Here is a 125,093-nt window from a genome sequence, read left to right as displayed (position 1 = left end):
TCTTTCTTTCTTTCTTTCTTTCTTTCTTTCTTTTTTTACAATAGAAGTGTTCTGATTCCCTAGTTGACTATGTCTCCAAAAATCTATTACGCATTTACTCCGTGGCTACAGCTCAGTTTAGTGGAGGAGGCATATAGACAATGTCAGAAGGGTGGGGAGGGTGGCCACTGAGCTTTGCGATTGCTTGCTGTAAGCACTAAGTAAATGCTAGCTGCATCCCGGTGGTATCTGGTAAGGCCAGAGAAGACCTCAAGGAAGACTTGAGAGTTGATCCATACCTTGAATAATGAGTTTTTGAAGAAGAGCAGGAAGAAGACAGAAGCTGTTTCAGGTGGAGAGAAAATTAGCACAAAGGTATGGGAAACTGTGGTATGTGTCTAGGAAACGTGAGTGGTGTGAGGGCAAATGCAAATTAAAAAGAAGAGGCTTAATTTTCCTTGTCAGAAGTAAGGGAAGCGACTTCTCCCTCACCCCTCCCTTTTCTGACAAAATTTCTTCCTCTGTCCTTGTCAAGTGTACGTAAATCTCAGTAGTGACTAAACAAGTCACCCTCCACCTTTCCTCAGGGACCTGGGTGCCCCCTCTTTGAAATGCAAACATCAAGGGCTATGGAGCCCCAGATCTCTGTTCCTTAGGAGGGTCACATCCTGACTTCCCTGGGCGCCTTGCTCCAATTTGCAAAACTATCTCTTGGAGGTAAAGATATGAAAAGTTTATTTCTCCTACGGATAAAGTCAACACAGGTGGTCTCCTCAGTTACGGATACAGTTAGGATGAACTATGAATGACAAAAGGTGCCGTCAAAACCTCTTACTTGAGGACCAGTTATTGTTTATCTTGTAAACATGTATGTAATGGGTTCCATGCACTTGGCCATACAAGGGAGTGATTCCTTTCTGCCTTTGCAATTTCTTAGTGGTTTGCCGATGGCGTGCGTCCCTTTTGGTTTAACGTTCATTCAATAACAGAAGTGTTTTCTCTCACTACTACCTTTGTGGAGGGGACTTTGGGTTTGGGAGGTCTTGTTCTTAATTATATTTCCCCAACAGTGGATTGGTTTCTTTGGAGTTGTACAGGTTACAGAAGGCAGGGGGGAAAGAGAACGCTTGAGGGCAAGCCTAAGGCCTGAGCACAGAAGATTGCTGTGTTTGAGTGTAGGATTTATCCCATAAGGCAGTGAAGACATCTGGGAGATTTATAGTCAGGGAAGAGAGATAATGAATTTTCCCGTCGTAGAAAAATGACCCCAGTAGTAATGTGGAGGGTGGATTGAGAGGGAGAAGGGTCAGGTGGCATAGAACTAACTGTGGGCTAGATAATAATCTTAAAATACTATGTAAAGGTTTTCTTAGTCTGTTATCACTCAAAGGTTATTCTTGGATTGACCTTTCCCTAAGCCCCGTAACAGTATCTGGACCTGTGTATGTCGATTTTTACCACAGGGGCATCTCTCCAGGCTGTGGAGAGTAGGGGACAAAAGCCGTGGTTGTGGCTGCCTGTCTGGCCCTCCTGAGCCACTTTTCCTGAATGGTCCGAGTGCCCCTTGGGCCCCACAATCTCATCCCAATGACTCTGGAGGTCCCAAGCATCTTCAGGATCTACGAGATCTCTGACAGTGTCTTTCAGGAGAAGGGAGTTGCTTATTACAGTGGTCTCTACCACTGGCTGGTGCTCAGTTTACGGTGAACACTCGCTTGAGATTTAGTGAGGCACAAAAGCCGCCTTTATTAGCAGCCCCTGCCTGGGGCCCCAAATTGTGACCAACGAATGCCTGGATTCATGTGAGTTCAGCTTTTCCTACTACAACAACCCATCAACAGATTTCTTTAACATGGGACGTTGGAAATAGAAATTGACAAGAACCAAAACACGTTGAATGAGTTACACGTTTATTAAATAGTTAACAAAGGCACATCAATAACCACTCTCTCTCTCTCCCTCCCTCCCCCCCCATATATAATTAACACAGATATGTTTCTCTCTTAATTGCCAATTTCCCCAGGAAAGACTTGTTCAACTCTTCAGGTCCGAAGGCTAAAGGCAAAGTCTCGGTCCTGCTCCTGTTCTTCCCCACCCTCCCCTTAAGACCGACATTGACCCTCAATGAGCTGACCATCACTTTCTGTGGCCATTGCATCTCTAGAAGCGTGCTGACTGCAGAGACTCCTCAGATTCCTTTGGCACTCTCTCCGGTCCTGTTGACAATGACCAGGCTGTCTGCTTTAACCGGTGCTGGTCGCCACTGCTTGTTGCTGTGGGCACACTGTTACCCTGTGCTTTTTCACCCACCCCCCTCTTTGCGCCTGTACATACATGCAATGCGCTGAATCATTCATTGGGGGGGAACCTCCCTCATTCTCATCGGGAAAAACATACGATTTTTCTTGCATCTGTTCTGCTTTGCCCCAGGTGCTCTGCCTGACTCTGCACCGCACGCCATTTCCACGCACAACACAAAAATGCCCGCTACGCTGACCAGAACTTTCTTCTTATTCCGATTTCCACTTTGGAATGCTGTGCTTTTGCTTTAGGCATCTGTTTGTAAGGACAGGGATCAGACCTGCTGTTCCTCTCACAAACTTCACCCTTCCATCCAGGTGGCTGTCCTTGCTATCACTGGAGCTCTCGGCTCTTATTTTGTTCCCCATGTACCCACTGTCCTCCTGCCCAAGGGAAAAGCGTTAAGTCCGGGCGCTGAAAAGAAAATCTGGGAGGGCTCAGCTCAATGAGCACGGCCAGTACAAGAAAGAGTAAAGAAACCATCTGAGTATGTGTGTCCCTCTGTGGAATATCAGCAAGTGTGGGCATCAGACTCCTCGAGAAATGTGATCATGCATCAGGCCTATCCCGCGTCATGCTCTTTACCACAGATACTGACCACGTGAGTGCATTCTGGCCTGTGGCATTTTGGAACGTTTACCATCTAGTCAGTATTTTAGGTTCATTATTAGATCAGAACTTTCCCGACAATAACAAAATTACAAGAGCCTTCCTTTAGGGCCTTCTTGAGGTGGTGAATGACCGTACCACTTGTCCCCAGGAATGTGATCACTGCCTAAATGCTGTTTGTTCCACCAAAAAAAACATATATCTCTCATCTAGGCATGTGGCCTTCTGGTATTTGGCCACTGGAGACTCATGCCTTTTTACTTTTTATCGATTTATTGTTTAAGTAAACGCTACACCCCACGTGGGACTTGAACTCGGAACCCTGAGGTCGAGTGTCGCGGAGCTCTACCGGCTGAGACCTGGAGGGCCTCAGGAGTCATGCCTTTTCAAATACAAACACTCCCAGGGGGCAGTCCATAAACACTGCCAGTCTAACAACGTGGTGTGATTGGTCTCTGAGATCTCAGCTCTGAGCTGCTCTTCATAGCCTGAGATGCCCAACGGGGAAGTTCTGAAGGAAAAAAATTCCAGATCTGTCTGGGTGAGTGGGCCTGATAAGTTGCTACCGTGGAACTTCTAGAGAGCCAGAGGCTACCGTGGGGGCTGACAAAAGGAGGCTCTTAGAAGGCTGCTGACAGAGGTTGAAAAGTGCCAAGGTAAACAGTGTACGTTCAGTTTTGCCTGTGGGTCAACCTCCCTCTGGCTCAATATTGATGGAAAAATTCATGCATCTCATTGTTATGAAACTGTTGGTGCCCATCTTGAAAAAAAAACAACAGAATGAACAACACTGGTTTCATGTGTTCCACTGAAGATGCAAGATAGAAACGAGTAACTGGAAAATATGAACTTCTAATAATGTATCTTAGGAAATGCCTCAGAATTTCTGAAGCACGATAGAAGCCAGTAAGCAGTATCTCAAAATATTTAGTTTTTTTTTTTCACTAACACACAAATGTGCCTTTCTTGTGTTAGTAACTTCAATATCAGAGAAATAATACATCTAATGCAATGAGTGTATTATCTATATAATTCATAATACTGAATATTAGGATTAATATACTAGAACAGGAATAGCTTTTAAGTAAACTCCTAATGTGTGAATATGGATTCATAAAAAAAGACAGAACCATGAAATTTATGCATTTTATTAAAAGAACCAAAAAATAAACATAGAAGTAGCATACTAAGATGACTTACATAACGCACACTTCTAAACACAAACAAGCAGTACAGCGCTATAACTTGGGGGGAAAAATGGAAAAAAAATCAAAGCATCTACCCTATTGATAGCAGTTGAGGGAATGAACTATGGCATTTTGGAGGCAAAATATGATGGGAGGAGTTTTCATCTGGGAAATATCATGGTCATTATTTAAATCTATAATTGTTGCGCATGGCTAATAATTTTCTTATCTACAGGTATTTTTAAATTGACATTCTTTTGTCCCAAATTTGTGCTTCATTTTCTACATTATACTGGACTGTTGTTATATAAACGCACAGTCAGCCCTTAAAAAAAGAAAAAAAGAGTGCATTTAGGAACATCTTTTCTTAAAATTTAAACGATTGTAATTTGGGGGTATGATAACAAATGGTTCATTTGCTAATAATTGAAGCAGCAACAATAATAAAAGGAAATTTATTTTGAAAAGGGCAACCCCAGTACCCAGCAGTACGGCGGTCGTATCATCCTCTCAACTGCTAGACACAAAAGGCATAGCAACAGAGTAATTTGGTTTCCATCATGAACAGAGAGCATCTGTATACAGAAATAAAGCTTCGCAACCATGCACTTCTATGACAGATAAATCTTTAGGTTGTGTGTTTTTGGGGAAAAGAGCATGGCCTAAAGTGGGGTTACTTTTATTTAGGTCTTGTTACAGAGGTACTTTTAAAAAAAATTAATATGATGTAGAAGGTGACTAGTGAGAATTTTTGCAATACCTTCAAAGAGTTGGGACTTCAAATGATAGATTTTTTTCCCTTTTTGGTCTACTATTATTGAGGCTGGGTTCTATTTAAAGATAAAATTTCTCTGGAATCATCCTGCTTTGGAGTATTAACGGGTGGTTCTTTCCCAGGCAAGGCCAAGTGGAGGGGCTAGAAACTGCATGAACTAGTCAAACTAAGCCCTTTCCTGGGTTTAATGGCAGAGGTCCCTTTTGGGCCTCAAGTCATTCACATTTTGTTATGTTTCCTTCTCTAATCTGACTCACTGAAACACAGCCCCTGTGTTTCAGCTCCAAAGAGTGTGACCCAATGGCGGTCAGCATGGGCAATATGCCATCAATTAATTGGTTATCTTTTGTGATGCTTCTAGGTTCCTTCTTACTATTTTATAAATGATTCTTCTTCACTTAAAATTGTATATTTCTCTTGACCTTATGAAAATATATTCTTGTTGCTTATAGCTCCACCGGGAAATGTCAACACAAGAACACAGGGTAAGTTGGGAAAACAGGTTGGCGATGAGGTGGAAGTTGGAGTCCCTAACTACAGAATGCATGAATGCTTACATTTTGTACCAGTGTATCAGATGGTCAGGCTGATAGTTGTAGAGCTGACTCTACGTGATTAAGGGCTGAAGGGGTGGGGCGGGGGGAAAGAGAGAAATTTCTAACCAACTGGCCCTGAGCTATTGGACAACTGTAAGGCTTGGATTGCTGTCTGGCTTTGGCTTGTTTCCCTCTCTCTGTAAGGGAGAACCAGCAAGATGGGTAGCAATACTAATACCAGCCCCCCGATCCCAGGATGGGTTCCTTCTCCAAGGCAGGGGAAGGACCCAAAATACCCATGGTGATCTATCCTCACACCTTTCTAACCCCATTGCCTGGAGGCAACAAAATGTTAGATGGGGGAATGGGAGGTAGGGAAATGGACCGAGATGGTCTGATTGCAGCTGCTACATATGTGAGATCTGGGCTGGTTCTCTTCTGTTTAGCTAAAACAGTGGGAGGCTGTATGGCACCATGAAGCACTTTCTAATCTGGTAAAGGCGAGTCAGAGAACAGCTTCCACTGAACAGGTATAAGGTAAGTTTAAAGCCATTTATAAAGTTGTGCCAGAGGCATTTTTTTTTTCCCTTTCATTGGAGGGAACGAAATGCCTGTGCCGGCCATACTTAGCTGTAAAATGAAGTCTTTCAGTGGTTGCCAGTTGGGTTTTGGGATCTGAATTTTAAAGGAGAAGTAGTGGTGAACGTTAACACTTTGATTGTCACTTAAGTGGATATTAATTGATGGAACGGATACCTCTCCATCAGTAATTTTCTGGGAAAGATGAAATCTAAGTTGATCAAAATGGATCTATCCATCTTGCAGCCTACAGGGTACTTCACTGCTTGCAACCATTGGAAAAGGAAGACCTTTGCCAGAAACCTGCCTAGTGTGTGTGTGTGTGTGTGTGTGTGTGTGTGTGTGTGTGTGTGTGTGTGTGTGTGTGTTTACAATGGAGATTAATCTAAAAAGCCAATAATCTTTGCTACTGTAAAAGATGAAAGGACTTTCTCGCTCTTGGTCAGGTCAGTGCTGTTAGCGGAAGGTGACCTGTTACCTGTTACCAGTCTTTTCTTTTGGTGAACTATAGCAAACCAGAAAGCCTCCCCAACAGCAAAGCAACATCGTGCTTTAGTTAAGTCTTCTAGCAAAACCCCCCCTCCTTCTCAAGGCCTTAGAAATAACTCTATCTTACTTTTTTGCTATTATCACAGATTTCTTATATTTAAAAAACAAAAGTTCCAAGCATAGCGTTCACGGACTATGTACATAAGTGCAAAAAAGGTGTGTCTCACACAGTCGCACCCTAACTGAGACCATCAGTTTACTGCAGCATATGTCTCTCAAACACTGTTAAGGGGTCATTCCACAGTATCTTTATGTATGGTTTTACAAATACGAATTCATTCCAAAATACGTGTCCATCATTCTTTAAGACTCTTTTGGATGTGTTGGGGTGGGTATATAATTCCAGAAAAGCGAATTTTTGTAGTGACAGCTATGCCTCCTGCATAGAGTAATTTGGAATAAGTAATGTTATGAAAGAAAGGTCAGATAATAGATTAAAAATGCAATGATCATGTTTTGAAGTTGAAATACTGTGGAATAACCCTATCCACACAACAAATTCTACAAGCTAAAAAGCCTGACTCTAGAATCCATGTGTTGTAAACTTTTTGATCAAAAAGTCATATAAGGACACAAATTCAGCTTTCGCGTGGCAATTTGGGATTAAAGAAAAATTCAGCCAGATCTGTTCTCTGAATTTTGAGCTGTACCTTCTACATACTCATACTGTCAAAAACCATGTATAGTTAATGAGTAAAATTATCACACAAAAGAAAACAGGTGTCTAAAGGTAGCCATGTTGTAGTTTTGTTGCTAAAGCAACAACTAAATATAATTAGTTAAAAAATTATTATTTGTATATAAAGTTAAGTTTATTCTTAAACTGTGAACTGTAAAGAATATTTATGGACTATAATCTATATCTTGTCATGCTTCGGTGTCAGTTTAAAACCTATCTAGGTGGGTTGAGTACATGTAGTAAAATCTTTAACTTTTCTCTAACTCTCCTGCAAAGTTAAATTCGTTAGTGACTTAGAGATATAAAAATGTAGTATAACAAAAACCTTAAAAACTAAAAAGAAAAATGAAAACCTGGCACCAGTGAGGGACTTGGTGCTCAGAAACTATGTCTGCAATTATTATCTACAGTTTGATGACGCTATCAACTAAGTTTGCAAAAAAAGTTGTGATACTCTTTTAGATACTATTCATTCTGGTGCCTTCGACGGGCACTGGTAAAATTAACAATGAGGCCACTATCTTCCTACATCTATTCAACACAACTGGGAGGGCCTATTTCCCTACTTCTATTTCAGTGTGTGTAGAAATGCAGAAGAGACAAAAAGAAAGAGGATTCCAGTTTCTAATCATTCTGTGCATTACAGCCTACCCTACAGACTAAAGTAAGTCGGAACCTTAGTGAACACAGCCCCGCGGTGCGGGACAACACTTAACGGCAGTATCAAAGTGCTTTCGCATGTTCAAAAATAGATGGCAAAGGTTGATGGAGGAGGGAGAAGATGACTTTTCACATGACAATGAACTACAAATTAGACTCTAGTCTAGACAAGTGAGATGAAGTGCAACAGCTGGTTAGAGAATCATGCTCCAATTGCAAAAGTAAATACTGTATTTAAATAGCAATTTTATGAATCCATTTGGTTTTAATTTCATCTTAATCCCTCTTTAAAATATACTTCTGTTCACATAGTGCCTTTAAAAAATTTTTTTTTGATACTACTAAAACCCTCTTAACAGATAACTTTTAGATTATTTTCTCTGTATACCTGACCTGTTTTATCCAAGTTTCAGTACTCTTGCCTATTTTTGCAAAAGGCTGAGAGAAATGGACAAAAACAATAATTTTGGATAAATAAGAATAGAAGCCCTTATAAAATACAAAGCTTATAAAAAGTCAACTAAGAATCACAAGTGGTTAGAATTTTATATATACAATTCATCCAGTAAATTATTGTTTAGAGTCACTGATTAGTTTTGTGACTTGGCTTTTTAACTGGAAATTTATAGTCTAATGACTCTCCTTTCTTCGTTTCTTTTCTTGAACAAAGAGAATCAGCATAAGTCATTGCACAACTAGTTTAAAGAGTGCTATCTTACAATTGCATTTTTGTCAACGTTCTTTTGCATCTGATCAAAACTTGAGTGCTTTGAATCGTCTTTCTTCTAAATTCACTTACAAAGTAACTTTTAGAATGCCAGCCATATCAAATATTGTGGCACCCACACTGCAACTACCCTGAATATCCTTCACTGAACCTCCTACTGAAAAATAAGTCATCACGGATGTCTTCCAGTGCTCTCAGCATCATAAAAACCACTGTACACTAGGCTGCTTGTCTATGTACATCTTCGTCAGAAGTTTAAAAGGTTAAATGAGACAGTATACGTTGTATCAAAACGTCAAACTACACAAAAGAGTTCATTTCGCACTGAAGACATCTCTAGCCCCTTTAAGGAAGACCCCAGACTAGCTCAGGTGCATCCTTCCTGGGTTTGTGTGACTAGCTCTGCCTTTCTGGAGAGGCGCCAGCACGGGTTCTATACACAAGTTATTTCACAAAGGTGTACTCTACTTTCTTCTCTAACAACGTTAAGATTTTGGGAAACAGAAATTAAGTGGTTCATGGAGTCAACAGGCAAAAGTCTGGACGCGTCTTGTTCTCTAACGCCGGGCAATACTGTTAATAGATGACAGGGTCTTGATGCAAGCAAGACCCTTTAGAAATTACTGATGATCGTGATTCGGGCTTGATCATTAAGAACAATAGGATATCAACTCCCGCACAGCTAATTTTGCCCTTTTGTATTCTGAGTGGAATGGATCTGCTTTGGGAGGGAGTCGCGAATGTGCCGAAGCACAAACGGTGCGAAACAGAGGAACAACCGAAAGTCCGGAGGTTTTTTTGGGTCTGACTGCCACCGATTAGGTAGGTAGCCATGGGCAGGTCATGTGCCCCGGGCCCCAGTTTCATCCCTTGTGAGAAGGTTGTGCCAACTCCATTGTTCTATGATTCAAATGCTGCTAACCAGCTTAAGGTATCCTAAATCCCATTTTCTCTTTCCTTGTCATTTTCACGAAGGAGAACAAACCTGCTATGACATTAAATTTGCTGACTGTATGCTTTCTAGTGAAAGAATATATATTTAGTAGAAAATATTAAACCTAGGTTGATGTGAAGTATCTTATGGTTCCAGCACTGTATAGCAATAGTAACTTTAATAACTGAGTACAGTGGAGGAGGTAATGTCACCTACCATATGAACTACTGTTTTACTTGGTTATACAATTATGTCACGAGGATTAGTAACGTGAATTCAGCTCAGCTCCATGGAGTGTAGCTGGTCTGTCTCATCCAAAGGGTGCTGAGAACCTCTCTATTACAATTTTCAAATACATATAAAAACAAACAAATCTAAACGAGGAAACAAAAAAAGGCTTGGTTATGATATGATTCTGCTGTTAATAAAGTCTGGGAAAGGCAACTTGACACAGATGTTGGCTCCTTCACTGAAGTGTTCAACAGGACTGGAAATTTGGGTGAACTGAAGCTAAAGACAACGGTGGACAGCCTTCCTAGCAGTTGTAAGTGAATCAGAGACTCACTTGAAATGTCTTCCTACCCTCCTCCTCACCCCCACGGTTTCCCCAAACCTATACTCATACTCCAACTGTGATCAACGGAGAAGGCTATCCATTTGGGGAGGAAAGACCTCACTCAGAACCACTTCTCTTTCACCCTGACTTTTGCAAGATTGCCTCTTATTATTCAAAGAGGGGTCTAAAAAGCAGGTGCCATATTCATCCAGAGAATGGCACTTGTGGAAAAGGTTTTCACACACTTTCCTCATAAAACGGAAAAACTATCTCCATGTCCTCGCCTCCGTTTAATTTATAACCTACAATTAACATATCTTTAAGCCTCCAGGTACCAGCCTTCAGCTGAAGTTGACAAATGGCTCAACCTAGGAGACAGGATCCTTGAACCACAAGAAACGTAATGGGCACTTCACATAAATGCTGAGAAATTTACCTTTAAAGGTAAATTGTAATTTTGCAAGCTTTTTGAGGAGTGAGATTAGGGGTTCATATTTTCAGAAGTTCCCTGTTTTTTGCAGGTAATTATTTCTCTCTCCTCTCAAAAAAACCTAGTCATGTGATTGTATTATGCAAGGTCAGATCCGCAGGTACAAATTATACACATGCATGTTTATAATGAATGTCTGCCCCAAGAAACCTACAGAAATGTTCTAAAGAGAGAGAAAGCATGTTAACATTAATCTGTTATGTTTTTCGAACACAGATATTTCTGTTTCCCATTAGTAATATTCTAGTTGAAATCAAACACCACACATCTAGAGGAAAACACTATAGTATGTCAAAATCTAACACAACACACCACACCACAATACAATAATAGTGAGGCAAATGGTACTGGATACATTTGTTACATTCTAAATCAACCCAAAAGACTATTGTGTAAACAAAACAGTAAGGTAACACTTTAAAACAGATGAACATTTACCCACCAAGAATGCACAGTAAGCCAACAGTCCACTGTGGAGATTCACTCAGCATAATGGTTATTGGAAAATCACAAAGAATAATGTAACAAACTACAAAACTTTACGGTCGTGTTCTACCTACTAATTCAAATAAGATAAATGTTAGTTACTCATTTTCTATGTATGTTTTGTTTTAACATCTCCACTGACCGTTTAATGCTTTATTGGTTTTGTTTGAATCTGTTGGTTGGTATATGCGTTTGGTTTAATATATTGACCGCACCACACTTATCGTAGCATTGGTAGAAGAGGACCTACGAAAATATATATGGAAAGGCCATATGGAGGTTCTCATGGAGAGATCTTGATACTCCGTAACTCTGTTGTTCAGAATTTCAACTGAAACGGAAAAAAAAAAAAAAGAGAGAGAGAGAGAAAGAGTGAGAAATATTAAGGGGTTATTGAAGCAGGAGTCGGGATACTTGGTTCTTACGTCAGTTCTGTATGCGAACTGTCAATATATTCCCCACTCTGAGTTTCATATCCTACACCTGTGAAAATGGGGCTGTTGGGAAGGGTCACAGTCATATGGCATGACAGTTCATGGCCTCACTGAGTCCTAGTGCACAGAACTGCCCTAAGGTGATCATTTAAGGTTTCATCCACACAATGCCTGAACGTGTGGATGAACAGCCACCCATCTCTCCACTTCCTTCAACTCCCTTCAAACATATATTGGGAAAACCTGTTTGATACCCGCCATTCTGAAATATGCAAATATGAAACATACTTTAAACTTTTTTTTATTTGAATGGTTTGGAGCCATGCAGAAATAGCCAAGGTGCTATCTAGGTATATAGCATTTTGCAAAATTACGTTTTTGAACTTTGGAGAAATTTTCGACATCTGTCACACGTTGAAGTGATTATGGTGTGCCAAATACGTCTAAATTTTCTAATGGAGTCTAGCAAAAAGGAATCACGATTCTCAAACATGTGCTGTTGGAAAGCTCGTCATTATATTTGACAACTTTTGTTTACTTTATTGTAAAGCAGCCCATGAGAATCAGGCAGGTGTTTGCAAAACCTATATTCTCATGTTTGATGCTAGTCCCAAGTTGCTACCATCCCAAATGATTCACCTGAAAACAATTACAATTTACAGCTTCTTCCGTTATTCCACGTACTCAAAGGTGTCTCTGTAAAACATTCCTTATGATCAAAGGGACTTGTTTGTCTAATGGTCTAATGTGCAGTCAAGCCATAGGCTCGGTCCAGGACAGAGTTCGTGTTCTGGGCCAGGTTCTGGGGAACTATTTCTCCAAGAGAACAGAACAATTAAATGAAACACTCCAGGCGTGAGAACCTCAAACTTTCACTTACTAATATATGCAATTCAGAATTCGTACACTTGTTATTAATAAGTCCCTATCAGTAATTAATTAAGATACTCTGGAATCTTAAGTGGCTTGAAAAGTCACATTTTCCAAGTGAAGGACTCCTCAAATTAAGTGTGTGCTATGCCTGGCTCTGGATGGGGCAAACGGGAGATCAAAGGGGTGGGGGGTGGGGTAATGGGAGTCCAACAACAAGTTTTTTTCTTAAAAAGCCATGATTTGAACAAAAATAATGACTATGTTACTAAATTATATCACTCAAAATTCAAAACAGCTGGAGCAATTCTGATAGACTTACATGGAAAGCAACACAAAATGGCAGAGTGTAAAAAGCACGATCTTTTACGACATCACGGGAGAAGTATATTGCTGACTGTCTTTATGATATTCATTGTAGTCAGACTGTGACAAAATTACTTTGCTTTACTTCAACAACAAAAAAACGAAGCTACAAAAGTGTTAAAGAATTAATATTCAAAAGTGATCTGTGCCTTGGGCTGACAACTCACACTCCTAACAGGAAAACATTTCAGAATTTGTAAGCTCATTGGGAAAACACAGTACTGGCTGTCATTTTTTTCATAGAAAAAATTGCATATTTGCTCTCCACATTTCAATTTGGAAAATTTGGAATGCTTAACTCAAGCTCTACATTATAAGCAATGCCTATTAATGAAAATATTTACCAAAGCCTTTAGCAAATGCAATTGTGTAAATATAAAAGATATCTATAAATATTATTCATATTAATACTTAAAGAAACTTACTGTTCTACTGGTAACTTCTACATCTGTGAAACAAACATGCTGCTATTCAGTTCATCTATTGATAATGGGGGTATCTATAGTAGTGAAAAAGATTTTAGATTAAAATAGTTTCTTGAGAGAATCCCATTTATTTTGTTCACTGTTTGGAAATGGCAATTAAAAAGCATAATCAATTTCACAGAAAAATCGAGACATATTAACCATATCCACTAATGGTTAATTTTGCAAAGCACAGATTAGAATGTGGCTTATTCCCCCAGTGGATTAATGCTCTGTGTGCTGTGTGGTTATCACTTGTAATTGAAGCAGCTGTGGAATGTGCAGGCTTGAAGCATGGTTACCACTCAGTAAGGCAAAACAGCCCTCATGTTACACGATGATTGTTGTATGTAGCTCATGACAATTTCGAGACTCTCCCCCAATTTAAAATCTGTCTTGGGACTCCGCCTGCAAATACCTAAAGCAAATGAAAATCACAACAACACAGGCACATCTAAGGTCCGTGTGAGATCTCTGATGTCATCACTGAGTGTCACCGAGTGTTGGAGTGTCAGTGTGACAGCGCTGATGTCATCACGGGCTAATGATAAGGATATCTGTGCCCTGGAAAGAAGTGTGCTGTTTGGCTTTCTTTCCAGCAGATCTGAAGGTAAAAGGTGATGATAGTACCAAGGGCAAGTTCAAACGCAATAACTGAAACAATGGTAGTAAAATAAAATAGATTCTTCTCTTGACCAATGAGGAAGCATTTACGGAGTACTCAGTATATGTGTTTGAGGATTGGTGTGACAGCAGCAATCGTGAAGATAGCATAGGAAGAGCGACCTCCGGGAACCAACCGAAACTGAGAAAACTGCCGATTCACCCCAGGATGGGTGGCAGGTACACCCGTCCAGAAGATACACAAGAACAAAAATTCTAAGCGTGACGACTGCTTAAGAAACACCCAGGAGTACGGCTCAGTGTCTCTCGCCAATCCCAAAGGCATATACTGTGCCTTAGCAACACACGGTAGTTCTCTGGTCTGAACAGGTAAAATAAATGGCCAAACCTGATTGCCTGTAGCTGTTGCAGCGAAGGGGACGCTGGTGGCAGGTGTTGGTGCTGCAGACACAGTGGTGGGAGCTGCGCCGTGCATCATGGGCACTTTCAGTAGGCAACCACGGAAGCAACACACGGGAGGGTGGAGAATTTACACAACCATGACAGAAAACGATGGGACGGGGCGCGGTAGGTAGCACAGCAAGAAGCCATGGGACATCATCATAATGGACACACCGGGGTACAACATGCAATCACAGCGCAAAGCAACACAGCGTGGAAGGGGGAAAAAATTTAAAAAGAGAAAAGGGGAAAGCCCATTATAGTTACCATTAAGGAAAACAGCATCACTCTCAACAGCTAGTTGTTCAGCAGAATCCCATTACACAGTTGACTTAAAAGGCCGAATTTTCGGAAGGGGCTACGATGAGCGCATAGAACAAAAGCTGATTTTACCAAGGCTACCTATTGGAATGCCTCGTCGAGCAGGTGACTGGGATGCACAGTTGAAATGTGAGTGGGGAAGTGTGAATTGGGGCTTGGGTTCGCTAACTGAGAGACCTGAGGATCGTCACTAGCTTGGCAGGTGCACAGAGACAGTTACAGGTATACTTACCTGATCTACATGCGGGGGAAAAAAAAAGGCAGTTCGATTGGTGGGTACATGGTGGGGGAGCAGATAAATACAGTGGACTGTGCATGCAGGTTTTTAAGTACATCTCTGGCAAATCCCTTGGAAATCTACGCTGTCTGTCAAACAAACACATGGGGGGCTTCCTAGTAAACACCCGACAAAATCTTGTCTTCATCGCAATTATTAAAGTGACGACTATAGGGTTAGCAGCTGTCACGTCTCTTTCGGGATGTTCTCTTTTTGCCTTTTCTAGTTTCTGTCTCATTTTAAAAGCTTTCGGCATGCTTTTTCTCATTTCTAGCTCATTTTGGAAAGCAAACTAAGGAATTAATGTGTGAATGGTATGGCGTGAATGGCGAGTGTGCATATATAATAATTTATGTCTACATCCATTGAATTCAGATTTTCTGAAAGTCTACAGAGAAAGTAAATGGCCTGGAGAAAGGAAAATCAATATACACAATGTCACAGAAACCACAAATGTACCCCAAGTGGTGATTAACAGAAATCCTGTAGTTACCCCTTAAGCGTATCTCCAGTAACCTGTTACCTACAGACGTCCCTCAGTGTATCACTTGCCGATTCTAAGAACACTCTTGCATGCAGTTTGCATTCCTACACATTTCACCAACTTGCAGAAGTCTGTTCTAATCATACGCGTGTGATGCTCCTGTTAGTATCAGTGGACATGTTTTACTTCCTACAGGGGACAGCCGATCCCTCCATAACGGAGGCCCCACCTCCGAGGCCAGGGGTCACCCCCTGCTATGTTCGTGAGTGCTACTACTGTGTGTCATTTTGACCTTTTGTTTTATTTCAATAAACCTGTTTGTCCCTTTTGGGTTCTGCATCTCCTCTGGTCAACCAGTAGGACGGAGGTCAGGCTATGGCAAACTCTCAAAAAGGATGAAAAGCACTGGACTGATAGGACATGGTGGGGTGTGCGGTGGGACAATTCCTCCCTGTATCAAATGGAGCTATTTTCCCCTGGTCTGTGCCCACGGACTGGAGGAACTGAGAACTCCTACCATGGAAACAAGTCACTTTCTTGTCTTCTTCAATGTTAGTGATGTCAAAATGGTCTTGAGATGGCTACCAGATTGTACTGGTGACTGATTGAAGGATTTGCGGGTAAGTGATTGTTAAGAATCACATATCCCCAAAGAGTCATTCTGAAAGGACTCTGTTCTGCCTGGTTCCCATGCTCCTGGCATTTCCTCCCAGGACACTACAGAAGGCTCTAGCTTTGCCTAACTCATCCCTTGTCAACATAGAGTGATTTAGATCTTGTGGGTAACTTTGGTGGGGGGAGGGGGGGCAAGAACGGTTTTGTTATACTTGACGACCTACACGTTAGAAAGCCCCAGGTGTGAAGCTGAGAAGACAACTGCCCATTCTGGCTGGCTAAGGAAATGTTTCAAAATAGTTCAGCTGCAATTTTTAGGATGAAAGCAGAGAAATGGCAGGGTCAGTATTTGGCCCCAGTGGTGATCACCTAGGACTCAAGAGTGTAGCACTGTTGTCATTCCGCAATGACAGAGATGTGAAACAGACAGCACCCTATTAAATCTTCACTCTTCAGAAAATGTCCAAAGAGTGCTCAAAATATCAGCTCTAAAATACAAAAGTGCAGAATTCTCTTATTTTCTTCCTCCTGGGGACGAAGTACCCTAACCTGCTTACACTTAGTGATGCAACTTGTTTTCTAGGATATCTGTACATATAAATTATTCCAATCATGGTATAGCTGCATTATAATTGTAGGAGAGGGAAAGGTCTGGTAGCCACAGTGGTGAAACTGCAGTGAGAAGTTAAGTACCTTCTTGCAACTTTTGTCATAAATATGCTCAGCCTTCCACAGAGCAAAGGCAGGCCACAATACCACTTCCAAGCTTCTTTACCTTGCCTGCTTTCTCTCTTCTTTGTGCCCTGACTCTTTCCAAATGCCCCTTCCTCCCAAGCTGGTGGCCCATGAACCACATCACCCAGTCACTCATCTCTTTCACAGTCATGACAGAAAAACACTTATTTTCGGATTAGAAAAAGTTGAGAATGTTTGTACAAAACCTACCAATACTTGAAGCGGGTGCCATGCACAGTATTGGCCCTGTACACCATGCAGAAAAGCGTGAAAAGTAAAGGAGAGAGATTTCATTATTAAATCTTTACGGAGAGAAATCATTTTTAACTAGAAAGATATTCTTTGCAATATTAATTAATGAGCACATGCAAAACCAGTAAACTCCCATGCTCACAATTACAGCTTAGTTTTAAGCTCCCCAACCCAGGTAATCAAAGTAATTCTTGGATTCTTAGGTATAAAAACGAACATTAATTTTGATGATGTGGTTCATGGGCCACCAGCTTGGGAGGAAGGAGCATTTGGAAAGAGTCAGGGCACATTAATTTTTTCTTTAAAGGAATTACCTTGCTTAAATTGCATTTTTATTTTGGACACCTATTACCACAGCCTCATCCACCTCATAATGGTGAACTTGACTATGAACACAGAGCAAATAGGTTTTTCATCAAGAGGGGGTGCTCAGTCCAACAGGTTTTAATTTTGCTATTAATTAGGGGGAAAGGGATTCTTCTGACATTTCGCTCCTAAATCTAGACTTTAAATTAGCCATATCCAGCCAAAAAAAGTCTAAAAATTGTAAAAATTCTGTTTTTTTAAATAAAGAACTACTGTGGTTAAAGATTGGTTTTCTATGGCTTCTTTCTAAATTAATTAGCTGATTAATTTATCAATTAACCAATGGGTGTTTTCAAGTGTAGGTGTATAAGACCATGTGTTTAGTACGTTTATATAGTCAATAAGGTACTCTAAACTAATTTTAAAGCATAGCACTTTCATTTAATAATAGTTTCCAAACTGGGGCATTTATGATTCTGGTAAAACAAACAAACAAACAAACAAAAAACAAAAAACAAAAACTACTGTACTCCCAGTGGTTAGTATTTTCAATTTATTCCTAAGAGACTATATGCTCATTCTTAAAGTACTGAACCAGAGGAAGAAAAGTATTTCTCCTCATATGTGATATTTATTTGAACAAAATTTTCTATTCAGTTTGGTACAAAACTGTTATGGTATTATATACGTGTGAATGGAGAAGGTAACAAAATATCCTGCATAGTATCAGGAAAATATGATAAACTGCTCTAGTTTTTATATTAACCGGTACAAGAGTTAAAGGCTAAAAGTATGTGAGATATATACACACACACACACACACACACACACACACACACACACACACTATACTGTCTTATAACTACACTGTAAGTTCACGGGTAGGTTTATTATAACTATCTTTGGCATATCAAAGATATACAGATTACGTATTTTTGCAATGCTGAAGCTGGGAAACATTTTTTTTTTGAGGGGTGACCAGTGTCTTTTCAAGGGATACCTAAGAGTCAAGGAATTAGTTTGAGACTGAATCAAGTGAAACAATCATCAGAAGCAAAAACTAAGAAATGCTAAAAAGAAAAATGTCAACAGTTTTTCCTCGTTTGATTTCAAACCATTACTTTTAAGGCATCATAGAGACATTTGGTCCGATAGACTGGCAGAGCAAGTCTAACGGCCTTGTTTTATTTCCAACCCAAACACCTGTCCGCAGTGCTTCATTAAAGCTCTTTGGCAGCTGGTGTGCTCTGTACACATTCACAACATGGCTAGACTCACACAGAGCCCTGTTCTCACCTGCAGGGATAAATGCCGGCTGTGGGAGCTGCAGGTTAGCCAGAGCCTGCTGGCAGTGGAAAACGCCGGGGTTAAAGACCGGAGTGGCACCATTGGTCTTTTCAAGTGCCGATCTCTTTGGTATCAGTTGAAGCATACCAGGCTGGCGGGCCTGTGAGGGAGGGAGGGATTAATAAATAGCACCAGAGAAAGTAAAAAATGTACTCAAAGCAAGCAAGCAGCAGTTAGATAAAGTGTGGCCCGGGAGCCCTTCACCAGGGCAGCCTATCCACTGAGCAACTGACTAGATGAGTACTTAATCCCAAACGGGAAATACACATACAGGGAAAAAAAACCCTGATTTTCAACTTCACTCATCTAGGCCAATAAAAAGGGGCCTTCTCACTTGAGCAAGATGTGACCTCAAGCTTAACAGCAAATAATCATTTAAAATTAACATCTCGGGGATGTTCATCCATGAATCTATTACAATGAGATGAGCAGAAGCAACAGATAGAGCAGGAAAGGGATTTTGGCCAGCTAAAATTCCAACATGGATCTAGGAGATCAATGGTGATGGTGATAAAACAGATGTCGGGAGGTCAGAGTCTGGTACTGTAGCGCCATAAAACAAAATCTAAATTCTAGAAGGACTTCAGGTCCACATCCATAACTGTGCTTCTCCCAACTAACATGTGAGGGAAAAGCAAATTCTTTTCTTCCCCACCACCCGCCTCACCCAGATAACGTAGAGAGCAAAATGCGTGCAATTCTCATTTACAGGTGCTCGCTGTGCATTTCAGGATGTATCACTGGCTTCATTAAGTCCTTGTCAGGTTTAATTCTAAAATGCATTAGAATTTAAAATCCTTCTTTCATGTCTACACTTCTTTCAAAATCCCACTGTGCTTATAATACTCAAATTTGCTCCTGGATCAGATTCACTGGAGAAGTTTGACATGACTTTTTACTTTTTTTGGTCAGCAAATTACATGTGACCTAAAAAACATGTCCCAGTGACAAGAATTAGGCATGCTCCAAACTCTTAAGGAGACAGGAACACTTGTGTTGAGTGACTAGCATTCCACATGCCACAAAGGGGGCAAGCCATGACATCTTTTATCCTGTGGATCACAAAGTCTAAAGTTATCTCTATTGTCCTTTGGGAACTAAATATTTACCCTTCGCGTCTTTTGCTTTTAAATGCATACAAACTGCTTTCAGTGAAGTCAAGCTGAGCTACGCACATGAAAACGAAGAAGGTTAAAAAAAACAAACCAACAACTCTTTTTTACGAAGCATTTCAGCTCTGAATCTTTAAAAATACAGAAAGCTTACATTTCTTTCTTTTTTATGCCTAGCTTCTTTTATTTATTTTTTAAATTTATTTTTAAACTTTAAATTCAATTAATTAACATATAATGTATTATTGGTTTCAGAGGCAGAGGTCAGGGATTCATCAGTCTTATATAAGGAGGGCTCATTCCATCGCGTGCCCTCCTTAATGTCCATCACCCAGTTAGCCCATCCCTCCAGGTTCCTCCCCTCCAGCAACCCTCAGTTTGTTTTCTAGAGTTAACAGTCTCTAATGGTTTGTCTCCCTCTCTGATTTTGTCTTGTTTTATTTTTTCCTCTCTTCCCCTATGATCCTGTTTTGTTTCTTAAATTCCACATATGAGTGAGATCATATGATAATTGTCTTTCTCTGACTGACTCATTTCGCTTAGCATAATACCCTCTAGTTCCGTCCATGTCGTTGCAAATGGCAAGATTTCATTTTTTTTTGATGGCTGAGTAGTATTCCAGAAAGCTCACATTTCTTCAAGAAGCCTCCTTTATTTGATCTTACCTCGAACCAATTCTGGTGGCCAATCTGACCTTCCTGCTAAGATTCTGCTCTGATCAGTTACTCAGAAAGGAATTCTATATTGATATTCACAAGTACCAAATAAAGGCCTACCAGATAACAAATAGTTAACTCTCTACGTGGAAATTTGGGGCTGACTTATAATGTCTTCTACCAAATACAGCCAAGTCATGAGAAATGGACACATACATATGAAGGCCCCATGACTGAGCACGGAACAGGTATTCAATGGCATAAGCAAGCCATTCCTTGTACGTCTCAGGCATATGAGAACCTTTCTTTTTAGGGGGCCTACTGTATTCCTTCTCTCTATTGTAGACCCACACTGCTCCTAAACTCTATGCCACCAACAGAAGTGATCAAAGAATTGGAGGTTTAAAATCTGCACTGAACATTTTGGAGACCTTGCTATTTCCGTAGCTTAAAAAATCCCTTCATTCAAGAGAATTTAAGACCAAAACCACTTGATGAAGTCTTTTTAAAATTCATCAACAGACTGATTTCCAGATCAGGGGAGAATTGGTGCTGTGTCCTTCCATCTATACTCCCTGGGAAAAGTTTGGAGAAATTTGGAGTATTTGCCTTAGAAAAAAGACACGAGAGCCCCACTCCTATGGAATAGGGACTGACTTATTTTGTGTAATGAAATTAGTGTCAAGTTCCAGTGATAGCAAGGTAGATTGCAACTCAATGTGAGGGAAACCTTTTTCACAAATAGGGATGTTTGAAAATAAATGCATCTCGTTTAGGAAGAGGCAAGTTCCTGTCATGGGCTTTGGGATCATGAGGTTTCCTCAGGGTTTGCTCCCTTACTGGGATTATTATACCCTATGACATGAGGAAAGGCCCACATCAAAAAAGAAATTGCAAGTCGCTTATCAAATTTACTGATAGCTATGACCAACTTAAGTAATCCTAATTCCTATTTCTCAACCCATCACACTGGAGTGCTGTGTGTATCTTTTCCCGACCTCCTACCTTACACCAAAGTGTCCATGAAGGTGGCTCACGGGGCCGAGAGGTAACTTTCTGCCTTTGTAGGTTATTAGGATTAGTCAGGCTATCAAAAACCACTCAAAATAGTTTCCTGTTTAAATTACATAATTTAGCCTTCCTCTAAAGATGGGGGAAAAAGCACAGTCAACGAAAATCGTTAGTAAAGCTTTTGAAACGATTATCTTGACAAAATTTCAGTGAATGAAGCAGAGTAAATAGGTTCTGTCTTTTCCAGCTTATAACTCTGGCTATTCAGAGTAAGATCCATTCATGACTATCCAAGATTATGCTTACAAGGATATTCGACAAGCTGGGGAATACACTATCATTTACCCCGCAATGGTCCACAACACCTGGTTCCTTCTTACTTACCATAGCGGCGGCAGCTGAATGGTTCATCTGGTGATGAGCTGCCCTGAGTTTGGCTTGCAAGTGTGCAGGAGGATGAAAGTACCTGCATTTCTCCCGGGTGCATCGCCCCTTGATGTAATCCATGCAGATCGTCACGGTATTGTCACTTGCCTCAATCATGGAAACATCCGTGGGGTGAGCATAGCGACAATCGTTCTCACCACGGGTACAATTTCCACGCTGGAATTCTCGGCAAACCTTAAATTAAAACAAAACAAAAACACACAACACATTGATGCCTGGAAGGTGATTAGCTTTTCTTTATTTCGCCAGCAAATGCTAGAGCAGTAGTCTACATGATTTTGTCATCTATTTAGGAAAAATCTAAAAAGCTGAAGGATAAGGTAAATCCATATTCAGTGTGAGGTGTAAACACAGACACTTCTAGTCCAAGGGAAAAGTACTCTGCTCCTTCCCAAGCAAAGTTGTCTGTTTTCCTTACGTTGAAATCAAAGTGCTTAAAAGTATTGTGGGAAACCACTTAATAATCTTCCAGTTAATTCACAGCCTGAAGTGTAATTAGCCAAATTTGCAAGAGGGGGCTGTTTTGCTCGAGTCCAAGATGAGTCTTTATCACACAACCATGCAGTTTTCCCCAGCAAAATCGTGGCTCATGACTGAGCTATGTGTACAATTAGATTCTATTACAATACACTGCCAGGCATTTAAGTCAGCCAATGGCTTTGACTCTATATGAAACGGACTAGCTATTTCTTTCAATCTATGAAGAATAACAAGGGAAGACGGAAGGACTTCCTTAAATCAAAACGCTGGTTGAAGTTTCTTTTAGATTGCCTTTTCATAGGCAGGGAGGGTATTTATTATCTAGTCCATCATTCTTAAGATGGAGAAAAAGAAAGTTTAGATTCTATGATACTCGTTTCACATTCTGCATTCATAGAGAGTTAGATTAGTCTTCTTTTTTTTTTTTCATCCCCCAGTTGGATTATTCTAGCAATTTGAGACTCATTAACAATACAGTTCATCGCAGTCTGTCATATGGGAGGCTGGGGAAAAGGAGCATTCCCACCAGGTTTCCGGTTCCACCGCGAGTCCGCGGTTGGGCGCGCTAAGACATTGTTTGACCTGTTGTACGACCGAATCAATGCACTTCCCAGCAGGGTGCGACTACAGTAGTAAAACCGTTACCGTTTTCCCGAGGTTGTACTCCATAAGCTAGAAACCCAGAGGTGCCTTTGTTTAAAGCATTCAAAACACTGGGCTCTGAGAATGTTGCTTTGTGCATGAGGTTAATAGCTACCCTATAGGTATTTACATAGTTCTACACCAATACCTCCAGTTTATCCGAACGCATCAGTTTGGGACCAGCAGCTGCTGGCAATGCGAGAGGCGGGTTTCCAGAAATCAGAACAGGTGCATTCGGTACAAGTTCAGCAGGAACCAGGCCCATCCCAGGATGAGGTAAGTAAGGATTGAAAGCCATTGCAGGATTAGCTGCAAGTGACGGATTCATAGGAAAAGAACTCTGTATGTTTAAAAGAGAAAAAAGGTATTAGCGGTAAATAGATTCTTACTACTATTACACAAGGACACACTCTTTCAAAAAGCCTAAGTCATATCCAAATTTACCGATTGATTTTTAGTTTCATATTAATTCCCACATAGGAGTTGCTTTAAACCAACAAATCTCATTGAGTAACAAATTTATTGGTAAACTGATCAAACCAGGCACACAATTTTGAGTCATGAATTAGCCACATTAAATCTCACTGATGGAATGTCTTTGAAATGCGTTTTCTCTCGCGCTTCTGTTTTTAACCTAAAAACCATGCCACAGACGATATCATATATACAGGCAATGTACCTTGCAGGCCGACTTCAGGTTCTCCTGAAAGCCCCTTCGTTCCCCATTCCTTCTTCTTTCCCATTAGCACTGCCCGGCTCTAGCCTGCCGAAGTTCCCACCAACCCTGTTGACAACTTACTTCTGTTTTGGGTCCACTATCCATTATGGAAGACAGCAAGGAGTGTAGAAGAAAGGGGTAGATTAAAGAAAAGTGAGAGTTCTAACAACTTCTTGCTGTCCACCCAAAATGAGATGGGTATGGTCGTTTTTTGTTTTTTGTTTTTGTTTTTTTTTTTTTTTTTAAATTAAGGGTTCCACTTCACAAATGAATCTGACTTGCCCAGCCTCATCTTTACCTAGGGGGCCAGATGATATCCACAGTCCAAAAGGGGCCCTAAAAAATGCTCCAAGGATCCCTGTTAGGCAGGAAGAAATAAGATGACAGGATTTTAAGGTGTATCAAGTAGAGCACAGCTTGTAAAGGAAAGCAGGAGCAATGGAAAGGGCTCCCATGGGTTTTTCTACCTTGCAAAAGTCCCAATTTCAAAGAGCTTGATATATGTATTGCCTTTATTATCTGTAACCATGTAATTTATCAATTTATGTGCTATTTTCCAGCTTGTTCCAAAGTGGGCATCTTTTCCTCTCAATGGGGTTCTAATTTCTTTGAGAGTTCTCTTGTCTCCACTATAGTACCCCATTCTTAGTGAATGACTGATAGAATCAATGATAAAGTTTAAAAAGAAATGTAAGCACTGAACAAATTAAGGACAAACCACAGCTGAATGTGGTACATGTCTAGCAGGGACTCTGTAAGGTTGTTAGTGCACTGATGTACACCTGGTGGAGTCTCACGGTGTGTTGCTAATGCTGTGAGTTCTCTTCTGCTTTCTTTTTATTTCTTTCACTAAAGAATGAATCTTCTGCACCATCAAGCTGTACCCATACCTTCTGCTAAATCACACAAAGAGGAACAGCTCGAAATGCAGGTAGAATGGGAGGCTGTGGAGTACCAAGTGAGGGGCTATATATATTCACCAACCCAACCCCTGGTCTGACTTGAGATTTTCACCTGCACGCCTTCTCCATGAAGCCCATTAAAAAAAACCCACATGCCAACTTGGAAGGAAGGGGCTTTCGGATTTGCACTGGACCATAGATGATTTTATCAAAGTAGCTAATTGGCATATTAGGAAGGACAGAAAGAACTTGGACCCTCAACACTGGCAACACCAGGTACCTGGAAAGTTGATGGTGCAGTCAGGGAAGGTGCTTTAATGTTGGAGGCCTAGCTGTCTAGGGCTGCCCCAGCCCAACGAGGCACTGTGATGTAAAGCTATAAGGGCATATCTTATCGAATGAGATACGAAGCTCTAGGAATTAGCTGATGTGATATTATTTTATAGAATGAGACGGAAATCTCTTGGAAACAACTACTCAGGCATGCTTCCATGATAAGGCACGTTTTATCAACTTGAGGATTCATGGTTGTCTCGAAAATCAGCAAGAATCTCTCATGGTAAAACTCTGTATTTGAACCACACAATAGTACCCTGTTCTAATTCTCTTTTCTCTCTGACGTTCATAGTAAATTTCTCACTGAAGTCACCACACTATTTCTCCTGGATACGTTTTGCTTTTAGCCTTTTATAAATGTGAGAACCATTATTACGATTCTCTTTAAAAACTACTGAATTTTTTATTTTTTTTAAAGATTTTATTTATTTTTTGACAGAGAGAGAGAGAGAGAGAGAGTGAGAGAGGGAACACAAACAAGGGGGAGTGGGAGAGGGAGAAGCAGGCTCCCCGCTGAGCAGGGAGCCCGATGTAGGGCTCGATCCCACGACCCTGGGATCATGACCTGAGCCGAAGGCAGACGCTTAATGACTGAGCCACCCAGGCGCCCCCAAAACTACTGAATTTTTTAAAAAGATCTATTTATGTATTTTGAGAGAGAGAGAGAGGGAGAGCGAGAAAACTCGAGCTGGGGGGAGGGGCAGAGGGAGAGGGAGAAAGAATCCTCAAGCAGACTCCCCGCTGTGGGCAGAGCCCGCCCTGGGGCTGGATCCCAGGACCCCAGGATCATAACCTGAGCTGAAGGCAGACGCTTAACTGACTGAGCCACCCGGGCTTCCCCTTAGTTACTTTCAAATGGACATTTTTGGTTTTCCCACCACCACTTCTGCCCCAGGGTCACTATTCCATTTCATGAATTTGAACATTCAAGGGCTTAGCTTTGGCTCACAGCCACCCATTAAGCAGCCTGCAAGCTCACACATTCAGTTTTACTACGCAGCTTTCATCCTGCCTATACCTCCACTGTAGTCCTTCATGTCAGTGGAGCTAACATGAACCCACCTGCGGGGTAAAGAACCTTTTAAAGAGAAAAGTTCCTAGCAGGTTGAATCTGATTTCTACTTATAGTCTCAAACAGTCTGGACACTTAAATATGTTTCAGATATTCACTTGAACCTAAATTATTTTTACTAAATATTTGAAAATATGAGGTTTTCCCTTGAAAACCAGAGGTGTGGAATTTCAGCTTCCTCTGAGTCTTATAAAGCCAACAGGAATGGTGGAGACAACCAATTCATGAATAACAAGATCTTCTAGACATTTATTTACCCCCAGTGTCTCTAATAGTATTAGCTATGAGGTTGGAATTCCCAGGAGTGACTGCACGGTAGTGATTGTCTCTAGAACGGTGGCCCCTAATCTTCCTTAATCCTGGACTTCTTGGAAAGCTGTGGACTCTGGTCTATGGAACTTCCTCAGGAAGTTCAAAGCCCTCGTGGAATTCACCACTGGTGCAGGGCTCTGGACTATCCACTGTCTAAGAGCTTATGTTCTAGGGTAAGGATTGGCAAACTCCAGCCCCTGAGCCAGACTTGGCCAGCCTGCTTTTGCATGGCCAGATGGTGAGAATGGTTTCTACATTTTTAAGGGGTTGAAAAAAAGTAAAAGAGGAATAATATTTCATAACACATGAAAAGTATATGAAATTCATATTTCAGCATCCCTAAATAAATTCCACCATGCTCATTAGGAGACCTGTATTAATAAAAAGTTGTAGATAATATCCTCAACTTTGCCTCTTGTCCCACGAAGCCTAAAATATTTACTATTTCGTCATTTACAGAAACCATTGCTGAACCTCATTCTAGAGGATTCTAAAGAGTAAAGCACTCCCATCAGTTTCTGGAGTAAAGCACAAATTTTATATGTGAATGTATAGAAATCTAATACTTGTGGCAAGATTCTGCAAGTTGAAAAGGTTTGGTGTTAGAAACCAATACTACAGTATTCACTAAAATGTTTTTTAATTGAACTAAAATTAGGCTTCTTAACTATTTCTTTATACAACGATAACTATGCAGTGGCTAAGGATGGGAAGATAGATGGACTCTTGTAAAGGTAAAAATTTAGGAGCCACCACGTATTGGGTCTTAAAGGATTCTGAAACATCTTAATAAAAAACTATGCCTGAAATAAGTATCTCTAGTTTACACATACATTTTAGGAATGTTAACTTATTATTTAAAATGGGTTATCCCGCAAACTAGTATAAAGAAATAGAAGTGAAATGCTATGCTAAAGCAATCTTTGTGTCTCCCCAATAGCTTAGATCTATTCGTAGCTACTTCAGTAATATTCAAGGTCAGTTACAATTATTGTCAGATGAATGCAAAATACTTTAAGTCACTGAGGCTAATCCTGGCCTGAAGTCAACATAATTGAGGCCTTCTCTCTCTGAGCTCCTGTCTAGAGGTGGACAACCAAACATTTTCTTTTATAGGACGGCAGGCAAACATTTGGTAACGATTTGTTGACTCGATTTTAATACCAGAAAAATAACACTCCTAACTTTTATTAGCACTCATAATACCTACATTTTATTGCTCATTGACAAGCATTTATATAGTATAAAAGAAAGCCCCGCTCACTGTCACCATGTGAATTTCTGTACTTAGATAATCCCCAAGCACACTGAAATGTGTAATTTTCGTTTCCCCCAGACTTGACTAACTTCACGTGGAGCTCAACTGAATAATCTTTGTTTCAGAGTTTTTGCTTGGTCATCTCCACGCTCTCTGAGTGATGTTCTGTGGGGACTGAGGTGGCCAAAAGGCACATTGCAGGAGGCCCGTGGAACCTCCAGACTGGTTAATTGGTCCCTTAATAATAGAGACTTAACTTTATAAACAGATGCAAGCTGATAGTGGTGTTTATGTTCTAACCATACTTGTTAATGAATAAGTCACTGTGGCCCAAGAGAGAGCCAGGAAAAAAATAAATAAATTCAAGGGTCAAAAGTGAAAAGTTGTCCTCATCTAGGTCTGGCTTTTCTGACCTTAATCACAGAAGTTTCCAAGTAAGAGGAAGCACTGAAGGTAGGCCGGTAGGCAAAGGATCAATAGATGACTGTGAGTGTGAAAGGTATAAAACATAGCGTGCAAGGGAGGACACATCATGGTTTGGATCTGCCCATATTTGGTAGAAGAGAAGCTGCAAAGTAGGCCAGCACTTACAACGGAGTGCCTAAACACAGATCTGCATAACACCACATGGTCGCTACAGGTAAGAATTTGGCAAGAGGGCAAATGACTTCTTTTTTAGATGGGCAAGGCAATTTTGACTGTTCCTGAAAAGTGAACAAGGACTGACCTAAAAATAGTTTGTGAACCACTGTGTAATAATAGCGACAATTAACTAGTATTCCACTAGGAAAGGAAAAGTATAAAGAAATCAAGTGTTACCCGATTTTAACAAAGGGTACTGAACAATATGGGGGGGGGTGACAAGGGCTGAGAAAAGCAAGGAAGCTGCAAGAAGCCTGGAGACTATAAACATTTCCATGTGAGTCCAGAATAAATGGATGCTAAAGGTTATGATTATCAACAGTTCAACAAATCTCCACCACCACTACCAAAACAACAACACAAATCAAAGCAAAACCTTGCATGGCTAATAGATAACTTTACAGAGGAAAAAAAAGAAAAGCCCTAAGCTATTAAAAAAATACAGAAGATCAGGTAGAAATCAGAAATTAAGAGGATCACAAGAACATTAATTCACCATCTTACTATTGTCAGATCATACATTCCTTGAGGGTAGAGATGGTTTCTAGTTTATCTTTTTATCTACCTCTTACCTTCTTAAATGTCTGGCACAGAGTAGATGCTCAATAAATATTTACTGAGTTGAATGAAAAGCGATTCCTAAGCCATTGATTACTTTTAGGTTTACCAGTTAGAAAAATCCAATTCAAACATCACAGTACAAAAGAAACAATCAAGGATCAGAAGTGGTAGCACAGAGATTGAATAAATCCATCGGTTTTGCTGTCTGCTGAGGAAGACTTTAAGCAGAAGGCTGCTCCCAAACTATCTTTTCACATAGATGGTAAATGCTAGATCAAACGGTACGAGAGGCACAGGATAATTTATACACACGTGTGTGCCTGTCCAAGCATACACAAATATATGTGTGTGTACATTTCTATTGATTGATTGATTTTTGATTTATTTATCTGAGAGAGAGAGAGCACGAGCGGGGAGGGGTAGGGTGCCTGTATGTGTGCATTTTTAAACTGGAGTGGCTAAATCATCAGTATCAGAAGGTATCCAATGCAGAGTTCTGAAAAAAAAAAATGGCTTAATGATACTATAGACCAAAAGATGCAACTTCTTATTACAAAATGTGTGGTTCCAGGGGACTAGTGAATTGTTAGTATGACTGGCATCCACAGAGTGGTTTAAGAGAAGAGACTAGCTAAAGAAGAGTTTAAAATGTTTAGTAGATGTGGGGCACCTGAGTGGCTCAGTTGGTTAAATGCCCAACTCTTGATTTTGGCTCAGGTCATGATCTCAGGGTTGTGGGATCGAGCTCCATATTTAGTGGGGAGTCTGCTTGAGATTCTCTCTCTCCCTCTCCCGCTGCACCTCTCCCCTGAACCTTGCTCTTGTGTGCTCTCTCTAATAAATATATAAATCTTTAACAAAGTATTTAGTAGATGTATAAAGGATAGTAAGGCAAAATAGGACTGTTTAGGGGGAACCAGTTTAAGATTATGATCAGGTGCTGGGGGCAACAATAGGCTTTACTCTAGGTCTCCTGATGGCCCTACTGAACTATATCGATCTGTGCAAGGGGATGGTTTTGATAAGAAAAAAATCATCCCCGATAGGTGAGATTATCAAGTATTGATTTTGTTGATTGTTGCTATTGCTTTATCTTCCACCAGAAAAAAAGATTTTCACAGCCCTCCAAACTTCCTGCCTTTAACTCACTGGTGATCACCAAGTAGTTTTGAGGTATTTGGCTGTAGCTTAGACCGTGATCAAGAACAAAGAAGCTAACGGGCCCACATGGTCTCATTAGCTCCAGGCACTAGCCAACGGGAGCTAAGCAGCCCCAGAGGAGAAGGACACAAAATGGGTGGAGAGGAGATTACATTGAATTTATCCCATGGGAGTATATGAGGGAGGTTAACAGAAGAATGTTGAGATTCGTTACTATCAGAGGAAAGAGGCATCATGAAAGATAACCATGTACAAATGCTCTCTGTTTGGCTGCAAAACTGTAGCACTTCCATTTAACCTTTGAACAAACAAGGTTTCACACTGTGTATTAACAGAATTGGGGCAAGGCAGCAAACTTATGCTGGTGGGACTCACTTTGACTACAAAAGGAGCTTCAAGCTGTGTGACATACACAGCCTAGGGAAAGAATCCGGATAATGACTCCACTTTGGACCAGTAATTGCCATCAGGAGTGAATCTAGGATCTGTGGGGCCTGAAGTTTAGGCAGTTGGGTAGAGGAGGGGAGTCTTAAGAACAAAGAATACACAAATATATTTTGCAAACTTTACAAACACATGTAAACACATTGCTAGGGCTCCTCTCAGGGCCTTGGATGGAGACCATGCAAATGAGGGGCCCTGAGCTTTCACTAACCTCAAGGTAAGCCTACCTGTGGGAACAATTTGTTGAACAAATAAATAATGTTAGGCTTCAGTTGCCTTATCTAAAAGTGAAATCTTGTCTAGCCTTTCAGCAAACATGGTAAAATCCAGAGGAATTTGGGGCTAGTTGCACTCTACACACTCCTATGGTGTGATTTGGTCAACCTCAGTCAATGATAATGACATGATAATGGCAGTCATAATTATATTAAGAGCATATTAACCTGATAAGTACATAATTCCCGTCATCACCAACCTAAATATTTTGCAAAAATCACTTTACAAAACATGTAGATGTAAGCACGTTGAGATGAAAGAACAAAATGTCATCATTTATCATTTCAAGAGTAGATAAACTGCAAAATCCTCTGAAGAACCTTCGTTAAAATACATTGTAATTTCTGTACTGATCGTGAGACTGGTCATCTGGAATACAGACATGGTTTCCTTTTCCATTAAATCTACAAAATGGCTTGCCCACCTTTTATCATGATAAGTTTTATTTATTTTTTAAAAGATTTTATTTATTTTGAGAGAGAGAGAGTGCACGAGTGAGGGGAAAGGGCAGAGGGAGCAGACTCCCCGCTGAGCAGGGACCTCCCCCCACCCCAACATGGGGCTGGATCCCAGGATCCCAGGATCATGACCTGAGCCAAAGGCAGACCCTTCACTGATTCAGCCACCCAGGCGCCCCTCATGATAACTTTTAATAAAAGAGCCATGACAATAGGGAGATAGCAGATACTTCAGCCAACGAAGTTAGCTTTGTGTGTGAACCATATGAACTATAGGTGAACTGTGTGAACTAGAAAACCTGTAACTCTGATGTGAATCGGCAAAATGTAGAATGTATCATGGTTAGGGAAGGATGCTATCCTTTGTCTTTACTAAATCATTTAAGTACTTAACATTTTCAAAAATGAAAAAGGAAATAAATTATTTTGCAACTCTGCTTCTTTTCGCTTAAAACCGTTGCAGTCCAAAGTTTTGTAGAATAATACACCTTATAGCTCCTATTTAATTAAAGGAGAAAAGCATTCAAAACGCTGGTCTCCAGATATTGTTCCTTGTCAGTGTATCTCCCTTCCCCTTGGCTACTGGAAATTCCTGTTTTTTCCCCTTTTGGTTCGGAGGTGCTACCTCACCTTCATTCCTTGCTATATTAATGTCAGATAAACATATGAGCTTGTTTATGGGAAATGTATTTGGTACACAGAATTACAGAAATGATGTAAAAAGGTGGGGAGGGTTCAGACAGATATCAGATGTTACTATTTGCAATAAAGGACAAGTCTGGAGTGGAACCCATTTTGATAGCCTCTGTCATTTGAAACACCCTAACTTGGCTACAGGAATGAAGGCCACAAAAAACATATAGCAGACCAAGGGACTTGGCACACCCCAATGGCTGAACCAATAACCTCTATAATAAATCATCAGGTGAATACACTTGACTGGGTCAGTCAAATTCACCTGCGTGTAAAGAACTGTTTCCATGTGCATCACCACATTCAAAGAGAGAAACTAAAGGGGTTTACTAGACATGGATAGGTCTAGATTATGCAAAATGTCTAAATCAGAAATGTTTTTAATAGATTTATGACACCATATCACCTTTATATACGCATACATTACATCCACCAGTGAGAATCCTTCCTCCTGTAATGAAAATTCCCGGTTGTGAAACCCGAATTTAAAAACATTAGTTTGCCTGAGAGTGATGCAGTGTGTCTGATTTCCCTGAAATTCTTCTACAGGGTTCCTGTTTGCCTCCCAATTATGCCAGGGGGAGTTCTTAAACATGATTTTTTTTTCCTTTGCTGTGAACATCAGAGACTATCTCTTAACTGCATCAAAAAACACTGGGGAGTCACGCTCCTTGTCTCACTTGCTAAACTTCCTTAATAAAGCTAACAAAAGCTTTCAGGGGTGGAATTTTATACTAGCAATGTCAATTCAGACCTGTTAAATACAGTGAACAAACTTGCCTGCTATGGCAAGCATTCCACCCAAATTGACTAGGTGTGGCTTTTATTCATTGTTCAGTCACACTAAACAGAATCTGTTCTCTAGCTACCATCCCATTTAGGTTGACATTCCCTTTATCTGGGGCTTATAATAAGCAAACCATACTCAATTTTCCAAAAGCAGATGTGCTCTCTTGGTATCCTAGAAACGGATCAAAGTACGCTTTGTGGGAAGACCTGAAGTTCAAGCCAGTGATACCAAATGGGGCTTAATATGCAACCATACAAATATCAGGATTGGAAGTTTAAATAAAAGCTTGACGAGTCTAGGGAGAAGAATCAGATTATCAGGGTGGTGGGGGGTTAAAAGGGATAGAGAGTTGTTTGGGGAGCGTAGGTACCAGAAAAATCAAGTAAAATCATATGTTACTTCTATGGTAATATCAAGATCCATAATAAGGAACATTTCTTTCAAACCAGACTGGTAAATGTCACTTAAAATTGCTCACACTAGTGCAATTACAACACGCCTACAAACCTTTCTAGACCACAAAATAGGATCATATCAATCATCTTGGGGTTAGTTTTTTGTATACATATTAACTGCAGGAATTAATCTTTTATCAGTTTACCACATCACAACAGCTATTGTTAAATAATCTACAAGGTAGAAAAGCAATTTCCAATTGCTCCCTGGGGTCTTCTAAGTAATGTCTTGTATCTTACGATACGCAATAAAATAAATTGTACTCCTGTGAGTCACATCAGTCATATTCTGCAGCCTGAAATCTGAAATTACCCTCATGGAAGAAAAAAAAGGGAAATGTATTCTTTTATAGAAAGCATGGAGAATTCAATTAGAAAGCACAAGAGGCTGGAGAACTCAATGGATCTCTTATTGGACTCTAAAAAAAGCCACTCCCTTGTCTCCAGGGTGAGCCAGCATGATCAATAATGCATGAATGGTGGAGACGGGGAACGGAAAGACTCTCCTGGAGGCTGAATAGAAGATGAATAGTCTGCCTTCTGCCTTTACCCCTACTTTATCCCAGGCCTTGCTCTCTGATTCCCTGAAACCGGGCATTTGATTGATGCCCCAGTGCTGTCTCTTGACCTAAGGAAAAAAAAAAAACACATGCTGGGCTCAGGTGTGTAATACAATCTGGCCCCTATTCTTTGCTCAGTCTGAAATTGGGAGATCCACGAGAGGCCAAGAGCAGTAATAAAGGTGGGTGAAAAGCTCCCTTGCTTTATTCCCCTACTACTCACATTTTCTGGACTCACCACACACATTCACTTCTCTGTGGTTTTGTTCATACTATTCCCAGAATCTAGAACACCTTCTCTTCCCTACCCATTTAGAAATAGGGAGGAACTAAAATACTTCAGTGTGTGAGAGCTAACGAAAGAGTTTGAAGAAGGAGTTCAACCATATGACCTTCTGGGAGCTAATTTATCAATGTAATTATCAGCTGAGTTCCAAGGCAAATGTTTTTGGCAAACTACTAGTACGGGTGATGCTAAATAAACAAATAACTTTACTTAAAGCTGTCTGGACCTTCTGGAAAAAGAGGATCATGGTGCAAAATTCCAGTGACTCATCAAGGCCCCTACCACCTGTTTTATGCACTAACTATAAAGATGTACCAGTGAAGGGGTTGCCCTGTCCACACGGATTTCCTTGAATTCTGAGAATCGATTTTATAATGAAATAGGCTTTGCTGAGAGCACATTTTCATTGTATCCATCTAAATACTACATAGCTGAAAAGCTAGATGGTCTTTAGCTTTCAGTGAGTTTATTACACAGTCACCGACCAAATGGGTAACAGATGAAGACAACATACCTCTTTCCAATTAGTATCTAGATAATGAAAGGTCTAAGACTAAATTGCAACTTTATAATATAAGGTATCAGGGCAAGATGAATTCTCAATAAGACAAAATTGCTTTTTAAAGGATCCATAAAAATACCAGACGCTGGTCTAGAATGGCAACATAATCTTTTTAATTCCTGCAAAGGCAAACTCTGTGGCTGGGTTAAGTTAAACCACCACCAAATATCTGGCCAGGATTCCTCAAGAATGTCAAGGTCATGGGAAGCAGGGAAAGACTGAGAATCGGTCGCAGACCAGATGAGAGAAGGGGAGACAGGAGTCAAATAAATGCACCGTCCCACCCTGGATTCGACACTGGAACAGCAAGACGACCCTAACGGAACAGCTAATAAAGTCTGAATAAAATTTGGAGTTTAATTAATAGCAATGTGTAAAATGTCAGTTTCTTCATTTTGACAAATATGCCATAAGAAATTAACGGGGGGGGGAACTGGGTGAGGGGTAATATGGGAACTCTCTGTACTGTCTTTGCCAACTTTTCCTTCAACCTGTAATTATTTCAAAATAAAAAGCCCATTAAAAAGTAACAAAACTGCCATAAAAGAGCCAGGAAATTTGTTTGGATTAATATCCTAGCATTCAACGGTTTACCTGTAATAACAATCAGACCTCCGCCTTATCTTAAAATGCCCCTGCTCCTTTATTAATATTCTTCTAAACTGAATTCATGGTAAATGCAACCCAGGTGTTAAACCCAACACACCCAAATGCTCCCCCAACACGCACAACAGCTTCGTGGTGTTAATTAACACATTAGCAGGCATCCTACATCCTTCTGTAACTAAGTTCCCGAAAGCCAGGCAAGGGCTTATTCTTAAAAAAAAAAAAAAAAAAAAAAGACACATAATGCAGTTTTTCAAAGACATAGCTGTGACTTACAAGCGATGACATGTGAGCATTCTGGAGCATAAACTGCATTTGCTGGGCAAACATGGCTGCGGCAGTCTTTTGTTGGATCAAATTGTTGCGTCCATTAATTTCCAGCTGAGTTTTTAAGTGTGGAGGAGGGTGAAGGTACTTGCAGTTCTCTCTAGCGCACCGACCCTGAAAATAAAAAATTAGATGAATGCACTTTGGTATTTCTAAAAATCTGGCAACAAAATAACAAAAGTTTATGCAGTTCCAAGCATGTGTGCTGTACTGTAATAAGCACTTTGCACCAATTAACTTACTTCGTCTTCGTACCAACCCTCTAAGATCGAGACCCTGGAAACCTTCACCTTCCAGATGAAGAAACTGAGACTAAGAGAAATTTGCGCAGCTATAAAGTGACAAAACCCGAACTAAAACCCAGTTGGTCTGATTCCAGAACTCATTCTCTTAGCCCCTCGGCTCTGCCCTACTTTGATATGCATCAAATTATGTTTAAAACATAAAATATTAAGGGGCGCCTGGGCGGCGCAGTCGGTTAAGTGCCCAACTCTTGGTTTCTCCTCAGGTTGTGATCTCGGGGTTGTGGGATCGAGCCCCGGGGTGGGCTCCGTGCTCAGCAGGGAGTCTGCTTGAGATTTTTTTTCTCCCCTCTCTCTTTGCCCCCGCCCCACCGCCGCTCTTTTTCCCCTTCTCTCTCTCAATAAATAAACAAATCTTTAAAAAAAAAAAAACACCCATAAAATATTAGGAATACTATGATACCCTCATAACGTTACAGATTCAAATAAAAATTTCCTGACATGAGATGTAAAATCATGCATGTTAAATACAATTCAGGATTTGGATCTGCATATAGAAACTATCAAGAAAATTGAGGGAAAATGTTAGATACACGTAAATATACCTGATAAATTTTAGATCCATTTTTCTGGACAATTTTAAAGTTCTTTTTCCCGAGTCCATACAACGTGAGAAACATCCTGAAATCCCCTGAGGTTCCGTTCCATCAGAGAGTAAATCTTTATACCTGGCAGTCACGTTCTTTAGGTTCTGGAGGCAATGGCCCTAGATCACCTGGATAATTGAGACCAAAGTGTATTTTGGAGTCTCGGCTCTTTCAATGTTTTATTGATGGTTTACGTACTTCCAGACAGGATAATATGTCAGTCCTGGGCAATCAAATATGCCTTTGGTGTTGCCTAAATGCTGACATGGCTGCTAATTATGGTGTCTACTACGTGGTACCAAAGGACGTCACTGGACAGAGATTTATCACAATGTCAAATGTGACCTGTTGTTGTGTTTGTTTAACTCGTGAGCACTATACAAAGAGGCTACTGAATCTCTCATTCATATGACCAGGCCCCCCATAATCCTTTTCAGACAAGCCCAACTGTAAGCAATTCTTTTTTCCCCACTGATGCTAGAATTCTTTACAGTGCATGAGCTTATTGGAGAGAGAGGTGGAGAAAAAAAGCAGCTTTTTTAGGGGGGGTTACCCAAGAGTGTAAGTTGCTAGTCCACCTGAATCTGCAGGAGAAATGGGTTAGTTCATCAAGCGTTTTTAACACATGCTATGAATTGCCCTTACTTCAGAGGGCTAAACCGTTCACAACCACTCCTCCACACTGAGTTATCTGGTCATTAAAGCATTCCTATAATTTCACTGTGAATCAAGGTGTGTCCTTTCAAACCTTTAGAGAGCTACATTTAACGCAAACCTAGATGCACGGCAAGAAGCTGAGTATAACTTAGAGCACAGTTTGACAAATCAAAGGAGCTGCTATTTTTTCTGTCAGTTTTGTCCCTTCGTTTCTCCCGATGATCTATTTAATTTTAACCAAATTAAATGATTTAGAAAATCAAATCAGATCTTACTTTCCACGTACCTTTACATTCCTCTGCATATCCTGGAAAAGGAAGAATTTATTGGTAGGAAGAGTTGAGAATGGTATTGACCCAGTCGTTCTGATTTCATAAAAGTAGCTTAGGAATGGCTACATCATTTCAGCACATATAAGGACGGTCAGGAAATCATTCTATGTGCTCAAAACCACGGTAATGGACGGGTGCCCCCCCACTAATGTGCCTCCTATGAGAAAACATAAGCTTCATTTTACACCTACCACAACCTGCACCGAAGCAAAGCCGCAAGGATTTTAGTCCCTAGGTTCTCCACCCTCCACCCAGTGTAAAGGAGGTTTTCTGGCTCAGAATTAACAGCCCCGCGGGGAGCACTGATGCTTGGTGGCATCCACGGCCAAGCATGCTAGTTTATACTTGGGGGTTTCTCTCCCTCCTCCCACACCCTTACATTAAGATTTCCCCAAGGTTCAGTCCTAAATCTCTGCTCTCCTCTCTAATCTCTCTTCCCTGGAGAAATGAAGTTCTTGTAAAGTTTCATCTATCACCGCACTGGCTCAGATCGTAAATCTCGGTCTCTACCTCTGCTCCCTACCTCTGCTCCCTCTTTGCAATTTCAGTGCTTTTCATCACTAACTGCAGCTGCATTTGTAGATCCTGGCCCCTAACCAGGTCTAAATAACTTACTCCTGACCTTCCTTCTCCGCAGACGATTTTTCCTCTTCCTGCACCATCCCCATTTAGGACCACTGCTCTGATTCCCATGCTTTGGGACAGTTACATAGCGGCAGTGAAAAAAAGAAATAAGGCACCTGCTGAGCAGGATTGCCTTAGGATTGCAAACCCACCTTGATAGCTTTTCCAGACGAGTGGCAAACACAACCACAGACGTTTACACAGAACACAGTTTGTAACCCCTTCCAAAAAAGCTTTATAATGAGGGCTGTCTCTTATATTCAGGAGTTCCAAACAATAGATCAGTTTAAACAATAGAAAGAAAAGGAATACATTAGGATTTTTACCATTGTTACAATTTAGAGTTTTAACATCATTTACATTGAATGCAATCAGTGAGGGTGGGGAGGAAGAAGGGGAGGGAGAGAACACGGTATATTTGGCACATTTCCTGCCAATCTACAGATAAAAAATTACTGCTTGCCTTTGTGCTTTTATATTACTGTCCTTTCCATATAGTAACTTTTCTTAAGCTTTGTCTTGGAAAACTAATGACGTTTGTACAAAGCAAAAACAGTACACAGAAATAGAAAAAAAAGAGAATTACACTTTAATAATTACATCAGGTTGGGCTGTAAAACTAAAGTATGGAATATGAGGCCCCATAAGGCTTAAAAACAACTTATTCGTCTTAGTTATGAGATTTTACTTGATTTATAAAGCATTCTCTTTTGAATGACAGAATCCATAATTTACTTCTATAACAATGCAAATGCATAGCAATACTACCTTACCAGAGACTGCTGCTTGTGTTAAAGGAAGCTTATAAAAGACAAAAAAAAAAAAAAAATCTGCATTTTTCTATCCAAACAACAGATGACGAGACCAAATAATGCAATATCGATGTTATCTGTGGAACACAATATTTCAAAAGAAAACCAAGCCTCTTAAGTTTTTTCAAAATGACTTTGGAACTCAGGATAACATTTATATGCGCAACACTCGGTGATAAAGTTCTTCTGTATAGTACTCATTCTTCAAGAGGCCCGAACTTAATTATAGGCCAAAATACTTTAATTGGAGTTTGGAGTTGAGGGGGATAAACTTTGTTTTTGACATTTGCTAACATTTGCTTTTGGTCCTTGTAGGGGATCAAGGCTTTGGTAAACAGGTGGGGATGGGTTGGGGTGGAGGCAGGGGAGGGACTGCCCAGCACAGTATGTAATTACCCATTGTTCTTGGCCTTTGGAAAACTAACGACTAGAAAAGTTCCAGTGTTTTTCTTAGACCAGCTAAGCACTTTGAATGGGTCACGAGATATCCTATCACACTGGGTCTGTAACAGCCCAGAAACTATCTTAGTCTGAAAAAAAAAATCACCCCTCAGGTTTCCCAAGCCACGTCAAAGGTGTCTCAAGTCCTCCTTGTAGACCCACAGTTTCAGAGTTGCCATGAGCTTAGTGGACCAAGTCAAAAAGGATCCTACAAGTCTCATACCTTTGACAGTTGCCAACCACCAGCAGAGCTGGCTCTATCCGGAAAACAGCAGCTAAGGCTAGTCAAGACAAAGAACTCTCTAAGGGGGGCACAGCCTGTTAGGCTTCTGACTCTTGGTTTGGGCTCTGGTCGTGGTCTCGGGCTCGTGGGCTCATGGGGTTGAGCCCCACATCAGGCTCCATGCTCAGCAAGGAGTCTGCTTCGATTCTCTCTCTCTCTCTCTCTCTCTCTCTCTCTCTCTCCCTCTGCCCCTCCCCCACCCCATGCGCACACATGCACTCTCACTCTAAAATAAATAAATAAATCTTAAAAAAAAAGACAAAGAACTCTCTCTCTGCTTCCTCCTACGTATACATGGAGAATTAAAGAAGCATCGCAGAGATTAGCATGCAAGTTCATGTATGCTTGCCTGAATTTCACTTCTTTTCCATTTCCTTTGGCCTTAAAAACAAATCATTCTCATCTGGCCTTTCACTATGTTCCTGAGTTAAGAAAATAGCAAAGTGATTCAGTAGGAAAGCGGTTCTTGGCTGAAATAAGAGCCACTACAGCCATGAATCTTCCAGTTCCCCCTTCCCCGCTACCCACTTTGAAATTGCACCCAAAAAGCAGCAGGGGGAGAAAATGGTCAATGAAACTTCTGAAATACATCTGCATCAAAAAGTTGATGACAGACAAAGGAAAAAGTTGCTGAGCATTTGTAAAGCCTCCACAATTCAATCTATTTCCTTTTTCCTACCTTCAGGCTTTTGACAAATGAGTACAAAGCCTTTGACAGAGAGAGAAAAGTAGCATTGTAGAGATTCAAATTCCACCTAAGTCTTGGGAGTTATGAGAGTGAGTCTGTCAGATCCAAGACTTCCCATGCACTTGGTGGTAGAAAAACCCTGTGAAATGTACTTTTTTATGTTCCTAAGAGAAAGCTCTACCATCCATCAGAATACGAAAAGGACCCTAGGAAGCTGAAAATTACCCTTTGTCAGTCACAGTATCTTAACAGAAACAGCTGTTTGGAGAATGACTGGCTTCTTCAAATACATTTGGAATTACGGGGAGGGGGGTGGTAGTGGGGGAACCCCTCCCCTCAAATACAATGATAACTGGGTTACCTTTTCAAAGACACCTCACAGCTCTGCTAGGCGACCAAGAGTTAAGGCGAAATGTTAAATAAAGGCAACGAACAGATGATTTGTTCTACGAAACAAATTATGTTATTTCATTTTAATGACTGTGTGTTAAATGAAAAATTCTACTGATCACAGTGCCCTACTGACACATACTTACATGCATAGACACGGCTGCTCAGAGGAAGTAACAGTTATACGAGAATTACAAATCACACATCTGAGGTTGCCTGGTTCCTACCACCATCAAGACCTACTTAAAGGCTAGGAACAACCTAAAGGAGCTAAAAGTGAGGGGACACCAACATAAACGAGTATTAGCCAGACGTCAGCATACTAATGGCTAATTTCCCACTTTCTTCCTCTTAGGGTTCTGTCTTTCTAAAAATGGATATAATCTGCATCATTTTCTCCTCCAACATTATACCATCTATGAACATTGATAAATATGCATAAAGAGCATCCTTAAATCTTACATAAAACTTGTAATTTAAATTTGGGATGCAGACAAGAAATCTTTTTTTTAAAGTCTTTTAATAAAGCATTTTCTGAAAATATTGAAGGCAAGATTAATGAGGCTGAACATAGACCCTTATAGAGAGGGCCAGCCAAGCACACACCACACCCCCCCCACTACAGTCAGCTCTGCATCTCATTTCCTTCCGCTACTGAACTCTGCTTTCTTGACATCCCATTTACGCACACACTGGGCAATGACTTTGGCCCAAACTGGACACCAAGTCTGAATTCAGGTAAGAAGCTGGGAGGAGGGCAGAAGAATTTTCTTGCCTATTTGCCTCAAGAAAACTTTCAAATGGTGACCTCCAAGAAGATGAAGGGAGTAGGGCTCAGCAATGATGATTTGTTCTGAGACAGTACACTAAGATAGCTTGATTACCAGCTTGTAACATTTAGGGCTGAACTGGATTTTAAGGAACATCTTGTGTGCCTTTATCTTCCTGAGAAAGTTAAAGACCAAAGAAGTGAGAGGACTTGTCCTACTTCACAAGCAGCTCAGTAAGAACAGAAGCCAAGTTCCCAGGCTCGCACTCCCCAACATGGATTTTCAGTTCAAATGACTCTTCCCCTGTAAAGATTTGCCTGGACTCCTCTCCCCACCCCCACTCTCATTTACCTCCCCCTCTTTTGTGCCTCCACCTGCACCTTGCACTCAGTTTTATCCCAGCACTTATCACTGTGCACATCGATAAATTGTTTGCATGCCTATCTCCCCACTAGACTTTGAGCTTATCCAAAGGCAGGACTCTATCTTCTTCATCTTTGAACCTCCAGGGATGTTTATGAGCCTGGAGAAGAGTGATCACTCCGTAAGTTTGCTGAGTAAATGAATAAAGTTTGTGAGAATGATTTTATAGGGAGCAACACTAAGTCTGCCTTAGAAGCCTACTTGCTGGGGCACCTGGGTGGCTCAGTGGGTGAGGCGTCTGCCTTCGGCTCAGGTCATGATCCCAGGGTCCTGGGATCGGGCCCCATGTTGGGCTCCCTGCTCAGCGGGGAGTCTGCTTCTCCCTCTCCTTCTGCCCCTCCCCCAGCTTGTGCTTTCTCTCTCTCTCTCTCATTCTTGCTCACTCACTCTCTCTCAAATAAATAATCTTTTTTTTTTTTTTTTTTTAATAAGCCTCCTTGCTTCTCTGGCTGTTTCCTTCCATTAAGTTCTTTCTTCTTCCTCCAAAAAGAGAACAATAGCCAACTTATGAATAAGGTTGTTCCTGGTTGTCTGTCCCAAATGACTGGTTATTCTATTCAGGTCTAGCAAACAGTGAATTTATACTTTTTTTTTTTTTGGCTAGGAATATATACTCTAGGGTGTATGTGACCCCGATGGCTGAAAAATCCTCGTAATTCAGTATAATTGAACCAGAAGTGTCAGGAATCCATGAGGCACACAGACACAAACCCTGGTCTAATTCCAGGGGTCTGTAGCCACAAGAACTCCCCAGGCCACAGGACCCCACAGAGCCGAATAAAGGAACATACAGCAGATTCATATGTAATCAACACCTGAGTCGGCCCAAGGGGAACACTGCATTTCCAGGGTCAGCTTCGAGTACACTGCCTTCACCCACTGTTCCACCCCAACCCACATTTCTCTGAACAGGCTGCAAGTCAAAATCCCTGAAGCTCCTTAGCCAGAGGTAGAAGATGTGGCTTTAGGGCAATCACATCAGGTGGGGCCTTCTTGTGGGTCTCTATTGCACACGCTGGCTTCTTACAAGAAAAATGTTCCCGATATACTTCAAGACCCGCCCCCCACCGCCCCATTCAGCGGCGTTCACATTAAACACTTGTTTTCAAATAACCATGAGCTTAATTTTTCCATGAAATTTTTGAAGAACAAATAACACTAAAAATCATAGTGGCTGTTCACAGTGAAACCAAGCCTGCCTCACCAATACTTGCTTCCAGCCCCCTCCTCTATGTCCCCACTGCTCTCCCCCCTCCACAGCCCACCTGCCCCAGTCTAATCGAATACCTTTAATTGTGCTAGACAAATATTAACTGAGTATCTGTTCAATAATAAGCTCCTCATGAACGTACCCCTCTCTGTTTATAAAGCAGCTGACCGGAATCAAATTAAAACCAAAGACAATGAAAGCACATTGGTACCAAGTTACCAAAAGTATTCATGGAGGCTGTCTTTAAAGCAGTTTGATGGCTGCCAACATAAAATGTCATTAAAAGACAGAAAACAGGAAAGAAAACATAATGGCATTCAATTTGTGACTCCAACAAATACAATACACATAAAATCATGCCACATAGGCTTTGTCATGAAATGACATAAAGGGGTGTCTCGCTCTCGGCCCATAGTCAAATGTTGGGTTCTTAGGGTTCCTTCACCTCCCTTTTTTTAGACACCCCACCATATGACCTACTGTAGTGATACAGACCCAGGACAAAGAGGACACCAGCTGCTTGCTCCCTTTCTTCCCAGCTAGGGCTTCTGCCCGGAACCCCATCCAGGGTTGCCAGATTGATCAAGTGGAAATACAGAACTCCCAATCAAACTGGAATTGCAGACAAGCAATGAACAATGTTTGAGGATAAGTATGCTCTCCATTTAATATATCATCTGGCAACCCTCTCCCTATCCATTCTTCTACCCTGGTGAGTTGAGCTAAATTGAGTCAAATCCTCAAAAACCCATTTTCCTCCCTTTACCTTAAGGACAAAAGGATTTCCCTCCATGGAATCCTCCCAGGCTCTCCTAGGCCTTCAACTGCCCCAAGCAAAGCAGAAGGCACTCCCAGACCCAGCTTACCTGACCAGCTGCAAGGAATTTAAGGAAGTTGGCTGTTGGAGAAAACAATTTTTTAATCCGTGGCTCCTCCCACCAAAAGCTTCACACAGCTCCCTACCCGTCAGCCACCCTACTTTCCCACCCACAGTGGCGCAATCAGCTATTCAAATGACTTTGTGCCTGCCCAGGGCTCCTCCTCGGGGTGGGATGGAGAGGGCCATGGTCAGTGACCACCACGCCTAACTCCTGACTCTGAATTTATATACATTTTTGGAACATAGTAATTTCTACAGGAAGATGAGGCTTTTGTGTTTTGAAGGTTTTAATTGTGTGTGGGAGGGGTGAGGAGGGTGGGTTAGCTTTTCTTTTTCTTCAGCCTCGTCTGTGGAAGACTCAAATTCAAGCAAAAGTCATCCATTAAAGCTGAGGAAAATGATGGCTTAAGCATCGTGTTTCCATAGGCACACATAAGATCTATGCAGATACATATTCAAAACATGCAAAAAATGGCACGAATAGCCATTATTTGCATAGATGTCTTTTTCAGTCAACTCTTGATTACTCATATTAAAAGAGAGGGAGAAGTAAAGGGGCATGGTTGGTTCTAATGAACAAAATCATATATTCAGGAAGAATGGCAATCCGTAATAGCCCCACATGGCAGAATATGCATATCACAAAAGTGGTAATTGTGAACATTTAGGAATCCGTTACTAGACACGGTCCTGAATTTTTTTTTTTTTTTTTTTAGTCATTAGGCATGCAAGCTCATCTCATGCCTACTTTTGCATTCAATTGTTGCAACATCACCTATCATGCAGTCTCTGGAAAACTCCACTCTTGAGAGAATGACAGTGAAAACAGCAAATGAGGTCTTGAAACAATCATGAAAACAGTTTTGATCTCTCAGACTCCAGAAAGGGTTTTAGTGACGCTCTAGAGTCCTTGGACCACACTTTGAGAACTACTGATCCCCGTAAGTACGCAACGATCCCTTGTGTAGGGAGCATTCTCTCGTCCATAAACTCTCTGAGGGCAGAAGCCATGTTCTTGGGCATGTTCTAGTCCCAGCACAGAAGCTAGTGCTTGGCCCGGAGCAAAGCTTGGCAAGCGATGGCTCATCCGACTGATTTTTGACCCCCAAATTTCAATACCTCATAAACTTCATTTAGGTTTCTTCATATTTTTCCCATAACTTTATGGTTTTGTTTCACGGCTGTGAAACAAAATGCTTTTAATTGCATTGTGCACTCCAAAACATTTATATCCCATGAGCACAATAGAAGAATGTAATAGATGACTTTTGCATTTTTAAATGGAGAAATTAAAAGAATAAAAGCAAATCCGTCTCAAATATTCAAAGAAAGGATGCAGATGCTTTTGTTGGAATTATCAAAGATTCAGAATGGGTAAGGTCAGAAAGAATGAAATCGTACTACACTGGGGAAGTTTACGTGTTTATAGACAACAAGGGATGGAAAAGCAGGGAGTAAAGTTGGAAAGCATTTGTGAGAGTGTGTACCATAGACCACTGCTCCCAAGAGAAGAGCCTCAAAAGCGCGGTTTCCTGGGGAAATTCTTGTAAAAATGGCATACTACATTCCTCTCTCGGAGCCTGACAATACACCAGAGTGTATCAAAGGATCTCTCTCATATATGTCCTACAGTAAAGAAACCTGCTAACCCAACACAGCTGAATCGCAGAAACCATCCCTCTTTTCTTCATAAAACACCTTTTACCAGTATTTCGTTACACTGTCCTTATGGAAAATGCTGATCTAATATTTTCTCCTACTAAAGCTCAAACTAAGCCCCATGGCATCTGATAGGTCAAGTTAGCTTTTCCTTCATACTTTCCATTTCGATTTCTCTCCCCCTAACTAGAAAAATAACAGTGCAGCCCAAGAACCGGATGTTCCATTGAAATGACATTGAACATTTTTGCATGTGCCAGATGCGCCAACAGCTAACAAGATGGAGATTTTCCCCACCATCACCTCCCCAGCTTTCTTCCTTTCTTTGAATGCTTCAGCCAGACAGCGTCTGGAATAACAACTTCAGGGCTTCTCTAACGGGCTTTCCCTACACTGTGACTCCTGTCCCTTGAAACCATATGCCACTTAGCTTAGGTTTTCCATGACTTAAAACTTAAGGGTCTCAAGTGAGTTTAAACCACACTAAAACTTGGGAAGTAAGGAGGTAGCTGGCAAGCCCCTCAATTCCTAAGGGTCTTAGTTTTGCACTTGACTCAAACCTTGGGGTTTCCACTTGGCAAAATTAAGTTTCCCGTCTCTGAGTAAAAAGAAAGTTTCAAAGCAATAAAGTTTCAAATAGCTCGCAAACGTCTACGGAGAGTATAAGGTGGAAACAGCCCTGATCATTGTTTGGATTTAAACAATTTATCTTTGCAGGGCTCAGTATGCCGCTGAGAATACATTAAATAATTACATCTCTATAGCCAGCCTCGGATCTCTCCACCCAGAGGTTATGCAAAGGGCAGGTATAGTTATTGATTTACCTTTGCATTTTGAAATTAGAGGCACAAAGATGACAATCAGTCCCTCTTTCGCTAAACCTAAGGCCTTTTTCAGAGAAAGAAATTTAAAAGCATGATATCAAAATGGTTGTTCAAGGGGTCTTGTTAAATTCACAAATGTGAAATCCTGTTTCAAACCCCAAACGGAGGCCAAATATATCCACTTGAAGTAATAAGCATTTTCCTCACACGCCTACCCAACCACCAGACTAATAACAAATATGCAATTTCCAAGCAGAAAGTCTTAGTGGTATCCACTGCCATTCACATACTTTGAGGCAGGGACTAAGCTCACATTTTGTTAATGGTAATATATTTTTATCACCAAAACTCTTAATGAAAACTCTGCTAACTTGTTATTAAAACTGTAGGCATTTTAGAGTATCAGACACATCCCCAAAGAAAACTCCAAACTCCAAACACATCGTGTATTGAAAGAAAGTGGCCTTTTTAAACCAAGTAATTTTTTTAAAAGAGTATCTGAAAACCAGGCCAACTTCCTGTTTGTTTTTGTTCTGCAGACTTAAAAACAAGCAATTTTATTGATACAAATGTTTTCTCTTTTCAAAATAAAGATCTATTCTGCGTGGCCTGAATATCTATCAAGTACATTGAGCTTCATCTGAAATGTGTTTCAGAGATGTGAACATAATTGAGAACGTTCCAGATGAAACTATGGAGATTACTTTTTAAGAAATATGTTTTAAAATGAGTCGCTCTTAGTAAATACAGCAACCTTGTCAAGCTCACCTTCTGCTCTCAGTGAGCAGTTAATATTTGATGATGATGAAACTGTTCCTAGTATTTAAAGAACCAAACAAGGCCATCCACAAACAATGTAACTAGAAATGGGGTTAGTTTAAAGAAGATAAAATGATAAGTGGAGGTTTTAGGTTTTAAAATAAATCAATCCCTCAACCGTAAATGTCGCATAATCCTTACAGAGGAGAAGTTGAAATATGACCTCTGCCAAAGAATGCCTATCTCCAGATCTAAAACAGGGACAAAAATGAAACAAAGCAAAGAACAGCACAAGTTAATTAGTTTTAAAATCTATTAATTGTACTCCCCAAGTCAGTTTAAACAACCGGAACAAGAGTTATTGGGGGTATAGTACACTTGTAAAGGTGTAGTGTTCTTTAACTATGTGTACCCTCTATATTAAGCACAAAAAGGTTTCTAGAATCATGGTGAGAGTCTAACCAGTGCCTTTTAATTCCTGGAATCCTTATTTGGGGGAGGGAAAAATAAAAGAAAACAAATCTACTCTAGCTTCATTGTGCCTTCCCTGAAAATCAGAATAAAATTAGAAAACTTCAGAAAATGTGGCTTTCTGAAAAAAAAAAAAATCCAGTTCATGTCTCTCTTATCAGGTAAGTCAAATTCCGTTCTAGAAAAATATTTCAGAAAAAAGTGATACAGTGAAACAAAGTAGATAGCATAAAACATCAATCTGCCAATCTTTTGCACTTGTTTTTTTACTAGAGATAAGTGGAATGTGTGATTGGCTTTATTTTGTTTGTTTTACATCAACTTTATATGCTAGACTGGTATAGAAGGTCAAATGATCGATCCTTCAGATGTGAACGGATTCTGACCATTTATGAGGGTGCTGGGGGATAACTGCATCTCTCGTTTTAGCACATATTACTCGGCGTGTGACAATTGTTGACACACATTTGGAGACCAGGTTGAGGCCCTGTAAAATTACATTTTCCATTAATATCTTGAAAGCAGTCATAACAGCAAAACCCATTTGGGGGATTTATAGAACACTGTGTGGTCTAGTTTGCATTTTTTTTCACCCAGCACTTCCAATTGAATAAGAGCTACTTTCACTGTGTCTTTACCAGGTGCCAGACCCTGTTCAAAGTGCTTTGCGTGCGTTGCCTCGTGTAATTTGCACAATAACCCTGGGTCAGTGTTGTGCTGAGGAATTGAGGCACAGTGAGGCGAAGAAACACCCACCAAGTGACAGACCAAATGGAGCAGAACGAGGATTTGCACCGAGGGGCGCTGGGTCAGGAGCCCACATTCTTAACCAGGACCATATCGCTTTGCAATCCTTCGGCATGTGTTAAGCTGAGGAATGAGCTAGTTCAAATACTTCTTCTGCCCGGGCCACTATTTTCCCTCCAAGATTGTACCAGAGATTGCACATCGACTGGCTGTTAGGTATGCCCCGAAATGATTTAGTAGATAAATGTATGGCAGTGGGATGTTCTGTTAAGCACCCAGGAATCTCAAGTGACTTGGAAATGAATAAGACAAGGTCACCGAATGTCCACCTGAATAATCACAGCCAAATTTACTGTGCATTTGCCAGGTACCGGGCACTGTTCAGAGTGCTTTATATGCATTATTAAGTCTTTCATCCTCACCGAAGCAGAACAATTAGTACAAACACGTCCTCTCTTAGCCCAGCTTTTTAGTAAATGTTTGCACAATAGAATTTTTGCCAGTTGGTTTGGGGGAGAGCAGTGTCATATTATCAGGGGTTGGGGTAAGGGAGCTTAAGTCATGGTCATTTGTGCTTAAGCAACAGTACAGCAGAAACCCCAGGGACACCGAACGGGTGGAAGTGGGCTCAGCAAAAGAGTTGCCGGTGTGCCTTTTGTGACTATTGTTGCCTCCTTAAGAGAAGAATCTTTGAAAAGCACACTACTGCTATTCAGAAGCAGGTTTACTCAGACCACAAAGGTCTGAGTGCCGGAGGTTCCACACTATCACAAAGCAGAGAAAATCTCCAAACAATGACAAAAGATCAACCTTATTGCAAAGCAGTACCAAAGTGTTCTTCGGAAGCATTTCATTCCACTGAAAGCCCAGGCAAATGATATTTCACAGATGCTACACACACCACCTCACAAAAGTCTGTGCCACCGAAAGCTCAGTTTTAGTGGGGGTTTGACTTAAATGACTAGGGTCTGTCTATACTCTGATGGTGCAGAGCAGGGTGATGATGTGTAGACCTGGGAACTAGGGTTTGACTTTTTCTTCACTCCAGCTGTAGCCTATGAACAAGAGTATGTTTTGTTTCTTCTCTAGATTGCCGATTTATTTTGGGTTAAGTACATTATTCACAAAGGAATACCAAAGACTACAAAATGCAAATCAATATTTAGATGTATCAGGTAAACATGTCAATAATATGAACATACCCATTCTATTCAATACAACTTATCATTTAGGCTTTTCCACAGCTTTAAGAAGACAAACTATTACATGTATTTGCTGATGACACTAGGGAATCTGGATCTTTTAATAAGAGACTAGACAATTGAGCAATGCAGCCTCCAAAAGTGTACTTATACTTTTAAAGACAGTATAATAGGGGGATGCCTGGGTGGCTCAGTCAGTTAAGCATCTGACTCCTGGTTTTGGCTCAGGTTGTGATCTCATGGGTCACGATCTCAGGGTCATGGGATCGAGCCCTGCGTCGGGCTCCCTGCGTCGGGCTCTGTGCTCAGCAGGGACTCTGCTTGGGGATTCTCTCTCCCCCTCTCCCTCTGCCCTTCTCCCTGCTCTCGCACTCTCTTTCTCTGTCTCAAATAAATAAATCTTTTTTAAAAGACTGTATGATAGGGAAAATAATAAGGATAACAAATCCAGTGTTGACACGAATCAGTTGTTTGGAATCAGGGCACAGGCTATTCGTACTTTCGACTTTGAATGCTTCTGTTCCTAGGCAAGGCAGTAATACATCTAAATTTTAAAGATGAAAGCAGTATTTTATCAGAAAGAGTTCTAGACTGGGATACAAGTGCCCTGGATTCTGATTATCTTTAGATCATGGCTAAATTATTTTCATTATGGTAATCAGGTAGGCTAGGAATAATTCCTGCCTCTGTATACCTCACAGGTACTTTGAGAGAATAAAGGAAGAAAATGCAATTTAGTATGCCTTGGAAATTAAATCAGGACAAAGTGTAAAAAATATTAGTTATTTTTCTTTATTGTTGTTGTTCTTTTAAAGATTTTTATTTATTTATTTGAGAGAGAGAGAGATAGAAACAGCACGAGAGGGGAAAGGGTCAGAGGGAGAAGCAGGCTCCCCGCTGAGCTGGGAGCCCGATGTGGGACTCGATCTCGGGACTCCGGGATCATGACCTGAGCCGAAGGCAGTCGCTTAACCAACTGAGCCACCCAGGCGCCCATCTTTATTAGTTGTTTACAACAGAACAAAAATTGTTACTGTGAATTAAGTATAAAAAATACTACAATTTCACTTCCCCACAAAAGGTACTACATTACCATATGGGTAATCCTTGCTTATGGGAGTAATAGAAATTATCATGTGCCCAGGGTCGGAATTTATATACAATGTTAAAAAGCCAAGGATACTTCGCTTCTCACCACTGGACATCTTTAAACAGTTGCTGTTCCCACCAATCAGTGGTATGGCAAGTGAAAGACCAGAGGAAAAAGACAAGATCCGGGCTTTAATCTTATCCTTGTAAATAACTGAAACGAGAAAAGTTATTGCTTCCTTTTCAACTGACAATAAGCCAGGGCCTACTTGGGAGACCAGTTTATCCTGTCAAGAGATACTTTCCTACCATCACAGGCTTCTTACTTTAAGATATCGCAGATCACAAATTCACTTTAGAATCCTAATGAATAAAACACTCAGTCATTTCTATTCTATGAAAAATTTGGAGCATTGCACTTTTTGGTTGGTCCTTTTTCAATTTTTACATCGCCACAACTGCTGCCATATTTTATTTATAACATATATTAAGATGATCCAAAGAAATCAGGCAAGTCATTTTTCTCCTGCTAAGTTAGGAGGATAAAACAGAACAAATAACAGACTATAACGGAAGATGGTAACGGTGCCTAAAATACTAGCAAGTAATTGATCAAAGGGATTTTTTTTTTTAAAGATTTCACCCATTTATTTGACAGAAAGAGAGCGCGAGAGGGAAACCACAAGCAGGAGGAGCAGGAGAGGGAGAAACAGGCTCCCCGCTGAGCAGGATGCCCAACGCTGGGCTCGATCCCAGGACCCTGGCCTCATGACCTGAGCCCAAGGCACATGCCCAACTGACTCTGAGGCACCCAGGCGCCCCGATCAAAGGGATTTTGAATATTATTTAGATAAATTGATAAATAACAAAATTGAATCTTGTTATAAAACTGTTTATCCATGTTTGAGCTAATTTCTCATTTTCCATATCTTTCATCTCATGAAGTTGACCTCTTAGAAGCCAAGATTGACACATATAAATGTGAAACATATTTGAATATGTGATATATCTATTTCTATTGAAAAGAACTAGTAACTATATAATGTACATTACATATAGGCATATATAGAGGCACATATTGAAGGGGAGCAGATTTTGCCACCCCAAATTATGCCTCTCTGGCATATTGATTATTTTAAACTGGCTATTTTTCAGAAAGAGCAGACACAGGTTTTCAGAGCTTCACACTATTTGTGAGGATGTCCTGCTGGCTGGACCAAGAAGAGGAGGGTGACTCTAAATCTGTAGAATCTTAAATCTGCGTAAGGATCAGACCTTGTTTATTGTGCTTTTCCTGGTCACTTTTTGTCTTTAGCTAAATACAGTAGGTAAGGTGATGGCTTGGGCCATTTGGGGGAATGACTCAGTTTTCCTGGGTCTCTCCCATGTACACAGGAGGAACACACATTATTAACTTTTGTTTGTCTCCTGTTAATCTGTCCGATAGCAATTTAATTCTTATACCAGCCAGAGAACCCAGAAGGGCAGAAGGGAAAACTTTCCTGCCCTTATGATATATGTCCTTTATATATATATAAGCAAGTCCCCACACTTGTTAGCAACACCTACAGTAGAGCTTTGGGGGTATGAAAAAAGTCACTAATCTTTCCAAAGGATTAGAATAGATAACTTATTAAAATAATTTCTTTTTCTTTTTGGTTTCATACACTCAGACACTGATGAGAAGGTTCTATATACTCCACAAAAAGAGGGTTCTGTGGTCAATGAATTTTGAGACATGTTGGGTTCAACAGAACTAAACTGCTGTCTTCGGGGCAGTAGGTCTCAGAGTCTTATCTTAGCTAATAAGCATCGTGGTGCTCCTTGAGGGGAGAAATAGAATAAGTTTCCCAGAGATACGTAAGGCTTCCAGAACAGACGCTGCTTTCTTTCCACAGGATCGGAATATAAACAAATAACCCAAGTCTGAGGTCCTTGGGAAAAAAGTGGTTAGAAAGGAAGGCAGAAGCAGGAAGGGAACAATGTGGAGCACTGAGAATTCTCTGAACCAGTGGTTCTCAAACCCAGCATTCATCGGAATCACCAGGAGGGCTTACACCATCAGACCCACCCCCAGAGTTGCTGATCCAGCAGGTCTGGGGTGGGGCCTGAGAATTCACATTTCTAACAAGTTCCCAGGTGAAGCCGGTGCTGCTAGAGTGCCAACAAGAGTCTTGAGAAGTTCTGCTCTGTGGAAATACTGTCCTATCTAACAATGGATTTAGCTATTTATTAGGCATTTTCTTATGTTACTGATAATTCAGTTTCCAAAAGGTCAGACTGAAGGGATTTTGATATCTGAATCCCACATCTCTGATCCCAGTAATGATGTTAACCATCATATAAAAGGCGGCCAGTCCTGGGGCGCCCGGCTGGCTCACGTGGTGGGGCATGTGACTCTTGAGCTCGGGGTTGTGAGTTTGAGCCCCATGTTGGGTGTAGAGATGACTTAAAACTAAAAAAAAAAAAAAAAAAAAAAAAAAAAAATTTAAAAGAAGGCCAGCCCAGGTAGGTCATGGAGAAGAAGGATTGGGCTTCTTGAAATTCTATTCTATTGCTCTTAGAAAACACATTCATTTTCTATTTACAAAGTAGTGTTATTAGTTCTAAAGGTGAGTATATTAAGATTAGCTGTGTATTTATTACATGTTGCTTGCATTTGCTCTACAAGCCTCCCCAGAGTGTTTCTCTAAATGTTTGCTATGTACCCAAGTTGAAGCGACAAAGGATTTTTTTAGTAAATTCTTCTCAGCTCTCCAATAAATAAGTACCTTACTTACTGCAGAAAGCACACCCATTTGGGAGTGCTACCCTTTCTCCTCATCCCCCAAAAAGACATCTGGAAAAAGAAAGCTAAAAGGAGGGAACTACTTTTCACATTAAATAAGCAAACAACCCAATGCTGACCACCGTGTTTCAGCATGGATAATCAAAAGCTGAGGTACTGATAGATTCCCAAACCTCAAAGCAAGCACCGAACACAAAGTTCATCCATTGTACGTGCAGCACACAGTAAGGAAACAATCCATCTCAGACAACACTTCTCGTCCTCTTCACTGGAAGAAAATAAACACTGGTCTAAGGAGTGTCAAGTATTTGTAACTTTTCCCTTTCTGTATGATGAGTAGTCTCAACAGCACTTAGTTTATTTCTCAGTATCACGGCAAGCCTATCTCCAACCAAGGCCCCCAGTTTCCAATACTACACTGACTGCCATACAAGGACACATCTAAATGAAAACCAGATAGCTTAATAAGCTGCAAATACTAGATTCAGACATGGAATTAGCCCCTTCCCTTGCCCCCTCACTTTCTCACTAGTTATACAACTATACATTCTTCCCTAAAGACTTGGAAATCACTTACAAGAAAGATACATTGCCAGCAAGATCATTATTATAAGCCTAAAGAGTAAGAGAGATACAATGTAATGGGGAAGGTGGGACAATAGGAATAATTATATCAAAAACTCCAAGACTCCGGTTAATTGCTTCAGGGGGGCCCTAAGGTAGCTCGGGGCTTTCTGGCAACCACAGTAAATAGGAGAATGGGTTGAACTGCATTGTTCTCACTGCCTGATAAAAGAAAGTATACTGGTTAATAAGCACCTCTTTGTAAAAAAAAGACTGCTGGATACTGTGGAAGGCACACAGAATAGGACATGGAACTTGCCCATGAGGAGTGTGCAAATCTTCTCTCTCCCAGGGCTGCAGAGGCATGAGGGGCTCTAGCATTTGACATAATGGCGGTAGAAACCGCAGAAAAACTACAGGGTAGAAATCAAAGGCGACTGAGGTGCTCCGCGTAGTGGTGTAGTGGTGCCCCCTGGAGAAGAAGTAGTGCGTTTGATCGGGAGAAGGAGACTTCTCTGAGCTGGAATTCATCACAGCTCTTCATTTTGGCTTCAAGGAAAGCCAAGGAGTTTATAATGGAAAATGTGTGATGAAAAATGGCACAAATAATTCTCTCTCTGGGGGAGTCTTACTTTCTCTATTACCCCCTTTTCATTAATGTGTTATTTTATTCATTACACTTTCATTCTGGTGTTGTTTCAAATATATTATTATTGAGCTGAACTATTGCAGAATGAAAAGGCTTTCTCAATAAGTGTTTTTGAATTCTCTTCCTTCCTCCCTCTTTTCTTTCTTTCTTTCTTTCTTTCTTTCTTTCTTTCTTTCTTTCTTTCTTTCTTTCTTTCTTTCTTTCTTTCTTTCTTTCTTCTCTACAATCTCTGACTGGGAAGCAATGTCATTTTTTCTTATGCATTTCTCTGGTGGGAGAATAGGAAATTTGGGGAGCCACAAGTTAAATACGATTAAATATGTTTTATCGCTAATACTTCAAATATGGAGTAAATGTCCCGTGCTCCCAGAGTGAGGTCTTGAGAACTGGGGAGAAATGAGAGAGTCTCAGTTTTGGTTTTGCTGTCAGTTGCCTATTAACATCTGCAAGTCCCAATTACGGATATTATTGCAAAATATTAATGACGTCAGCTGAATGCTGCTAAATCCTGAAAATTATTAAAGTTTCCTTCTTTATTGAGACATTTTTCTAAAATATTCCAGGCACCTTCCCTGTGCTTGAAAGTAGAGTTAGACGCCCAAACCTGAATTATATCTTGATTACCGAGGATTAAACCCACAGCAATTTCTGTTCTGAAAAACAGGTATCACCAGGCAGAAAGGAGTGGAAGATGGAGAAGGTATAAGAGATTGAGCTTGACTATACAAACTCCAAGGTATAGCTCATAAGCCTAGAGAACCTTTTTAAAAACACATCTTGAAATCATTTTTCCCATTTCTTTTAAAAGCCGATTACTTGGACTCAGTTCTAGCTATTGAGGGCTCTAGTTAAGTTTATTTAAAAATGTCAGTGCATGGGCTCTCTGAGAATTTTTCTTTGCCCTTCTATGCTCAAACTCTTTGGACTTTTAAAAGATCACTGTACATTCAGAGTAAGTTATTAATTAAGCTTCAAATATATATTTTTATTGGACTAGGCAGTCACTTTTTACACAGAACCCTTTTCTGCAGATCATGACCTTGTACTTGACTCAGAATGACCTTATTAGTGCTAATCATGTTTCCAAGAATACTCTGATTTGCAAGCTAGCCATCTGCTGTAAAATTCTATTTCAAACATTGTAAGGTCCCCCCAAAAATAATGCTTGAATATTACTAGATTATCACACTAATTACTTTAACATACTATTTAATGGGGGCCACTCAGCAAAAAATTTTAAAAATCCATATAAAGGGTAAAAGGATTCAAAATGCAACATTTGGAGAGCATCCAACAGCGTGCGGCCAAAGAACGTTTCTATAGTGCTAAGGGATGAAATTAAATCTGCAAAAATCAGCAATGTGTAAGCCATCAAATCTAGGTTAAAAGGTGGTTGAGTGAGGAGAGTTAGCACATGGGTGTATACAGTTTTCATTCATATTTAAGTAAAAATCAAACGGGTGGTAGAAGTACAGAGGCAGAAAGACAGCTGACAGGGCACCTTGCAGGTTAGCCCATATTTATTCTCCCTTTCTCAAAGTGATTCAGCAAGCTCACATTTCATTCAACAAATACTGTCCAAGCTCCCTATACGGGCTATACATGTGCTAGGCACAGAAGATACGGTGGTAAACAAGATGGCGTCTGATGTGAAACTGAAAAAAGTATGGCAGACCTTCACTTAAAATTCAATGAGATCAGATATTCAGGGGAGCACAGTGGCCATAGGCTGGAAGAAGAATGTCAACCCCCCTCTTCCTTAATTAACCATGTTGACTTTAGCAACACCTCACCTCCGTCCCTGGCTTTCTCTTCTCCCCCCCGCCCCCGCCCCCGCCCCCGCCCCCGCCCCGCCACACCTAGTTCAGAGTCTTACCATTTCAAAAATTCTTTCTTTCTTTCTTTTTTGAAGATTTTTATTTATTTACTTATTTGACAGAGGGAGACACAATGAGAGAGGGAACACAAGCAGGGGGAGTGGGGGAGGGAGAAGCAGGCTTCCCGCCGAGCAGGGAGCCCGATGCGGGGCTCGATCCCAGGACCCTGGGATCACGACCTGAGCGGAAGGCAGATGCTTAACGACTGAGCCACCCAGGCGCCCCGAGTCTTACCATTTCATACCTTCAATACTTCACCACTTTCTAAGAGGATCCACTCCCCCAATTGCCAGTCTCTCGTGTTCTACCAATTCATCTTGCAGAGGCTGATGATGTCATTTCTCTACTTAAAAACGGTCAGACTCCTCAGAGCTATGAAATCAAGTTCAAACTCCTCACTGACTTTTAGGGCTACTCCTCTGCCAACACAAGCCCTAGCTTCAGCCAGGCTGACTTAACACGTAATTCCCTCCCCACACATCCCACCTTTCCCTCTCTGTCTTTGCTGAGGTTATGCCCTCTTCCTGGAATATCTTCCTATCCTTCCCTCAAAGAATACCTCAAATAGTACCTCTCCCATGACTGCGTGTCTCAGTGCCACAGCTGGATATAATCCCGGCCCCTGCCTCTCCCCCTGGACTCTTTTAGTGGTTTGTACCTGGCTTATGGCACATAACACAAGCGGCTTCATAGTAAGAGGTCAGGCAGGGATCATGTCTTCCATAACTGTATCCTGCACAGTACTGAGCCCTGTGCCTAGCAAGTAATAGGTTTCCCTAAATGTTTGTTGAATGAATCATTTCTTTGGGGAATTGGATGTATATAGAATTCTTAATGGATTTAACAGGACTTTCAGCATTAAATGACCCCTGACATTTGTAAAATCCTTGTAGTAAACCACAACCAATAGCCCTACAAATTGAGTGCTGCTGCTCGCTCTTGTATGAAGAGAAACAGAAGTAGAGGAGTCTGTGTCTTGCTCAAGGCCACACAAGGAGCCCTTGTTTGAGATGTTATTACAAGGCAGCGTTTTCTCTGTTTATGCTACTTGCTGATACCATGCTTTGTTTCAGATATTTCCATGGCTGCATCTGTAGTTCACCCAAGAAACAGACATTTATCGAAACAACTTCTAATGCTCCTTTGGAAAAAGAAAAGGCAATATTCCAATATATATACAATGGAATACTATTCAGCCATGAGAAAGAAGGAAATCCTGCCCTTTGTGACAACATGGATGGACCTGGAGGTCATTATGTTAAGTGAAATAATAGTCACAGAAAGACAAATACTATACAATCTCACTTATACAAGGAATCTAAAAAAAGATGGACTCAGAGAAGCAGAGAATAGAGTGGAGGTTACCAGGGGCTGGGAGTTGGGGGTGATGGGGAGATGCTGGTCAAAGGGTATAAACTTTCACTTATAAGACAAATAAGTTCTGGGGATGTAACATACCACATGGTGACTTTAGTGAACGATAACTGAATCGTATACTTGAAATGTTGCTAAGAGAGTCAATTTTAAATATTTTCAACACAAAAAAGTAATTATGGAAGTGACAGAGTTGTTAACTAATCTTACTGTGCTAATCTTTTCACACTATATACTTGTATCAAATCATCATGTTGTACACCTTAAACTTATATCATGTTGTATGTCAACAATATCTTAGTAAAGCTGGAAAAAATATAAATCCTTCCTCCACTGGGGGACTGGTGAAATAGACACAGACAAGGTTTTAAAATGTTTCAGCTACTTTTTTAAATTTCATTTGTTTCTACATAGAACGGTTTGCTAATAAAAAAAAAATGAAATAACAAAGAAATTGCAAAAATTCTAGAGGTCATGTTTCTACAGAATCTGCAAAAATTTTAAGTTTGTTTAATGGAGCATGTGATAAGCATAAAGGTTAACAACAGAGAAACAACTTCTGAGATAGGTATTCACCAAATGTTTAAAACAAGAACATGTTGTTCTTAAGGATATTAAACATTCTCGAAGTGTTACTTCAGTGTTACTCTTTCACAAATACAATGAACAAAAATGTTAAGGCAATGTGCCAATGTGGCTGGTTTAAAAAGACCATCACCTTTAAAAATGGAGTCTCCAAAAAGTATTTAAAGCTGAGTAAGAGCTAACTGATACTACACTGCTGCCTACTCAGTGTACCTAGATGCCGAAATTAGAACCTTACTACTTTATAAGTTAGCTAGCAAATCATGGCTGACACGTAGGATATGTCTTAGCTGAGGGAATTTGTCATATTTACCACATATTTAACATATTTAACAGTTACATCACTGTGGACCCTACATTTTCAAACTTATGGATGGTTTTCCCGGTATAGAAGCTGCCTTCACTGTCCACTGTGTACCCATGAGAACATGGGTAGGAGCAAATTTCTTCTCTACCAATATCCGGTGGGTAAATAAAAATTTGAGTTTCAACAAAAAACATATGCCCACGTAGGATAGAAGAAAAAAATCCCAATTTACGGCAAACATTTAAATGCCTGTGGCCACGTTATACCTGCCAAAATTGATGGATCCTACAGCCATATCTACCGTACTTGACTAAATCACAGATTAGACTAAGCAATATTATACAAACTCATCATGAACAAGATACTCAAAGAAATAATTTACTCTGACTTTGGAGACAAGATGGCCAAGTCCAAATAGTGGAGATTATTTAGAGAATAAAAGGTTGAAGAATAAATGGGATCGTTTACTGACTTTTAAGAAAGCAATATCAAGAAAGACAGGAAAATGAGCCAATCAAACTTCTAATTACATCTAGCAGTAAAACTTGACCCTGTGGTGAGAACCGAAGGCACAGAAATAAAAGCATTGTTTCAAAAACCCAACCAGGATGGTAAATCTGGATTCTACAGCATCAGCCACAAAACACCATCAATTTAAGACACTGAAGACTGATTACAGAGAGGAGAAAATATGGAAGAAAATGAAAAGATTACTTAGAGATAATGAGGAAAGAACGGACGGCTAAGATTCCTCGGGAATATATAACCCTATAGGTCAATAATCAAGCAGCAGACTGAGACAGAGGAAAAGAGGGTAAGCTCAGGGACGTTGCAAACAGAAAGCTAATCTGTAAGGGCAAAAAAGAGCAGTAGGTAAATGATGTTCTATGAATAAAGTCAGGTTTCTCGAAAAACTAATTGCTATTTCCAGATGCACAGAAGTACCTGGCATCCACATTTTACAAAAACTTGAAAGAGAGAAAAAGACAATATTTGTAATGACTCCAAACAGCTCCACGACATGAAGAGAATTATTTAATGATCAAGTAGGATCAGGTATATATTTCTCTAACATGTAAGAGTTTCTTCCAAACAAAAAAGAGTTGATATATAGTAGATAGTTCTCCAACTTCTGATTTTCAGATTTCTCACGCTAATTAGGGGTCCTGTGGCAAGGGGTCAGTCTTAATGGCATCAAATGGTGGTTGAAAAATACAACCCAATGGAAACCTTGGCTTTGAGGTGGAGAGAAATGATCTTGAGCTATGCTCCCATAAAACAACATTTTAAATGGGTTGGGTTAGAGTCCAAGTTATTTGATGAAACAATATCTGATCCACAATAAAGCTGAACCGCCTCTACGATAGTTTTAGCTGACTTGTGACAGGTGCCTCCCTAGCTAGCCAGGGCACTGTACTAATGAGTATATAACAGAATCAGATGCCAGAGTTTCATGCAGCAAAGATGTAGATGATCCACAGCCAGTTATAATCCCTAATTCTAGCTAAGTAACAGCAACACAGGGTTTGGGGGAGAGAGATAGACAAGGTAGTCGAGACAGCTCAGGGTTCTGACTCTTGGCCATTCAATAAAGCAATTAAAAAACTAACTAGATCACTTAAGTTAGCTAACTTTGTCTACAAATAAAAACCACCAGGTCTCTATTCCTCTTTCTTCTCAAAAATAATAGCCCCAGTGATTGTCAAAGAACTAAATATGAACGTTAATGTGAAAAGTCTTAATCTAAATGCGGGGCGCCTGGGTGGCTCAATCGGTTGAGCGCTGGACTCTTGATTTTGGCTCAGGTTGTGATCTCAGGGTCGTGAGAATGAGCCTCCCCCCTGGTGTAGAGCCTGCTTAGGATTCTATCTCTCCCTCTGCCCCTCCCCCCGCTCAGGCTCGCGCTCTCTCTCTCTCTCTCTCTCTCTCAAAAAAAAAAGTCTTAATCTAAAAGCAATGTTATGAAACAATAAATGAGGATTAGGAAAGGCAACGTTGGCTTCCCCCCAACCCCGCCCACCTTTTGAAGTACAAAAAGTGAAGGGGAGCCAAACCCCCACCCCAGTGTCATGTGACACAACCTGACCAAGGTAAGGGCCGGATGATTTTGGTCTAGTAAAAATAATAGCCCAGCTGATGTTTTCTCCATTTCTTCCTTCTCCGCAGGGGGAAGAACCGAAATGATTAGAAGAACACTGGAGTCCTCAGGCTCTCTGGCTACTGCTTATGTGACCTTGTGCCAGCCACTCTCTCTCACTGGGTCTCCAGGTTCCTTATCCGGAAATGCGAACAGTATAAACTCGGTGGTCTTCCTTCTCCAGCCCAAATTCTTGATTTTCTAGGTTTGTGAAGCGCTAGTCTGGGTAGCAACGCTTTCTTAATGATTTAACTCTCTGACTCATTAAACTGGTTGGGGTCAGGCCCAGGATCAGCCATTGCACGGACATCAGCATTTTCTCATTTCCATACCCCAGGTGGAAGAAGGCAAAATGAAAAGAAACAATATTCCACTGTATTTCTGAGCATCAGGGGACAGGAGGTGCTCGTGTGAGAACACAAAAGCTAACTTTTAGAAACATTTTATTTGGAAATAACTCTAGACTTATAGAAAAATTGCAAAAATGGTACAGAGAGTCCGTGCCTACCCTTTACTCAGCTTCCCATCACATCAGCAACTTACATACCATACATAGTAGTGTTATCAAAAGCAGGACTCTAGTACAATATTAACTAAACTAGAGACTTTGATTTTCACCAATTTCCCCCCAAATGCCCTTTCCCTGTGCCAGGATGCAACCCATGATCTCACATTGCATTAACATGTCAGTGTCTCCTTAGTCTCCTCCAATCTGTGACAGTTCCTCAGTCTTTGTGTTTCGTGACCTTGACACTTTGGCCAGTGGGAGCTCCTTCAGACCCGCTCCTGTGTCCTCTTGTCATGCCCCACTCTTTTGTGAGCACTTACTTATTTTCTGGCACCACAAGACATTACAGGCTCACTTTTACTTTCCCTGCCTCTGTCCAGTCAGCTCTTACTCTGAGGAGCCCTGGTTCTTTTCCTGAAGAATGGTATTTAGAGACCAAGATCTGGGTGCTAGGTGTGTTTATTACTATTGGGGTGCCCTTGCTTGTATGTCCCCCTAGGACAGAGCTAGGAGACATAAGCATGTACGGTGATCCATGCATACGCATAGCTCTATGTCTATTTCTGTATCTGTGTTCATAGGAAAATGAACATACTGATGTTTCCACTCTAATCCATTAGGATTAGTTCTAGCCTTCCCCTTTTCCTTATTTTTAATTCTTTTCTGTCATGGTGAGGAAGCCGACTATCTTTATCTAGTCTCTATTCACCTATTGGTTTAATCCCAGCATCCATATAAAGTACTTACATGTGCCTGTGAGTAACAGATTTACTAACTAGAGCCCAGTGCTTGTGTGCAATTCTGTTTATCCTTAATATAAATCTATATATTGGTACTATAAATATAGCACCTCCAGGTTTCTTTTGATTAATGTCAGCATGGTATATCTTTTCTTCTCCTTTTAACATTTGTAAATAAAACAAAAAAAAAGCAAGGGGAAGAACAGTATGCTACTATTTGTGTAAAGAAGTGAGAATAGGTACATATATATTTGCACGTATGTTCAAAAATATCTATGGGAGAGAGAAAACTCAATACATTGGTTGTGAGGTCAACAGGTTAGCTGCAGAAAAAAAATGAGAGGGAAACCTCACTGCATATCCTTTATTGGTTTTTTAACTGCATACCTCTTATACTTATTTTTTTTAACTTTTTTTGAGATATTCATATACCATAAAGCTCCCCCTTGTAAAGTGTACACGTCAGTGGTTTTCAGTTTATTCACCAAGTTGTGCAACCATTACCACTGTCTACTTCCAGAACATTCTATCCATTAGTGGTCCCTTCCCGCTGCTCCTTCAATCTATTCTCTCCTTGCCACCAATGCCCCTGGTTAATACTAAGCTGCTTTCCGTCTGTGGATTTGCCAACTCTGGATACTTCACATAAATGGAATCATACAATATGGAGTCTTTCTGAACTGCCTTTTTGCCCTTAACATAATGTTGTCAAGGTTCATCCATGTTAGTACTTCATTATATAGCTAAATAATATTCCATGGTATGTAGAAAACACATTTTATCTATTCATCAATTGACGGCCATTTGTTGTTCAAATTTTTGAATGATTAAAATGCATTATCCATTCAAAAATTAAATTTTAAAAAATCAAAAGAGAAAGAAACAACCCATTCACAACATTTTTCTAAAAAGTTAAAAGTAAAAGAAAAATCATCAAGTAAATAACATATGATAAAGAATAATATATGGAAGAGCTCTGCTTGGCGATTCACCAGCGGACTTCTAAGACTCAATGGCTAAGATTTATTACAGCAAAAAATACAGAGCAAAAGCAGCAGGGAAAAGATCTGTATCAGGAGAGTCCAGTGATGCTTAACACAGGCTTCCAGGGTCCTTCCTCATCTGGGACATGCTCTGGGTCTTCACCATGATATACACAGCCCCTTCCCTCTCCCACCTCATCTCCTGCCGCTCTTCCCCCTTCATCCCTCTGCTCCAGTCGCCCTGGTGACCCCAAGGTTCCTCACACACACCAGGCTCACTCCTGCTGCGCGGCCTTTGCTATTGCTGTTCTCTTTGCCTGGAATGTTCTCAGAAATCCTCATAGCTTACTCCCTCACCTCCTCCATGCCTCTCCTCAAATATCACTGCATTAGAGGAGTCCTTCCTGACTATTTAATCTAAAACAGCAGCCCCTGCCATTCCCTGCGTCCTTTCCCTGCCTCATTTTTCTTCACACCGGACGATGTCATTCACCTGAATACTGACTTCCTTTCTGTTTGCCCCTCCCCCAACTACACGGTCTGCTTCATGGAGGCAGGGACTGCTTCTAGTTCACTGCTAGATCCCTCTGCCTAGCACAGTGCCTGGCACCCAACAGGTGCTTCTTAAGTACCTATCCAGTGACTGGACGAATAAATTGCATCTATCTATCTACCTAGCTAGCTAGCTAGTTATGTATCTATCTGTCCATGGACACTGAGTGGAGGGGAAGAAGGAAGGTATTTGGAACATGTAAGATTCCTTATTCTCAGCTCCAGAATGCCAGAATGTAGAGGAGATGCTCAATGAAATTCTCAACTTTTCTCTCAGGATTCGAGTATGCAAGCATTATATTTAATATCATAAAACTTCTCTTATAAAGATGATTTTAGTTTCCCCTTGGAGCTTAGCCTTGTCTAAAAAATTTTCTTTTTGGATTAGAAATAACAGTTTTGTAGAACACATAAATAATGCAGAAAGAACTGAACTACAAGGTGAGAGTTCTCTGGACTGGAGGTCGGGGGGTGCACTGTGACAGGGACAGCGGAAACAGGCAGCTGTGTCAGGTGTCAGGGCAGCTGTGTCAAGTGTCAGGGCAGCTGTGTCAGGAGGGCTCACCAAAATGTCCCCAGGCATACACATCGGATTGTCTTGCTTGACTGTTTCTATCCTTCATCTATTTTTCCAGGAAAATACCGTTGTTTGTATTTTTTTTTTATTGTAAAGCTTGTTGTATATTAAAGACCTTTTTGTCTGTCACATTAGTTACAATTTTCCCCCCAAATTATGGCTTATCTTCTAACTTTTTGGTGTTTTCTGTCACTCAGCCATGATTTGTATTGTGTGGTCAGTTCTAATATTCCTTTGCTTTGTCTCTGCCTTTGATAGGGTGCTTAGAAGGCCTTCCCTGCCCCCAGGGTTATACTTCTAGTATAGTCTATTCTTTTTTTTCATTGAGTGTGCAGGGGAGGTGGAGGGGGGTTGAGGGGAGGGATAGAGAGGGAGAGAGAGTATCTTAAGCAGGCTCCATGTCCAGTATGGAGCCATATGTGACATGGGGCTTATCTCACAACCCTGAGATCATGACCTGAGCCGAAATCAAGAGTCAGAGGCTTAACCCACTGAGCCACCCAGGTGCCCCTAGTATATTCTATTCTTCAAGGACTGTGAGGACTGTCATGGCTGGATTTCATTTTTCATGTTTAAATTGTCAGGGCCCCTGGAATTTATTTGGTGAACATAGACATTTCTTGAGTGCTGATAATGAGCCAGGCTCTGTTCCAAGTGCCTTATGTGGATCCCCTCATTTGAATGCTCAGTAACTCCAGAGGTAGGTGCGAGTAGGTTCTTTGTTTTCACGGGTGAGGGAATGTAGGGACAGGAAGTTTGGGTGCTGGTTCAAGGCCACACAGCTGCCAAAACCGGGCCCATCCAATGGCAAAGCCTACACAGGGCTGTGGTGAGGATTAGAGTCAGCATGTGTAAAGTTTCTGGAATACAGTCGGCATTGAATAGAAGATAAAGCTTATTATTATGATGGCGTAGTTCTCATAAACATAATTTCTGATGGCTGTATATTATTTGAAAAATGGTATCTTTTACATTAAGTATGTTTCTAAAATACTGTTCTTTCACAAGTATGAAAAGCCTTTGGAATTCCATGGAATGACTGAAACCTTTTTTTTCTCTTTTTGAGGAAACAGTTGTCATTAAAAGAAATTTTGAAAGGACATCCGTACTGAAGAGATTCATCAGGTAACAGACTTACAGATTTGTTTCTTTTGAAATCTTTGTGACTATATTACAGTTTTCTAGAAATGATGTTTTTAATTTCTGACCACAAAAAGTGCCACAATAAGTGGTATATTTTTTAAAAGTCTCTGAATGAGAGATCAGGCAGTATCTAGATTTTCTTTTCTTTTCTTTTTTTTTTTTTTTTTTTTTTTTTGGTACCCTGGGAAGAACATGAGACTGACAGGAAGGATAAATGGAAGGAGAGGCTGGCTGTCCAGGATTGTTGGGGGAGCGAGTGAGGGAGTGAAGTCTGTGAGGATGCAGGAGGTAAGGCAAGGTTTATAAGACATATGTATAGTCATATAAAGGATGGAAAGACTGGACGGAAACACACAGAAACGTTAATGATGATATTGGCTCAGTGGGGATGATATTTACACTTTACCTACCTTTTGTTACATTTTATTCTTGTCTTCTTGTGTATGCTTCTTAAGATTTCTTTTTGTCTTTTCCTTTCCCTTCATAGAACTGGATAACTTTCACAATCGGGGGAAATATTATTTATCTTGGAAACAAAGGCAGAACACCTGGTTCCTGATGTAGGAAGATCCTAAGTTAGAGGTGGCCAGGGGCACTGACTTCATTCAGCACAAGGGTCAGCCCACAGTAGCCCACAACAGGGACACACACATCCCAAAACTTCTTGGGCTTCTCATCCTCCAGGTTTCTGTCATTCTGGGGGACCATCACCATGTCTTTTTCTGTCATGCCCTCGGTCTATTTTCTCCTCCCTCCCCTTCTTGGCTGACCATAATATAACGAGTGATCAGACACATCGACATCATGCACTCTCGGATATAATGCACATCTTTCCTGCGGTTTTCTTGCCAAAAATGCATGACCCTAATCAAATCATAAGAAAGCACTCGCAAACCCAAACTGAGAGGCATTCTACAAAATAACTGACCGGTACTCGTCCAAAGTGTCAAGGTCAGGAAAGATATGGAAAGACTGAGGAACTGTCACAGATTGGAGGGGACTAAGGAGATACGATCCTGAAACAGAGAAAGGACACTGGGGGAAAATTGGTGAAATTCAAATAAGGTCTCTAGTTTAGTTAATAATATTGTACTAGAGTTAATTTCCTGGTTTTGATAACTGAGCTATGTAAGGTATCTAAGTTGTTGACATTACTGGAAGCTGGGTGAAGGGTATGCAGGAACTCCTTATACTATGTTTAAAGATTTTATTTTATTTTAGCTTGATTTGTTTATTTTAGGGAGAGAGAGAGTGAGTGGGGGTGGAGGGACAGAGGTAGAGAGAGAGAGAGAGAGAGAGAGAATCTCAAGCAGACTCCCCACCGAGCATGGAGTCCAATGTGGGACTCTGAGATCATGATCTGAGATGAAATCAAGAGTTGGCCGCCTAACTGACTGAGCCACGCAGGTGCCCCTAATCCTTGTACTACTTTTGCAACTTTTCTGTAGGCCTGAAATTATTTCAAAATAAAAAATTTAAAAAGTCAGGTTGAGCTATCAATGTGTATTTGTTTAGGTTCTAATTGTAATTCCATTTTTCCTTCAAAAAAAGTTTTTTTAATGTCCGAAATAGCACTGACTTTTACCAGTCAAAGATACTTCCTTTTCAAGCTCAGTATTACTGAAGATAGAGATCCTCAAATAAAATACTATATTCTTGGAATCTCAGGATGACAGGTGTTGTCTACATATCTTTATAGTGCAGGCAGACCTCTCTGATCAAGCTTAGAAATGGCTCTAAGTCTTGCATAATCCAGTGACCCTTGGGATTATGTTGCTAGGAGTCTTCTGCTCCCAGTAAGTTTTCCCTTAGCAAACAGGGATGACATAAGTATTCAGTCAAATTTTGAACTCGTGAAAATGGCTGTGACTAGTGAGACAAAGTACAGAATATACAGGTGGCTCAGGACAATCTGACCTACAAGGATGGATTCACATCCGCATGCTTACACAACAGGTTTCACTTGTCCAAATATGATTACACTTGTGATCATACGTGATGTCTGAAGACATAGTGTGGGGCTAGTTTACATGCATTCTGCATGCAGTTTCCATCTTTTAGGAATGTATGCGGGTTGACATGACTGTCCTGTGATGAGGCCCACTGCCAAGGCCTTTGCCAGGAAATTTTTGTTACAAAACTACTCAATGTGTTGAGGGGCCGCAGATGTAATGGGTGTTGATCTGCCATAATGAAATAATCACAGCATTTACACCGTTCCTGGATAACACGTGGCTAATGTCACCCTGCTTCAAGTATGAGAGATCAAGACATCATGACATCGTCGAAGCAGAATACATGAAGATAACAATCTTGGCTACAGAAACGATCACAAAGATCCTAGCATGGTACTTTTTAGTGACGATCTTTTGTTAAATGTAAGAGACATACCCTGAAAGTATCAAGCTAGGTCAGTGGCAAACTGTCATATCAAGAAACTGGCACAGAGCGGGTTAAGCAATATTTTGGAGAGAATTTTGAAATAAATGTGCCAAGCAGGCTAGGCAATTGAGTCAAAAACAGCTACATATCAACATGACATGAGACTCTTTTATGTAGTTGGAAATTAATCTATGGGCTGCACTGTCTAGATCTCTATCTGAAGATGGGGCAACCTTTATCAATGAACACTCAACATTCACGGAGTGATGGGCACAGCACTTCAGCACAATGCATAATTAGCCATCAAGCTTGCCCTCCTTATTTTGACAACATTCCCTCATTATGAGGTGAGTATAGAACATTGTGTCTACTGTGTCTATTAGGAAGGCAAAGAACCATCATCATCTGGTAGAGTACCTAGTGCTAATGGAATCCTTACAAAAACAAGACACAGAGCACCAAAAGCAGCAGCCCAAAACTCATCAAATGATTGCTTCAATTATTTAACCACTCACGGAAATAGAAATAGCGCACAGATGCATTTCAAAGGTGTTTCAATTATACAACCTCAAGGAGGGTAGTAAGTGCCACAATAAACACTGAGGTATGCTATTTGTGTATTATAGATAGGATCGTTGTACAATCCACATAGGTCAATTACCCCCAACTTAGTATAGGGTTCATGCATATCATGGATAAGGAATAATATAAAAGCAGAGAGCCACAAAGCTCTTGTGCAGATGTGGAACTGTGATGAATGTGCTGTCTAAATGGCAAATTAATTAACTGTTTGAAAGGCTTTGTGTATTTGAAATATTAAAGTTTTCATTAAAATTTGAAAATGTGAGGGTTATATAAATTGTCTTTATCCTGTGTGATTGGTCATCAAGATATTAACATAATGCAAAAATTATTTTAAAAACACTGGATGCAGTGAGTAGACAGTGTATTTAAATAATTAAGTGGCTTATCAATATTCATTGGCCATTATCTATGTAGTCTCTGAATTAAACATTTTCCAACCTTCAAAGTGGTAGTGCAGTATGTGTTTTGTTAACAATTGCTTTGCTTATTATTTTCTTCAAAATATTTCCTTTATGGCACTCTGACCTGAAGTATACCAATGATTAGGAGGATCACCTATGTCCTTCCACCAGATGTCTGGAAAGAGAGAATATACAAAGCCTGCAAGGAACTTTCAGTCAAAGAGTAAACTATAAAAACAGTGATAACTTAGCTTGAAGAATTAATATGACACTCAGGGCAACTGGATTTGGGTATGTCCATTTGGAACATGAGTTTGTAGAGTCAAACAATAAACCCTAACTAAATAGAGCCGTTTTGAAGAACTCCTCAAACAAACATCTTAGTGAACTGCAAGAAAATAATCTCCCATTTAATTCACTCTTAGAGTGATACATGAGTTTTAGTTTATGTAATCTCATGGCATCTCCATAATAATCCTGGAAGTTAGGTAGGGATAAAGGAATGTAAGCCTTATCAGAGTTAAGTAGCTAAGGTCAGACACAGTAGCGAGGCTGGAACTGTCCCCCACATCTCCTGAAACAACATATGCACAGTGCCTTGTGCTATCCCAGACCCACTAGACGGACTGGATGAAAGATATCTCCTGTTTCCACCCCAAATAGCCCAGTGCTCTTTTCTGCTTCAAGGCATTGCCAGGTAATGCAGCAGGAGATTTTAATAATACACAAAATAATTGTAGATGAAACTCGAATGATAGTGAAATGTAGAGAATAAGCCCTTTAATCATAATATCTGCTGCAAATAAGAGCAATTTCGACATTTTTGATGGCAAAAATTACTGGTTTTTTACAATAACAACTTTGCATTCTTGACTTGGGAGGGTCTGCAACAAAAAGTAGTAACCACGAAATAAGTTAAATTAACTGTCTATGGAGGATGTAACTTGATGAAATGTTTTCTGAAGAAATGATCACATAAAGGAATACATCTCTGTCAGCCAATACAGCCATAAATAAAAATGTTAATGAGGTAAAATTGGTCATGATGAGGCTAAAACAATATCAAGAAATTGAAAAGGTTCTTATTAGGCTTAATTCACTTTGATGTATGTTGAAAAAAAATTCTTGAATGCATTGTAGCAAATCTTATTAAACCAGGAATCTATTACCATTTTTTATTTTTACTTCTGTGCTTTAATTTATACATCTTTATCCTTAATGTAAAGATAACTATGAATAAAACATGAAAGTCAGTGCATTTTCACATATGTTCTATACTATATAATATCTCATTTGCCCTCGTATTTTGGTTATAGTCTAGTACATAATATTCAGTTTTGATGACCTTGGCTATAAGACTTGCCTTATAAAATGTACTCACAAATCTAAAATTGGTTAATCAGTTCAGGAAGAAAGTTAAGTGAACCTAGTGTGGTACCAATGTTTAAGTTAAAGTTTCAAAATATACTTTGACTAAGTATGCTGGGGGCCCTTGGCTGGCTCAGTCGGTAGACCGTGCAACTCTTGATCTCGGGGTTGTGAGTTCGAGCCCTGTGTTGGGTGTAGATTACTAAAATAAATAAATAAACTTTAAAAGACATTTTCCTCCTGGATGGTGAGATTTTCACCTTATACTCTTGGAATATGACTTCACTTGTCCTCTGAAAGCTGCCTGGTCCCTGCCAAGTGTATTTTGATAACATAGTTAATAGGGCTGTAATTCACTACAGGGCTTCTTTAGGCTCTACGAGAATTATGATCACTGTACTCAACATTTAAATCCTATACAAAGAAGTAAAGTATGGCAAGGCTGCAATTTCTCACTCCTACAAAAATTCTTTAATTTTTTTTCCTTCAAATCTATCTTGATCAGTGGGCTTTGATGAGATAAGATGAACTACAGTCTGGCTTAGTTCTACAAGCACAGAGTCTACATCCTGTCTTAACAAACAAACAAACAAAACTTACCACTTCCATGCTATTATTAACTTTACTAATTTCAAAGCACATCATATTTCAAAACACATAGACATCGACAAATTTAAATGAAATGTTATGTGCGTGTAGATTAGACTCACCTTTAAAGAATCAAAACATGCCACCACACGGCCATTTTCCACGTGGCAGACTCTTGGCGGATGGGCAAACTTGCAATCTGCATCAGCTCGAGAGCAGGTTCCTCTCTGAAATTCTCTGCAGACTTCTAAAGTCAGCCACTTGGTGTCACGAACCAGGGTGACATTGACAGCCGTCATATTGAAAGCAAAGTTAGAATCAAGTGCACCCTCTCTAGGACAGTTTCACTGCTGTTAAAAGGTTAAAAGTGAATTCAAGCTATATGTGAAGAGGTAAGGTTGCTTTGGTGAAATGCTTCTTTGTTAGCACTTAGGTTTTTGTTTCAGCCAAAATTTGGTCTGGTCAAAGAGCCAATCACAAAATAAAAATTGTATCAGAATAGTTAAAAATTAAATTAGAGACCAGCTCCTAAGAAGGCAACCAGAAAGGTTAAGATATTGAGTGTTTAATTTGTTCCTCTGCCGAAGTTACTTCAAATAACTGGCAGGCTTTCAAAAGAATTCTGTGCTCTCCAGTTGATGTTTTCAATTATTCTTGCAAAAAGCATATGCTGCTGGTTGCCCTTCAATTTGTGGAATGGTCTCAGATCAAGGGAAGAAATGTTTTTCTCCCTATTTCTTGGATTTAATGACTAAGATTGGTAAGGATGTTACAACTGTAAATATAAAATTTGCTGCAAAATCAGGAGGAGGGAAAAAGACTAGGAAAACTGGGAATTGAAGGGGAAAAAAGAATGGACCAGTTGCTAAGACTGAACTGCAAGCACACCAGGTTTGGGGGCTGGGGAGGGAGAGGGGTTTATAAAGAGACAGCTCTAGAGTGGAATCGAAGTAGCAGTGTTCAGAAAAGGCACTTTTCAGAAACCTGCAAGAAAAAAAATAAAATTAGCTATTAGAATGCAATACTTCGGTTTTAAACTTCAGATCTGGAAAAGAAGTACCACATCCTATTTAAAACAGGAAGCACCTAGATACTGCCAGTGCAACATAGTACAGTCGGCCGTTGTGAATAAAAAGAGCATTTCCCAGTGTAGAGTAAAAGGAGGCAGCCACATAGATTTACTGCTGAAATACAAGCCCAACTGGGGTGCCCGGGAGGCTCAGTGGGTTAAGCAGTGGACTCTTGGTTTCGGCTCAGGTCATGGTCTCAGGGTCCTGGGATCGAGCCCCGTGTCCAGCCCTGCGTGGGTCTCTGTGCTCAGAGGGGAGTCTGCTCAAGGATTCTCTCTCTCTCCCTCTGCCCCTCCCCTTGCTCATTCGCTCACACACTCTCTCTCAAATAAATAAATAAATCTTAAAAGAAAAAGAAATACAAGCCCAATTAAAAAGGAGAAACGATGGTTTCATTCTGTTTGGGGGCAGAAATTCATTTGGGGGTTCACCGCACAGAAAATGCCAGAGCTGGACAGGACAGCCCCTCAGGTTCTAGAGGTTACCAAAGACCTGTCATTAACCTGGCTTTGCTATGGTCTGATCGAAGGCTTGCTTATCTGCTCTCAAAATCCAGAATACGAATTGCTAAGAAAATTTAAGTTGCTCTTAGAGGTCCTGCTGCATGTGTATTTGAAATGTAATTGTTGATGATCACATCAAATGGTCATGACATACATAACTCACTGGACACCCACTGCAGATGAGGTAGGGGAGAATGTAAAATGTAAAATGGGCTTCAGATAAAGAAAAAAAAATCCTCTGAAAAGATGCTGGGTTCTTTTTCTTTTTCTTTTTTTAAATATTTTATTTATTTGAGAGAGACAGAGATAGTGAGAGAGAGCACAAGTGGGAAGGAGGGGTAGAAGCAGACTCCCCACCAAGCAGGGAGCCTGACACGGGGCTCGATCCAGGACCCCAAGATCATGACCTGAGCCGAAGGCAGACACTTAACCCGCTGAGCCACTCAGGTGCCCGTGGGCATTTTTTTCTTTCTGTGTATGCCCTATTAGTTCTTAGTCTCTGTAAAGGGATACTGAAACAACTCAGGAGGAGGTTTCAGCATATACAAATAAGTGAGACAGAAAGCACTGTTCAGTCATACATTAAATGCTGGGCAGCTTTAAGGCTTGCAGTTTAACCCAGCGTCAACCAGCAACAATTTTTAGCAACTCAGCTGAGAGAATCGACAAAAGGTTAATTTATTGGCATTATGCCACGGACACGTACTGAAATAACAGGGATTTGCTAAAATAAAAGTAAGCTCTGAGTATCAGTCAAATCAACCCATGGTCAACTTCATCAAAAAAGTAGAATTCAAGTTCTTGAAAACGTTTCGTTTAAATTTTTGAATGAGATCTTTAACAACCCTACAGAATCTGAATCTTCTATTTGTCTTTTCGCAGTCGAGATGAAACTCAATTATCACCTAATTGTTTAGATATCACCAGGAAATTAAATATCTAGAAAATTCAGGTAAGCTTATCCATCCAAGGGCAAACATGTGTTTCTCTGAGTCATCCTTCATGGAAGCCTTTCTAAAATGTATTATAGGTAGCTTTGCCTTCTTACAAAATACTGAACATCTTTTGACCTCTTTTGACTTGGGGTCATAAATGTCCTAGAAAGTATTATAGTTTCCCTCCTTTGGTGGCACATTGTTAATGGTCACTTCTACTGTCACTTGTCTTCCTGCCACAGTATCTGCCATAGGATTGTCCAGCTCCCTTCAGGAAAATGTAACAGCCAACCATGAATGTTGAATAAGAGTTAGTTACTCACTGAATGATGGGCCTGGGGGCAAAGTGCAAGGCTTTCTGGTTTGGGGGCCCTTTTGCAATATGTCCCATGCAGGATCATGTTCTAGAGGGTTAAGGTTGTCAGGCAAATGACCTCTAGGAAAATATTTACCATATATATATATTTTTTTAAATAGCCAGATGGGGAAATGTAAATGAAAACAACAATGCGATACTGCTTCGCCAGCGTTAGGATGGCTATAGTAAAAAACAGAAAAATTGGAGAAATCGGAACCGTCGTTGCTGGTGGGAATGTAAAATAGTGCAGCTGGTGTGGCAAACAGTCACCACATGACCTTGCACTGTGCCTAGGTATATATCCCAAGCAACTGAAAGGAGGGGTTCGAAGAGCTATGTATACACTCATGTTCACTAGTCATGACAGTCAAGAGGTAGAAACGACCCAAGTGTCCACTAACAGATGAATGGGTACACAAAAAGTGATATACCTGCAAAATGGAATATGATTCCATCATTAAAAGGAACAAAGTACGGCTACGTGCTACAACGTGGATGAACCTTGAAAACACTATGCTAAGTGGAAGAAGCCAGTCACCAAGACCACATAGTATATGGTTCCATTTATATGAAATATCCACAATAGGCAAATCCACAGAATCAGAAAGCAAATGAGTGGTTGTGAGGACTCTGGGGAGAGGAGAAAGTGAAGTAATGGCTTCATGGGTCCAGGGTCTCCTTGGGGAGTGATGAAAATATTCTGGAGTAGATAGTGATAGTTGTGCCATTTTTTTATATACTAAAACCCATTCACAAAATCGTACACTTCAATGGGTGAATTGGATAGTATGTGGATTACATATATTAAAAAGAAGTCTAAAGAAACATTACACCCCCCCAAAAAAGCCTCACAAGTGATACAACTGGCTACCCCAAGCTTTCTTTTTTAGGTTCTCCCTAGACACAAATTCTACATAGTGTTCCTAAGTGGAATTTCAAGAGCAAATTAGTTTCCATACTGTAGTTGATTTAGTGTAGTATGGAAAATACTCTAAGAGAGAACATTCTGCAGGTTTGTAAGTTTATATTTAAAAATATATTCATATTTAGTCCTACAACTAAATTACATAGGCTGCCTGAAAGCATGTGAATACTGGGCAGCTTTAAGGCTTGCAGTTTAACCCAGCGTCAACCAGCAACAATTTTTAGCAACTTGGCCGAGAGAATCGATAAAAGGTTAATTTATTGGCATTATGCCACGGACATGTACTGAAATAACAGGGATTTGCTAAATAAAAGTAAGCTCTGAGTATCAGATATTGAGTTTCATCTTGACTGTAAAAACACAAATGGAAGATACATGTGAATGAAAAATAACCAAAAAGGAATATATATATATATATATATATATATGAATGATTTGCTCAGAACATAAACAGTGAGGGCCTGAGGGTCTGAAGAAAGATTTTTCTACAGAGGTCCATCAAGTATAGAAACAGACAATAAATAATACATTTGAATTTTGAACTTTTGGAAAAGAAACATGCAAACAGGTGCTGAACTCTGGCCATGCATTTTATGTAAGATGGGGCAATGGGAGAAAGAATTTTCTTCTTTTTTTGAAATTGGCCTGCAACCTCTGATGGGACCCTGGCCAATTCTTCAAAAACCGTCCTAGCCAGCACATGTCTTCCTGCAGACTTGGAACAGTTTTTGGAGCTGGCTCAGAAGAAGCGAGGTGTGGCAGCTAAAGGGAGCTGATGTGCCGAGGGAGAGCAGTTCTCTGAAGTTGCTCTGCTGGTCTGGCTGTGTATACAAGACAGGGAGCACACAGGTCCCCCGCATTTTAAAGAAGATCAACTTTGGGAGACAATACGGCTTTATCTTCACTACCTTAAGCTCGAGTAACAGGAATACAATTTTGCTTTTTATGATTTATCGTCCTCTAATGTAGAGCATGAAGAGCTACCATTTCTTAGTACATTTGTACTTGCATAGTATTCGCTAGTTCACGAGTGCTTTTTATTTCCTTGATCTTTGGAGCTCTAAAGAACACTCAAAAGCCTGGGTGATCGCCCAAAAATGCCAATGAAGAAATGAAGCCCAAAGAGGTTAAGTAATTTATCTAGAGTTACAAAGCTTTAAGTGATGGAGCCATGACTTGAGGCAAGATCTCCTGTTTCGATTTCATGCTTAGATTCTGGCAGAGAAATGTCACAGAGATCATTTCTTATCTCTTATCTCTCTGGGAACCTTACACATGGAAAGCCAGTCATTTTTGAGCAGTACTTATGATTCCTTCTCAAAGTTACGTTCACGTCTGTTGTATCAACATCTTCATTTCCCCGAGTTGAGGTGCACCAACATTTAGCCAGCACCTACTATGAGCCAGGCACTGTTCTAGATGTTGAACAAGATAAGGTCCCTGCTGTCATGAAACTTCCTATGCTCATTTAACTAGAGAAGAAACCTAATGCACCAGGAAGTGAAATGATTGTGAGAGTTTATGTAGGACTGGAGGCAGACCCTAGGTCTTCCGAATTCTGCACAGGCTAATTCACCATGAATGGGACACCAAGCCCCATGACTTGAGAACACTCTTAAGCACACACTCAAACACTGCTGCATCAAAATGCAGCCCCAAAAGGAAGACCTCAAAATTACTCACACCAATTCGTACTGCTCCCTGCATTCCTCTTGGTGGGGGGGGGGTACCACTGTCCCATTTTACAGATGGGGGAAAGAGAGGTAGGGGAAGATTAATTCATTTAACTTGTACAACTTCGTGTAGCTCATAGATGATCAAACCATGGTTCAAACCCAGGCAGCCTGAGTCCAGAGTCCCCTCTTAACCACATCACGATACTGTGTCTGTCTTAGGGCACATAGTGCATTTGTAAACATTCTTCCTCATTATAGACCCTTAACTTTTCTCCCTTACTAGACTGTACATTCCTTGAAGGTAGAGATCACGTCTTACTTTTGCTGGCTCTGTCTTGTGGGAAGTTAGAGCCATGCAGCATTCCCCAGGATTCCTATATTGAGAGGTCAAAGAGTAAATGGGAATTTAATATTAACCCTTCTGTTTACCTTGCTGGCAAGTTTTGTCAGTTGAACACCCTCTAGGCTGGCTGAACTTTGGCCACCTCTGTCAGTTTCAGATCAACTGGCCCTATAAAGCTGAGTATTTTCTCGCAATTCTGGCTTTCAAATTGGACTGTTAATACCTGGGATTCTTGATATATGGAGCATTCAGTTGTCATCAGGAATGGTCTATTTCTGCTCATTTGGTTGCAGTGAGATCTCTTCCTGGGTTTAAAGTAAAAATACGGGACACCCAAATGATTTTTGTCTATATCTTCAAAGAGTAGGTTAATCTTTGGAATGGTTTTGCCCAATAATCAGTGTGATGAAACTGAGCTGGGAGTGGGGGTGGTGATTTCCCTTGGAGCCATAGGAAGAAACACTGCCTACATATTCTTCCTGGAAAATAATGGTTCGTTTTGACGGTTCGCTAATGCTCATCTATAAGAATTCTCGAGAAGACATAAAGAAAGTACAAACATTTTTACTTTGAAATTATATACACACGAGATTCATTATCAAGTGCTTCCTTTGAAAGAGCAGATAGCTTTTTAAAGGATTCATACCTTTTCTCATGGAAGTTTCCTTGATGGTAAAACAAAACGAATAAATACTTTGTACTGATCTCATGGAAACAGTAACTTGTTCCAAAGCTGTTTGCAAGGCCCTTTTTCCTCCACTTTCCATGCCTCGTCCTCTCTTTTACCTCCCATGCACAAGCCAGCACATAACATGGAAACACTGCCAACACCTCTGTCCCGAAGATCACACAGAGACTATTTGGCACCTAAAGCACTATCTGAAGAGGCATTTCTCCCAAATGCATTTATCAAGCTCCCGGATAAACAATGAAAACAATGTTTTACTTTCCTTCCATTTTTAAGCTTTCCTTACATCTGTATTAGCTCGGGATTTCTTGTGACCATATATTTTGAGTTGGCAAGCTGACAAGGTTGAAAAGCTTTCAAGTTTTCAAGTTTGCTTCAAGTTCTATTTCCCTCACGTGTTTTGGTTCGCGGTCTACCAATACACGCCCTTTAAGGCACCGGAGAAGTGTTGAGCAGCGCAGATGGACTTCATAGGAGTCCTAGGGAAAATGGGTTTTCCTGTCCCAAAGAAAAGGCTGTACAAATAAGGCTATTTTGCCTATGTGCAAAACATTTTCATTAAGTTTTTTTTTTAGAGCCTCATTGCATTTTTTCCCCCACACTACTCCTAGGGTAATACATTTAATATACCTTCTACAAAAAACAGGTAAGCCAAGTTATTCCATTTCATAAGGCAATTAAGAGAACCCCCCTATACCTCAGTTTATACATTGGGTCACAGGAAAAAAAGTGCCACAGTGTCTCTTTTGACCATAACTTTAGCAACATATGTGACTGGCTACGTCTATTGAAGTTGATTTTTTTTTTTTTGATAAAAGGTATGGCTTTCAATAATATACTAAATTATTAGAACTCGCTAATAAATGCCATTTAAAGAGTTTAAACAAATCCAATTTAATATAAATACACCTTAAAACCTGGATTCTAGACACAGTTATTATTAAACAACATTGGTTAATTGCTTCCTTGTGTTCATGGGACCTAAGTCCAGTGCCATTAAAAGCTCTTCATTCATGAACTGGATTTGAACTTGAAGTCAATGGGAATGTAACATATTTGGCAATTCAAGTCCTATAATGCTCAAGCACTTGAGATGAGTGAAACAGAAAATGAGTCATAAGACTGATGGCATTTAATTACATACAGGGTGATTTTGCTGAAAATTCATTTGACACATATTTATCGGGTATCTAATATGACCCAGGCACCGCCCTAGATGTTGGTTGGCCATGGATGGGGAAGGCAAGGGGCAAAAAATAAACAAAAACCCCATATCTGTTGTTCACTTTATCCATTTAACAAATATTTTTCATCATGTCCTAAAATTCAAGCGAATGAGGCCTTTAAAAATGTTCATGTGTGAGAATATCAATCAACCAACAAACATTTATTGTACACCAACTGTATGCACAGACTTGTGTCCCAAGCTTCTGGGGAATCCGAAGAGGTGAAAGACACCGCCTCTGCACTGAGGAAACCTCTTGAGTTGGGGAGGCAAAAACAACATAATGTGAAAGAAAAGCCAACAATGTAGACACTTAAGAGTAAACTTCAGGAGCTACTTTACGACCCAGCAATTGCACTACTGGGTATTTACCCCAAAGATACAAATGTAGTGATCTGAAGGGGCACCTGCACCCCAATGTTTATAGCAGCAATGTCCACAATAGCCAAACTATGGAAAGAGCCAAGATGTCCATTGACAGATGAATGGATAAAGAAAAAGTGGTATATATATACAATGCAATATTATGCAGCCATCAAAAAAACGAAATCCTGCCATTTGCAGCAACGTGGATGGAACTAGAGGGTATTATGCTGAGCGAAATAAGTCAATCAGAGAAAGACATGTATCATATGATCTCACTGATATGAGGAATTTGAGAAACAAGACAGAGGATCATAGGGGAAGGGAAGGAAAAATGAAATAAGACAAAACCAGAGAGGGAGACAAACTGTAGGAGACTCTTAATCTCAGGAAACAAACTGAGGGTTGCTGGAGTGGAGGGGGGTGGGAGGGATGGGGTGGCTGGGTGATGGATGTTGGGGAGGGTATGTGCTATGGTGAGCGCTGTGAATTGCGTAAGACTGATGAATCACAGACCTGTACCTCTGAAACAAATAATACATTATATGTTAATAAAATGAAAAAGAAAAAAAATGAGTAAACTTCAGGACCACGAATGACAAATGCAGGGAGAATTCTAAGGGGAGAATGTCCCTCAGGCCTGGAGTGGTCACCAGAGCTTTCAAAGAGGAGCAAGTAGAGCAGGCCCTTAAAAAATGAATGAAGGGGGCGCCTGGGTGGCTCAGACAGTTAAGCGTCTGCCTTCGGCTCAGGTCATGATCCCAGGGTCCTGGGATGGAGCCCCATGTCAGACTTCCTGCTTGGTGAAGAGCCTGCTTCTCCCTCTCCCTCTGCCACTTCCCCTGCTTGTGCTCTCTCGCTCTGTCAAATAAATAAATAAAATCTTAAAAAATAAATGAGTGAAGAAACAGAAACTGGGTGAATGAAGGCAAGAAAAGAGAACAATAGTTGCCAGGTTTCCATAGGATGGTGAGCAGGCATGGGCTGGCTAGGATGGCCAGCTGACACCACGGAAGGCAAATAATGTATGGGTAGTTTCTGAAGGACCTGGAAAGTGACCCGAGGAATATATATTTGTTATGGAAAAAGGAGCCTCGCTCAAAGATTTTAAGCTGAGTAGAAACTTCGTGGCCATAAACATGCTGTGGTCACAATGCTCTGCCCTTTTGAAATGGTCTTCTTTAAGGAGCCTACAACACGCAGTCAGAGCCAAGTTTATGCATCCAACATACTCCGGAAGGACAAAAGACGAAAGGGAGGTACAGGAAGGTCAGAGTGCTCACAGGCTGTGTTAGGCCAGGCCAGGCAGTGATTCAAGTCAGGCCTGCATGAAAAGTCGGTAGAGAAACAAAATGAAAAGTGCAGCTTCTTGTTTGCATTTTGCCCACTCCCCATTTATCAGTGACCCCAGTCATTAAGGACATATAACTACATTCCTGTTTTCCAGATTGACTCAAATATTTGTCAATCTTAATCTCTATGACGGAAATTCCTTTTAAACTGTAGTTGAAAGCTCCACGAGGATTTTTTTTTTCAGTTATATTTTGTCACAGAATGAGCTCAGGCAGGGAGTTATGTTTAAATAGTCCCTTTTTGGCCCCTACTGGCATCCTGTAAATTCCTGCTACAGGACTTTAACCAGCACCCCAGTTGTTTGAAAGTGCTCGCGCTCCTCCCAAAGCATACAGTGAGTTGAATTCAATTGAATTTTCAGGGCCAATTTACTCACTGATAAGATTTGGTTGAACATTCACTGTTCATCAGTAAACACACACACACACACACACACACACACACACACACACTGCAAAACAATGATCAAAAGCTATCACTAAATGTTTATTTATCCTTTAATACTTATAAACGGCCAAGTAACTGTCTAGTCAAGCTTATGAGTCACATAAAGATGACTGTTTGTCAGAGAAGTCAACTTAAGTCGCATCAAAGCGATTTAATGGTGTAAAGGAATTCATCGCTGTATATCTAGGTATTATAGCCAATAAATCAAGGTTCTCAGTCTCAGTACAAAACCTCTGCTCCTTATTAGAAGTGCTTACAAAACTAGTGAAAGGACAGAGGACAGAGCTTTGTGGCTGAAAATGTTGGGAGAGGACCAAATGCACCCTGATTTCAAGGACCCAGTAGTTTTAACACATCAATGCCAAAACTTCTAGTAGACTTGAAGGGACGTTTCGGGGAAAATGAGTTTTCTAGGCACGCGTACGCAAGTGTTCTACCCTTTGTGTCTGAAGTTACTCCTGCTAGGGGCCTGATGTTTCTCATTCATATCATACCCCTGACTGAAATATATCTCTATAAACCAATCGCCTAGAGTTGATTGGGAAGCGGGCTGCTTTAGTAAAGGGTTAGCAGTGAAGAGTTGGGAGCACGGGACAAGAATCTGACCTGTACCCTCCCTTAAGGCCTCTAAAATAGGAATTCCAGGGGCGCCTGGCTGGCTCAGCTGGTGGAAGGTGCGACTCTTGGTCTTGGGGTTGTGAGTTCAAGCCCCACATTGGGTGTAGAGATTACTTAAAAATAAAATCTTTAAAATAAATAAATAAGTTAATTAATTAATTAAGAATTCCATTTGTCTCTCAATATTTCAGAGAGATTTCTGCTGGATTAGGAGTCAGGGGCCTTTCTTTACAGGAAAATTTAGAGGAAAGGTAAACTAGAATGGTTTTTTTTAACAACTTTTCATTGCATTTTGGACAAGTAGTCAATGTCTTTGCTAACACTAAAGAAAGATGTGTAACTATCTCTCAGGGTCAGCTTCAACAGGTAGAGGGGATGTGGAGAGAAGCTTGGTTTAATTTTACCATGAGAATGGAAAGCACCACCTTACCCTGGAAATGTAATACTCATCTTCGATAAGAACAATTCCGTGGAATCTATCAATTGCAATTCCAGTTGGCCTCAAAAAATGGGGAAATAACTTATGTGCCTCCTCCTATAAGGTGTGTAATTTAAATCCAGATTTTGGGTTTTAAAAAGAAGGGTGTGGAAAATCAAGTCCACATCAAAATGACAATACTCCAAATAACTCTAAATGAGCTCACAACAGTTAGCAAAGCCAGTGAGGAACAAAGTAACCTATTGATTTCTTCAACCTTGAGCAGAGGCCCAGAAAGGTTCATCTACTTGGATAAAACACCTGAAATTGTTAGTGTACACATGAAGAGCTTGTGATCCAATTTCATCACATCTTACATCTTGGCGATCCATGATCAAAATGGGCAGGCAGAGTTCCCAGAAGTTTAACTCCACCATCCTGATTCATGTAGTTTCTTTCCCTGACAACTCATAACCAGAGTGTTGGACTTGGATTTGTGGTTATGGAGGCATTTCACACTACTGAAAACCAGAAGGGTACTCTCCTACCTTTGAATCCTTGGGGAAAGGTAGGCCCCTGCCTCTGAGATTATAAAGATTTATTGACCCCTGTGAGTCTGTGTCTCCTGTTAATTTCAATGCAACTGCTTTGCCATCCTCTTGTCAGAGAATACCACCTTCTTTACACACATGATTTTGTCTCAACTGCCTCTCTACTATAGATTCCCAAACTGTGGACTCTGCTTTTCTACCACGTTCTATCTGATCCTCTCTAATTCTGAAAATGTTTCAAAATCAGACTCCGCTTACCTGCCTCTAACCATCTAACCCTCCTGGCCACCATCTGCTGCTAGCCAAAACATAGGATCTTTCCTATTTCTCCTTTAACCAAGTATTTGGTTTGGGTTTGTGTTTCCTGTTTCTGCCTACAAGAGCCCATTTCTCCTGCTCTCCTCTGGTCAGGATAAACATACATACAAAATATTCTATAAAAATATTCTCTGCATCAATTTCTCATCAATTGGGACACTGGGGAATTTTATTGAGTAAAAATTCCAAGAATGTGTTTAGGGTTCACAAAAAAAACCACTAAAAACACAATGAGGAAGATAAATTTGCTTTGCTGAGTACATTTTATGATGCATTCTAAAGCAGTATCCTGGTTATTAAACTATTGATATTCCTTGATGTTAATAATCGTTAACATTTATGGAGCTCTTACCCTGTGCCAGACACTGTGTTAAGCATTTTTTTGGTAAGATTTTATTTATTTATTTGACAGAGTGAGACAGCAAGAGAGGGAACACAAGCAGGGGGAGTGGGAGAGGGAGAAGCAGGCTTCCCGCTGAGCAGGGAGCCCGATGCGGGGCTCAATCCCAGGACCCTGGGATCATGACCTGAGCTGAAGGCAGACGCTTAACGACTGAGCCACCCAGGTACCCCTGTGTTAAGGGTTTTATATTCATTATCTCATTCAACCATTCTAACGCCATGTGAAATAGACAATACAAAGGAGCAACGTTAAGGTCTAATTTCAAAACAAAATCTGTCACAAATCTCAAGTCTCCACTTGTCACCAAATAGTGGTACTGAGTTTTTCCATATTCAAAATTCTCAGATGTCATAATAATAGAGTCCTGGACACTAATTAAAAAATCTCCAGTTTCTATTTTCTTCCCAGCTTCCTGTAATTACAATTTACGAAAGCTCGTTACTGCCTATCCATGGAAACCAGAGGATCCTGAATTGCTTATAATTTTTTGAATATATCTTCTTATGCATGTCTGGCAAGTAAGTTAGAAAATGCTTGATATGTTAGGTTTAAAATCACCCATTCAAGAAAATATGTGGCCCAGAGATCTGGCATCCAGCCGGCAGAAAGGAGGCATAAAAGCCTTTGGGCATACTAAATCCCTTCCCCAATAATAAAAAATCTGTACCAAAAAAACCAAAAAAACCCAAAAGTGTTATCCAAATCAAAGTGAAAACTTTGAAGCAAGATTTAGAAATTCTGAAACAACTGTGAAGCTATCATACTACAACAAGTTAGTGAGCACCTTCAAAAACTCCTCTCTCTGTTGCTCCTTTGTAAGCTTGCTCTATCAAAATTGGGGGCATGCCAATCATAAAGAGAAGGAAAAGTAAGGCAGAGATCCTTACATGAGGGCTTCGGGATGAGATCTGAGGAAGGACCCGAAAAGAAAGCAGGGATTTGAAAACAAAACTCCAGGAAAACGCTGAAGTCAAACCAGCAAGGAAGTCTGCGCATTGAGCTAAGCACCAACACACATGGGAAGTAAGAGGATACCTATAGAGTACCAATCATTAAAAAAAAAAACAAAAAAACTCAGCTTAAATGGCCAAGCAAAAGAGGAAAAGGAGAAATGGCCCCAATATTGAGTTAAAGAGAACACTTATATTTATACTAAGGTGAACAGAATGTCCATCAAAGTTGGTGACATTCTATACTTGTAGTTACCATGTTGTGTTCATCAATTTGAAATCATGTGAGTACACCTTATAGGGATGGGGCAGAAACTACAGTTAGCATTATACACTTGATATTAGCCAAAAGGCCAAGAAGCGATCTAAAGTTAGCATTATAACATCTATATCACCGAGTACTGAATGACTGAAATGATTACATTTGACCACCATATAACTTACTATATCAATGAAGGAGACAAAAATGCCTTGATTCTATTTAAAATAATAGTATAACCCCACAAAAGATGATAAAGGTACTCAGCATAAGAGAAACTCCTTCAATTCACACTAACATAAAACGGAGCTGACGTTCCCAGGGTCCGAATATGGACAGCATTATCAATCACATGTAATGCCAAACACTGTTCCACCAAAAACATTCAAGCCTCAGGCACCAAAGCAGCTTTCGCATTAGTAATCACTGAAAAAAACACAACTTGGGTTATCGGGCTTGTCAAAAGTCAGACAAAACTCTTTTATGGACCGATAAAGATTTTGAGCATTCTAGAATTACAAGTAATCCTGAAAGATCAATCTAGCTCATTACCTTCAGGCAAGTAAATGAAAGACTTTAACCCACTTAGGGTAAATGGTTCATATCCAATTACAGAATGCGTATCAATAGTAGTTCTCCATAATTTCTCTTTCATAAATATATTCCCTGGGTAAACATTTATTAAGGACTAACTTGGGGCCACATACCTAGATGTCAAGGGCATAAACATGGACAAGCCAACAGCCCCTTGTGTTACGTTTTATTTTCAAAATCTCAAACAAATTTCCCAAAGATAATTTTCGTGGATGACATAATTTTAGGAAACCAGATGTTATATACCTTTCATTTTTGAAAAACTTATGTTTAGGCCCACAAGGGTTTCTGATGAATAAACCAAACCACAATATCATTAGGAACTCATCCATTCCTTGACCATGATCCTCAAGTATCTTCCCATTGTCTCTACTATCTCTTAAGCTGCAATTCTGTGTCTCCCCCAAAATATCCATGTGAGTTTTCCATATTTCAGCTGTGCCTCTTTCTCAAGGAAGGCTTCCTAAGCCTTCATTGCTGGAATATTCTACCCCTATACCTTCTCTTCCTCACTGTCAGTCACTCTTGTACAGACTACAGACTACAATATGGCTTCCATCTCCAGCATTCTATTAAAACCACCCTAGATTCAATGACTTCATTCAAGAACAACACTAATTTGAATTAAACATCGCTAGAACCGTAGGTATATTTACTATTAACTCCCCTAGCACAATACCCGACACAACTAGGTTCTCAATAAATACGAGCGGAGTTGAATATTACATAAATAACAAAGGGGGCAGTATGCATGACATAGTAGTTACCCATTAAAGATCTTGAACTGTCAGTCGTGTACAGGTAAGAGTCTGCATATTTACAAAAACTGAGTTTTGCTTTGTTTGCTTTACAAATATGTATTAAGTACTACGTAAAAGGCACTGGACCTGGTTCCTATTCTCACGGACCTGAATCATCTAGCAAATATAACTGCAATGCCACACACATACAGGTGTTTTTAAAAGATACATAATTTGTATAGATTTATGGAAAGTGCCTCCCTTAGGAAGGGAGAAATCCCATTCTTCTTTTTATTTATTTTTTTTAATTTTATTTATTTGAGAGAGAGAATGAGATAGAGAGAGCATGAGAGGGGGGAGGGTCAGAGGGAGAAGCAGACTCCCTGCTGAGCAGGAAGCCCGATGGGGGACTCGATCCCGGGACTCCAGGATCATGACCTGAGCCGAAGGCAGTCGCTTAACCAACGGAGCCACCCAGGCACCTGAAATCCCATTCTTCTAAAGCCAGCTTCTCAATTCCACCAAGGAAAAGGGACCATGGGGCTCTCCGGGCAGTGCTCAAACAGAACTCTCCACCCTGAGCCCGCTGGATCATGGCTGTGCAGCTATTTCTGTGAACTGCTTCAGGGCAGGACCTAGGCTGGTGCCTGACACTTAGTGGTGGGCTCTCAGCCCATTTGTTTTCATTGCACATACGAGGACACTAAGGCCCAAAGACCTGCATTTGAACCTCAGTCAAGATACTTAGCCTCAGCCTCTTGGTTTCCTGACAAGATTAAATCATATGGCAGATGGGAACTCCCCTGGTGTAAGGGAGGCAGATGATAAGCCCAGGTCCCAGTTAATGGCATTGTACAGTATTAGATGTGGTAGGTGGGTTGCGAGGAATTTGAAGACAACGAAAAAAATACATAAGTAAGCAAATTACAGTACTTATTTGATGTTTCGGGCTTGACTTTAGTCAAAGTAAACATTTAAAGAAATCCAGTGTGGGAGAGGGCAAAGGACCTGGATGGAAAAAAAGTGAAGAGATGCCCTAGGGACAGAAAACAGAGCTGATGTAACAGCATCCTTAGAGGCTAGAGTAAAACTTGCCCAGATATTAGCAACATCAGTTAATTAAATGGGAAAAAGTTCCATATAATCCAAATAAAGGTATAGTGCTTCCAGGTGGCAAAAACAAAGAGAATAGATGATTTCCAGATCTTTAACAGTACCTTTCCCAGATCTTTAAAAAGGAAAGTTAATTTGACAATAAGTAAATAAAGTGCCATGAAAAATGGCAACCTTTCAGCAACTGGGTATTTACTTATGGGAACGAAAAAGAGAAATATTGAAATGTCCCTGCATTTTTATAAATGTAGGGAAAAGCCGCACTGTGGTTGAATACAGGATTTTGGAGTCAGAAGGCCTTGCTCACAATCCTACCTCTTACCTAGTAGTTGGAAGGCCTTGGACAAACTACCTAAACCGTGTGACTTCAGTTTCCTCACCCAGAAAAAGGTACCAATAATAGCATCTATCTCATAGGGTTGTTTTCTAGATTGAAATGTGTTAATATTTATAAAGGACTTACAATGGCACTTGGCACAAAACAAGCAGTAATTAAGTGCTTCGGAAATAAATCACCTCATCGTGTTCAATATGGGAACAGGAATTTGACAAGCCTTATCCCCTTACTTTAAAATAATTATAAAAAATCGTTTAAATGTCTTGCTATATATTTACTCTGAAGCCATCAAGTTCCTTATACAAGTACTTTTAAAAATGAGGAACTCTGGAGATGAACAAGAAAAAATAAAAGCAAGAGGCTGCCTTGTTTTCTCTTTCTCTAGAAGGATCTATAGGTGAAAACTATAGAGAGTCAGAGCGAGGCACAGCGGAGGGCTGGCTGACAGCATCAGCTGGCTCACAGGATGCTGGGCTGCTTCCCTAGGTGGTGTACTCCTCTTTGCTGGGTTTCTATCACACGGCCTGGGAAACTGGGCTAGAAACATCCACATCACCATGTCAGGCTAAGATGCCCTGAGCATAACTTTTTATTACGATATCAGCAAGCAAGGGCATTGCTAACCTGTGTGCTGTGTGCATAGCACTGCATTTGGTCTTCGGGCGACATGAAATGCATATAAGACAGATTTTCTTCTCTCAAGGAGTTTATACTCTAGTTGGGGAGACAATCTCGCATCCCCAAATTCTTAGAGGTAGCATGCAAGGAAGTTCTGAATCTCCCTTGCTTTATAACCACAAACTCCTAGAACTCTAGAATGACAAGCTGTGCCTTCTTAGAAGACTCTCTCTTATCCAGAAGTGGTATTTCTTGTCCATCACAGTGACTGTGTCTATTGCTAGTGGGAGAAAGAAAGACCCACTGCAGAGTTCTAGTTTCTCTTCAACGTGCATATGAAAGTGTTCTATCTACCCGTGTCTTCCGAATGCAGAGCACTACATCCATAGCAGCAGGGCCGGGAAATGTAGGACACAAAAAGGAAGAGAATGAACTTATACATTTTCATTATGTATAATGATCTGTACTTTTTATTGCTCGTTGAGTTGTTCAATCATGAACCCAAGCAAGACCTCAAGCACAGATGCATTTCCCACATTTCTGCTTTAATATGAGCCTGAGTCACAGACTCAAAATGTGAGCAGTGATGGCCTACAGGCCAATGCCCTCATTTTTCACACAAGACAACAGGACTATAAAGAATAAGGGACTCAGTCATGGTTACAAAGAGTTAGTGACACAGGCAGCACGAGAGCTCAGTTCCAATAACTAGAGTTGAATCCTTAGTTCTATACCTTGGAGAAGTTTTTAAACTCAATCTCTCAATAGTGGTCCCCCTTCCTCCCTCAGTCCCTTCCTCCCTCCATTCGTGTCTGCTTAATTCTTTCTCTCTCTTTCTGTACTCTCTTCATATTTAAACTCTTAATTTCCATGGCATAAGAATACGTATGATCATAACAACTGAAGCCACTGTGTCTCAACTCAAAACCTATTCTATTTCTTTGAATGGGAAGCTGAAGTGAATGCTTTCAAATGTTCCGGAGAACTAGAGTAATGGCCCACTTTTACAAAGCGGACTATAAAACAGCCCACAACCAGCTAGGGCAGTTAATAGATAATCTTTACTATTTGATGCAAATTAGCTTTTAAAACAATCCAAGCATCAAAGTGTCCAAAAGAAAGCAGGAGTTAGAATGAGTTATTGAAGCTGGCTGGGGTGGAAGAGAGACCACCACAGGATTTTTCAGAGACCAAAGGAAGATACAGCCACGTATCTATGTATGTATGTTATACTGCTGGAAACCAGTGTGTCTGTGCGTGTGTATGTTTGTGTGTGCATGTGTGTCTGTTATTGGGGGAAGGGATAGAATCTTAAGACTGCTGGCTAAAAAGGAGCTAAATGTGGTGAGACATTGTACTGAACATGACAAAATTCTTTCCTATATAAAGAGTGCTAAAGAACTAATACTTCACCTGAAACCTAGAGAAATCAGACTTCAGTCATTTAGGGCAATGTTCTAGCAGCAAAGCAATTAACTGGGGCAGTAGAAGGGAAGTTTATAAGTAGAAAACCCACAGGAAGCCATATATAGGCATATGGCCCAGAGCTTCTTAGTACAAAGTATTTTGATTAAAAGGAAAAGTTCTCCTTAAAGGAAAAACCAAAGAAAGCGCTGAGGCTATTAACAACAATTTGGTGAGAGAAAGGTGTTAATTATGCCACCTGGTGGCAGTTCCCAGAATTGCAAGCATAGTGGATTTCCCTGCCTAAGGCTATCTTTGCGAGCATAATTTAAGAAATATGTACCCCATAAAATATCTCCAAACAGCTAAAAACATGCCTTTATAATGACTGCTTTTCTCACCCTGGTGGTATTTAAAATATATACAGATTATTACAGGAGAATCAATTACATATCAATCCCGAACAATGGATAATGTTTAGAAAATGAGTGGATTTCTCGTTCATAATCAAACATAACTGTATAGATAGGAAATTTAGCAAAGTTTCAGCCATCACTGTACCTAAAAGAGGTTGGCTGAAATTTTTTTAAGGGATAGGAGAAGAAGAATGTGGCATGAGATAGTGAACATAACGACTGGATGCATGAGAAGACATCGTTTTCCTCAGTTTTATGAAAAGATAAAGCAAGCACGTTGTTGTCCAAAATCGGTAGATCATATAAAACAGATTGAATTAATGAAAATACTGGGAGATTTTTTTTTTTAAATCGTGGTAACTAGAAATCACTTTTGGTGGAAATCTTTTTGATACAATCCTTTTTTTGTCTTACTAAACAACATTAAATAACCCTAATTAAATCTTTATCTCATTACTAGAGATATTATAATGCCTTAAGGCCAGGATCCCTGGACATCAATTCTTATTAAGGTTAATAGAAGCTCTTGGGGTTTGGCTTCAATATGAATTGACCTTAGGCTACGAAACAGGTTATTTTTTCTTATACTTAATCTCTGGTAAATTCATATTTTATTTCTCACAACAATTGAATGCAGATAAAAAAATTCTTATTGATTACGGGTTTCAGACAGTTGAGTTCCACTTAATTACTATTTCAGTGTATTTGAGAAAATGTGTCAGCAATTCATAGTAAATGGAACAATATGATGCTCCAATAGAAGTCCAAAATTAAATATATCTTATACTGCTAGCTAAAATCAAGAAAACGTGCTCCTTACAGTTGCAAAGGTTGGTAATACAAAGAATGGAGGAATTCTCCATTTTCACATGTAGTGGAAACTAGAAATGAGAGTTAAAACCCAAGGAAAACACTAATTCCAAACCTCATTTTCTTTACCAGGTTATTCGTGTCAATAGAAAAATCAGGAAAACCATTAGTGATCAGTGGAACAGTACTGTCTCAGCTAGAGATGACATCACACAAAAAATGTCCTATTGTATTTGCTATCCAAACACACTCGTTAAGCTAAGCAGAGGTAAGGAGAACCTGCTTTAAAAAACATCTGATACACCTGAAATGACATTTTCTAAAAGTAGATGGAAGCTGAAATGATACAAGAGGATTACCAAGCAAATGGAAAGGGAGTAATGAGGAAAAAAAGGGAACCAAAACAGTTTTAGTGCTGAGCACATAGTAGGTTTTCAAAAATATATGTTAACATAAATACAAGATTCTCATATTGAGCCTATCAAAAAGCCTCCCTTAAGTAAATTAAGTGTATATATTTGCACATAGAAAACTCTACTTAGGGCACATTTTTGTAAGGTACTCTGTATTTACTTTGTCGCAATGGTGGTAACTCTTTTAAATAAATTAGAATATCCATTGCTCATTACACTGAACGGTACAGAGCTGACCTTAACTTTTAAAGCCATGCTTCCCAGGAAAATGATGTAGCTTTTCCCGAAGCACACACAAGCAACATTCCCATTTGTATAGTGTTCTTTTCAGGAGAATGCTAACGCAGGGTAGCAGTGCACATTCGCAGCCACACGCCATCTGAAAATCCCTGCAGGATAAGCAAAGTGTGATTGTTACTTGAAAAAATTTCCACTGACAAACTGAACTTCCAAAAACATTTTAGAATGTTCTTCATCTTTATCCTCTTAGTCTACATTGCTATTTCTAAATAATGCAGAAGTATTTTGAAGCATGTATGATATTGATGAAAGAAAAGAATTTTTCCCTCCAGATACAAATGCATATTTATGAAATTAAAAAAAAGGTGTGCATGCAAAAATTCAGTGGTGATGCCAGTTCATTTTAGGCTCTTCTTCCCCAGACTCCCTTAGACTATTATTAGGTGAGAAAATAATTCTTCAATCAGATTTCATTAAAAAAGAGAACGCAGAAGATTACTAATCTGTATTCTACACATCCCCCCCCCCCAACTCTATGAGCTTGGAAGTGCTTTTACTGAAAGTAGCAACCTCTTTACAATCCTAGTTCTGATCCCAAAATAACTTTCTCAACACCGTAATTTCAATGATAAGTAATTCTTATTAATACTGCTGGCCCATAAAGATATTACAAAAGTCTGCAAATTCACATTGAGGTCTTATTATATTAACACCTCATTTATTGGAATTGTCAGGCAAGGAGGGGATCAATAAAAATGAGATTTCAGAAACTAAAACTTTTAAACATTAATATTTGTCTCTTTTAATCAGTCTTGGTAGGTATCTTTCTGAAATGCTTCTTCAAACTTTGTTGCCCCCTTAGAGAGAGAATAGGAAAAACAAAATTATGCTTTTTTCTAATAATTCTGGGTCATGATTAGAAACACCAGTCACATCTTGAAGGATATGTTGGGCACTTGGTTACATTTTTGTTGCTGAATCATGGGGGTGTCCAGGAAGTGTGCAGTGGAAAGGGTGTTCTGGTCAGTGTTTATGTTCCAACCAATAAGGCAGTATCCCGGTAAGTATCTTAACCTACCAAGGCATACTGTTGGACTATCACACTGTTATTTTGTGCTAGGTGCTCGCTAACCCATACCACATGTTCAGACCCCTTGACATATGCACAACGTGAAGGGATATATACTGAAGTTGATCAGCGAGAGGGAGATTTAAATTTTCCAGTGAGCCAACGAGGAGGAAGCGTAGTTTGGATTCCTCGGGAAAGAAGAGCCCTCCTTAAGTCTAAAATATGACCAAAAGGCATGCCAAAGATTAGGAAATGCAAGGGAACTGGTTAGTGCTGCTTCTGTTTATTTATCTTAGTAAAAGCTCTGGAGAGTTAGTCACCGAACATATGTTGATTTCTGGGGATAATTACAGTAGGTTGTAAAGGCTGTTGGTGAATTTCTAAGCCCAATCTAACTGCTTACATATTTTATGTAAGGGAATTTCTGAATAAAAATTGATAACCACCGTACGTGTAAAAGTTAATTAACCCATTTACTTATTGCTACTGAGGAAGCTGGCTCGGTGGGCACAGCATCCATATGGTGCCACTTAATGACAAAGATAAAAATCTTTGTCTAAATATAATGATGAGGAAATTGTAGCAGCTTGGTCCATAAAGTGGCTCTCCCCTGGCCCCTGGCTTGAGCCACACTTAGTATAGGCTTCACTCCTCCGTGCCATTTTTCAGCATTTTTTCCCCCGTGCTTAATCCTGAAAATGACTATATCATCACTGCTCTGGAAATAATAAATGTGAAACAACACAGAAAGATGAAAGGCAAACAGTAATCTCAGTGTTAATTCATTGTTACTCTAAACGACTCTGTATTTGTCAATTTGTCTTGGCAGAATTCCGGAGCACTGCCAAAAACAGTTATCAGCAGAAGACTGAAACTCAACCATTAAATTCTGGTCCCCAGACAGCATCCTGCCAAAGATGTTACTGGTCGACTAAAGAAATATGCACATAAATCACAAGGCTGGCAAACAGCATGGCATCGATGCAGTCAAGAAGTGTAAATCCAACTCTCTTGTAGCTTCTAAGCCACACATCGAACATTCTAAAAGCACTGATCCCTTAGCATGGAATAATGTGTGAGCTATGGAGATTTTACCAAGCTGATAGGAGGTAGTCATGTAATTTATTGTCAAACTCTATGGCCATGTAACAGGAGCAGAAAGGAATGTCAAAGTCGGCCTCTCATTTTCTTTCTTTTTTTTATTTATAAATACTTATTTTATTTTTTTTTAAGATTTTATTTATTTATTTGACAGAGACAGAGACAGCGAGAGCAGGAACACAAGCAGCGGGAGTGGGAGAGGGAGAGCAGGCTTCTTGCCGAGGAGGGAGCCCGATGTGGGACTCGATCCCAGGACCCTGGGATCATGACCTGAGCCGAAGGCAGACGCTTAACGACTGAGCCACCCAGGCGCCCCTCTCATTTTCAAGTATAGAGAATTGCGAACTTACTTGGCTTTTGGTGTGAAAAGACTCAAAGGACTAGAGACTCCATGTAAGAGAAACCTTCACATCAGTCTCCAATGATTTGAATGTCATTTAAAGAGGACTATGTATGATTTATGAAAAACAGAATAAAGTGTATAATTGCAGGGCGCCTGGGTGGCTCAGATGGTTGAGCGTCTGCCTCTGGCTCAGGTCATGATCCCAGGGTCCTGGGATCGAGTCCCGCATCAGGCTCCCTGCTCAGTGGGGAGCCTGCTTCTCCCTCTGCCTCTCTCTCTCTGTCTTTTATGAATAAATAAATAAAATCTTTAAAAAAAGTGTATAATTGCAGTTGAATTGAAAATATAATAACAGCAAATGTGCACAGTGTTTACTATGTGCCTGGCACTAATCATAGCTTTTTCACATACATTAATTCATTTATTGTTCATAACAATCCTGTGAGGTAGGTACTGTTATTGTCCCCATTTTCTTTTTTTTTTTTTAAAGATTATATTTATTTATTTTAGAGACAGAGAGAGGGAGAGAAAGCCTGAGTAGGGGGAGGAGCAGAGGGAGATGAACAAGCAGACCCCACGCTGAGCACGGAGCCCAATGTGGGGCTCGATCTCAGGACTCTGAGATCATGACCTGAGCCAAAACCAAGAGTCGGACGCTTAGTCGGACGCTTAACCGACTGAGCCACCCAAGTGCCTCTATTGTCCCCATTTCCCAGATGAGGAAACTGAGACACAGAAAGATTAAATAACTTGATCCAGGGCCACACAGTGGATGAGTAGTGAAGCAGGGATCAAATTCAGGCATGCTCCAGAATACTTGCTGTTCATCACCACTCTGTCCTGCCTCCCGTGGGCACAAAAATGCATAAACACCACTTAAGATTTATAGGTTTATTACTAGAGATTTGGGCACATAATGAATCGAAGTACTTTTTAAAAAACTGTAAAGTTTGGGGCGCTTGGCTGGCTCAGTCGGTAGAGCACACAGCTCTTGGTCCTGAGCTCAAGCCCCATGTTGGGTGTAGAGCTTACCAAATAAATAAATAACTGTAAAGATTATTCAAAGTTCTATGAAGATATAATTTCTAGAGGTGCCAAGCATTATCGACAACAGCTCCACTTAAGTTTTATTTACAAATGAAATCTGTAATTACATGGTATTCATAGATTTGAAGTACGCAGACATTTGAGATTAGGAAAATGCAGATTAACTTCTCTGTCTTGTTAAGAAGTGACTACCTTCTTATTGGATGGGTTCAGATGTAGGGGACAATGCCCCAGAAGGGATGTGCATATCAGACTAGTGGATGAATTAGATCCAGCACAGAATTCTACTCAGGGTTTCAGCATCCCCATCAAACATGTCTGCCCATCTCCAGCTCAACACTTGTCACATGATAGTGGAACTCTTGATTAGCTGTCTGCTTGACTGTGAGCACCTCAAGGACACCTCTTATTCATCTTGTCACTGGCTCAATACCTCATGTACACTAAATTCTCAACAAACACTTGCTAAACTAATGGAAGTAGTGAGCACCTGTTGTATGCAAGACATTGCACTAGCTGGTGGGAAAACAAAGATGCAGGGTGGCACGGCAAAGTGCCCAATACATGGTGCATCAATAAGGGAGGCACCACAAAGAACAGAGATGGTGAGTGTGGGTCTTCATGTAAGAAATCAACTTTCCCCTTATGGGTGACGGAATAAGTGGGAGTCCAAAGCTGTCTCAATCCATCCCCTCTCTTTGTTTTTATTTTTATTTTTTTGCATCTCTTAAAAAATAGATCAACAACCCCCTCAATTTAGCTATTACTTTACTTTTGAAAGTCTTTGTAGAAAAACATCTAGGTTCCTTACCTTAATATTAAAACTTATTTGAATATTTGCTCAGGGTTCTATCCTCAGCACCTAGAAACATGGCTGACTCATGGATTGTGCTCAGTAAGGGTATGCTGAATGAACAACCAATGCAGAGAAGGAAAGGAGGAAAGAAAGGAAAGAAGAAAAGAGAGAGACAGGGAAAGAAAAAACCTACAAGTGGGATGGGAAGGAAAGTAAACAGAAAAGTCCTAGGAGGTCAAATATCAGAAAAATCAATCCAGGATTTAAAATAGGCTGTGACCGCTGCATGGATCCAGCAGAGTTTACCTTAAAAACTCCTAAACAAAAGATTGCTATAAAAATATCAGGCACCACCACTATTAAATACTAGTATATCTCACCATAATATAACTTTTAAAAGTCTGGTAACTGTTAACCGACAGTAGTGTGCACAGCAGACTTATCCCGCACAAGGGTGCTGTTAATTGAATGATGCTTTCTCCCCTCCACTTCTAAGAGGTTATGGTTCCGTAACTTGGAAACTCTGCAGCTTTTGGTCATTCCAGATCTTTACTTCATTCCAGCCGCACCGTCCTTATCCAGTGCTCAGTCTTAGGTCACTAACGTATTGTAAACGAGACAGACGGCACACTCAAGTTCCCAACGAAACCTTTTTTTTTAAAAAAAATTTCCACAATATAACCATGGAGATTTTAAGGGCAGACCGTGGAATCAGAGGGTTAAGTTCAAGTTTTGACACTGTGGTTTACTAGCAGAATGTCTTTGGGCATGCTACTAATCTCTCTGAGCGTCAGGTTCCCCGTCTGTAAAAAGGAGATAAATAACAACACTGACGTCACAGGGTTGCAATGAGGAGGAGATGAGAGGATGTGTGCAAAGTGCTTATCACAGTGCCTGGCACAGAGTAAGGAACTGTTTCCATGAGAAAGGCCTAGGCGCCTGGCTGGCTCAGTCAGTGGATCGTGTGACTCTTGGGGATGTGAGTTGGAGCCCTACGTTGGGTGTAGGGCTTACTTAAATAAACAAACAAACAAACTTTTTTAAAAAGAGCACAAAATTATATCATCTCTTCCTATCACTTCTTAATATTCCTTTCCCCCCCTTTTTTTTTCTTTTCCTCCCTAGTAGATTGTTCTATAGTGAGGCCTGTTCTGTTACTAAAAACTGGTGGTGATTCATATTTAAATTTAAATAAAAAGGTATGATTGATTGACTTTAGGCCAGATATTACATGGGAGGATACAACTGCAAAAGGTCTATGGCTGCTACAGATCTATAACACAACCGCAATCTACTACAGAACTCAGGTTTAAAAAGAAGTCAAAACTACAAATGAATGAATGAATGTCAAAACTGTTCTTGTGTGTGTTTGTGTGCATATGTGTCAGAGGGGAGGCCTTGAGCACTATAATAAACTAATAAATACGTAGCCTGTAAATATGCTTTCCAAACCAAAAGAAGACATGATGTCTGATACATTTTATTGCCAAAGCAATTTTCCAAAGTTATAAGTATAATGATTACCTGGTCAAAGCCTGCTTTGGAGGAATGCCAGGGTTGATACACTGTAGACAGTCAATTGCAAGTCACACACAACCGGTATACCTGATTTCTCTCCAAGTATTTTTTTGCAGATTTGCTTTTTTTTTTCATATGAATTTGTATAGCTTGTCGACTGGAGTCAGATAAATTGGCCCCCTTCCCCCTTTTTGCCAACTGTTCTACATGTAGAAGGCTACGGTTTTCAATTCGAATACTGGAAGAATCAAATTCTTGCCAAGAAAAGAGGCTACAGAACCCCTGAGTACATGTTCCTTTCTACTGAACACAGCTGGGGAGAAGTGGGGGCAAAAGCTTTCTGTTACCACTCACTTTTGTCTTCCTTGTTGGAATTTTCCCCACTGTAAGCTCAACAAAACAAGTTGTCATTTCTCTGGTATTTATTACAGTGTTAATCATACATACACACAAAGATAACATGGTACCGAGTTTTGAGAAGCAGGCATTTTTCTCTATTATTTTCATTTTAATTACTTTCATATGAATTATTAATAATTTTAATTTTAACTTCAATGTGCAAACCTCACTGTTAAAAAAATACAATTTCGCTGTGCAAAAGGACTCTGAGACGGTATTATCACTGATGCTAATCAAACCCAAAAATGACCCATTTGCAAATTCAGGTTTTTTTAGTGAATCCAATAAGTAATTGTAATAATAATAAACCAGAGAGCAGACCCTGGAGGAGGAGCTGAGATGCCTAAGAGGTGTAGTTAATTGGTAATATGGAACAAGACCTTTGAAGAGGTATCAGACTAAATTAATTAGTTAAGAGAGGCACAGAGTTCACAACTTGATTACCAAGCTGTTTGATTCCCTCAACACAATAGCCTTAATTTAAACCAACCATATGAACTTGCCTTCCTGTGCAATCCTCCCAATTATCAAGCAAAGAGTTGAAAATTGTTGATCACGGACTGAATGAGCCCACTCATGCTATCATTTTAAGTTTGGATCTGCTGAATATTTTTACTTGAACAAAGTACAAAGACATCCTCAATAACTTAAATGTAAAACCATTCGGCTTGCTTCTCTATTTAGGATACTCTAGATATCTATTTTTTCCAGTGTCAAATGGTAAGGAAGACGTTTAAACTAGAAATCATAAACAGGAAAGTAAAAGCAAAGATTTCCCACTTGTTTTAGAAATCTATTTAACAAACATTTTTCCTAGGGAAGAGTTACTGCTGATTTTGTGCAATATCTTCTCTTGGCAGGAAGATGTTGTGCAACTATTTTGATGCATGTTGATGGAGTATTCTTAAATTCTTATCAACAAGTAGTGTTTGCCCAGTGACTTGAAATGTAGCATAAAAAACAAAAGTTGAAGTTATAAAATTATATATACGTATATACACATACACCATCACATACACATTTGTGTCTAGATATTTTGGGAGGGGGGTAGGGAATATAGCTTTAATGCAATTTAATCCTCAGAATGTGGAATTCATTTTAACCATAAAATCCCAGGCATCCCACCTAAGAAGCACCCCCCCCACTTGTTTTTACCTGGAACATGTGGCAAAATAAACACAGACTAGGGGATGCGGGTTTAGATAATTAGTACCTTTACAATCACTTCAAAGATTTAAGTTTTTCAACATGTCGCCAAATTGGCATCATTTTCTTCTTTAGAATAAAAAACATTTTCAGAACCTCGAAGCAACAACCCTTTCTCTTGGACGAGAATCAACATCAACCCAGACATTAAGTACAAGGCTTATGTTCAAGATATTTTGTACCGATATCCATCAGCTGCTGAGAAAGGAAGAATAAAATATGTTCTAAAAGGGAAAACGGGGAGGGTGGCTACAGTAAGGAGAACTGAACCTGGACCCGAGGCTTATTTTTTGAATTACACGGTGAAAGAGAAAGTCCACGAAACCCGGAAGTTGCCCGACGCAACACAGGGCAGGTGCTGCCCGTGTTGAAATTTCCAACTTTATGAAGGACTGACACGGGATCCTAGTCTAAAGGGAAATCACAGAGGAAAACCACATCCTTGGCAGTTATATTCCAGTCTTCGTTATTCTTTACAGCTTTCCCCAATTGACTTTCATTTTCCTGGAGCCCAACCTATAGAAAGATGTCAGTCACATGTGCACGAATTCAGTAGCCCCAAGAGGTCTCGAAAGCCATTTATCTATTCTTTTGGCCGAAATCCAGTCTTGGTTTCGTTCCAACCTATCTCACTTCTTTTTGTGACAAGCTCAACCCTACACCTTAAGGGCAAAAAGAATAAACGCGAGAGTTCCTCACGGTTTCCTTAATCCGGCGGCACGAGCACTACTGGGCATAAGAACGCAGACACTGCGCAAGCGGTGGAGCCACGCTATACGTTATCTGGCCATTTACAGACACTTCTTACGTTCAAATTCTGCTTCACCTCCGCCTCCCTGCCAGCCAGTGAGGGTGATCTAAGTCACTCCTACCTTAAACGCACAACAGCACCGTTTTCTTCCCTTAATCAAAGAGATTCCAACTCCTCCTCGTCCTCCTCCCTCTCCTCCGTTCCCCTTAGGCCGCCTTGGCCGCTCAGAGAGGTGAGAGGTCAGAGGTGAGAGGTGAGGGGTGAGGGGTGAAGGGTGAGGGGCGAGAGGTGAGGGGTGAGAGGCGAGAGACGGACTCGCATGGCTGCTCTGTTATTTTCTCTGCCTTCTGGACAAGTTCAATCCCACTTGGTGCTAGGGTTTTCTACACGCTGTTTCACTCGACAGTCATTGTCCTGACTCCTTAACTCTTCATCCAGGGACATTTCCTATCCGACTGCAGCACCAGCCACCAGATAGCAAAACCAGGTTTTGTGTTCTATGGGGATGAATGAGAGATCATGTTGGCTTCTCTTCCCAGGAGACAAATGCCTTCGCTGATGGAAGAGGCCGCCCATAGGACATGAGTTGGTCCCCGAGTAGATGAAGAGAACGGGACCAGACAAATTAGAAATTATGGTGTGTTGGGGGAGGGGCGTGGCATTGAAAAGTGAGCAAAGAATTGGAAGATGCCCTTTTTAGCCTGGTAACTATTAGATGCCAAGGAGAGTCCTTGCCCGGATAGAACCAGTGGTAGGTATTTCAGAGCTAAAGGAAACTGCGTCATAACCAAAAGAAACCACCTCGCAGAGCATCTGGCATACAGTAATTGTTCGATAAATGTCAGTTGACTCTAAATAAACACCTATTATAGGACGTTTTTATTGGGTGAGAAAATGGGGGTTCAAATTTTATTCCTATATATAAACTCCTGCCTACGGATATTAAGATTGATTTAAAAGTCTAAGACATTCCTGGAGGTGAAGGTGGTAGTAAAAGCTGCCACTCGAGAACGCCAAGAGCCCGTGTCACCCTGTCTGGGCCCACCAGCATGAGGACGTGTCCAGGGAAGTCACAGGCCCCTGACATCTCACCTGGTGACCCTCTCTGCCGCCATTCCCACCGAGCAAATCAGAAAGGGACCCTTAGCGCCACAAAAGAAAGCAATGGTTGTTGCTTTTATTTTCTGACTTCCTATTTCCCAAGTCTGCTCTGCTTTAGGAAGCTAAAAGCAGGCCGTCTCAGAAGTCTGGATGTGTATGTACTTCACAATATTCCCTTTATGGGAACCCAAGGAGACCCAGCTATTTTCGCTTAAAAACAAACCGACCTCTCGTTTCCAGAGGGGTTGGTTTGGTTTGAATTGTTAACTACCATGAGGAACAATAGGAGCCGGGGCTCCTGTCCTCGAGCTGAGACGATCAGGCTTTTGCTTTCCTCCTGCCTGATCACGGCAGGCTTCCTGCAAAGTGCTAATGGATGCAGTGCTTCAGACCAAGGGGTTTTCCTCATGGAGAAGCCAACGGCAATATCAACGTCTTCCTTTTCGTCTGGCCAGTAGGGTTCCACAAAAATGAGGACTATGGGATAAGGGATTATCCCAGCAAAAGACTGGCAAATCTTGGGGCGCCTCGGTGGCTCAGTCGGCTAAGCGTCTGCCTTCGGCTCATGTCATGATCCCGGGGTCCTCGGATGGAGCCCCGCATCAGGTTCCCTGCTCGGCGGGGAGCCTGCTTCTCCCTCTCCCTCTGCCCCTCCCCCTGCTTGTGCGTGTTCTCTCGCTCGCTCTCTAATAAATAAAATCTTAAAAAGAAAAGACTAGCAAATCTAGCATTTCTCTCTTCCTTTTCACCTTCCCTTTTTGTTCTAGAAGTCTGTTTGCCCTCATTGCCTTCTGAGGGAAATTTTTGTTCACAATAAACGAAAGGGACTCGCCTGTTGAAGGTCTTGAGTCCTGTGTCTGCCTCAAAGTTTTAAATGTAATTTGGCAGATGTGTCAGGCGAGGGATCATATTTCACAGACACACCAAGAAACGGGAGAATGCCATGTGAAGGGAACGAGAGCTTGGGGTTTAGTGGGCTTTAGCATACCTTCTTACATAGCTTTTTCTTATCACTAATCATTTGCTGAGTATTCCATAACCCCAAACCCAGGAGGCTAAAGTGAAAAAAAGAAAAAAAAAAAAGGAGCTGACACCCCAAACCAATGACTAATTTTGTTTGCCTAAAACACACAACCAACCATATGCTTACTGCAGCTGGAAATCCTGACTAACTCACGCTCTAAATGCCCACACCTTATCACACCTACTCTATGTTACTCTGTAAATGTTGTTTATGGTGCATTCGATGCTGTAAGCAAAGTTATCCTCCGGCCTAAAAACACACATAGTGGTGCTTTCTAAAGAGCTTTAATGAACAGAATGGGAAACCGCTAAAAGCTGTCACTCCCAGGATCTGGAAATGTTTGCAGGTTCACCCATCAGCGTGTTTGTTTTGTTCATCATCAATACAGTAATGTATGTAACCAGGGTTTTTGGTGGGTTTTTTTGGGGGGGGTGATGGAGTAACACTTTATCGTTGTGCTTAATTTGTTTTACATCTCATTTCATCAACTGATTGCTAATTACACAACCATTAGCTGTGTAAGTCTTTTTCTATTCTTAAGTTTGAAATGGGGTGTATCTGAAGGGGGAGAGGAGAACTCATTTACAGTGACAGAATTTAGTTACCAACTCATTAGAACTGAGACTGTATTTTATTTTCAGAGAGGCAACTTAAGTTTAACATTTAAATGTCTATGATGAAAAGCCTAATTTCACTTCAAATTCTCAGAGTTGAGAAAGCAGCAGTAAGATTTAGTGACCCTGGGAGGCAACTGAGGGCGGGGGGTGGGGGGGTGAGGGGCGAAGACAAGATCCTTAGGGTCCAACTGGAGATGCCAAGTGTCCCAGAAGGCAGTATTTTCCTCCCCTCTAACAATTATTTAAGTCAAAGGAATATGCAAAAATTGTCCAGGCTTCTAAGGATGTTTCCAGTCTCTCAACAGATCACACTCAGTACTTCCTGTGAGTAAATCTTTTTCTTTTCTACTACTGGGCTTAATTCTCATTAGTATAAAATAGTAACAAGAAAGGCTATGTGGCTGTTGTCTTCTCTATTTGTATAATCATTCGCATCAATATCCTAGGTATATTTAACAGACGCTCGACTTCTGCCTCCCGTCCACAATTTTCAAATCCATTTAATGTGTGCCTTTGTTCTCTGCAGAAAAAACAACCATGCTCAGGTTTTCTTCCCAATGTGTGGTAAATGTGTACATTTATATTTGTTTAAAAATCAGCTTTCTTCTTGCAAATATGTTCTCTCTGGATAGGACCATTTTTGATTTCTAAAAAATCAAAAGCAATTTTTAAACACTTTTAATTTACATTTAACTCTTCCTAAAATAAGGTGGGCTTTTCCTACATTTAAATTTTCTTGACGATTCTTTTCCTGTTAGAAGCAACTCAGGCCCAACTATCCCAAGATTTTTAGGGTGTTTTTTTTTTTTTTTCTAAGATGTCCTTTTTTTTTTGCCTTGGGTTCCTAGCTAGCCCTCTTTTCTGTGTCTCATGTTTTAGCAATACCACTTGGTGAATACCTAATACTTACACAAAGTGCATCTCCTCAGGATTACAAAATACCATAGACATTAAACCCTATAGCATTCTGATAGCAATATGGCTCACTTCTCAGTTTGAAAAACACATGACTGTCAAGGTATTGAATTAACCTTGCTCAGTATGTCAGCACCCTAGCCCCCAGCATCCTTTGACCACCTTTCCCTCAAAAACAGACGACAAAACATTTCTGATCGAGTTAGAAGTAACATCCACTAAAGCACTAACTTTTCAACCTTTTTGCCAGCAACAAATAGTAAGAAACACATTTCACATCCTAAGTACATATGTGTCTAGATCTGAAAAATTCTCACCAAAAATATCTGACCTTCCTACATGATATGTTCTGATAAATTTCTTACTATTTTATTCAATTTTGTTTAAAAAAGTGCTAGTCATAACCTACTAAATGGATTTCATCATGCGTTAATGAGTTATTGCCTACCACTTAAAAACTACAATGATAGAATGAATAGACTTTTCCCATACCACAAGGTAACGTTGGCTCCATATATAGTAGAGTAAATCTTCATTACCTTTGACGCCACTAGTACAGACTGTGATAGTTACCTGAGCCAGCTTAAAATAGATTTTTGAATAACCTACGAAGAGTCTGCTAAACAAAATAATAATGTCAAGATGGAAGAGGTATGTAACCTCCTAGAACAAGATACTTCTAACATTTTTTGAATCATTATTTAAATGCAGCTGTGCTAATTATAAATGAGTGTTAATTTTCAGGCCAGTAGAACATCTACTTAGGAAAACCTTGTTTATTCTTACTCCAAAACATTTTGTAAACCAGAATATTGTCTTTAACCTGAGCTCGCAAAATTTTAGTGTATCTTAACATTCGAACTCGAGAATGTTCAAAAAATAAAAATCACGTTTTTTTAAAAAAAATATATTTTGTAGTTCATCCAGTCACTCTGTTTATAAATCTCCTCGAGGTCTCATCTAATAGCAACAACGGTAACAGGTATACAGTTCATTTGTAGAGTGTTTTAAACTTCAGAAAACTCTTTTATTTTGTGAACTGGTAATGACCAGAAATCCTTGGATTACTGGATATTTAAAAAAACATATAATGACATTCGCCAGACCCAAAAATGAAACTTAATATTTGGTTTGTTGTGCATGTGACAGATTACCCAATCCCATGAAGAAAGCCAGGTGTCTGGCCTGTAATGATCGCCTGTATTTTAGAGGTCTAGCCCACCCTTTGCACTCCCCAGCCCACAATGTGGAAGATATGAAAGAAATTAAAATTTCAAGGTAAAGGATCAAGCTATGTTCAGAAGTGGGGGTGTCACACAACCTCCCTTGTGTGGCGGTATCTACTAAAGAACTGGGAACAGATGTTTATCTTTCATGTACATTTAACATTTTGGCAAACTGAAGGCTTAGGAAGCTAAGGGAGTGAAGGACGGGCCAGGAAGTCCGGAATTCCTGGATGTGAACCTAATCTCGGTCTGACTCTGTTTTTGCTCTAAATCAATGCCAAACTCTTCACACCTCAGCTGCTTTATAGCAGGCAAGAATTATACTGGGGACAAAACTGTTTCCTGGGAATGTCTTAGGTTAAACGGTTAATATTACAGCCCTCGCCCTCAAAGGTACTTCCACAAAAGGCAAAGTGCTCCTCGTGTACCTTATTTACCTTCATTATATCAGGGAATCAAAATGGAATATTGGTGTCCTGTGAAACTGACCTTGAAAAGAATCATGCCTTCTATCCCCAAGCTCACATCCACTTCAGCAACCATCAGTTATTCAACCAATTAGGGAAGTCAATCACGGGATCTTACAGGTTTTCAAGGTAGCTATAACACCTGTGAGTCGAGCATTTTCCCACAGTTAATTAATACTTGGGCCAGTTCAGGGCCCTCCTCCTTATGTGTCCCTTCTCCACCGTGTCATCAACCCAAAGGAAATGCCCTACCCACCCGGGTCTTGATTTGGCAACCTGTGGGCCAGCTCGTTCGTTCCTGTCCTGAAAAGCAGCTCCGTTTCCCATACCACGAGGCCCCGCATCCACATGCGGCTCTGGGCTCCTCAAAAGGCAGAATGTGATTTCACTTTCTCCTCACTACCTCCTGATAAAAGAGCCCTGGTCCCTTCGTGGCATTTAATGAATGGTCCTCTCCTCCTGGATTTGGACTTTTGGCCTTTCCAACCGGTCATTAACTGGCAGGAAATGCCCTCCTCGGCAATCACTATTGTGTAAATAGAGCTATAAACTTTCGAAGGCCCCGTGCAATCCCAGACCCTAAAGCTGCACATGTGTGTGTATGTGTGGGGGGAGAACTCTTGATTATAAAATCACTGCCTTCCAAATTAAATGCAAACCACATGATACAGTCCATAAAATATACAAAACACGCAGTCCAGTGACAGATTTATTGTGGCCTTACAGAATAAAGCAAAAAAAAAAAAAGAAAGAAAGAAAGAAAGAAAAAATCTATATGGAAAACACTGCTACTTTTGACCCAAAGCGCCCCCAAACAGGAAGCTGAAAGCATATCAGCCAGCTGTGGCCTCACGAAGTCACGGAGACCAGGGCGCAACCAGCATTTCCTGTCACTGCTTGTCACCGTTTCTGAGTGCCTCTGAACTGTTTTCTTCGATGGCTAAAAATAGGAAATTTGTTTGGGGATAGATGGAAGGCCAGGAGTAGGCTTGACAGTGAAAAAAAATGTGACTTTTACCCACTCCCCCCACCAAAAAGATTTACCTAGCGCAGGTCACACGACCAGTCGCTTGAACGCGTGCATTTTAAGGACTACAGGAACGGACCACATTAGTAAAATAAGCCTTTGGAACCGGACATTAGCTAGCCTCGTTGTTTCCTGTTCATTTAGGATCAATTTCCAGAAGCACTATTTTATTAGTAAGGGAGAGGACTGCAGACTCCGGCGTCCCAGAGAAGAGGAACTCACTCCTTAGAGTTGGTTCCTCTGCCCTGGCTCGCTCTCTCCCCATCCCACAACGTGACTTCAAAGTGTGAACGTGGATGAGAGCTTTTCAAGGGGATCATATTTTAGATCCTTTTATTACTATGATCATCATCACACTCTTTGCCACACGTGGAGGTATTCTTGTCTTTTTCCAAGCAGTGTGAAATGCCAAACCCTATGCCACATTGTTCCGGCCGGTCAGCTTCTCAATACAGAGGAGGTTTGGAAAGCGGAGTTTTAGCCAGAAAGTAAAAGCATTGTGCCCTCCTATTATCACTACGCTGAGGCTCTCAGCATATGTACAAATGAGTCTCCGCAGCCAAACCAGGTTTCTCTCTCTGAGAAAGTGGATTCATAGGAGTTGCCTAGGCAAGAGTCAGTGCCCCCCCCCCCAAACCTAAGGTCTTTCTCAAAAAGGCCCTCTCCTGGGGGTTGCCTGTCAATCAGAGCCCAGACCCTGGCTCTCAGGAAGCTAGCAGCGCGCTTACTGACTGTGGCCTCTGTGTCCACCTGAGGCCACTGCCACGGGCATTCATGAAACAGATCAGGTTACTTGGCACCTGACCTTCCCTGTCCCCCACCCTGCGTTTTCTGTATTAAGAAATTAATACTAATTAATTAATACTAATTAATTCATCTAAAAAATTAAGACTAAGCCCTTAGACCTAAAATGTCACCTTATCATGTGTACAATTTTTCCACTTCATACTTGTGGGTGAGCTAAGAAGGTCTTTCTTCGTGCTATCCAATTACTTAGGAAAAATGCTCACATAAACGAGTTGCGAGTAGTTTAAATTGTTCTCAAAATCACTTCGGAAAATACACGCCTCTTCTTTGGGATCCTCATCCATCACAGACAGCAAGTATTTTGACAACCATCACTGTGCCTGTTAACAAAACAGCACCCACAACTGGACCATCTCTTGAACGCCAGCTTTTCGGAGGGCAAAGGCAACCTCCACTGTGCCATGGGTCTTGTTGAATGTGTCTCCATACATTTTTAACAACTCAGAAAAAGTGTTATATGGTACCTGAATCTAATGGTAATAAAGCAGCCACCTTAACGCCATGTGACCACCTCACTATCTCGGTTTGTAAAGCACAAAACAGAAATTATACTAAGGGAAACAGACCCAAGCTAATATTATACACAGTGCTTTTGTTTTGCATTGTTTTTTTTTTCCCCTCATGAAGGTTGAAGACTGCAGGACAAAAGGGGAAATGCAAGCTCTCTGGTTCTTTTACTCACTTTTTTTTTTTTTTTTGCTAACAGGCCACCGGCTCCTCCCCCCCAAAAAAACCCTTACCCCCTTGTTTGGTCTCTTCAGACTGCCATTCAAGGGGAGAGTGCAAAGGCTGTACCTAAAGGCTGATGGTCCTCCGGGCACAAAAGATGATTGTGGGAGATCTGAAACGGGAGCTCTTGTCTCTTGTACCATGTGGACCGTGCTTTTTGGATCCAGTAAAAAAGAGGCGCTGTTCATACCTGTATCTTGGTAAATAAAAACCTATGTAAATTCAACCTCCAAATGGGCAGTGTTTAACTGCAAATGAGACAGCTCCCAGTGTCCTTTGGTTTTTGTCTGTGACTTCATCACTTTCTAAACCACGCATGGCACAAGGCGTCCGAGTCCCAGTATTTCTCATTGTGGTTTTTTTTTTGTTTTTTTTTTAAATCTGGTGCAACGGTTTGGAGAGCTGTTTCTACAGAACTTCTCGCTGAAGACGGATTTCCCTGGGATGGGAGGCGGGTACAGTAAAGGCAACCGCAGGTGACAGAAAACCCAACAGCTGGCTTGCAGGCCGCTCCTGGAGGACTCAGCCCAAAGGCTGCCACTGCAGGCTCTGCCCTGAAACCGTTCCAGTTGCTTCTGTGGCTGCCAGAGGACACTCAACCTAGGCTTCGACCTGCTTGTTGCTGTTGTTACTGATGTGGGGGGACCCTAAAGATAGAGACACTGCTACCTGAAATCCCAGGAAAGGTGTTCATAAAATCTAAGGACAAGTTAGAAAGACTAAGCCACACTTTCGTCTATTTAACAAACTTTTACGGAGAGCCTACTACGTGCCAGGCAAGGCACTGAGGATGGGAGGTCGGAAGACCCAGCCACCTGCCTAATGAGTGACCTGGACATTCAGGGACCCCTGAATAAGCCCAAAGAAATGTTTCTCAAACTTCCGCACTAAGTACAGGGGATGCCAGGAAGCTCAGGATGCAAAGAATCCCATGAGGACAATTTGGAAGCAATTTGAATGATCCAAAATGGAAAAGAAGATCCAGCAAACTGCCAGGCTCTAGGACGCTCCCGTGGCCTCAGGAGATCAAATGGCCTGTCAGAAGTTTCTAGCGCCAACCCCCTGCATTTCTGTCCAGACTGCCTTTCTCAATTGGAGGCCCTTTCTTCCTGGGCCCTTTGAGTTCACCCACTGTGCAGGCATAAAAGAAACTCCTGCCTAAAATGGGAAACAAATCACTCCTACTCATAAGCCAACTTAGCACTCATGGAAGTGGGCCTTGAGAGTGGACATAGTATTTAACAAGCGTGCCTAATTGATTCCTAAATCTCTAACCAGGCTCCTTTCTTCCCCTTCACACTTTGTTCTCACGGCTGTTATCGAGTTCTGGGATGACTATGCTTGAGTTTCTTGAAAAGCATCATGAACATACAGAGGGAGAATATCTATCTATATCTATCTATCTATCTATCTATCTATGTGTGTGTCATATACATATGCATGTGAATATACATGTGGATATATATTATATTCATACATACATATACCACACACACACACACGTACACGTGCATTTAAATCAAGCTTCCTTTCATTCTTCCTTCCTCTTGAGTATCCTTTTTCCAAAAGTTAACTGCCTGGAACTGAATAGGTATTTTCCCATAATCTGCCAGGCAGAAATCAATGCGTAGCTGTATAAATTGTTCTAAAGTGACAACTAATTTGTGTAGGCACACACGTGTGTGCTTCTGTGGATGTGCCCAGAGCACTTGAGAATACCTTTATTTCTCACCTAAAAATAAGGTCCCTCTTCCCAGACTGCATTATGCTTTCCATCAATCTTTTTAAAAAACACTGTCACTCCATTTAATACCAAGTAGAAATAAATGGATTGATACTGTGCTTTTACTAGAATGAGCTGAGAAAAAAATACCTATCTGATCCCTTTCAGGTCACATGGATGTCATTAACACTTGATAATATCATAGATACCTTATTTATCCTAATTCTCAAAGTTGTCTTTCCAACACTGTCACTTGGCTGTCTTGAGGTGATATATAACCATTCAGGAAGAGCAGGATGCCTTGGAACCATCTGGTTTCCTTAAGACCTGAAGGCCCACATGGATACAGATCTCATTGCTTTCTTTTTGGTCATACTTTGTGTTTGTCTATTGCTTGGTTGGTAATTAAAATTAAACTCCTTGCTCCCAAACACAGTTTATTCTCCTAGAGAAAAAAAAAATGCCACCTCATTCTATCTGAAGTACAAATTTCTATTTCCAGAGTGACAACCATATCACACACCTCAGGAGAGGGAGAAAGAGCCCACAAAGAAACACAACTTCTGATTTCTGTTTTCTGACATCACATACACTGAGAATGGGGGGGGCGGGATCCATCTGTTCAGCGCAGGAGACGTGGTTTAAGGAAACGCCAACAGCACGCAGGGAAGAACCTGGAAGCAGTAAAGGTGACTGCAGCCTTGTGCTCTTTCAGACACTTGAGAGTCTTAACATGGCAGTGACCATTATCTACCTTTAATTACACGATCAGATTACTTGTCAAACATGTATTGTAACTTACTCTTGTGTGCTGTGTCCCATCCCTGTTTGCCATCCTATCAGACAGCATTATTTATTTCCAAACGGAAAAAAACCCCGCCCCCTTCCTGAACGTATTGTGCTATCAAGCAGGAGAAACGCATGATTGTCGGAATGAAAATCTTCATCCCTTGATGGCTTCTCGCCCCCTTCCTCTCAACCCCTCCGTCTCACAGCTGAAGACAGCCGGGTAGAGAACAAAACTGTACTTCAAACTATATTGTCAGGTATCTGCACTGCAGCCAAGAGACTGTCACTGTGGGAGCACGTGCAGTGCCGCAGAGCCTCAAAAGACAAAACCTGTTTTGTTTCCCCCAAGGTGTTGTGGTTACTTTTTCATACTGTAGAACTGGGCAGATAACCAAACACCTACTGGCCACAAAAGCGAATTACACTAGAGCCTAGAGGGCCAAGTGAGAAGCAAACAGAATGCAGACAATTAGGAGTGCGTACCTTCTCATCTACTTTAAATTTTTCGGTGCCTGCAAGTACACCAAAATGTACTGTTGCAATTAAAAGCTGGGCAGAAATCTGCTTCTTTGTGAGTTTACCAATGACTGAGTCTTCTTTTTGATTCAATATCTGGTACATATCTACTCTGTGTGAGGCTTTGCTTAGGTAAGGGGTGGGTGCAAGGGAATACCAAAGATACGTTGCATACCAGCTCATAATCATAGGTTTTTCTCCCCCGAAAAAGCGGCTGTTCTGAAAGGCCTGCAGTGGACAGTTGAGGAAAAAAAGGTACTTTATAATAGTCCTGGGAATCATTATGAGTGCTTAAAGCAGCAAAGGAAATTAGAGAAATGAAGTAGCTCTCAGAAGTAGAGCAAAACATGCAGTCATCACCTCTAGCCTCGCACTATATCAATTCTCTCTCAAAATACTTTTTTCTTCCTCTGGCAAACCCCTTCACTGATGTTTTCATACAGGGTCTCTAATCTCATCACTATATAAAGCTGCAGAATGCTAACTGGCAATATTTCCCCCTAACGCCTCTGACACCGGTTTAGGCTGTCTATGCTGGCCCCAAGGTTTAGTGTTTTCACTTATTTATTTATTTTGTAAGGATGCGTTTGGTCCAAAGTCATTCAGCAACAAGGCAGCACATCAGGAGGCCAAGTTTCTTGAACTGGGATCTAAGTCTATAAGCACTACAAATGGGAGAAGTTGGTTTTGGTCACCCTCCACCCCCTTCCCCGGGCAACCATGCAGGATGCAAGTATCTATTTGCTCTACCTGCAGGAGCTCTCCTTTCGGATGTGAAGCAATGAATCCCCCACAGGCTTCTCTCAACAATGATCTGGAAACACTGATGCAAAATTTATTATATAGTAAATTCCATTGTAAACAGTTCAGGTCTTCCTTTCTAGGCACACTGCAGCGCCTGGGCAGGAAAACTGCACTGTTCTTTAATAGGTGCAAAACATCTCTTTCACCCCTTCTCAGAAGCTTGCTAAATATAATAGCAGAGGAGTCTGCCAGCCAAGTGGCTTCTATTGTTTGGAGAGAAGTAAAGAGTGGACAGAAGCAGAATAATATCAGCTGGCTATGGGCAAAAGCCCTTTTACACTATGTTTAGGGAAGTTTCCATAAACATCAAGGCATCCTCTAAAGGTATTGCATATTGGGGAAAAAAATTTAAAAACAACTTTAAAAAAGTATTTAAACATTTGCATAGGCAAAAAAGAAAATACAGAATATGAATATAATCAGAAAAATCTGAGGTCTCTGGTAAGCCTCATTGTCAATATGCCTTTTATCAGAAGGGGGGGAAAAAAAAAACCCTTGGATGAATTGCATTAAGGATGCCTAGTCACTGGTACTGCTATTTCTAGAGTCTGCTTTCCAACCATTACATCAGTAATCACCCAGACTTACCGATTAAACCGGGGAGTCAACACAGAGGAAAAATTAGCAGTCATTTCAAAATTAAATCTTGCAATAATTTTGTTTTAATTGATACTTTCCCGTCAAGTTAATACATGCGTAGCGATAGGATACCAGCTCCTAATCATAGGCTTTATCCCATATGTGGGGATCCATGCCCAATTAGGCAATTCAGGAACATCTAGGAAAAAAGAACTCCTCTAAAACACACTACCTTAATTACGGCAATACAATAAACTCACCCTCACTGTTGTATCTATACGCATCAATTACTAGACAGGAGTCAGAAAAGCACACAGTAGGTCCACTACAGTAGTGTTAACACAACGCAAATGAATCACCTAAATGTTAAGTTTCGTTACTCCTCTTGATTTAATGGCGTTTCCTTACCATAAAAGCTGACTGTGTGGATGCTAAAAATAAAGTTACCTTTTTAACAGTCTCCTAAGATCTATCCTCACGCCCTTCAGATGCCGGTAGTAAAAGCAAGCTGCCGAATGTGTCCATCCAGAGCGGGAAAAGACCGGCTCTGCAAGGAAGCTGTGGCACTGCTCATGATACCGCATGAACATGGGGAAATTAGTTGTTAAAGCATTTGCTGATGATATGCCACGCAAGAAATTCCTTTAAATTACTATATATACACGTGTGTGTGTGTGTGTGTGTGTGTGTGTAAGGAAGAAGAACACGAGGGAAAAAGAAAGTAGAAGACGGAAGAACAGGAAGAAGAAAGACCAAAGCCCTGAAATTGCAACGAAGTTTTAAGATTACTTTTCCTTCTGCTTGCCACTTGAAAAACTAAAGTTTAAAAGGCCTTTGCTTTCTGCGGCGTCCTAGGAAGGCAGCCACTCTTAACAAACCCCAACTCATCTCCCGCCTTACCTTATGCTGCTAGCGCACACCCAGGGGCTAAGGGGTCCTGCTCTCTGCGGCAGCGGCGGGGGCAGCGGCAGCGACAGCGGCACATGCCATCTGTTAGCGGCAGAAGCAAAAGCAGCGCTGCGCGAGGTGGCCCCGGTGCCGGGAGAGCCTTTAGCAGGGGTGCTTACTGAATGCCGCCATTTTAAAGCGAGGCTCCTGAAATCATTAGATATAAGCAAATTAAAGCCCGCCCCACCTACAGAACTTCATGGCTGGGACGTGCAACCCTGCTCCGAGTCGCCGCTGTGGGGTGCAAAATGTCAAGGCCAGAGACACGCGCACGAGGACTCCCGGACGGCGGCGACGATCCCTGCGCTCGCCCCCCTCCCCGGCGCTCCCCCCTCCCCCCCGAGGCCCCCCGGGCTCCGGCGAGCCTCCCTCTTCAGGCCCGGAGGCGAGGAGCTTTTCTTTGGCTCCCCAGCGCGGGGGGGGGGCGGGGGGGCCGAGGCCGGGTCAGGCCGGCGCGCTGGGGCACAGGGGGCGCCCGGCCCGGGCCTCCACTCTCCCCCCCACCCCTCCCGAGCTCTTGGTTCAGTCCGCGCGGAGCACACCTCGGAGCTCCCGGCTCCCTCGCGGCGGCGGGCGTGGGGCTCCCGCCCGGGCTAGCGGCTGCCATGGCAACCCCGGCCCCAACCCCGCCCGGCCTCGCCAAAGGCGTGCCCTCCACCAGCTGGCCCGGCCGAGCCCGCCGCCGCTGCCGCCGCCGGTCCTTCACACACACCCCCACCCGCGCCCCGCCCGGCGTCCCGCGCCCCGCGCCCGGCCAGCGGGACGCGTCGCGGAAACGGCGCTGCTGGGGGGCTTCGGGCGCCAAAACGGCAACTCGCGCGCTACTCCGCCGGCCGGTCGAGCGGCGCGCGGGCAGCGGGAGCGCGGGGCTGGCCCTCGGCCGTCCGGCCCCGCCCCGCCCCGGCCAGGTAGCGCCGGCGCGCCCCGCGCCGCCGCCGCCGCCGCCAACGCCAACGCCAACGCCAACGCCAACGCCAACCTCACCTGGCTCGGCGTGCGCCGCTCCTGGCCCGGGCTGGCCGCTGCGGACCGGGCGGGAGTCAGGCGGCGGGCGGCCCCCGCTCCCGCGCCCACTGGTGCCTGTCCTCGGCCTCCTTCCCGCCGCTCCCAAAGAGCGCCAAAAGTCGCGCTCCCGCTCCGAGTGCGGGCACTTTCTTCCTGCAGGGCGCTGTTTCGTCGCCCGATGTATTCTTTGTGTGCTTCGTTCATTCGTGCGTGGTTCTCAGAGGGCGCCGCGCGGGCTTTATTCTCAGGGGGTGTGGCGCCTCTCCCCCCAAACCCGGCGGCCCAGCCCCCGCTGCAAACGCTCTTTGTCGTTTCTTTATTAAGGGAATGGGGGACAAATCATAACGCTCAGGTTTTACAAAAGCGAAAACAAACAGAGCTCGCACACATCCCCGGCGAGGGGGGAGGGAGGCGGCAAAGTTTCTAGAGCTTCAGGAACTGGAGTGCCAGGGAGAAATGCCGTGTGGTTCGAAGCTGTACGCTTAGAGTCTCTTCAGATACGGGTAAAGTGAGACAGGTAATTTCAAAAATGACCTTAGTCAATAAATATATCGGCTCACTGAAGGCCAAAAAAAAAAAAAAAAATTACTCACCAGCTGCCTTCCTGGGACCTCCCTTCTATAAAAGCCCTGATCTTTTACTTCCCTTTAAGAACCTCAGACAGGGAAATGTTGATCTGTGCCAATAGCACCCTTTCTTTGATGGAGTTTGACAGGTAGCAAGAGCCCTAAGGTAGGGTCCCAGACACTTGTGAATTGGGAAAAGGACAAAGCCACTGCAATTTTATATTTTGCTTAAAAAAACATGCATCTGGGCAGCTAAATTACCAGTTTCGATCTAATGCAAGTGTAATAGGAACACCAGCTGTCCCTTAATTGGAGCCCCACAATGATAAACGCGTGCTTTTATTTAATTTTACCAGGACAATTGTAGTTGATAACATACGCTTATGCGAGAGCCTCGGTGACAAGCTCATAGCAATTCATGGGCTGCTCTCCTGCCATGAACTGCTTCACCCCAATACAGAGTTCTACATGCTCTCCAGAAAGTGCAGAAAAACATCGCAGGAGATGTTGAAGTTGCAGTTAGGTGGAGGAGCTGAGCGAATTCTCAGGCTGATAATATTTTTTAATTCTGCCGGACTGATCCCAGTAGAATTCTCCAGCTAATTTTAGGCAAGAAATCAATGTCTGTTTGTTAAATGCCAGATAATAGGAGCGGGATCTTAGTGGTTGGAAGGAGAACACTGGCATAAACTGCCCTTTAAATAATTGAGACACCCCTCCCCCCAACCCATTTGGCAAGCATTGTGAAAGTTATCAGGACAATGTGCAGGGACAGTGCCTGATACTTGGGGTAGTCATGGGTAGAATCCTAGCCTAAGTCGAACAGAAGGCAGGAGTTTCTAGTAATTTGGGGGGGGAGGGAAAAAAAGAAAAACTGATTCCTAATCCCCTCTGCCCACCTCCTTTTGAGCTTGCCAAATTACCTGCACTACTCTAAACGTCAAACTGGGCTGACCTGTAAGGAGTGGCTTTGGCAGTCCAGGAACTACCATAACTAAAAGCAGGAGGTGTTGGAAAGGCAGGGCTGACTTATATAACTTTATACCCAATGATCTAACAAATGAGGAACTGTTATCACAGTGAGTCAACAAAGGAGTCTTTATACTAAACATAACTCGTGTCAACACCAGTGCGTTTACCTCTGTCCACCACTGCAAACCACATCTCCTGTGGGGCACTCTAGGTTTCCTTAATCCCACACAAACTGGCTCAATTTTATTGTTACTGCGTTGGTGAAATAATTGTTTTATTATAAATGTAAGGTCATAAATAGGTCAATTTGCTAGCTCTCGGGATAGCATAGCTTCAACCTATTCTTTTGCTGGCAGCGTCTGACCAGCGCAAGTTGCAAATGAGACTTTATTATTCTCTCTTGTTCACGCTGGAGAGGAAGACAGCCTTATAAACAAATTTTAGCCCCGTAAATTGTCCTCCTTGTACCCAGGCTGGTACGGCCTCCACAAATGAAGCTAGGCAAATTTCCATGCCACCGGGTCCCTGGGGAGTGTTCTCAAAGACAGTGGGAAATTGCTATCGCCTCCCCTCAGCACTGTAAAAGGGCTTATTTGCTCTTTAGGGTGGCCTCACCTTGGAATTACTTTCCACTTTAGTAGTTAGAGCTACCCAACATTTTCTTTTCTTCCCCCTTAGGCATGATTGGGGGCAGGACCTGGGAAAAATCGAGTTGTGCACTGACTGAGCACAAGATGAGTTCTTAATGTATATACATTATAGTCTCTGAATTCTTTTTTTTAAAGATTTTATTTATTCATTTGTCAGAAAGAGAGAGAGAGCACAAGGAGGGAGAACGGCAGGCTGAGGGAGAAGCAGGCAGAGGGAGAAGCAGGCTCCCTGATTCCAGGAGCCCTGATGCTGGCCTCAATCCCAGGACCCTGGGATCATGACCTGAGCTGAAGGCAGTTGCTCAACTGACTGAGCCACCCAGGTGTCCCTACTCTCTGCATTCTTACACTTGTTCCCCCATTGCATTTTGGGCTAGTCTCAGAACCACTATTCCTGAGGGATCTTCAACGGTAAGTACCTCCCAACACCTGGATTTAAATTTTCAGTCCTGTCGCTCTGCCCCAGCCAAACAGAGGTGTACAAAGCATACATTTAAATACACTCAGGGAACACGCTCCCGTACTCTCACTCTGTCTTAATGCTTGAGCATTAAGTAATGGACATTTACACAGACAGATGTAAGGCTAAAACTCTAGATAAGGATATAGCAGCCTCTCAAGTGACACATTCTTCCAATACATATAATTAACTTTGAGGTGGGAAAAGAATTCTCAAAGTTACATAATGGTTTAGTAATAGAAGGATTGTTATAATGTACAACCTAACGAATGTTGCTGTGTTTTCAAAGATGCTGGATGGGTGGAGATCTTGAACTCTCAATATATCCTACCAAAATTATCCTTTTACTCCTGTCAAGGCATATAACTCATTTATTATTCCCTTTATTTTATTTTATTTTTTAATTTTTTATTGTTATGTTAATCACCATACATTACATCATTAGTTCTTGATGTAGTGTTCCATGATTCATTGTTTGTGCATAACACCCAGTGCTCCACGCAGAACGTGCCCTCCTTAATACCCATCACCAGGCTAACCCATCCCCCCACCCCCCTCCCCTCTAGAACCCTCAGTTTGTTTTTCAGAGTCCATCGTCTCTCATGGTTCGTCTCCCCCTCCGACTTACTCCCCTTCATTCTTATTATTCCCTTTAAAAGACTGTCAATGGATACCATTGGCCATCCGGGCAGGGTCATGCTATGCCCAGAAGGTGAAGGATCTCCCTCCTCTTTAGAACCTGTAGAATTATTCTCACAGCCTAGCACTATTATCAAATAGTTAAGTACCCTTTGCTGCTGCTCTGTTCTTGCAATGTCTCCACAGGCTGAAGCCCCACACCAGCATTTGTGGTCATTCCATACAGAACGCTTGGCCATTTAAGGGTGGTTGAATAGCTAGCTACAAGACATTGATTATTCATCCATTTCTGAAGTCTTTTTCATTCGGAGTTGGGAATTGGGGGTTTGGGATTCACACAAAGGTTCTGACTAATAAACGGGGTAAGGGGAGCAGAATTGGGTTGTCAAAAAGGTTTAGACGATCAAAGAGATGTTGGCTTCCAAGGTAAGCCCTTTGTACAATGATACAGCCTGTTTCTTACAGAAGAGAGAAGGCAGTGTGCTAACTGGTTGCACACCAAAATCATTGCAAGCCTAGGTAGTAAGTTGATGAACAGTTCTCAGGTTGTAAAGAAAACTCCTGAAATTCGGATTTTTCTTTCACTTGGGCAAAATTTTCAGAATTCTCTGGATATGTTCTAATAAACACAAAAGACAACAGGAAAAACAATTATTGAAGAGTCGCATCCTCCAAACCACACTTAGGCCTGGTGGATTTGTAAAACAATTTTCCCCTCAAGTCTTTGAAGAACTTATCATACAAATTATCCCTGAGTATTGAAAAGTATGGTTTGATTCTTAAAATTCTCCTTAGAGGGAAATGTGGTAAGAAGGAGACAGACAAAAATTATACAAAAATCTAAGGATAATAGAAAAAGTCAGAATGATATACAGAAGAAAAACATAGCCTCTTATCACTTAGGAATATGACAGTTATAATAGCAACAGTTTAATGTGGAAATACTCCATGCCAGGCACTGTACTAAGCATTTTTGTAAGGTAGCTCATTTGATCCTCACAACAATTTCTATAAAATAAATATTATGCTTCCTTGTTAATAACAGAAAAATGAGGCTCATCCAAAGTAGCAAAGTAACAAAGCGATTAAGTGGCTGAACCAGGATTCAAAGTTAGTTGTCTCTGATGATAGGGCTCATGCTTTCAACTACTACAAAGTACCGGATAAAGCTCTTATAGGGCCCAGTTGAACTTGAACTCAGACACTTGCTCCTCTCATTGATGTGGTCATTTTTTTTTTATGTGGGCATTTTAATCAAAATGCTACTGATAAACTACAGCAACTTATTAAAATAAGTTTAAGCCTTGATCAAGTATTGTTTATCCCAGAAATGTACAGATGACTTCCGCCAAAAATCAGTATTATCGGGGCACCTGGGCAGCTCAGTTGGTTGAGCATCAGACTCTTGGTTTTAGCTCGGGTCATGAACTCAGGGTCCTGAGATCAAGAGGGCATGAGGCTCTGCACTTAGTGGGCAGTCTGCTTGAGGTTCTCGCTCCCTCTCCATCTAGCCCTCCCCCCCAAATAAATAAATAAATCTTTAAAAATCAATATTATGGCAACAATGCAGGACCATCTCAGTAAATGCAAAAAAGGCATTTGATAAAAATCCAACTCCTTTTTATGGTCAACATCTTTTAAATATAACAATAGTGAACTACCTCTTTAACGTGATAAAGAATGTAAATTCAAAAAACCAAAGAACTAATCTACCAATTGGAAAAACAAAGTCACTTCCCATAAAAACAGGAGCAAAACAAGGGAGCTTTTATTCATTTGTAAGTTCAGTGTTTCTGAGAAATTCTTATTTTGGTAATAAAGTATGAAAATAAATTTAGAGGTGAATATTGGAAAGGAAGACATTAAAGACAGAGAATATTTTAGACAACATTAGAATATACCTAGAAAAGCCACAGAATTAACTTGAAGTGTTTAGACAGAGCTACAGAGTTCACAAAATACAAGTTAAGTAATCTTGGAAAGCCAAGTAAATAATCTATCAATAAGCCAACAAAAAGGAGAAGTAACACATTTATAATAAAGCAAAAACATTAAAGTATTGGGGGGGAAAGTCAGTACACACAAGAGTGTGAGAAAAAGAAATAATATGACACCATCATGGCAGAAATCAGGAAAAACTTGAGTAAGTAAAGTTACACTACATTTCTGAATGGGAAGCCAAGAGTATGGAGCTGATACTTCTTCACTGGTTGATTTATAGATGTAAACAATTCAAATAAAGACATCTCTTATTTCAAAAATGATACCACATCAATTTTCAGTAACAACTGTACATGACTATCCTAGGGAAACAGATGTCTAGCAGAAGTAGCAAATAGTAGAATGTATTATAAACTAACACCGGTTAAAATGGCAAAATTCTGACACGGATCAGAAAGATCAATCAGTAAATGCCCTAGTGAGACTAGGAAGAGGCTGTAACACATGCAAGAATTGAATGTTTGATGAACAAAACAATGGGGAGAGAACTAAACTACATACAGAGATGCTATAATTTCAAGACCGTTACCAGATCCCCAAGGGACAAAGGGTCAAAGAGTATCATCTCCCTAGAAGAAAGATATATAGTTCCAGCTAGGAGGGACCATTTGATACTTGAGGTAATTGCCAAAAATAATTTACAAAACCCAATACTATACAGGCTCTGGAAGAACAGGCTCATTCAGGTTGCTGATGGCATTGTAAAATGGGTCAAGAATCATAACAATGTTCATAGTCCTTGAACCAAAGAGCCCAATTCTGGGAAATTATCCTAACATAATAATTCAAAAGAAGAAGAAAAAAGCAGCCTTCATTTTAATATCAAAAGCCTTAAAACAACCTAAATATCCAATAATAAGGGGAATGATTGAGCTATTTATTACATATTAATGCAGCGAAATTATTTGAACACTGTAGAAAAACAGAAAATTGTACAGGAAATAACATTAATGAAAGGTTAGGATGCAAAATTACATTTTCCCGTTGAGTGCATCCATGAGTATTCATAAGGATAATGATCTGGACAGCCCAAAGATTTGTATCTAGGTTTTTTTTTAAGCTAATATTGGGGATATTTAAAGTTTTTTTTTATTTTGGCAATCTTTCTAATAAAACACTGTTAAATTGGAGAAATAATTATTTTGATGTGAGAATTAGACTTCTCAAATAAACTACTTCTATTTCTCTCACCTGCTGCCATTTCTTTCTATCTCCCTCTGCATTTCTCAACAACTGCTCTTTTATGGTCTACGAATATTTCTGTGGCCCTTTGTCTCTCTTTCAGCTATCTCTCTTTCTTCTTTTTCCTCAGCCCCCTTACTCCACCTTTCTTCTTTTTATGCTGAGCTCGTTTTGTGCTTCTGTTCTTGGAATGGTTAAAATATCAGACAGAAATGTATTTATCTGTTGAAGAAAACACTGCTTTTGTTCCTTTTAGAGTGGATGAGCTGAATTCATTATTTTAAAAAGGCACCTGGATTGGATTGTATTTTAATTATTTATGCATGGCCAAGGCCAAATCAAACACTTCTGCAAGGCCCTAAACTATGTCAAGTGGAAAGCACTTCATATCCTAATTCCATTAGATTTGTCATCACAGAAAGAACAACGAACGTTAATGTGAAAGATACATATTTGCATGCATAGGAAACCCTTGCGATTCCAATTTTTGCATTTTCAAATATCTGACTTTTAGTCATGCCAAAACATGCTCTAACCTCCATGCAACACGCTGACACAATAATTATGATCTCACTGTATTTTGCATTCGCGATATTGTGAATGTAATATGGGTAGTGAACGGGGTACCCTTAATCATGGAACCAGAGAAGAAACTGAAGGGTAATGAACCAATGCTGAGAATGGGCGAGAAGTTAAAAAGTGTCTATTGGTAGTACAGTGACCTTGGGCAAGTTATTTAATCTCTCTCAATTTCTTCCTATATAAAATGCAGGTAATTCTAGAGTCTTCCTTGTAGCATATATGGTAGGATTAAATATGACAAGGTTTTGAAAGCACTTACAGTGCCTGGCACATAGTGAGTGCCCCATTAGTGAGAGAAGGTAAAGGGCATTGCAGATTGGGAGGCACAGTGTGCACATTGGCTTAGAGGCAGGAATTCAGAGGGCATATTGGGGACAGAGAAGAGACTGGCTTGTCTGTAGTCTTGTGGAAGCCTTAATTTGGCAAATTTTCCTTTTCCTTTTAGAGAATAGGATTAGTCACACTTCAGGTGTTCCTCATCAAACGCATTCCTTCCCATTTTGGAGTAGGGGGGACAAGGGAGGGTTTTCGAGGCAGTTCCTCGTCAATCTTGTGCAACACAGATTGCTATCTGGAAGAAGGAAGAAGGTATACCAGCCCATGAGTAACTTAGACTCCTATTAGCAAGGTAAGAGTGCCAGGGCAGTGGCCTGTCTCTGCCCTGCTAAACGGGGGTATGGCCCCAACATCCTGGATGTGGGACGAGAGTGTGTGCCTCGCTGCTGAGTATATATGAGCTGATGGTTGGGTCTGGTCTATCTGCTGATGCTCTGTGGGAAGAGGGGACTTGAACCTGAGATACCGAGGGCTATAGTATAACGATTAAGGGCACAGATCCTAGAGCCACGCTGCCTGTGTTCACTTACTACGAGCGTGACCTTGAGCAAGTTACTTGCCCTCTCTGTGCCCTGGTTCTTCGTTTGAAAAGGGATGATGATGGTACCTACTTCATGGGGTTTGTGGTGAGTATTAAATAAGAACGCTACCTACCAGATCATGAGTGCTGGCTATTTTCATCACTGTCCGAATAGCCCATTTCTCAGCTTCTCTTGAGATCAGGAGAATTTTCTTCCTGTGTCCAGGGAGGACGTAGAAGGAGAACCATGCATTTTCTCTTTAAGCCAAGCTTGGGTGGGTGGGACATAATAAAAGCCATAAGACAGTGGCTTTGGCACCAAGGAGACTTTGCAAATGACCACCGAAACCAGAATGAAGCTAATCCTGAAAGCCTGGGTTGTGGGAGGCACTCTCTTCCTCTCTGGGCTGCAACGAGACCTGAAATTTTCTGCCATCATGCTTAATGTCTTCAAAAAACCCCTCTCGAAATGAACAAATTACCCAGGAAGAATAACACATTAACCTGCTGGCTGAATGAACACTTTAGCACAGATTACTTTTATCAGGTTACTTAGCTTCCGGAAGCTAGCCCCAAAAGCCAGCAGATGAGGGATGGGTAAATGGTATTGAGAGGGAAGGAAGAGAGAAGGGGCATCTAGGGGCAGCCTGATGGCTACTGAGGACTAAAGCTGAGCAAAGCCAGGGTCTGCACGGGCCCCTGGATGGAGCATAAAACTCCCTTACCCCTACTGGCCTCCCTACCCTCTCTCTCCTGTTTCATTCTCCCTGTCTTTTCAGCTGTCATACATCACATAGCGCCGGGCCAGGCGCACAATAAACAGACATTTGTGAAGTACCCGCTGGGTAAATAAGTGCCTAGAGTGGACAGAAGTCTCCAACTGCTTCACAGATACGCTATCTTGAACACAGCTAGGTATGGCTCTATGACTGCCGACCAGGAGGGGTCATATTGACCTCCTCCATAGGGTGAGGCACACACTTGAGGCTGGGGACATAACATGTCCTAAGAAAGTACTCAAAAAAGTACTCAAAAAATAAGTGGAATATAGTGATGGGCACTCAAGAATCAAAGCAGGGATAGAAGATCCGAGGCAGGATTCATTTCAAGAGCCAGGAAAAAGCTGAATTTCGAAGGGAGAGGAAATTAAGAAAAGGAGCGGCTCTTTATTGAGTGCCTTCTGTATGCTGGCCACTTTTACTGACCTTTTCTTTTTTTTTTTTGCTCATGATAAGGCCAAAAGGAATGATTGTCTCTATTTTTTCATAAATGAGAAAACTGATCATCAGAAAAGCTGGGCAGATTGTAGCATAGTGCAGTGGCTGAGTGTATAGACTTGGATCTGAACTACCTAGGTTTGGAGCCTGACTCTGCCCCTTATTAGCTGTGTGGTCTTGGGCAAGTTACTTAACCTCCCTGTTCCTGTTTCCTCCACAGTAAAAATGAGGGTAACAGAGACTACTTTGTAGAATTATTATAAGGCTTAAATGAGTTAGTATTTACGAAGCACTTAGAACAATGTCTGCTACCCAGGGAATGTTTTATGAGTGTTTGTGAAGTAAACAAAATAAACTTGCCCAAGGTTATGCAGCGAGAGGTTATGAGAAAGAGGCAGAATTTGAGGCTAAGGCCAAATCCATCAGTCCTAACATAATTCCTAACTCCTCCATGGAGGAGTCCCAATTTTCCTTGGGACTGCAAGGACTCTTGAAGTCCTCAGTCCCCCACGGAACTTTCTTTGACCCCTCCCTACTTTAATTCGCAGCTTCATAGCCAGTCACAGACTGCTGGCCTAATGATTTGAATTGTTTTCCTGCACATTATTTCGTTTCCCAAACCAGCTTGTAGGCCTCTTCTTAAGGACTTCACTTAACTTGTTTTCACCCTCCAGAGTGCCTAGCAATTCTCTGTGTTCTGAGCTGAAATTCTGCCCACAGCTCTTAAACGGACTGGTGGTCTTACAGACTTCTGGGTGGGACAAGCATACTGCAGGTCATAATGGTTCAGGATGTAGCCCACATTTTCCACATCTGTCCATTCATTTTCACAGCTTCGGTTTCTCACTAACCAATGGCTGAAAGTCATGATATTACGGTTTTTGATTCGTTCTATATAAAGTTTTAGCCTGTCTTTTTGCTAGATTTTTTTATATGATTCTCTCAGCTGTCGTCATTTTAAAGCAGTTGCTGAAGCATCATTAATAAGAGATGGAGTCAGAGAGAGAAGCAATATGGCACCGCCAAAGTTCCCGTAAAAACATAATTTTCTATGTTATCCCTTTCCAGGCATATGGCACCGAGTCAGAAGAAATAATAGCAATGGAAAATGGCCAAATGCACAATGGTGTACTTGAGCTAAGTACAAAAGGCAATGTAGAGTTATTTTTAAGATACGATCTATTTCTAAAGTGCTTTCTGAGTCTTAAATATGCTGTACAGTCATATCTCTGAAGGGAAAGAGAAATGTACCTAAGTTCTAAAAACACTTGCTGAGACAGTAAATGAATATGCTCGGTTTCCCTGATCAGAGACCTTCATTCCAATTCGATGCAAGCCATAAATGAAATGACTTGGCTGATTATAAGTCAGTCCCCCATGAACATTTGTTTACCTCTGAAAAGCACGACACATAATTGCTGTCTGCTCAGGGGAGGCCCAGCTGGGATTACAAGAAGTGTTGCAAGGTTCTACTGAGGTGTGATCACCAGTTACGGCATGAACCTGGCACTGCGTGTCCACACTCTGCCTTGGCAATTGGATCCATCAGTCTTTCCCCTTCACACAACTCAAATTAGCCAAAACGACAGCAGAAGTATTGAGACCCCAGGTTCACTTTGTTCCTGAGTCATAGTCTGTAATTATGTGGCAGTAACCATGTTCCTTCAATAAGCCAATGATGATATATTTTCATGGTCATAGAGAAGGACAGGGTTGAGGATAAGTCAGGATCGCCGACCATAGATACTGATTTCCCAGAAAAATGGAAATGGGCAATTTTTCTTAATCAGTTTCTTTTACCTGTTATTATTGTGAAAGTAATATAGGTTTGTTTTTTAAAAGATTTCTGGGGACGCCTGGGTGGCTCAGTCGGTTAAGTGTCTTCCTTCAGCTCAGGTCATGATCCCAGAGTCCTGGGATCGCGTCCCTAATCGGACTCCTTCCTCAGGGGAGCCTGCTTCTCCCTCTGCCTGCCCCTCCCCACTGCTTGTGCGCGTGCGCGCTCTCTCTGACAAATGAATAAATACAATCTTTAAAAAAATAAAAGAATTCTGGAGTTACGATTGCCATAAAAAACTGTACATATTTGATTGTACAGAGCTTGAGGAGTTTGGGGATAAGTATACGTCTGTGAAACCCTCACTACCATCACGGTCATAAACATATACATCAATTCCCAAAGTTTCCTCTTTATTATTATTGCTGTTGTTGTTGCTGTTTGGCGATAAGAACACTTAATATAAAATCTACCGTTTTGGCAAATTTTAAGTATAGGGGATTGGTAGCGCTAGACACTATGTGGATCTGCAAAACTGAAACTTGGTACGCTTTTAACCATCACCTCCCCATTTCCTTCTGCCCCTGAAAAACCACCACCATTCTACTCTTTGCTTCAGTGAGTTTGACTATTTTCTATTCCTTATATAAGTGGTATCACATAGCGCTTGTTCTGTGTGTGGCTTACTTCATTTCAGCGTAATGCCTCCAGGGTCATCCATCTTGTCGCAAATGGCAGTATTTCCTTCCTTTTTCTTTTTTTTTTTTTAAATTGAATAATATTCCATTGAATGTATACACCACATTTTCTTCATCCATTCATTTGTCGATGGACAAGTAGGTTGTTTCCATGTCTTGGCTTTTGTGAATAATGCTGCAATGAACATGGGGATGCGTGTATTTCTTTGAGATGCTAGTTTTATTTCCTTTGGATCTATATCCAGACATGACTTTGCTGGATCGTGGGGTAGTTCTATTTTTAATTTTTT

At 41.0% G+C, this 125,093-nt stretch overlaps 1 protein-coding gene across 7 annotated transcripts; it reads right to left on the bottom strand.

The window, feature by feature from the left end:
* Positions 1-4,021: 4,021 nt before the first annotated feature.
* MBNL3 (muscleblind like splicing regulator 3) lies at positions 4,022-113,365 on the bottom strand. 7 transcript variants are annotated; one of them, XM_073879133.1, is made up of 10 exons: positions 113,183-113,365; positions 70,731-71,592; positions 35,300-35,464; positions 23,080-23,271; positions 21,747-21,983; positions 18,533-18,683; positions 16,889-16,924; positions 14,194-14,288; positions 13,143-13,216; positions 11,186-11,378 (listed from the first exon to the last, which is right to left on the bottom strand). In XM_073879133.1, exons 2-9 carry the CDS (start codon positions 70,905-70,907, stop codon positions 13,160-13,162), a joined length of 1,110 nt encoding a protein of 369 aa, XP_073735234.1. In that variant the 5' UTR covers positions 70,908-71,592; positions 113,183-113,365; the 3' UTR covers positions 11,186-11,378; positions 13,143-13,159. The 7 variants fall into 7 exon arrangements, with proteins under 7 accessions (XP_025708313.1, XP_025708314.1, XP_073735234.1 ...); XM_025852525.2 differs by lacking the exon at positions 113,183-113,365 and adding an exon at positions 112,151-112,371; XM_025852526.2 differs by lacking the exon at positions 113,183-113,365 and adding an exon at positions 90,694-90,735.
* Positions 113,366-125,093: the final 11,728 nt, after the last annotated feature.

Source organism: Callorhinus ursinus, unplaced genomic scaffold (genome assembly GCF_003265705.2).
Source record: "Callorhinus ursinus isolate GAN/ISIS: 27379988/994484 unplaced genomic scaffold, GSC_fseal_2.0 scaffold33, whole genome shotgun sequence".
NCBI classification, from domain to species: domain Eukaryota; kingdom Metazoa; phylum Chordata; class Mammalia; order Carnivora; family Otariidae; genus Callorhinus; species Callorhinus ursinus.
The sequence above is the reverse complement of the archived record's forward strand: the minus strand, read 5'-3'. Positions and strand labels throughout refer to the sequence as shown.

Coding starts and splice junctions, on each gene's coding strand:
- MBNL3 (XM_073879133.1), bottom strand. CDS start 70,907: ATGACGGCTGTCAATGTCACCCTGGTTCGTGACACCAAGTGGCTGACT. Junction 18,684..21,746: donor ATTCAGCTGCCGCCGCTATG/GTAAGTAAGAAG, acceptor CCTCCCTCACAG/GCCCGCCAGCCTGGTATGCT. Junction 13,217..14,193: donor CAACAGCTACAGGCAATCAG/GTTTGGCCATTT, acceptor TCACTACTATAG/ATACCCCCATTATCAATAGA.